Raw genomic sequence first — 144179 nt, forward strand, 5'->3', positions numbered from 1 at the left:
TTGACTGTTATGCCTGTTATAGAATCGAATTCTCCCTCGCCAGTCCCATAAGTTCCAACACTCCTGACAAACTGGCCTGTCTTATCGAAAACTTGTATTCGGTTGTTGTGGCTATCAGCGACGAGAATATTATTCTCTCTTGTAGTCGTTCCAATCCCTCTCGGCCACGTAAATTCCCTGAGGTCGTTGCCACGTTGTCCGATTTGTCTAACTGCACGTCCTTTGTCAGTGTAATTTATCAGAGAACTGGAAACAACTGTGCTTTCATTTTCATAAAAAGTGACCGCCGGTCGAGAAAGCGACAACTCTCCAAAAGTCGAGGAATCCAAGTCTTCGTCATCATGGTGAATATTGAACCTCACCGGCGGACGCGAGCGTGGACTGGAGCTAAGAGACCTCATTCTTGTGGGGCTGCTGATACTTTCATCGTCTTCTCCGTCTTCTGTTCTGTTTCGAGGTAGAGACGTTTCATTTGATTCTTCGACGATGGATCTTATGCGGTTAGCAGCTGCTTGTCGGGTTGATGCAATTAAAGCTCGTGCTTCATTGAGTCGGTACAAGGAAGCACCGGTGCTCAAACTTCTAAATCGTCTTTCAGATGCAGTCAAAGGATGATGGTCTGTGTATGCTGGTGTAGACCCCCCTAAAAGTGTGGCTAATCTTGTGTCCGACAAATTGTGGCGCCGTCTTTCTTGAAGTGACATTGATCGTCGCGGAGAGCGAATTTCTTCGCTGCCTGTTTCGGAGTCAGTATCAACCTCTCTACCAACCGTATAGTGTGGAGTTCCAAATGAATTTGAAGTTCCCATGTAAGTAGAAGGCGTAGCAGTGGATACGATCGCACATGAATAAGGTAATGTTGTTGGAATCCTTGATGCGGATGTCGTCAATGTACTCCAAGTGGGATAGGTTGAATCTAGTCCATATCGAGATGATTGAGAGTACCGCGTTCCTGAAAGTGTGTTGGTAATACCGCTTGATTGTCGTATATATCCCGACGAAGAATTATAGAATATCGGCTGCTCTGTTATAGAATTTGGGGTAGAAACCGGTGAATATTCAAGGTCAAATGAAGGTGGATCTGTGTAGTGATTTGGTAAGTCATCATCGTTGTTGATGATGATTGGCAAGTCCTCATCTAAAACGATTGCCTGCTGTTGGTAGATCGAGGTTTGTGGAGTAAGTGGTTGTTGGTACACAGAGGCTGCTTGCGTTGTTGATTGACGTTGGTAATCTGTAGTAGTGGATGTAGTGGATGAAGATTGGTAATTAGAAGCAGCTAGCGATGCTGATACAGATGTGGTCGGCGGGGAACTTTCTAAAGAAGAGTCATTAGAAGATTCCTCCGCCGATAAAAGTCTCGGGTGTGATATTGTGATTTCACCGAAATTTGAGATACAGTTTGAAATCCGTGTCCCATCAAAAGCGAAATCGATGGATCTCCCTCGTGGAGGCTGATATCGATCAGCATTGTAACTACGGAGACGTTCCATGTGGTTTTCGCTCTGTCGCTTCAAGTCCATCACATCATCATCTGGAAGTACTAGGTACCGTCTTCTAAACAGGGATTCATTTGTGTCAACAAACGACGCCAACATACCCATTTCAACCTCTATGTTGTCCTTCTGCAATGTTAAAGTTCGTATTTCCCCTTGAAGAAAAGTTTCCGCTTCATTATGAAGCAACCGTTGTCTTGTTCTCAAATCGATGATGTACTTTTCAATGGCCTCAGTTATGTCCAATTTCACTGAATCAACTCTTTGTCGAACTACCCCCATTTTACGTTCAAGGTTGCCTGCGATGTCCGTTAACCTAGGAACGCCTCTCTTTAGTTGTCCTAGTACAAGAGACACCTCTCGTTGTATCTGCTCCATATGCAGGCTTTTACATGTTGTACATATTAATTGATCGCAGTGAGGACATCGCATCAGATCAACCTCCCTTGAACAAGCTGGACATCGCCTCCGCGGCACTTGTCGAGTATGTGAAATACGGTTTTGCAGCCTAGGATACCTTGGCAGGACTATTTCTTCCTCCTCTTCATCGCCTTCTTCTTCTGCCATAGTACAGCACGCCCCATTAGGAATATAAAAGAAATCATTGTTTCCACTTGCCTCATTTGCACTAGAAGGAGTGGCTACGTCGTCAATCACATCACTATTTGGACGAAGATCGAGGAAGTTTTGGATTGTAAGATTGTTTGGGTAAGTGGAAACGCCATGATAAGGAACGATGTGTTCCGCACGACACTCGGGACATTTCAGCGTTCTAGTGAGACCTCTCACTAACCCCTCTAGGCAAGGGGATTCACAGAAAGTGTGTTGGCATGGTAATAGCTTGGGATTGTTATACCTATCTAAACATATTGCGCACCGAAGCAGTTCCTCTATCCGGAGTGCAGAGTATGTTGCACCTTCTGCCATTTTAGTTTCTGTTGTTTTCAAATCTATGTGTCTGAAGAAATAATGATAAATGTATAATCTTTATCCATATTTTCAACACCGTTCATCATTTTTTAGTGTTTGTATATTATCTTCATTATTTTACCGAAATATTTCGATTCCTATCTTTCATCAAATATGCATGCAAAGTTTATTTTTCAACTTTTAGAATAAATCTTTAAACATGTCAAAATTATACCAACCTTTAATGTTGTAAACTTCTTTTTCCCCGAACTGTTGGAAGTCCATGGTGAGATGACAAGTTATGCAGGAAAAGATCTGCAAGAATATATAATCTTTATATAAACTAAAGGTTTCGTCAAAACTAAAGGTTCTCATAGTTTAATTCATAAAGTCTAGGAAAACAATCAACTGCAAATACGGATGTCCGGGTAGCGCAGAGGTAGCGCTCTCGCTTCTCACCGCTTCGACCCGAGTTCGATCCCCTTGATCGGCAGTGGTTGTATGTAAGAAGGTATGGCGTCGCCCTCTCGGACACGTGGGTTTCCTCCGGTTTCCTCCCACATAAATGACCCCCTAGGACCCCATTGGAAATAAGCTTTCGATCTTTCATGGGTTATCCTTGGTATTCATGTATGTATGTTTGTATGTATGTATATACCCAATAAACATTTATTTATTTAACAGTAACTCAAGTCGGTTATTTCCTTAGCAGGACCTGGGTTCGAATGCGGCGGCGACCAAACCCACGTCGTGTAAAAAGGTGGTGACTGTTCCTGTACTCAACATTACCAGTAAATGTCACGTGTCCCTAGAATGTGACCTTAGAACTGACCTCCCTTTGGCACGATACAAAGAACCTTCCTACACGAGTCATCAACATGGGTTGAAAACGTGAAGTCGATATGAATATTCTCGTTCGAACGTTAAACAACAAGCTGTCATATAAAGAAACGCATGTAACTACCAGATATTAAATAAAAGTATGCCATTTTGTACGTAAAAAAATTATTTGCGTGGAAAATTTAACTTTGAGTTGCAGTCAAAAATGAATCAAACTGATACTCCTATCAATACTCCTGTCAATAATCTGCAGCATCTTAGTTAAGAATGGCTCTATTTAGACAATGCCTACTGCGCATGCCATTTGCAAATAACCGAGTCATGCTGACATTCTCTGTGAGTATCAGACAAATTAATGTGACGTACATGCTATTGTTTCGTGGTGTGGGCGGTAAATGACTGCCAATCTAGATTGGTGGATCTAACAAATAACTTGATTAGAATACATGTCCGACATCCTTTCATTTCTGTTGTTGTGTTGGTTTTCGGTGAAGCCAAACCAGAAGTACAACTCTACGATCAGTATGACATACACAGTATTTTAAATTATTGTCGATTTTACGCAACACGAAAATCAAATTAGTATATAAACTAATCTAAAACCCATTGTGGTACGACACTCTTTGACAATTATACTGGCTTCCATCCGGACCCCAAAACATAAATACATTGACACGCTGTCACATTGTCATTGAGAAACAGCTATCAGACGTAAATTTCAGAGACTCGCTGTCACATTTTCATTAAGAAACAGCTATCAGACGTAAATGTCAGAGGATCACGTATTACATTTGAAATATTTCTATCAGGCACATAAATTTCAATAACTCGTAACTAAACCTAACAACCATAATTGAAGAAATAGTCAATAAAGAGCATATAAAATAATCACTTTGTATGGATACCCACTTCCGCCCAAGTCCTGGGTTGAAATCACACCAGTACTATGGAACCAAACCTCTAGCAGCGCGTGAACAGTGCACTAAACCGATCGACCATCTAGGCAAATTACTTCTGATGACGATTAAATTCCGTCCGTCCGTTCGTTGTGACTTGATATATTGAATAGTTTTCAACATAAAGCGTTCATATTTTAAAAAGCAAAATGTAGTTGACGTATAATAGATTTTAGAGTCCTGGGTCACGGGTGGAGATCACTGCATACTTTTAGTCTCAAACTTTACACTGCTATCAACGTCACGCGATAAGCTTAACAGTTTTCAACGTAGAACTTTCAGATGTTATATAAAAATTCTTGTTTGTTTATATGTTATTTTATTTTGCGATATGGTCACTCATACAGAGACGACAACAGCTGTTACATCTAGTTTTAACATCGCAGTAGCCCAAAATGCCTGGCTTCATAGACTCGATTGGCTGAGAAATGATCACATGGATATTTTGAAACTTGCCGCCAAAAAGTCTAAACATTCTATATATAGTAATTTCTTCGACTGATCGTAAATTGCTAAAACCGAATCGGATGCAGTTTGTTATATAAATGTTTCTTTCTTTTATTGTTTGTTTGTGAAAGTCTCTTTCTTCACAATCAATTTTAGTTCAATCAAGAGCATACATTCAAAAGTCAAGGGTCACCATTCGTCGGAAGTTTTATTGTTAACTACATTCATCTTGTTAAAGACCTTTAGTTATCTTCAAATCTTAGTATGTTACAAATTATATGCACTGTTTGAAACCTAGATACAACGGCGCTAAAGTCCCTGTTGCAAAAAATAGAACACAACAGACAACTTGTAATTAGCTTAGATCCGCCTGTCAGATAAATTAGATCACGAAGCATGTGATCACAAAATGACAACTTACACCAGAAAAACACGTGCAGTGAATGACTCAGATGTGCGCACTTGTTCTGTGCAAATATGAATATAGGTATTTGGAAATACATTTTACGTATGACAAAATACCAAACAATCTAATTACAATTAAATATTACATCTATTGACATATATGTACTTGTATATCTGATGTATGGCGGGTATGCGAACGGATCTAACATATCTAATTCTACATGTGTGAGCGGATCTAACATATCTAATTCTACAGGTGTGAGCGGATCTAACATATCTAATTCTACATGTGTAATTAGATTGATGAAAAAAATTGACCTATTTCGGATCAATTTTTAATTTTCTTCATGCTTTTCATTGTTAAATGTTTTTTCCTCTGTGCTATGTAAATATGATTAAAATAACTTGTGCATCCTTGCACTTGGCAAATATACTGTTACAGACATTGTAATATTTTGATAAGCATATCACGGTTAATTATTACACGTGTTTTAAACTCTGTACAGGTTCGACAGTAGAGCAGTGAAAACTTCTACGTCTATCAGAATTTTTAGTTGGATGATTTGTGCAGACCCAGACTTCCACATGAAATTCAAAGCGTTGGTTAATGCATGCTCAACCATCCACTAGCCATGCACGGTATTTGAGATACCATAACACTGATTTTAAGATAACTACAGAAACGGATTATCACAATGGAATATTAAAGAAAGAAAGAAAATATGCACTCTTGGCAAAGTTATAAAAATTCAAACCTTTGTGAACAATCTCTTATCTTCGACCTTCATCGTAAAACTTCCAACATCTGGTGGAGATACACATGCAGCATCACTCACAAAGCTTCTGGTGCGCAGACGACCGAAAGATGAAATGTATATCCAGAAATTTTTAGTGCAAATAATTTTATCTGCCAACGTGTGCCAGCGAGCGAGGAAGTGGCCGCCAGTTTACTGAAATGTCTCTAGGGGTGTTTGTGTAGATGCTTCAAGTTTGAGAATGTTTTGTTTTCATCGTGATATATATATACAGCTTGATGTTGCTGATGCTGAGCTATTTTTAGAACTTGATAGGACCCCCATTGTGTTATTGTTATGCAAAAACAGTGGATCGTACACCACATTAACAAAATGTTTTCAAGTGTAAGATTTTGAAGAAAGACAGCAACATTTTGCACCTATATGATGCTATTATTTTGACGTGAAATTTATGTAGAATACGTTTATATAAATATTATACACTGGTCAACAGGTTTATATGAATATTATACACTGGTCAACAGGTTTATATGAATAGTATACACTGGTAAACAGGTTTATATGAATATTATACACTGATCAACAGGTTTATATGAATATCATACACTGGTCAACAGGTTTATATTAATAGTATACACTGGTCAACAGGTTTATATGAATATCATACACAGGTCAACAGGTTTATATGAATATCATACACTGGTCAACAGGTTTTTATGAATATTATACACTGGTCAACAGGTTTATATGAATATCATACACTGGTCAACAGGTTTATATGAATATCACACACTGGTCAACAGGTTTATATGAATATCATACACTGGTCAACAGGTTTATATGAATATCATACACAGGTCAACAGGTTTATATGAATAGTATACACTGGTAAACAGGTTTTTATGAATATTATACACTGGTCAACAGGTTTATATGAATATCATACACTGGTCAACAGGTTTATATGAATATCACACCCTTGTCAACAGGTTTATGAATATTCAAGCGATATGGCACTTACACCCCCCCCCCCCCCTAAGGCATTGACGCCCCACAAGAATTCCCCCGGACTATCGACCCTATGCGATATACTACGCATCACATAAAACAATATGCTCATATACATGTACGCATTTTTATTTCAATACTCCGTTCTTAGGAATTGTTTACTAAATTTCCCCCCGTTTACTGTATTAGTGTGGACCCGCCATCGTTTATAGTAAGGGTATATGGAGCGCCAAATTAACAAAAACTCAAATAATTGAAGATATCTTCAATTATTTGAAGATATCATCAACTCAATTATTGCTCTCTTTAATTGAATTAATGCGCGCATTAAATCAATTATTGCTCTCATCAAATGAATTAATGCGCGCTTCAATTCAATTATTGCTCTCATCAATTGAGTTAATGCGCGCATCAATTGAATTAATGAGAGCAATAATTGATTTAATGCGCGCATTAATTCAATTATTGCTCTCTTCAATTCATTTGATGAGAGCATCAATTTAGAAGAAATATTGCTCGCAATAATTAATTTAGAGCTCGGTTTAAATAATTTGATGATCTCTTTAATTCAATTGAAGATATCTTTAAATCATTTACAATGCTTTTGTATAAGGAATTAATGCGCGCATCAATTCTTTTAAAGAGAGCAACAATTCAATTAAAGATATCATTAATTCAACTGTGGATATGTTGAATTGAAGATATCTTTAATTATATAGTTGCTCTCTCTAAAAGAATTATTGCTCTCTTCAAATGAATTAAAGATATCATTAATTCAATTGAAGAGAGCAATAATTGAATTAATGCGCGCATTAAATCAATTATTGCTCTCATCAAATGAATTAATGCGCGCATCAATTCAATTATTGCTCTCATCAATTGATTTAATGCGCGCTTTATATCAATTATTGCTCTCTTCAATTGAATTGTAGCGCGCATCAATTCAATTGTTGATATCATTAATTCATTTGAAGAGATCATTAATTCAATTAAAGCGCGCATAAAATCAGCTGAAGAATTAATGCTCTCATCAATTCAATTAATGCGCGCAATAATTCAGAATTGAAGATATCATTAATTATTTGAAGAGATCTTTAATTCAATTGTTGCGCTGATCAAATGAATTGATGATATCTTCAAATAATTGAAGATATCTTCAATTATTTGAGTTTATGTTAATTTGGCGCTCCATAAGGGTATTCATATTAACAAAGACAGTGCTTTTAAAAGTTTTAGTTCATCTTAATCAATATAGCATACAATGGGTTGTAAGCTCATAGAAAACGTCAAAATCCCGATTATGATAGATTATCAATCGATCAGATGTATCCGATTATTGTCGATAATCGATTATGATGCCCATCACTACTACAGAAGGAGACAACATTTTGACACAAGCCAAATATTAATGTAAAAATTTGTTTGAACAAAATGTAGTTCAAAATAGAAAGCGACGATTTCTAAATCAGTATTGAATAAGACAACTTGTGTGCCTTGTAGAGAGATTGTGTTTTGTTGTACATGTATATGAAATAATTACAGATATTGAATGACAATATCGAGCTTTGTGAGCTTTGGGAATTTTTTTAATGTAAAATATTAATAATGATAATTCATGTCAAAATAGAAAATTCCTAAGCTTTCAATGTATAAATAGCAATTTTTGATTCCTTAACTGTTTTATACATGTATTAATTTTTCTATGTATATTGCAAGAGATGTGGAAAATGGAAATATTTTATACTAAAAGATTGAGTTGTCTTTCCTTATTTGCATTGGAAGAAGAATCCGAAAAGCGTATTTTTCGATTTTATTTTTTTTTTTTATAGAGAATTGCTTAACAACGACCAGTAATCTTGCTGCCCTACAATGGGGCTCGGTTCATTTCACCCTAATGCACCATGCACTCCGTGCAAACACGTTTCACGAAGCTTTTATAATTCTTACCCAATAAAACTACATCTGATCTCTAGATGTTAAAGAAATAGCGAGATCAAAGTTCAATAAACGTCATCCGTGAAAATGAAAGTGAAGAATGATCAAGTGAGGAACATCAGTGAAAAAACAAATATTGTGTATATCATTGAGCTATCCAGTACCATTAGGTGGGAATATTTTAGTCTTCAAATGTAATTTTAAATAGATTTGGGGTTTTGCGAGCAAATGTACTTTTGAAAAGTTAACATAAAGAAAAGTATTTGAATTGAAATATTAGAAAAAATCAATTTCTCAAAATATCATTGCATGTGAAAAGAATAAAATTCCTATAAGTTTTATTGATGTGGGTCTTGTAGGCTTTTTGACTTTTTTTTTTTAACTTCTCAATAAAAATTTACATGATGACTTATTGAACGATATATGCGTTATGGTGAAGCTTTTTTAACAAGTGCAATGCTGGAATTGCACGTTCCAAGGGGAGTGTATACCTAGAGATTATTTCGAAGTACAAATGCAATTCAAGCCCAGATAGCAAGATGTTATTAAGGGCCTTTGTTGGGCCAACCGTACTCTTTCTGTTGGTATACAACATTGGGGCGGCGGCAATTGGCTCATCGGCCCTTAAGCAGAGCAACCTGTTGGCTCAATGTCTTTAATATATTGGGCCCACATTGGGTCGCTATATGCATTCATCATCGGGCCAAGAACAATTTCTTCGTTGGTCCTTATTCATACAGACATATTGGCTCATTGATGGTCCAATGTTATAAATGAATTCCATGTTGGTCCTTAATGATATTAACGTGTTGGCTCATTGATGGCCCTATTTTATTAACTGGTTTAATTGGATATTGGTCCCTACAAATGTTTTCTTTCCTTCCATTACTTTAAAAGAGCTAGAAATTCAAACATTTTTTTCCATTTTCACAAGACATTAAAGTACATGTAATATATCAACAAAGTACAACCAGACATTAACGTACATGTAATATATCAACAAAGTACAACCAGACATTAACGTACATGTAATATATCAACAAAGTACAACCAGACATTAACGTACATGTAATATATCAACAAAGTACAACCAGACATTAACGTACATGTAATACATCAACAAAGTACAACCAGACATTAACGTACACGTAATATATCAACAAAGTACAACCAGACATTAACGTACATGTAATACATCAACAAAGTACAACCAGACATTAACGTACACGTAATATATCAACAAAGTACAACCAGACATTAACGTACATGTAATACATCAACAAAGTACAACCAGACATTAACGTACATGTAATATATCAACAAAGTACAACCAGACATTAACGTACATGTAATATATCAACAAAGTACAACCAGACATTAACGTACACGTAACATATCAACAAAGTACAACCAGACGAAAGTACTTGAGCTAAAAGAAACAGAAGGATTCAAAATCTAAAGTTATAATTTTTTCTTGCTTAATTCGTTTCAAATTTCACGCATTTCAATCTGTTCAAAATATTCTCTCTCAGCCTAGTCCCTTTTAGTTTGCTTTTCCGTCCCCCATCTCTATCCTAGGCATAACACAGATACTCCTTTATAGTGGTCTCTATCCTATAACACAGATACTCCTTTATAGTGATCTCTGTCCTATAACACAGATACTCCTTTATAGTGGTCTCTATCCTAGACATAACACAGATACTCCTTTATAGTGATCTCTGTCCTATAACACAGATACTCCTTTATAGTGGTCTCTATCCTAGACATAACACAGATACTCCTTTATAGTGATCTCTGTCCTATAACACAGATACTCCTTTATAGTGGTCTCTATCCTAGACATAACACAGATATTCTTTTATAATGGTCTCTATCCTATACATAACACAGATACTCCTTTATAGTGATCTCTATCCTAGACATAACACAGATACTCCTTTATAGTGATCTCTATCCTAGACATAACACAGGTACTCCTTTATAGTGGTCTCTATCCTAGACATAACACAGATATTCTTTTATAGTGATCTCTATCCTAGACATAACACAGATACTCCTTTATAGTGGTCTCTGTCATTGACATAACACAGATACTCCTTTATAGTGGTCTCTATGGTAGACATAACACAGATACTCATTTATAGTGATCTCTGTCTTAGACATAACACAGATACTCCTTTATAGTGGTCTCTGTCCTAGACATAACACAGATACTCCTTTATAATGGTCTCTATCCTAGACATAACACAGATACTCCTTTATAGTGATCTCTATCCTAGACATAACACAGATACTCCTTTATAGTGGTCTCTATGGTAGACATAACACAGATACTCATTTATAGTGATCTCTGTCCTAGACATAACACAGATACTCCTTTATAGTGATCTCTATCCTAGACATAACACAGATACTCCTTTATAGTGGTCTCTATGGTAGACATAACACAGATACTCATTTATAGTGATCTCTGTCCTAGACATAACACAGATACTCCTTTATAGTGATCTCTATCCTAGACATAACACAGATACTCCTTTATAGTGGTCTCTATGGTAGACATAACACAGATACTCATTTATAGTGATCTCTGTCCTAGACATAACACAGATACTCCTTTATAGTGGTCTCTATGGTAGACATAACACAGATACTCATTTATAGTGATCTCTATCCTAGACATAACACAGATACTCATTTATAGTGATCTCTGTCCTAGACATAACACAGATACTCCTTTATAGTGGTCTCTATGGTAGACATAACACAGATACTCATTTATAGTGATCTCTGTCCTAGACATAACACAGATACTCCTTTATAATGGTCTCTGTCCTAGACATAACACAGATACTCCTTTATAGTGATCTCTATTGTTGAAGGCATCTGCAGTTGCACGCTTTCTTCTGAAAAAAGTAGTGACTGGTATATCTATACACTTGTTTTTATTTTCAGGATATGTTTTTCTCCAAAATATTTTTATTAAATATGTGAATAGATTCATTAAAGATTATGACATTATCAAAACTGCTAAATGTAACAAGAGATAAGGGGGCAAGGAATTTTTTCTTCTTGTCTGAAATATTATTAGAATTACTAATATAGGGGAACTTTAGATGCAACTGTAGAGTACTTACTTTGATTGACTTTCATTAAAGAGAAGGAAAGGGAAGGTAACTTTTCTCCCTTACTAATACAATTGTACTTGGTGGCAATGAGATTTCATAATCCTACGAACCCAGATTTCCATAGTGTCGCCTTCAGTAGTAGTCAAACAGAGAACCTACACGTACAATTTCAAAGTTTTCATTTTAAAGAATCATCCTCTGTCGACCGGCCACATCCATCATGAGCCCGATGTCTTCATCAGGTAAACGGGGTAATCCGTAGTCTAAAGGCGGGCGGGCGGGGCCGGGCGAGGGTTTACAGAAAGTAATACAAAAGCATTGTCAATCTGTACGATTTTTTGGGAGTGCAGAATATCACAAAATAAAATATTTCATTCCACTTCATTCCATTAAAAGGGTTCAGATATGCATTATAATGGGGGTTTTTTTTGTTTTTTTTTAAAAAGTCCAATTTTTGTTTGCCGTAGACTTCCTTATTGAGCTGCTCCTGTTTCTTGTTTGTTTCGGGGGAGGGGAGTTTGAGGTAAAAAGTTTGTTCTAGTTTTAATACTTTTGTTTTACTACATTGCCAATCTATCATAGATAAATAGATTCATATGACATTTCTATTTTGACGAATACAGTGATAGCCCATAGGCGTAGAAGGGAGGTGGGGGTCCACCTAAACATATAATGTGCCCCTCCCTTTTCCTTCCATAAGTGTACGTTAATTTAATTAACGAATTAACAAAGTTAGTCACTACATTTAATTAATTTAAATGTGCTTCCAATGCCTTATAAAACTCATTAAACTGTAAATATAAACCATTGTACAAGCTATAACTATACAGTTATATGTATACAAAAACGTGACACGCACTCTCACTAAATCTTGCATCAGCAAATAATAATGGCACGATACATGTAATTCGTGGATTTAAAAATGAGAAAATATCTGTTACAGTAGCATTTCTTTAAATGTTGTTGTTTAATAGTAATGTCCTAATACAGTATTTCATATCAGCACGTGATCACTCCTGCACGTCCCCAGTTTTCTCAAAATTGCACTAACTTTCTTATGTTGTACACCGATTTGTTCTTGATATCGTACAAAAAGAATTTAACTGATATGAAATTAATAATAATAATAAAAAAAAAATATAAAAACACACAAAACTATTTACAAACTTGCAACATTTGTCGGTGTCGTTATTGCCATGTGCACTGTTCATAAATGGCGCAGTCGGTCCAAGTACCCTGGATGTTGATTACCCATAATGCATTGCGAGAGACATGTGGAATTCATGATATTGGGCAGTTTTGTGGTATTACACCAACAGTTAGCCCATCATTGGCCCCATAAACATCGCCAACTATCAGTATTGCTTGTTGGGCTATCGTTGGTTCAATTAAGCTAACCCAAATGACCAAAAAGGGACATTGGGCCAACGATGTAATGCTATGTTGGAAGCATGGGTTTGAACATATTTTATTGTAAATGAATCTATAAAGGGATTGGGCACAAGTTCTTAAAACTTAGAACGCTCTCTTCTATACATGAGTATATAATAATATATTTTGGTATTCATGGTAAAATAGTCATTGTATTAAAGGTGAAAATAACGAACAGTCATCAATCTCATAACTCCCACAAGCTATACAAAACAGAGAGCTGGGTAAACACGGAGCCCTGGACACCCCAGAGGTGGGATCAGACAAACACGGAGCCCTGGACACACCAGAGGTGGGATCAGACAAACACGGAGCCCTGGACACACCACAGGTGGGATCAGACAAACACGGACCCCTGGACACACCAGAGGTGGGATCAGACAAACACGGAGCCCTGGACACACCAGAGGTGGGATCAGACAAACACGGACCCCTGGACACACCAGAGGTGGGATCAGGTGTCATGTATATGTAGATTCAATCCAGCACATGTTGATCGCTTAAAGAAAAACAAAGTAATGATATATACTGATTAATCCAATGACCATTGTTTGATAAAATCTTGTATGGTAGTAAACAAATACTCGTTTTCAGTATTACTAAAAGAATTGTCGTCCCAAAGGAGATCAATATGCAAGTTGCTAATTCCAAATACGCCATTAAATAGAATATTTCTGGCTTCATTATACCTAGAACATGTAAAAAAAAAAAAAATAAATAAATAAATAAAAAAAATAATGATATTCATTTTCAATTATTCCAGAAGTATATAAAGGACTATTAATGACGCACAACGGAATAGTTCTTTGTTTAATATACAATTGTTCCTGAATCTTGTATGAAGAATATTTAAATGATGGTTGTCACACGCGAAGTTAAGAGAAGGTGAATTTTCTTTTTCTTTGGCCGAGTGATGTTCCGATTGTGTCACCGATTATTTTTTTATCAACCCGGACTTATGACGTCACGTCGCGTGTAATTTTTGCAATGATGTTATGAATATTCATGACACAAGACATTTACAGTGCTTTCTTTCGTTTGTATGAATTTTTTCTTTTGTATATGGGGGAAGGGGCATGACAGTCTCGTCGCTGCGCTACCCGACTGCCACGCCCCTCTGTGCAATAAATTCCATACACACGAAAGAAAGTACTGTAAATATAACTTTTAAAATTGTATTCGTGAAGACCCCCAAAGATTCACTTCATTTGATTTCAACAGGTAGGAAATTCAACTCATTTATTACATTTGGTACAAATGAATTTTTATACATTGAGGTAGATTGTTATTCAATGTGTTTAAAGCATGAACATGAACTAAAATTTTATTTAGCAGCTTTATATAAATCAATATTGATATATAAAGAATCTAACGTCTCAACAAGGTTAACGACAAAAAGACCATTCTAATCAATAATCAATTATTAACTGGCTATATATGATGACACCAATTCCTGTTACAAACAGTTCGATGGTTTGTTTGTTCGGGAACTTTTCACTCATATTGAGACGTCATCAGCTGTAAGAGAAGTTCCAGAAAGTTAGACTTATGCTTAGCGCTCAGGACCGTAGCAGTAAGTGTTCTGGTCACGATTTGAGATGAGAATTTTCAAATTTTATTTCTCCGCTTTTAATGTTTAGAATGTTTCAATAAGGTCAGCAAAAATTTTAATGTCAGTTCGTGAGGTACATGGGAGATACAAAGCTCATAATTCTTTGTTATTTAAACAAGGTTCGTGTCATGTGTTTGTTGACATAGGTTAAATATATCAGTAAAGCTTTCGTTTAAAGCAGATTTTCAAAATTACAAGTTAATTCTTAACACAATTAAACAGTTTCTAGTGTTTGACACATCCCATTTTGTTTTAAACATGATATTTTCTATTGAGCAATCTATATGTAAACAAAAACATGGCACGAACCTTGTTTACATTACAAGGACTTCTGAGTGGTGTATCTCACTTGTAACTAAAAAAACTGATATTCAAATTTTGGTTGACAATTAAAAAAATAGCTCAATAAAGCATTGTAAGCAATAAAAATGGAAAAATAAAATTTGAAAATTCTCAGCTCAATCTTGTTCATGCCATTTTATGTGCAAAGGTCTGACGCGACACGGGACCTCCATTTTTAAGGTCATATCCCAAAGACTCCTTACTCTTACTTTTAAATACCGAGTGTTTGGCGAAGGAGCAATCACTGTCTATGTATGCGGCCATGACACGAGTGAGACTCGACTCATTACCTACCGGTCAGGAGATTCTAACACACATGGTTCATACATCATTTTTAAAACATCCCGAAATTAGGACAAATAGATAATTAGAGGGCCGTGAACTACCCATGCAGTTTTCCGGATACGACTGGTCCAGCCAAAAGCATTCTGTGATATACATCCCAAACTCTGCTATTGCTAAAGTTAGATAAATCAGAAGCATTTTGCAGTATTTGTCTGACACAAAATCTGCTCTTGGTGAAGTCAGAAGCATTTAGCCTCATTCAGTGGCACTTGCTGAACTCTAATAAAATCAGCGGCTTTTAGCAACCTACGTTATACCGATGCATTTACAGCAAAAAGCGAAAGAAAAGGTGAACTTCCTCTAAAACGTGAGCTTCATTTAGACACTTTTTTCCAAACTACTACTTTTGTTCTCTGCAGTACAATTTTCTTCCTGTGAAGCTAATGATTTCTCTTTAACACCATTTCCTGTAAACTTCGTGGCATCATCCAACCACTGTTTCGTATAAAGTTAGTGGCATTTCCCAACACAGTTTCCTATGAAGATAACGACAATTCCCAAACACCGTTTCTTGTGAAGAAGACGAATTCCCAAAAGCAGTTTCCTGTAAAGTTACTAGTATTCCCCCATCCCCACCCTGATGCTCGAGTCAGGAGTATGAGTAGCGATATTTCTCTGAAAGACCGCTTTTTATAAAGTCAATAGCTTGTAGTGAAATTTCACTCAATTCGTGTGTCCAGTGGCAATGTACGATATTCTCCCTTACATTGCCTCAGGGAATAGATACCTTTTTAAGTTGAGTGCAATACGAATATCGGCAAACGTTATCAAATGCACCAGATCGGGCAAATATCGCTAAATGCTTCTGATTTCACCAGAGGTAGTGCCTGGAGAAATGTCAAAGGTTTTACTAAAGGCGTTGTCTTGATGTAACCCCTCTAATTTTGCTAAAGGCGATAAATACATGTATATCGTTGATAACTTTAGCAACATCTGGTAGACATGTCGTCAAATTGATTGATTGACTAATTATTGTTTAACGTCCCTCTCGAGAATATTTCACTCATATGGAGACGTCACCACTGCCGGTGAAGGGCTGCAAAATTTCGGCCAATGATCGGCGCTTATGACTTTTGAGCAGGGAGGAATCTTTATCGTGCCACACCTGGTGTGACACGGGACCTCGGTTTTTGCGGTCTTATCCGAAGGACCGCCCCATTTAGTCACCTTCTATGACAAGCAAGGGGTACTGGGGACCTATTCTAACCCGGATCCCCGGGGTGGGGTACTGCGGACCTCTTCTAACCCGGATCCCCACGGGAAATGTCGTCAAATGCCGTTGACTTTATTAGAAGCACTGTTTGGGGGTAAAATTTTGACAAATGCTGATAGAAGCAGTTTTTGAAACATTCCTACGGAACACATCATTTTTATTCAGAATAAGAGAGATGTCAGAAACAAATAGAGTGGTTTATAACTCATACACGACAGTGGGACTACAGGGCTAGAGGGTGGATGGAACGTAATCCTGTTGATAAAACCCCTTTAGATGTTGTTTCAGTATAGTTAGCGAGAGTTAGCGACATTCCTCATAACATTGATTCAATGATTCGAAGCACTGCTTTTGTAAATATGGTAACATTTGGCGATACATTTCCCAAGCACTGCTTTTGTCTGATCTAATGTTTTGCAACATATTTTCCAAGCGCAGCTTTATTAAAGGTAGTGAACATGAAAATATGATAAGCGGTTTAAATTTGTCATTTTGATGTATATAATGAAAATCTAAAAAGCATTAAGATATAGATTTCTTCAGTGGGGAGATATTTCATAAAGATTAACGAATCTTTTCAATCTCTGGGAAGCTGCCATATTGATAAAATCATTACCTCCTGCTGGGTTATCTCTTAGAATCCACCAGAGGGCAGCACTGATGCTGACGGTGGCACATTGTAAGCATCAAAGTTAAAATGTCATCAACAGAAAGTGAATTAAATGTGGGATATCAGTTTGAATCTGATGTTGTAGAGGAAGAAATTGTTTCTTAGAATAATACTTCTTCACCAGCAACTGAGTTTAGTGAGAGAGGAAATTTTGCTGTGCTTGTGGAAATTGTACCTATGTACATTCAAGGGGTGTCTTTGTTGTCATGATTTTGAACATTTGGTGTCAGATTACATAGATATACACATAAAGTGCAGTTCTCTACACCCATATTTTGACACTGTGTGCCTATAAGCCCCGTTATAATTGATACACCTTACATTCATGCATCCAGAGCGGAAGTGCCCCAGAGGACTTAAATAATACATTCTGTATTCTCATGTATTAAAATCTAAACACAACATTTGTGTGTAAACATTTCCATTTACACACACACGTGATAGAATACAGTAACAATTCTGTTGCAGACATGCAATCAAGATTTATGACCTACACAGTTTATCAACTGGGTCAGACGAGGTCAGCCTCTTTGTGAAAAAAAAATCAGAGTAGTTTTACCCTCATTTGTTGTGACAAAAACTAAGGAAGCATTTTCTTATGAACACTGCAATTATGAAGGATATCCTGAAACGTCAGACTCTGATAGAGATTCTGAATAAGTATAATGTTTTAGTATAAACACATCAAATTTCATTTCCGAAATTTATCTGTGGCCCATTCAGAACGTAAATTATTATCAATATATACATTAAATGATAATATTGTAGTAGTTTTATAAGATACAGTCCCCTTAATTATCTCCAAATATTTTAATTGATTTTGAATCTTGAAATATAAAGTGCTTCTGAGTAAGTTCAGAGGTCGGGGGAGCTGGATATATTTCATGGGGGAGGGGGGGGGGTGTTTTCTTCTTTTTCTTGATGCATTGTTATTGGATTTCATTTCAATTATTTTTGCTCCCAAACTTTATATCCATCAATTCTAATATGAATCCAGAATCTTCTTCTGTTGTAACAGTGTCCCAGTAACCAACATCAATGTGTTTCATTTACGCCAGAGCACAGATGCATGCTGGGAAATAATGGATGGCCTCCATAAATCTTTCACTTCGAGTCTTTAATTGATCAACTCTCGTAATAGAAACAAGCGAAGTAGTTTCAGGCCACACTATTTAGTTTCAGGTCTTTTAAGTTTATTTTGCAACAATTTTTTTTCCATGTTCATTTCCTTTAAGTCAGTGACATTTGGCGACATATTTGACAAGTACTGCTTTAGGAAAAGGTGAAAATAACGAACAGTAGTTGCTTAATTGATTGACTGTATATTGTTTAACGTCCATCTCGAGAATTTTCGACTCGTATGGAGACGTCACCATTGCCGGTAAAGAGCTGTAAAATTTAGGCCTATGCTCGGCGCTTATGACCTTTGAACAAGTAGGGGTCTTTATCGTGCCACACCTGCTGTGACACGGGGCCTCGGTTTTTACGGTTTCATCCGCACGACCGTCCCATTTAATCGCCTCTTACGACAAGCAAGGGATACTGAAAACCTATTCTAACCCGGATCCCCACTCGTAATTCCTAAAAAGAATACAAAATTAAGAGTAGGAAAAACATTGACTCCTGGACATACCAGAGACAGGATCAAGTTCCTAGGAGGAGTAAGCATCCCCTGTTGACCGGTCAAACTCGCTGTGAACCCTATATCTTGATTGGGTAAACGGAGTAATCCGTCGTCAAAATCAGAGTGTAAAGAATGACCTCGACTGGTATGAAACATGTCAGATATCATTTCACCCATGATCTTAATATGGTACGTAACATGTCAGACATATTTTTTTTAACCCAATGACAGGTTGCATTGGTAAATTAGATCGTTATAACGACCATAACATTTGCGAAAAGCTGACTTTAAACGAATTCATCGAAACGCTTGTAACATCAACTTAGTAGGCTGACTTGATTTAAAAACTGACCACACGCAGAACAATTTCTTGGTTATCGAATCAGCTGATAGACATAAACACCATTTCCAGGTCATAATAGAATATTGCTACATAGATATGGGAAGTTGACGATGAAGAAGCTGAAATCATCCCGTTTGTCATAAAGTTCAGTTGTTAGTTTGTCATTAACATCTATGATTGGTAAAATATCTACGTATGAAGCAGATGTGGATGATTCTGTGGTGTCTTTTATTTCAAGTTCTTTGGGATATATGGAATCGACACGTGAATGTAAATGATTATTGTTAATAAATAAAACGCCGTCGATATCTCTAAATGTCGAGTTGAAAGCCACATCTAGATATTTCCTCTTCTCATGTAGAAGATTTGGAATAGATTCTGCCTCCTAAGAATATAGGAACAGGTCAGCTAACAAAGGAGCACGATTCGTTCCCATGGGAATTCCAACAGACTCTTGAAAGACCTGATCACCAAAGACCACGAAGATATTGTTAATGAGGAACTCCAACATCTTTTTAATATCAATTGCAGACTACTTTGCATTTCTGAATAACTGATCACAAAAAGGTCTTTGATATTTTGCAACACTTTTCCCAAGCACTGGCCTTGCAACGTCAGTGACATTTAGTCAATTTCCCAAGAACTGCTTTTGTAAATTTAGTAACATTTGGCGACATATTTTCCAAGGATTGCTTTTGTGAAGCCAGTGATATTTAGCGACATATTTCCCAAGCAATGTTTTTGTAAAATTAGTAATATTTGGCGACATATTTCCCAAACAGCGCATCTGTGAAAATAGCGTTATTCCTCCCAGATATTGTGTATGTGATCCAAGTACAACTACTACAAAATCAGCAATATTTAGAGATGTGTCCCTCAAACACTGTATCTGTAAAATCAGCGGTATCTAGCGACATTTAGAGATGTGTCTCTCAAACACTGTATCTGTAAAATCAGCGGTATCTAGCGACATTTAGAGATGTGTCCCTCAAACATTGTATCTGTAAAATCAGCGGTATGTATCTAGCGCTGTTTCTGAAGACACCTGCAGCTGATTTTAGCAGAAGCAATGTTTAGAAGAAATAGTGGTACCCGAAGCAGTACATGTATTTGGGAGAAAGGTAGTCAAATGTTGCTGATTTCTCTAGAAGAAACGTTCTGATTCCTCCGGAAGTGGAGTAATTTACAGTACATGTATATGCTGTGCTAGTCACTGGGAAGGCAATTCTCATCACTTCGTGCATGACAGTTTAGCCAAGTGAAGATGATGATGAGGATGAGGAAAGGAAGAAGACTACCAGTAGCATCCACATCATGTAATATCTTCACACAATATAGAGATATTCTTCGTACACTATACACCGTACATCAAACTAAAACTTATCCACATGTTTATTAGGTAAGGAAGTAAGTAAGTAATTTTTATTTAAAGTCGGAACTATATACAGGTAAACAATAAACATGAGCTAAGAGCTCTTTAACCGACTATATAGCTTAAAAAACACAAAGCACTAATGATATATAATTGCATTCATAGACATAAAAACAGAAATTTGAAATAAAACAGGACGCATACATGTATACAGACATCACAAGTCATGCATATATATACACAGGGACTATCTATATTAAGATGTGCATGCAGCACTGAAAACAGTTTGCAACACAAACGTAAAAATATGGATATATACATTAGGTCATAGTACAGGCTTCCATAATCATAAAGGAATGGTTCAATGTACTATTGTATTACACACGCCGACATTTAGAATTATAGTGCTGGAATAGATCTAGAGAGATCAAATGGTTTGATAAATGGCGGAACTAAAGCGATGATTGCAGATAAGGGTCTCCATTTTTTCCCTTGGCCTGTAGAACTGTGTCACGATCAGATCAGTGCACAAGATCTCTATGTACAAAATTCCCATTCCCTGCTAATCATATATTTTTGACATAGATATGATGTTTTACTTGTATTGAAAATTTCTCAGTTTGTCAAAGTTGTAATACGATATTAACTATATGGCTGTACTAAATAGAATTCCCACAGCTAGTGACGCCTCCTTGTGATTGTAAGATTTTAGAATGGACATTATTTATCATTTTCATTATTAATATACTTCTATATAGCGCTTTATCTAATTGAGACAATTACTCTAAATCGCTTTACATGTAACTCAATAAAAACAACCTAAAACAAAGAATAATAAATACATATAGAAAAAGGCATAAAATAATACTAAAACTGAGGTTTTTTAAACAACTCACAAAAACAACACAACACAGTTGATGTAATGAAGTGGACCAGTATAATAATACAACAAGGCTATGTTCTCTTTCCAAGTACTGTGAAGAACTATTTAAGATATTTGCCACATAAATAGCTATACGAGCGTACATATACAAATACTGATAAAAAAACTCAACAACAACGTTTAATAATCCAATTACTAAGTATACGTAATTAAATCATCTGAGCTGAATAACCCCCTTTGCTGGCAAAACTGAAAGTAATGCAACAATTGGTTGATGAAAGATATAATGTAGTGAAAAATCGACAACTAATGGCATACAAAAGTTGTTCTGATTAATCTGGATTTGTGATTTGGGATGTATATATTTCAAAACTTAATGGCACATGTACCAGCAAAGGGGGAAATATTGCAAGACTCCAGAGGTACCAAAATAAGATGTTGTAAGACTTAAAGGACACAACGCACGTTTCTAAACTTTTTCATTTTTTTCAGCAAAATTAACTCTTTTCATGCCTAAAACTACTTTAAATTTGTTTTTAATGAAATATTTTGCGTAGTTTTGGAGTTTGAAAGCGATTCAATTCAAATCTTGCGATATGCACATTTACTTTCGCTATTTTACGTGCCATTACATATATGTGTGACGTCATATGCGCCTTCGGGTTGGAAAACATCTATTAGATTGATTAATTTATTGTATATTGCTTAACGTACCTCTCGAGAATCTTTCACTCATATGGAGACGTCACCATTGCCGGTGAAGGACTGCGAAATTTAGGCCTATGCTCGGCGCTTACGGCATTTGAGCAAGAAGGAATCTTTATCGTGCCACACCTGTTGTGACACGGGATCCCGGGTTTTGCGGTCTCATCCGAAGGACCGCTTAATTTAGTTGCCTCTAACTACAAGCAAGGGGTACTGAGGGCCTATTCTAACTCGGATACCCACGGGACCAAATATAAGAAGACATTGCATAATATGAATCAATATAAGACGTTGTCATAGGTACAAAAAGTTGACTGTAGTGTTATTCTTCCAGGGTAGAATGAGATCACGTGATGCAATGTACATAGGTGGCAGTAACTAGTAATCTAAGTGTGAACTTTACATCTTACAACAATAACAAGGTTTCTGACAAGTAAGCCTTCTCAACTGTCAATGCTTTCCAATGTTTTTTTTATTGTAATCGTGTATTGTAAAGATATAACTGTATACTTTGTAAACGGTTTCCTAAACACTATCGTTGCTTGCAGACCGTGCTTCAAACGTATTATAGATAATTACAATAATGAATAAGCACTATCAGTCTTCTCAGGAGAAGACCATCTTTCCATTAATCTCTAGACCTAATCTGCCGGCCCCATTAACCCATTAGCCTCTTAGTCTTTTGATGCGTCAGATAGACAGAAATTGTAGTGCACTACAATAAATATTATTGCATATTCAGAAATGATGGAGAAAAAGTTTAAAAATTTTACACCACAACTTTTTTCTAGTTTAGATGCCGAAAATTTCAAATCAGTAGTTGCTGTTGATATTTTAGCCCATTAGAGACTGGATTAAATTCTCGAAAGTTAAGTCATTCAAGGTCGGTTTATCCTGTTTGGAATACAAACATTTTTATATATTTTTTGTTATTCAATAACCTACATACGTTTCGAAATGGAGAATGCATCACCTTTTGAAAACCACTCGTTTTATGCTCGGAAGTGAAAAAAAAAGCACTTGTAGATATGTTAAAAATCGATATGACGCTATTTACAATAGGTAATACTCCCCACCTTCTCACGGGCACCTGACATTTAAATTCACATTCCCTTGGATCCACCACACCCTTTCTTAATGTGTAAAACAAAACCAATAGAAGACATTACCTAATAATTTGTGAATTCTGTGACTATTGCATCTATCCTACTCATTTATTTAATCTTTATTTCGGAGAGTAATTAACAAAGCAAGTAAAACAATATATTTCCATTAGTAAAATATGTATATAAAGTTATACTGCTTGTACAATATTACTGGCATCTAATTCACGCTGACTTCGACTACGGATTATGCTGTTTACCTGATCGACCTCAGGTATATCCAGGGGTCCGTGTTCGCTCAACTCTTTAATTTTGTATTCCTTATAGGAGTTATGAGATTGATCACTGTTCGTTATCTTCACTTTTTTCTTTACATAAATGATTTTATCGAGGACAATGCAATACGCAATTATTCCCCTTTGTCTTATGACTAATGCATCGAGGTGCATTTTAATTATCACCCTTGCTCTAGATATATGCAGGGACGCTCTTATTTAAACTTGCATCATCATCTCAGGTAAAAATCCAGTGTAAAATGGTGTGTGTGCTTTTGGCGGAAATTACATCCTATCGTTGATGTAATTGTATGCTGACTAATTCAGTTCAATTTTAAAAGTTGTCATTGTAATATGACTTTTAAAAACTGACACTCCAATATCGATATATACATTAGGATGGTCGTGTCACGTTGATTGATTTTAAGGAATGGATTTTTTTTCTCGTTTGATGGAGTTATACCACGAAAATAAAGACAGAAACTATATCATTACGCATAGCGCATGATGCAAAGCTTTCCGTCTTCTGGGGTTTTTTTTTTTTTGGTGGTAAACCTCAATCCAACGAAAAAAGTAAATTCATTCCTTATCATTTAAATATTTTAAAACATCGAGTTTAAATGATAAAACATGATATCATTGAGTTGAATTAACGATTTATTCTTGGACTACATTTCATGTCATTTCGATATGGGCGTGAATACACAACTGGAAAAACGTCAACTAAATCCGTTATTGGCGGCTTCCACGAACTGTTTACTGTTGAGCAAACGGGTTTCTTGTGGACTGAAAAGTGCAGTTTTGAAAGAATGAATTAGAGATTAGTCATGTAGATAGAAAATGGCTGGAATTGTGTTGAGTGGAACTGACATTAAGTTCAAGGTTCGACATAACTACCGACTGCAAGAGTGAGACATGATACAATCAGAGACCAGACAGGTAGGGTTCTCTAAAGGGTTGTCACGGCTTCCAGGTCATGCTTCCTCCTTCTTACCACGCAGTGCATTAAGTAGAGGGTGTTGCAGACGGTACCGGTATTGTGAGTATAACCAGAGAATTGCTAAAGGCATTGCTTTTAATGGTCACTATAATGTCTGCTGCAACTTCGTACGAAAGCCTCGTTTCGGTGTCCACTCATGAATATAATATGCTAGAGTTCGAAACCCGTCATCGTAAAGACCTTCAATAATGCAGTCACTCTGAGGTAGTGCGTGGTGTAATTTTGAGAACCAGAATTTCGAGAAATGTCCCACATGAATTTCGAAAACTGGTACTCATTGATAGGCTTTGCTGTGAACCACATGTTCTCTGATTGTGGAAACGCCAGTGCTGCTTTCGAACAGTGATTAAATAGCGATGTGGCATTCGGCTTTGTGACATGACGAAGTTATCGCAGGTTGCAAACTGGACACTTGTCATCCCCGGCTGAGTACATTTGACTCTCAGAATTGCTGAAATAGACGTGTTATATATATTTTTTCAAGTAGTCATGTTTATCTTTATTTTGCATAATTGATTGTTTATTTATATTTCATATTCTCTGTGGAATAAATTTATTTAGATCGATAGAATTGTTTTTCTTTTCAGGTTTCTCAATCTATAAATAGATCTATATTAAAATACTAACCATTCAGAGGAATCTCCAAAATTACAGTAGAAAGTAGTTCTGGCAGAGATGTTTTGAATCGACGTTTTGAGTAAAATTCTGTTTCATTCTTTGTGTTTTTCATTAGGGGGTGGTATGGCCCCTAGCTATCATTATTAGTGGAGACAAAATTACCGGTTCCTGTGAATAACTTGCAGAAACTTGAAGTCGGTAAAATCGGTATTGGTGGTGATATATCTTTTCACGCGGTGTTGTAACAGGAATCGACAGGTTGTTTAACAATATTCTCCAAATATTGTTGTTTGGAAAGCTAGCTAGTAATGTTGATGTATGTTTCAATAAATCCATCTAAGATATATTTCCGAATAATAAATCTGATATCACTGAAGAATCAGAATTTCTTGATTTGGTTGTTATTAAGGTACAAGGACACACTCTTAAGGGAGGAGATTAATTCCCATGCTGCATAGCTTTACCAAACAGTTTCTTTGATCTATTTCCGCTTGTATTGGTTGCAGACCACGCATGCTTTCACATATAGCAGATCTCGTTGATTTCCTGTGTTTTATGTCCTTTATGATAAAATGGTGAAATCGGTTTAAAATGTCCCAGTCGTGTGTTTTCAAATTGTTCCATAACTCACAACCAAATTATACAGTAAGTAAGGCGACATTTAAAAAAAACCCACTTATTAACTGATGTTCTTGGATGAGGGTTTTGAACATGTTTGCTTTGATTCCAAAGTAAGATTTCCTTCCCTTTTTACAAGCACGAGTAGTGTTTGGTAAAAACTGAAAGTTTGCTGTCTATATCAAGATGAATATAACTTGTAGAGATGGGGATTACGTCGTCGCCAGCATCCTATGCGTATAGTTGTTAAATACTATTTTGTAGTTGTCTTTAGATATGACAACATTTGATTTTTCGGCACTAAACACAAGACACTATTTACATGAGTACCGCATAGCAGGTTTTTTTTTCCCTGAAAATTTGGAGATTTTCAGCTCATAGGTATATAAATAATTTTAGCGGAATATACATGTGTATTTTGGCTGGATTGAGCTCCAAATCATAAGATATTGATAAGCAGTGTAGTGTTAATACCTTATCTGTAAAACGTTTTACTGTCAGAGTCTGACGTAAGAAACAACTGAACTGACATAAAAACAGTACTTCATTTAACTCCCAAGCTGCAGAGCACAAATGTGCCTTTAAGGTATCACACCGGTAATTGTCCAATCAAAATGAACTTAGTCAATTGTAGTTCCATATATTTCAAGAGATAATTTTTTTCCTTGCGCGATTTTTCTCATTTCCTCTTCTTCTTTTCTCTCAATTTTTGTACCCCTGATTAGGAAATTTGGTGTAATTTGTAGAAATAACCAAGTGTATACAAAGGAACTATTTGCTGTTGGTAGCTGAGGCTACTTCCTGAGGTGCACTCCGGCTGTTTACACACATGTGAAAAACACGTGGATTTGAGGGTAGTCTTGTTTGCGGGTAACTTTTGTTCGAAAATACCGCGTACGGTAGGATGTTGTTTTTCTGGTGTCGGCAGACGAGATAGGTAACATAGAACGTTTCCGACTGCGTTATTCGGCATCAATTCTGTAAACTGATTTTTAATGATTTTTTTCCTTTATAGTAATTTTTAGTGAAAATAATTACCAGTGTGATACCTTAACATAAAACTCCAGAGTTTTCTTTCTTGCGAAAATACGTATTACCAATGCAGACACATGTGGGTGCAAATGCAGCTATTTTAAAAGGTGTTGACATTACACCAAACCGCTAAAATAAGACAAAATTATCAACTCACAAAAAAAACCCACCCCAACAACAACCGTTAAACGGTATTCATAGACCACATTGAATAACTCTTGTAGAATGTATCCCTAGGGCGTACTTGATAAAGCTAGGTCGTCTCCTAACGTTGTATTTGAAAATGAAGTATTGAAAATATCCATAGTTTTACTCGTGCCATAACGATGATTAACTAAGTCATTTATAAGTAGTTAAACAAATATACCTGTTGAAACCTCTCCCTGTCTTATGCCTTGTTCGACACAAAATCATTTCGACATCCGTTATCAGTAAAAACGCTTTATTATCAACGTGACAGTCATCAATGATGGACTGCCTTGATCCCTAATTTATACAATTTAACCGTCAAATCTTCTCTCCCAACAGAGTCAAAAGCTTTGGTGCTTCTTAAGAAGACGGTATATACACGAAAAGTGAAGACAACGAACAGTGATCAATCTCACAACTCCTACAAACACAAAACAGAGAGCTAGGCAAACACGAATCTCTGGACACACCAACGGTGGGATCAGGTGCCCAGGAGGAGCATACATCCCCTGTCACGTTAATACTTAAAGCGTTATTGCTGATAACGGATGGCAAAAGGGTTTTGTGTCGAACAAGGCATAAGACAGGGAAAGATTTCAACAGGTATTATTGTTTTCTGTACTTCTAATGTTATTTTTGTTTTATATATTATGATGTGTTCCCTGTATTTCTAAAGATGATGTAGTATAGCTTTTTAAATTACATTTGGGAAATGTACCGTACGTATAGAATAAATAATTGTACACGGTCATAGATGGTTCCTCCCCCCCCCCTCCCGAAAACACTTTGAAAACTCACTCACAGTACATAGCAGTGATTGTGGTCTATAACTAGTACTGGAGTCACGTTTTGGATTCTTGCTTCCTTCATGTATGGGCAAAACAATTCTTTTTTCCAACTTGATGGCACATATCTGAGTTTCAAGATACCATTGAATAGCTTATACAACTTGTATCGGTTTCTTCCCATAGAATTTGATATTTTCAGGTTGAATCAAATTTACACTCGAGACTTTTTCTGTTGTTTAAAGATTTGATATTTTCATTTCATATTTTACTTTGCAGCAGAGTGTTTCATTAAATCGATTGTCGTTGCTTTGTTAATAAATTTCTTAGAAATAAATAGCAAAATTGGGTAACTTAAGAGCAAAATGGCATTGGGGATTGAAAAACAGATAAAATAGACACGCAATGCGCCAATCTTTATGGAAATATTTCTTGTTTTGATTTGAACATTAAAAAGGGAATGGTGGATCCAAAGGAGTGTGGGTTCAAACTTCAGATGCCTGTGTGGGATCTTGGACAACCAATATTGATATCCGAAATCAAGATATCCAAGTTGACTGATGAGTAGTGATTTCTTCCCCATACTAGGTAGTTGTTCTTTTAAAGTATTTCTAAAGGGGCATGGCGACGATTTGAGTTGAAAATTTTCAAATATTATTTTTCCAATTAACGGAGTGTGAACTATTTTTTAATTTGTCCAATCTATTTTTTTTTATTTCAATGACGTATTTTAAGGCTTATATTGTAAATATCCTATTGATACAATTGTAAAAAATTAGTGCAATGTGCAAAATTGTAATAATTTTTTTCAGCAATGTAAATATGAGTAAAATATAGACGATTTGATAAAATGATTAACTTTTAAATACAAAACGGTGAGTTTTTTACAAAAGTATTTTCACATTTACAATATTGAAATCTGCATTGACGAAATCTTAAACAAAAATTCCATGTATACGCTGATGTAGTTAATTTAGACAACATTTTTTCGCAGTTCGTCAATGTCCAAATTTATTGTGTTAATGCAGAAGCTAGTATAACCAACGTTCTCTCAAAACAGGCATTGTTCTGTTTTTCTTGGTTGGCTTCATAATCTACCAATGCCTGTATTGTTTCATTTTATAGTCGGACAATGTCTGCATTGAGCGACTCCATAGTCAGCTAATGCCTGCATTGAGCAACTCCATAGTCGGTCAATGCCTGCATTATGAACAATTCAAAAGCCTGTATAGGGTGACTCAATAGTCGGCCAATGCCTGCATTGAGCGACTCCATAGTCGGCTAATGCCTGCATTGGACAATTCAAGTCTTCAAATGCCTGCATAGGGCGACTCCATAGTCAGCCAATGCCTGCATTGGGCGACTCCATAGTCAGCCAATGCCTGCATAGGGCGACTCCATAGTCGGCCAATGCCTGCACTGAGCGACTCCATAGTCTGCAAATGCTTGCATAGGTTGACTCCACAGTCAACAAATGCCTGAATGGGGCGACTCCATAGTCGGCCAATACCTGCATTGAGCGACTCCATAGTCGGCCAATGCCTGCATTGGACAATTCAATAGTCAGCAAATGCCTGCATTGGGCAATTCAATAGTCTTCAAATGCCTGCATAGGGCGACTCCATAGTCAGCCAATGCCTGCATTGGGCGACTCCATAGTCAGCCAATGCCTGCATTGGGCAATTCCATAGTCTGCAAATGTCTGCATAGGGCGACTCCATAGTCGGCCAATGCCTGCTCAATACAACTCCATTGTCGGCCAATGCCTGCATTGAGCGACTCCATAGTCGGCCAATGCCTGCATTGGGCGACTCCATAGTCGGCCAATACCTGCACTGAGCGACTCCATAGTCTGCAAATGCTTGCATAGGTCGACTCCACAGTCAACAAATGCTTGAATGGGGCGACTCCATAGTCGGCCAATGCCTGCATTGAGCGACTCCATAGTCGGCCAATGCCTGCATTGGGCAATTCAATAGTCAGCAAATGCCGGCATTGAGTGACTCCATAGTCGTCCAATGCCTTTATTGGTTGACTTTATAATCAGTCAATGCCTTTATTGTGCCAGTTCGAAATCGATCTATGTCTGTATTGGACATCAGAGTTGGTAAGTTGTAGTAATGATGATCATCTCAAAAGTAAATCAACCAAACCCTCCCATCCCCCCCCCAAATCCCAGAGTGGAAGATTCATTCCAAGCTCCTATGCTACATGTTGTTGTGTACAGGTTCATATGTATAAGCTATATGATAGTTCCAGTGAGGCGAAGCAATTTCATATCATATCATATTTTACAGAGATGTGAAAAGAGGTGTCCCTGGAGAGAGGTTGCGGCAATTCATGGAGAGCAAAGAAAAAGATCCAGGGCAGAAATCAACACCCATGGTTTTCCAGGAGGATCCCCTGACATTTTTGAAGGCTGGGAGAGTGGAAAGCACTGTCGACATAACAGTTTTTAATGAGGAAATAGTAAGTAAGATGGAACATATAATCATCATATAATAATATTGTTAACGTCTAAAAATAAAGCATTATATATATATATATATATATATATATATATATATATATATATATATATATAAGGAATTGAGTCAATGCAATCATACAGATTTAATTTTATTGCAGTATGATTGACAACCATTACTCCGCGTATGTGTGGATCTTCCTTCTCTGAAGGAGGACCACACATTCATAATTTCCACTTCATGGAGCGGAGTCAGCGACACGAAAAAGGCCATGGAACTAATGTACCCCAACAAAGGCACAACCGTTGTTGTATATTACAACAAAAAGAGTAAGTTCAAAATTAAGAAATAAAACTTTTAATAATTTTTAACGCAAGTTTATCTAAGCTTTCAAATTTTCATAGTATTGTAAAGCAAAATATTTTGTTTCAGGTAACTGCATCCAGCCCTTTGTGTGCCTTTCTTCTAGCAAGAGTAAGGTAAAAACTTTGACAACATTGGTAGAAGGGCCCACAAAGACAGCCTTCTTTGAAAAGTTATTTTCCCAGGTCAACAAAAAGGGAAATATCCTTGTCCTGCACTGTGGAAAAGGTAAAGTATATCTTGCATGTAATACATATTTTAAACTATTTATGCTATTGATTGATAATGCATTGTTTGGTGGTCTATATTCATAATGTGCTAATTACTTATTAATTTTCTGATTTACTTAATTACATATTGGTATGCTAAGTTCTAGATATTGCTAGGCAATTGATCAACATCAATATTTTGCAGGAGAAGCCCTACAAGCAGGACTGAGGAAGGGCTTCAATGTTGTTGGAGTAGATGGCAGAAATGAGATGATTAGATCCTGCAACAGACTTCTTTATTAGATTAAATTATAAAATATTGATTTGCAAACAAAAAGAATTGATTGAAACGTGTATCAGTCTTTTTTGTTTTCTTTTTCATGAGCCAATAAATTTTAGTTATCTCATTGATGATAAAAAAAGGAAATCTATGAAATGGTAAAGTAAATTGACTGCTTCGCCTCCAGATAACTGGCCATACATTACTTGAATTGACTGTACATAGAAAGACATTGAAAGCCTACATTGAATCTGGAAAAAAAGTTGTCTCATGTCTGCATTGGTGTAACACATAACAGCATTCAAGCCCTGCGTTGGCTCTACAAAAATTGCTTCAATTGAGTCCGAAAAACGGTCATCAACAGCCTGCATCATCTCTACATAATAAGTTTAGTCGAAACATGCAGTGGCTCTGTATAATTACATATGGATCCTGAGATAGCCACTTCGCATTCCACAGTACATATCTGAATCATGCAGTGTTCTGATTCATTTGTAACAAGAGTAGTCCAATGCCTGCATTGGCTCTTGAAAGAGTGGCCCAATGCCTGCATTGGCTCTTGTGTGAGTGATCCAATGCCTGCATTGGCTCTTGAGAGAGGGATCCAATGCCTGGATTGGCTCTTGAGTGATCCAATGCCTGCATTGGCTCTTGACAGAGTGGCCCGAGGCCTGCATCGGCTCTTAACAGAGTGGCCCAATGCCTGCATTGGCTCTTGAGAAAGTAGTCCGATGTCTGCATTGGCTCTTGAGAGAGTGGTCCAATGCCTGCATTGGCTCTTGAGAGAGTGGCCTGATGCCTGCATTGGCTCTTGAGAGAGTGGCCCAATACCTGCATTGGCTCTTGACAGAGTGGCCCAATGTCTGCATTGGCTCTTGAGTGGTTTGATTCTTGCATTGACCATTGAGAGTTGGCATTGGCTCTCTCAAGATTTGACCAATGCTAGAGTCACACAATGATGGTATTTGCTCTACGGATAGTCATGGAATTCCTGCATTGGCTTTAAAATGAAAATATTTTTGTACATTGCAATCATTTGCGAGAAATACTCATGCAAAGTTTCGTTTCGTAATATTGGTTGTTGCATTGTAAACTAATTCAATTTCCTCATGTTTATTCATATTATGTGTTAATAATGATCGGATCCAAATACGTAATGGCATATATACCCATTTCAGGCGCATTTATAATTCCCTTAAAAACAAATTGCAAAATGAAGAAAAGTTGCAACAAATATAATCGATGGTATGTTGATGTTTCCATACCACCTTTCGCTGGTCCTTTTTGTGAATGGATATTTTAAACCATATCCTTTAAATCTCGTTACCAATGTGATTATCAACAACTTTTCAAATAAATTAACTCATATTCATTGATTTTGATATCAAAGCCACCATTTCTTTTCAAATCGCACTAAAGATTGATCTTATATTAGAAAAAAATAGTTTGGACAAAAAAAATTTAGTTCAGAGTCCGTTAATTTAATTGTTTACAATGCTTAACTAAGGTATTTCTAATCGTCAACCAATATTTGAATATCAGTTGTTGAGTTACAAGTGCGATACAGCATTCACAATTCTTTGTTACGTAAACAAAGCTCGTGTCATGTTTTTGTTTACATATAGATTACTTAATTGAAAAATTCATGTTTAAAACAAAATGAGATGTGCCATACACTAAACACTGCTTAATTGTGTTCAGATTCAACTTATGAATTGAACAAAATATGCTTTAAGCGAAACTTTACTAGTATATTTTACCTATGTAAACAAAAAACATGGTACGAACTTTGTTTACGTAACAAAGAATTGGGAGCTGTATCTCTCGTGTATCTCGACAATTGACGTTCAATTTTTTAATGACCATTAGGAGTACCTTAGTTAAGCATTCTAAACATTAAAAATGGAAAAATAAAACTTCAAAATTTTCAGTTCAAATCGTGTCCATACCCCTTTAAATTAGTAATTGTAAATCAAGAAATCTACTCTAACTTGCTTGATATACAATCATCAGGTATTGTCCTGGAATACTTTTGTGAGGTCTAGTAGTTGAAAGTCCTAATGAGTAATCTTTCTCTAAAATAGAAAGGTGAAGATAACGAAAAAAGATCAATCTCATAACTCCTATAAGCAACACAAAATAGAGAGTTGGGCAAACTCGGACCCCTGGACACACCAGAGGTGGGATTAGGTGCATGGGAGGAGTAAGCATCCCCCTGTCGACCAGTCACACCCTCCGTGAGCCCTATATCTTGATCAGGACCCAGTTTCACGACGGTTAGTTAACTTTAACAGACAGTTAACTTCCCATTAATTCTTACATTTATATTGCGTTAACTAGACGTAAACTGTCAGAGACACTTAACTCCTCCTCGTGCAACTGACCCTATGTAAACGAAGTAATCCGTTGACAAAATCAGTGTGTAAAGAATGGCCTAATGAAACACGTCAGACAACACTTGACCCAATTACAGTTTGTATTGGCAAACTAGATCGTTATAACAACCATAGAATTTGCGAAATACTGACTTTTAACGAGACTGTTGAAACCTCTGCATCATTAATTTGTTTGTCAGTAGCCTGTCTCGATAAAAAACTTGTCATACTTAGAACAAGCTTTTGTGTATCGAATCAGTTGAGAGACATACAAATGTAAATACCACATGCAGGTGATAATGGAATATTGCTACATAGATATGGGAAGTTGACGATGGAGAAGCTGAAGTCATCCCGTTTGTCATAAAGTTGAGTTGTTAGTTTGCTGTTAACATCCATGTCGAATTAAATATCTAATTACGAAGCAGATATAGAAGACTCTCTGAGAAAGGTTTTGTGATTTCAGATTTATTAAAAGTTGTTTTTTTTAAATTTAGAATCCACATTTGATTTACACCACTTCTGGCATATGTTGTGGTACAATACGTTTAAAGTTTCTCCTTCACAGCTGTTAATATTTTTGTGAGGAGCAAATATAGGAACTTGGTAGAACATTAACTGGATCCAGCAATGTATATTTGTTTTTAAGGGGTTTTGTAAAGTTTAGAAATCCAGTATACGAACGGTAACTCATATTCATTCATCCAATCAAATGGGATATTAAATGTGTCTAAAACGGAAGCATGATTTTGAAGATAAGTTGACAGGTGGGTGGTCTGAGAACTACATATAGGACTGCATCAATCTAGTATCTCGCCAGAACATTCCTGGTCACTGCGGATGTACAAAATGTAATATGTTGATACCATTTTATAAGAAAGAACTGAATGTTCAGCAGTTTGGTCAATTTAATATACTGCATATAACACGCAGTCGTTTTAGTACATGTGAGGCACTTCAACATTATACCGCCAAAATATCTTTACGCATGTTGAAGGAAGTCATGAATTTCACAATTTCCCGTTTTTCTCAGTCCTTTCCCTTTTCATCGGCTCAAAATCAGCACAGGATATCAAAACAAGAGGTTTGAAAAACAAAACGGTGTTTTAATAGGTCATTCAAGAAACATGACGCAATACACAATGCGAACTATCAATTACATCTAAATACGTATCAACAACGTATTTTTTGCTTTATACAGCTAGAAAATCGTAAATATTTGTATAAACACCCATCTACATAGCATACACCGGCGGGTTTAATACTTAACACATCCAAAAGACGTATCAAAATTTCAATGGATTTTACAATACGCATATTGCACAATAACCCCTCCCCCCCTCCTCCTGCCTCGCGCAACTGTTAGATGGACTTTCCTTGACATTCATAAGCATCACACATAACTCTATGACTTCCTGATTCAATGTCCTTATTGTAAATTAACCCAATTAAGAGATTTCGTATTTCTGCGTGGAGTTTAGAAATTTTATTTTATTTTTAATTTTATGTCCTAAAGAGAAATTCAGATAATTCATGGTAAATGCCCGTCAAGGTCACTCATATGAACATCAAAATGTCTCCTTAACACAGAAGATTTCAAATTATTCGTTTTAAGGGCCCAACACGCGAAGCAATATTTCTGGCACGATTTACGACAGTCCCCTTCGTAGCAGGATATCAAGGCTCTGACGGCGTAGGCCATAATTCTATTGCCGTCTTCTAAAGCGTTGACCAAAAATTTGTGTTCTGTCCTGCATATTAAGTTTGTCACTAGATATTCTTACCGTTTTGAGCATTTTGAACACTTGCAATTCAACGTCACTATACTTAGCGCCCTTGATATTTGGCCTACATCTTCTTTGGAACCAAAATTTAGGAAATGTTTTAGCTAAAAAAAATTGTAATGAACAGTTACATGGGTGATTTCTGTATGATCTGTGTACACGTTTTAAAACGTCATATTATCCAGTCAGACTTTAGTCTTATTTATTTGTTTTAACCAGTATTTAGTCTTCTTAATGTGTTACCCCTGCTTTGAAGAAAGGCTACATACGCACAACCCCTGGCAGATTAGCGGGCCATTATCTGAAACACTAATCACCTGTGAGTATCAACTTGGTTTAATCTGTTAAGCGTAATTAACGGGCTCTTCTAGGATACCAAATTGACCAGATGCAGATTCCATTATAGTACCGAAAATTGAAGATTTTCACAAAACCCAAGATATCACTAAAATGAAATTTGAAATAATTAGCAATTTAAAAAAATGTATAAATAAATTTAGGATTAATAAGTGATTGAAATAGCAAGTTTCATTATTCTTCTTTCTAATGAAACCATTTTTGCGGAAATATTGTGATTTTATACAAAGTTATTTCAATTTAAAAAGTACCACACGCGCCTCATATTTCACTGATGAAACAGGCAGAAATCACGATAGTCCCCAGGGGAAGTAAATCACCAGTTACGTCAGTTATCTTGCTCCAATCGCTATGTGCATGGGGTATACTAATGATGAATGAAACGGGCACCTGTTGTGCAAATTTGACATTTTTTCATGAAGATTCAGTTGTCTTGTTAAAGAGTTGTCATTCTTTATTACTGATATCGCTGTGTGGAGTTGACTCTCGTTTAAACATGAAATAAAAACACGGTCGAGTTGTTTTGATGGCATTTCTTCTGTAATCAGTTGGAAGCTATTGCAAATGGGCCCAAGTTTGGTTGGTTAGTTGGTTGTTTAACGTCCCGCTTCAAATTTTTTTTACTCATATGGAGACGTTGCCATTGCCGGTGAAGGACTGCAAAATTTAGGCATGTGCTCGGCGCTTACGGCTTTTGAGCAGCGAGGGATCTTTACCGTGCCACACCTGCTGTGACACGAGGCCTCGGTTTTTCTGGTCTCATCCGAAGGACCGCCCCATTTAGTCGCCTCTTACGACAACCAGGGGGTACTGAGGACCTATTCTAAATCAGATCCCCACGTCATTGTGCCACTTAATTTAATTGTTAAATAATTACTTAAATGGAACCTGATCTGTACAAGAATCTCCCCTCTTTGACGAGTACCTTGGCGGTAAAATGTGTAACATCTGGTGCCAGTCATTGCTCCTTCAGTCACGGGGTCCTCCCTCAGTCTGGGTCTTTGATACTGACCAGTGAGGAATCTGTAATATGCGGCAACGTTCGAGAAGAGTTCTTACTAGTACATCACCAAAATGTATCTCAAAATATTAACACCGTCAACTTTGACCTTTTTCTATTTCAACAGTATTATAAATAGGCATGCTACTGAAAAAGGTGCATGGATACGGATTTGTATGATACCTCTAAAGGTTATGAAATAATTCCACGGAGTTCACCAGTCGTTAAAGACATCTAAACACTGAAGGGTGTACAGCTGTATGCATTTTCGTTATTTCCTTTAAGCTGAAACTTATTCTTTACAGCGTGTTATTCCCTATAGAATTTCCTTAATTTTTTTTTTTTACTATGATTCTTTTTTAAGCGTAAAAGTATATATCATAAACGATATTACAGAATCACAAAGGACTCCCAAAGACAAAGAACGGCTCTACTTCTTTAGATAATGTAACAGATCGATATTATAAAATCGCCCGGTTAGAACTAGCAAACCGCGAGAAGCTGTTCTGATGAAATGTTCTTGTAACTTTCAATCAATCAAAGTGTAGCAACTTTCTCAGTATCGTCTGCTATCACCGCTATGTTTCCGGTTTTGTAAATTTCTGCCATTTTGTGATCTTTTCCTTTGGACGATATTGTTTTTCTTTGTCCTGTCTTCGGATTAGGATGGTGAATGTTTCTATTCATGCATTCTGTTAATATTCAGTGCGTTTTATGATGGGGTCTTAAATACATGGATGGAAAGGTAAGCTATATAGGGTATGTAAATCACAATGGCAAAAGAAAAACGTGTTCTTATACAAATATTTGTTGGTAACAATCAATTTTGAAGTAAAAGAGACTTTCAGCGTAACTTCACAGCATTTTTATGTATATATGTTGAAGTAGAAACTGACGAGTGTTGGAGCAAGCATGTAACATAACTTTCTCTGGGTTTTAAATTACTATACGTAAGTACGCATTCTTGTTTTCAACTAACAGTTATTTATTTATTTATTTTGTCGTATGGATTGCTGTGTTAAATCTTCACTGATCATACTGCGATTGTGTGTGGATGATATAACCATAGTTAGGCTAGTCCAGAGCAGTTGTTTTATATGCCGACATTACATGGCTAATGTTCGTCTTTGAAAGAAAGTTAACCACCCTTCATTCTAATTGATTAGATAACAAACTTGAGATTGTACGATATTTCACCTGCATGAAAACGGTCTACAGATGGCAGCTGATACAGGGGTGGGAAGGCGAGCATTTTCCTACATAATTAACGAGTGCTAAGACTTCTTTCTGTTTTGACTTGTGAATCTTTGCACGAAGGATTTCCCTAGTGTGTCCGTCTATCGATTTCTCTCAAATCTAGATACTTTTTGCCACAGAATGTGTAGCAGAATTAATTAAAACAGATGTTGCAAAGGTGTAGTATGTTAAGACGCCAGGTACAAATAGCGGTGTTCTAACCGTTGGGAAATGCACAAAGAAGATAGTCATGCGAATTAGAGGGATATGATTGTTTTCGGACAGAATTTGTACGAAATAATACCTGCACTACTCGTAAATAACTGATTAATCACTGTAAACATTGTGGATAATGACTTGTAACCTGAAGAATTGAATTGTCTACGTATACAATAAATAAACATTGGAGTGTGCTACTGCCTTGTAAATATTTTGGAATGCTTATATGAACTGGCTATGCGGACGATAGCTGCAGAACTGTAGCTCTCTAGGGAAGGGAGGATAGAACAGAGAGTTACCGATCCAACTACAATAAAAAACTTCTATTTACAGCACATTATTTGCATTTTACATCGCCGTATCAAAAGTTTGATGTCCAACAAACTCTAACGTATTTTACAATATGATAGGCTTTCTTAAAATGTTTCTTAAAACCACATTCGAACTTAAAAACTCACATCTTTAATAAAGTTCGCCAAATATATTTCAATTGATTAATTCTAGTTTGGTGCTATAAATTAATTAGATAGGATTCGATTTACGTCTCTCATAAGTTACCCAAATTGCTTACTTTACGTCTAGAAGAGCTACATATATATTTCTCATTTATATTTTAAAGCTTTTGTGTTTAGGCAACAAGAAAAGAACGCGAAATACGATTAAATACAATATCCAACATGGTAAATACGACAAAATATAATATCCAACAAAGTAAATACGGACTAAATACAATATCCAACATGGTAAATACGACAAAATACAATATCCAACATGGTAAATACGACTAAATACAATATCCAACATGGTAAATACGACTAAATACAATATCCAACATGGTAAATACGACAAAATACAATATCCAACAAAGTAAATACGACTAAATACAATATCCAACATGGTAAATACGACTAAATACTATATATCTAACATGGTAAATACGACTAAATACAATATCCAACATGTTAAATACGACTAAATACAATATCCAACATGTTAAATACGACTAAATACAACATCCAACATGGTAAATACGACTAAATACTATATATCTAACATGGTAAATACGACTAACTACAATATCCAACATGGTAAATACGACTAAATACAATATCCAACGTGGTAAATACGACAAAATACAATATCCAACAAAGTAAATACGACTAAATACAATATCCAACATGGTAAATACGACTAAATACTATATATCCAACATGGTAAATACGACTAAATACAATATCCAACATGGTAAATACGACTAAATACTATATATCTAACATGGTAAATACGACTAAATACAATATCCAACATGGTAAATACGACTAAATACAATATCCAACATGGTAAATACGACTAAATACAATATCCAACATGTTAAATACGACTAAATACAATATCCAACATGGTAAATACGACTAAATACTATATATCTAACATGGTAAATACGACTAAATACAATATCCAACATGGTAAATACGACTAAATACAATATCCAACATGGTAAATACGACTAAATACTATATATCTAACATGGTAAATACGACTAAATACAATATCTAACATGGTCCGAATGTACAAAGGGATTTGTAGTTCTCTGGTGGATTCAATTCCTTTTTTTTTTAACCACAATGCTACAGTTTTGCTACTACATGGGTGAGGGCGATAGCAAGCTCATAGTTCCCCGATATTCATCTACTTATACATTCATGTACTAGTAACACATTATCTTCTGAAGAAGGAATAAATATCTAATTAGATTCAATTTGATTCGCTGTAAATTGACGATTTTTTTAACGATTGGATCTGTAGCTGTTTGTATATAATACAGAGAGATATAGGTCTGAAGTACATATAGTTAATCATCCCTTGGCGGAATCCAAACCTCCAATCTAAGAAAAGTTTAGCATCGCATTGACCGTTTTACGTGTACGCTGCAAGTCAAGAACGATGCCATATATATGTACCTGCTCTCAAGGCTTCTGATTCAATATTAATAAATAATGATGACATGAACAGAAACCCTCATCAATTTATGTGCCAAGCATAGGTCAATGTCTGTGCATCTAACTTAATAAATCTTTGTCTTCAATAGGTCTTCATATCAGACAGGACTGTATAGTATTTGTATACTGCGCTTTACGACAACCGGAGTAAAACAAAATCGTGTAATAATCTCTTTAAGGGTTGATTTTTGAAAAAAGAAAAAAATTACGGCTGTTGCGACTACAATCACTGATTCAAATAAAAAGTCCTATTTGGTTTATTTATACCACCCCAACAAACTTAAAAGGACAATGACTCGCCCGAGCGTCCGTTCTCCCATGTGAGCGACTTTGAAACAATGTTTTGAACACAGTGTAAAAAGCCCTATGTCCCAGGCTTTGCAGTCATGGGTGGAAATTACAAGTAGACAAAAGAAAGCAGATTTTGATTTTTGGTTCGTAAAATGTCTCTCTCGAAAACATCGATATTTTTTCTTGTTGAAAAACTTCAACCCGAGACATGTGGATGTAGTATGACACAAATATTTACCTCGCTCTACCGTGATTTCTTTTCTTGTTTGTCTTTTTAAAATCTCAAATCATAAAGGAATGTTGCCATACGCAGATAGAAAACGTCCTTATCGACTTAAATTTTCAAAAGGAGGAAATCCACCAAATTTTTATGAAAAATATCGTTATAACCTTTATATTATTTCCTTTATTCGTCTTTTATCACTTTAATTTCAGCAATTTTTGTTTAAAATGTTGTTTATGTACATCACTATTTCTGATTTGGTAACCACCTACGCCATTTGCATTTGATACACAATTCTTATTTTTAATAATTCTCATCGGGTGGTACTTAGCAAATCTGATACACAATAAACGACTCGTAAAATTTCAATCAATACGATGAGCAACAGGACTAGGAATATAAATTATATCAGGTCGATATCGGTCTCCCGCCGCCGAACACGAGAACAGTCGAGATTCGATCTTTTCAAATGGTCCATTTAGAAGAACTATTAATAAACATTGAGTCAATGAATATTGATCACGTGATTTATTGAAGAGGTTTTTTTTTCTAGTCTCCGAAAATTGGGAAACAGATACAATTACGCACATTTTTGATGAAATCTTTGTGTTTTATATTGTTCTCTCATGGGTAATTCAAATCTGTAACAGTAACGTGGTTTTTAAGCTGAGTATTTTGCTTGAGGGGGACACCTTGTTCCAGACATAATGAAATCGATTGTTGCGATTCTGAGCTTAAAGGACACGAATGGTTAAATTTTGATGCTGTGAATATCCAAAAATAGCTCAGTGCATCAAGCAGGGTTTCCTGTTTACTTAACAATTAACGGTGATGTTGACAAACCTGGAAATCCGAGCACAAGTGATTTCTCTGTTCACGTGCCTGATACACGTACCGCGCTATTGGGGAGGGTATGTACATTTAAGTATTTTGAATTAGGTGACATTTTTTAATATTTAGTGAAATTGCAGAAAAAGTCCATAGTATAGGTAATACTTATAAGTAGAAAAAATATATCCAACGATGACTTAAAAACCACATGATCCACATTTGATTAATTGCACTCTATCAAATGTGATCACGTGGACTTCCTACTTAGTCATCATTGTATATATTAAAATAAATAAAATAAATAGTACACAAAGTTAAAATTTTAACGCAAGCGCTTTCATTTCATAATCCTTAATATCTTATACCGGACACTGTGATTAAAAAAAAGAACAAACCAAAATTTGGATATATATATATATATATATATATATATATATATATATATATATATATATATATATATATGAATAAGATAAGTCTTTTGTGTATGCAAAATATAGAAAAACTTCAGATGAAGATTTCACATTTATTACAAAGCGCTTTCGCTCTACATGTATCTGTAGGTTACAGGTTTTAGTTTTATTCTTCTGTTTCATGACTTTCAGCGTTTTCACTCTTGTCATTAAAAGTCCTCAGTTTTGTGCAATTTGTATGTTTGTTCATCCGTAATTCATCTTGTTTACTGTGTATATTTCATTATCTAATCTATTGAGTTACTTATTCATAAACAGTGTATAATTAAATTCGGGAATTAAATAATTCTTGAAATTTACAAACAGTCGGAATTTTTTTTTCATTCAACTAGCTAACAATGCTAATATTGAATTATATGTCAATTTATGTTACAACTGTTAGTCATAACATTTAATGTCATTATTGTTAGCTTGTGCCTAAATACGTTTTTTCCAAGAATTGGAGTAATTCATATATATATATATATATATATATATATATATATATATATATATATATATATATATATATATATAATCTTTATGACTATTGTTTACACATATTTGAACAATGAAACCATACACAGGCTTCGATTCGACACGAACTATTGGTATTGTGCCTATTTTTCAAACTAGGGGGATTTCCGTCTCCCAGAGTAATTATCGAAGTGTTCTATGTACTGTTTTACATCTGCATTCACTGTAAAATAGTAGAGAAGCCGTTCCTATAAAAAGGACCCTTCAGTAACCTAGTACTAAAGTATGAACTATATTCCAGGCTTTAGTCCTGGCCACACATGCGCAGTAGTGATACATGTGACTTCAATCACTGACGTTGAACAAATGATGCAAATTTTACTCTTCATTTAACATTTTATGAATTTTCGCCATAGCGTACGCCATATAAAATTTCTTTAGATTGACTTTTTTCTGATTCTATAACGGGCTTGTCATTTGACACTTTATAAATCTTCACCACGGTGTACGCCGTATAAAATTTCTTCTTGTCACTGTACTTTTTTCTGATTCTATAACGGGCTTGTCATTTAACACTTTATAAATCTTCACCACGGTGTACGCCATATAAAATTCCTTCTTTAGATTGTACTTTTTTCTGATTCTATTACAGGCTTGTTGCGTCACTATTTCCAATAACTGAGATCTTCTGAAACGTAGTAGTCTGATTTTACTGAGTAAAAAAGATTATGTAACGACTAATGAAAAATAATAGCAATCGAACAATTCTCTCGTCCGGGCGTAATTCTTGATTGCTAAAACAGTTTCTCTAAAGCAGGAAAACCTTTCAAAATTCGATTGAAAACTATTTTTATTTAAAAGTGAAGTACATGTACATGTATACCGTAGATACTTGGAGTATGCAGGGTCGAATTCAGAAATTGTCGGAGAGTGCGACCCGCAAAAAAAAGGAAGGTTCCAGACCATAAAATGACACAAATTCATGATTTTTGTTAAAGAAATATAACGGAAGGAGTGTTGCAATTTCCGAAATCTCATTTATTAGATCAGCCATTGGTATGATGTTCATTGGTATGATGTTCATTAAAATTACAAAATGTTGAGAATTACACTTTGAATTAAAAGAACAGAACAGCTTGTGATAGCAAAAAATGGTTACATCTTTTTGAGAGAAATTTTATCCGGCCTTCTATTTTTCTTTATATTATTATTTTTTTTGGGGGGGGAGGGGGTTGTGTTTTTATTTTGTTTTTTGCTTAGTTTGGCTAACTCAATAATCTGATGGTGTATACTTTATCCAGTGCGTCTATCAACAACAGACGAGTGCGTGTAAGCTTTTTAGAAACATGGCAATCCAAATTAATTGATTAATATATTTTTAAAGAGGTATATTGAAATGTTTATTGGGATGTAACTGCTAGATGTACAATTTCGTACAATTGTACATGTACTTTTATTGCATATTGGGCGTACTGTTGTTGTGTCTAAACAATATGTTTTGGTGGGGATTTTACTTGGGGGGGGGGGGGGTGTTAAAATGATACCACGTTATTTTGGGGGGAAAGTCGTCAATATTTACACGCGCAACCGGCAAACATTCCATGCTAGCAGCTACACGAACACGACAATATTTTGAATTTCGTGAACGTGTTTTTTACAATCCAATCAAAAACTGGATTGACGAGAAAAACATTGTATCATTAGTCATAGCCATTGAACTTTCAATCTGGAAAAAAGTGAAATGTACTGAATTAATATTTTATTCATCTACTTGTAATTTTTTATAGCAATGACTAAAGATAAAATTCGTTTCATGGCCTGGATCCTATCTGTCGTATATCTTATAATGGAACCCCCCCCCCCCTATTTCTGTAAAAAGGTCTCTGAAAGGAAAACTGGACAATATTGCCTATCATTTAAAACCCACACATTTAATAAGTATGGCACACGGCAGATACACGTACTATCACGGCAGAAATAGATGAACATGCATTTGATGACTGTTATAGATAGTAAAGATTAACTTTAGTTAACGCATATCTTATTGCATTGTAAATCTTATAACCATATACACAAGACAATCCTTATTATAGCAGCAAAGGAAATTATGCTAGTCCGACTCCCTATCGTACTGACGGCCTTGGTAGAAACATATCACACGTGATAAAAGAGACCAATATCATACAACATTCAGACAGTAATGAAATGGTTTTAAACAAGTACTGAGGACCTATTCTAACCCGGATCCCCACGGGACGTTTCTTCTCAGAAAACGGTTGCTTTTTGCTATGAAATATGAACAGTTTTCAATATTTCTTTATTTGTGTCTTGGTTTAGATCACAGAAGATTTACGTTTATGTATATTTCCCGAAGGTGTGTGTATTTTGGACATTCTAGAAGAAAATGTTCCATGTTTTCAATTTTGGCACACGAGCAGTATGGACTTTCGATTAAGTTTTTGGCAGAAAGGTGTTCCTTTTACTGCAGAGGTGAAATTTCACAGCCTGTAAACTTTTACATTTCAAACATTTCTTTACATGTCCACAAATATGGTCAAATTCAGTTACTGCGATTGATTGCGACATCTCATCTAGTATATGAAGACATTCTCTACCCAGAGTTCCGTGCGCTCCTAGCTTGTGTAACGCGCCCTCTGGTGAGAGAATGATATGAATAAAGTACATGTACATGCTAGGTGAAATTCAAATCAAACCACTTTAAATTGTTTGTATATATCTATTATCCGATCCGAGGTACATGCATGTATTCGGTCTCCATTTTATTGTAAACACAAATAATTGATATACAATAATTTCTCAAGATGTAAAAGAAGCTCTTGGGTATTAAAAAATAATCCTGGTTGGTATGAAAGCCTAGTCTAGTTCCCGCCCCCACGACTTAAAACAGAGTGACGGGGTTAGGGACCAGATAAACTAATTTAGTTCAAACCTATCTGAACAATTATTTTTAAAACGAACTGGGATGATTTAACTAAAAACATTTGTAGGAATATTTGTTCACATCGACATGAACCGGGTACGATTTATCTGGCTAAACTAAAATGGCTACGTCAATAAATCAAATCATTTGAAGACGTGAATTTTCAGGTCGAGGATAATTAACTCAGTTTGCCTGGTCAAGATATAGGGCTCACGGCGGGTGTGTGCTTGTTCCTCCTAGTTTGCCAATATTGCTATTTGTTTAAAAATTATCGTTACATTTTGACCAACTCTATCAAATTCTCCTCACTAACGATTACAACGTTCTCTCCTATTTCTATCTTTCTCCATTTGTTTACAAAATTATATCCTCTGTTTCCAAGCGGAAAAATTCCGAGTGAAAACTACAGAGGTGGTCCAGAAACGTACGACAAGGGGTGAAATAAATTGTTATTAAATAAAGGGTGCTGATACAGTGTGTGTGATAAAGGGCCCTTGTCTGTGTATATATCAGGGATGCAGAAACCCTGCATTATAAAACAAATATATAATAATTTAAATTCTATTCAGTTATTTGAGTTTATGTTAATTTGGCGCTCTGTAGAGTCGCAGGTTGATATGAGATTGGATACAGACTTTGTTGTGTATTATTCTAGGTACAGACTGTATGTTTGTAATATGTGAATGTGCCTCAACGTAATAGGTGTGCACAGGTAGCGAGTCTGCCCATCAATTTTAGCACTACATAACATGCATTTTCTCTTTTCATATACTAGAATGCAAGAAGACAGACCTAGTGTCTGATTTGAAAAGTTTCAAAGCTGGTGAGACGATTCAAACAATGACTCACTCTAAAAGCCGGAAGTTGGAGTGTGGGAATGACTTCCGAACGACAGCCTTTCGAACACTCTCGGTGTTGGCAGCGCCTGTGATGTATCTTTACTACAAACTTCATGAAGGCAGTAAGAAAGAAACCGATTCTTCGCGTAAACCAACCACAGAGAAGGAATTGGAACATTTAAACAAACGCATTGTAAGTACCCGACCTATTGTTCATTTTCTATATCAGGTATATACTAATTTTCACTATTTATGCACTGTTTCAACGCACTCGCACCCCCTTTTGCAAAGACATAAACTGCAATTACCAACACTATCACTCAAGCAAGGTTTGTGATAGTTGACATGTTTATGTATATAGATTGTACATTTTGTTTGGGTGCCTGAAAGTCATGTTAAAATAGAAATTAAAAACACTTGATTTAAATGAATTTTGAATGTTCTTTAATGCCAGTGGAAAAATATAATTAGATTTTTAAATTGTTAAAGCTAATATATGCAAGATCTATCCATGTTCATAAAAAATTGGAATGAAAAAAATGTATGTGTTTTAATCTTTACGTTTACAGGATCGCCTAATAAGTACAATATCTAAAACAAAATAAAAATATCTAGATTCTTCTAGAAATCTAATACATGTACATATAGAGTCGAAAGACTGATCAAATGAAAACATAATTAATCCGGATTTAGTCTGAACTCTAATATTCCCAGTAGATTGCTTCTCAGATAGAAGATATTCATTTTCTTTTCACATTACATCCATTAAATACAAGAGTTGATGGTACCTTGTACATGCGGCGTAAACAGCAGATATATCCTGATGCCTGGATATGTCCTCACCTGATGGTCAGGTGTAATTTGTTTATCATCACTATCATACATTGCATAGGAACATTGTTATATATAAAGGGCAATGACATTGGTAACCACGGCGTTGATCATCAAATTAAGTTCTAATGCAGGTCCAGTTGTTTAGAAATATTGTCATCTGCATGATAAAACAGTCTTCGTAAATTCCTCTTACATATCAAAATCATAGGCAAAGTTCACGCATCAAGTGATTTGTCCAAGACTTATTAGAATTTTGAGAGGAATTTACAACTTTATCCAAATATTTATTTTTAGTTTTTAAAATGTTTAATTGTTTTACGTCCTTTTGAGATTTTGTCATTCATATCGAGACGTCACCAAGCCGTAAGTGAAAAGCTATACTTAGCGCGCAGGTCTGTAACCGGGGGTTCTTCAGCGCTTGTCGGGACATGTAAGGCATCATTCAACCAACCCATAACTCGTGACTTCTAAATACCGAGCCTCTGACAAACGAGCAGTCAGTACCGGTACCGGTTTTTACACCTAACCAACCCACGACGCTCAAACCACTGAGGGAACAAATTAATGCACAAACCAATTACACATGATGATGACGTCTTTGTTCTCGAAGAGAATAAAGATATCAAAACTATAAAATTATTACCATGGTCTTTTTGAAGACTATAATCCTATTTTTATCTGGCGACATACAAGCTACCAGGAAGGGCAACGCGTAAGCAGTAGAGGATTATTAAAGTCATAATTCTATGTTTCCCGATTTGTAACGAAATGCGATTTTGAGATTATTATCTGCTTTGAGCAGCAAGGTGGGGTATTTTTGCCGACATATTACAGAGATGAAAATACATGCGGCATTAACTTGTCGTTATAGCGCCCAAAAGGACACTAATGAGTTCGTCAGCATTATCACTTATTATTAGTTACTAAATTTCAAATCTCTGTCGTAGAAGCAGAGATGAGACAGATGTGCGGGGATTTCTGAGATTTTACGCGTTCGTATTTTATTAGTACAACGTAGTCGTGGAAAACAAATGTCAAGTTAAACGTTATAAATAATTTTAAAAGCACACGCAAAAGAAAAAAAAAAAAATTATGTTCATAATTATCAGTCATATCAAATCGACCATATATTCGGTGCTTTTGTAAAACATATATGTTACAATTAACAACATGTTACAATTAACAACAACATGTTACAATTAACAACAACAACATGTTACAATTAACAACAACAACATGTTACAATTAACAACAACAACATGTTACAATTAACAACAACATGTTACAATTAACAATAGCAACATGTTACAATTAACAATAGCAACAATAAAATGTCACAAACAACTACATATCACAACAACAACATGTCACATTTACTAGTAAAAGCAAAAACATGTCATAATTAGCATAACACAATTTGCCAGCTATGAATTGAAATGTAGAATATATACTGTTAATATTTACTATGAATTGAAATCTTATATACTTATCAATTACATTATCACCTGTATATGGTGTTTATATCTCTCAACTGATTCGATACGCAAGAGCTTGTTCTGCGTATGATCAGTTTTTAAATCGAGGCTGGCAAGTTGATGTTACAGGGGTTTCAACAATCTCGTTCAAAGTCAACACTTTGCAAATTCTATGGTAGTTACTGTATAATGCTTTAGTTTGCCAATATCAGCTATCATTGAGTCAAATGCTGTTCGACTATTTCATACCGATTGTTACGCCGTTCTGGCACACTGATTTTCACTACGGATTACTCCGTTTATCTGATCAAGACATGGGGCTCACGGCGGGTGTGACTGGTCGACAGGGGATGCTTACTCCTCCTAGGCACCTGATCTCACCTCTGGTGTGTCCAGGGGTCCGCGTATCCTCAACTCTATATTTCGTATTCCTTATAGGAGTTATGAGATTGATCACTGTTCGTTATATTCACCTTCCATGTACATATGAATTGATATTATAGTTAATTCTTATCAATCAATTAACATGTTATGTCTTACCTCTAATTAGTAGGATTGATAATCGTTATTCATTTATTGATCCTTATCATAAGATTTAGACTGGTTAAAATTCTTACTTAGAATTCCTACCATGCACTAATCTGGTTAATCCTTATCTCAAATTGAGTTGATTATAACAATACCACGAACTGATTAAAATAATTCTCACTATGAATTCATGATTCATTCTTTATTGATGTGATTTATATATATATATATATATCAATTAACATAATTAACCTTTACCAAGGAATTGATTATCATGACATCACACGATACATTCCTTACCATCAATTGAGATGATTTAATCTTTGCCATAAAGATATCTGCTTATAGGCTAATACCGTGCTTTTAACTTTTGATATGGTTGGTACTTTTGGTAAAGTTGATATAGTTAATGCTTCTCATTATAGGGTTGATAAAGTTGATGCTTTCCATTATAAGGTTGGTAAAGTTAGTGCCGCCTATTATAGGGTTGATAAAGTTTGTTTCCCATCATAGGGTTGATAAAGTTAATGTTTCTCATCATAGGGTTGATAAAGTTAATGCTTCCCATCATAGGGTTGATAAAGTTTATGTTTCCCATCATAGGGTTGATAAAGTTTATGTTTCCCATCATAGGGTTCATAAAGTTAATGTTTCTCATTATAAGGTTGATAAAGTTTGTTTCTCATCATAGGGTTGATAAAGTTAATGCTTTCCATCATAGGGTTGATAAAGTTTATGTTCCCCATCATAGGGTTGATAAAGTTAATGCTTTCCATCATAGGGTTGATAAAGTTTATGTTTCCCATCATAGGGTTGATAAAATTAATGTCGCCTATTAGAGGGTTGATAAAGTTAATGCTTTCCATTATGGGGTTGATAAAGTTATTGCTTCTCATTATGGGGTTGATAAAGTTATTGCTTCTCATTATAGGGTTGATAAAGTTGATACTTCCTATTATAGGGTTGATAAAGTTAATGTTTCCCATTATAGGGCTTAAAAGTTAATGTTTCTCAATATAGGGTTGATAAAGTTATTGCCGCCTATCATAAAGTTAATGCTTCCCATTATAGGGCTGAAAAGTTATTGCTTTCCAATATAGGGTTGATAAAGTTAATGCTTCCAATTATAGGGCTGAAAAGTCAATGCTTCCCAATATAGGGTTAATAAAGGTATTGCTTTCCATTATAGGGTTGATAAAGTTAATGCTTCCTATTATATGGTTTATAAAGTTAATGCTTCGCATTATACGGTTGATGAGGTTAATACTTCCTATTATAGGGTTGATATAGTTAATGTTTGCCTTAAGAAGGTTGATGTGGTTAGTGTTTTAGTGTTTACCGTGATAAAGTTGATGTGGTTAATGATTGCCGTGATAAAGTTGATATGGTTAATGATTGCCGTGATAAAGTTTGATGTGGTTAATGCCTGCCGTGATAAAGTTGATGTGGTTAATGATTGCCGTGATAAAGTTGATGTGGTTAATGCCTGCCGTGATAAAGTTGATGTGGTTGATGATTGCCGTGATAAAGTTGATATGATTAATGATTGCCATGATAAAGATGATATGGTTAATGATTGCCGTGATAAAGTTGATATGGTTAATGATTGCCGTGATAAAGTTGATATGGTTAATGATTGCCGTGATAAAGTTTGATGTGGTTAATGCCTGCCGTAATAAAGTTGATGTGGTTAATGATTGCCGTGATAAAGTTGATGTGGTTAATGCCTGCCGTGATAAAGTTGATGTGGTTGATGATTGCCGTGATAAAGTTGATGTGATTAATGATTGCCGTGATAAAGTTGATCTGACCAATGATTGCTGTGATAAAGTTGATATGGTTAATGCCTGCCGTGATAAAGTCGATGTGGTTAATGATTGCCGTGATAAAGTTGATGTGATTAATGATTGCTGTGATAAAGTTGATGTGGTTAATGCCTGCCGTGATAAAGTTGATGTGGTTGATGATTGCCGTGATAAAGTTGATATGATTAATGATTGCCGTGATAAAGTTGATATGGTTAATGATTGCCGTGATAAAGTTGATATGGTTAATGATTGCCGTGATAAAGTTGATATGGTTAATGATTGCCGTGATAAAGTTTGATGTGGTTAATGCTTACCGTGATAAAGTTGATGTGGTTAATGATTGCCGTGATAAAGTTGATGTGGTTAATGCCTGCCGTGATAAAGTTGATGTGGTTGATGATTGCCGTGATAAAGTTGATATGATTAATGATTGCCATGATAAAGTTGATATGGTTAATGATTGCCGTGATAAAGTTGATATGGTTAATGATTGCCGTGATAAAGTTGATATGGTTAATGATTGCCGTGATAAAGTTTGATGTGGTTAATGCCTGCTGTGATAAAGTTGATGTGGTTAATGATTGCCGTGATAAAGTTGATGTGGTTAATGCCTGCCGTGATAAAGTTGATGTGGTTGATGATTGCCGTGATAAAGTTGATATGATTAATGATTGCCATGATAAAGTTGATATGGTTAATGATTGCCGTGATAAAGTTGATATGGTTAATGATTGCCGTGATAAAGTTGATATGGTTAATGATTGCCGTGATAAAGTTTGATGTGGTTAATGCCTGCCGTGATAAAGTTGATGTGGTTAATGATTGCCGTGATAAAGTTGATGTGGTTAATGCCTGCCGTGATAAAGTTGATGTGGTTGATGATTGCTGTGATAAAGTTGATGTGGTTAATGATTGCCGTGATAAAGTTGATATGGTTAATGACTGCAGTGATAAAGTTGGTATGGTTAACAATTGGCGAAATAAAGTTAAAATGGTATATTGTTTGTAGGGATAAAGTTGATATGGTTAATGCCTGGCGTGATAAAGTTGATATGGTTAATGCCTGCCGTGATAAAGTTGATATGGTTAATGTCTGGTTGGATGACATACCGAATGACACTGAATATGTCTTTGATTTGTTTCTATTATTCGAGCAGTAAAACCCAGACGATCGTCCTTTCTTTCATTTGTTTGTTGTTATACGTTCCATTCAAGGAATTTTCACCCACATAGAAATATCAGCTGCTGCAGTTGACATGCCACAAATTTAGACCTATACAAGACGTCCAATGCTGTAACCGTGAGGGTCGTTATCGGGCCAACCCCTATAGTGACAAGTACGCTTGATTTGTAAGGTTTCCTTCGCTGAAATACCTGCGACATTTACTTATAACGTCGGAGGGTCGATGACGCATTGAACGCATGATCTAATGGTTTCGAAGTCGGCACCCTAACCACAAAACTACCACGGCCCGGTGACTTCTGTGAAACAATGCAGTTGATTTTAAAGTACAAATGAAATATTAATGCTACACATGCACAGATTGCTGATAATCCGCCGACAAGCCATCTAAAGTCGATGACGCTGAATAATTTAAGCTCCCACTCTATTGTTGTCAGATATAACATCCCTAGTTTTCTCAGTGAACGATTATATACAGGTTGTGTGATAAACCTACTATATGACATTACAAACGGGAGATAAGACAGATATCGTAATGAACAGCAATGTAGTGGTCTGCAATGAGAACAGAGAGTGCCAAGACATTTACTGTACAGATGTATAAGACATTTACTGTACAGATGTATGTATAAGACATTTACTGTACAGATATATGTATAAGACATTTACTGCACAGATGTATGTATAAGACATTTACTGTACAGATGTATGTATAAGACATTTACTGCACAGATGTATGTATAAGACATTTACTGTACAGATGTATAAGACATTTACTGTACAGATGTATGTATAAGACATTTACTGTACAGATGTATGTATAAGACATTTACTGCACAGATGTATGTATAAGACATTTACTGTACAGATGTATGTACAAGACATTTACTGTACAGATGTATGTACAAGACATTTACTGTACAGATGTATGTATAAGACATTTACAGTACAGATGTATAAGACATTTACTGTACAGATGTATGTATAAGACATTTACTGTATAGATGTATGTATAAGACATTTACTGTACAGATGTATGTTTAAGACATTTACTGTACAGATGTATGTATAAGACATTTACTGTACAGATGTATGTATCATATACCGTATATTCTCGCCTATAAGCCGGTTCGCCTATAATTTGGTTGTATAGTTTATTTTGGAGGGAATTGCCAATGACCAATTTATAAGTCGGTCTAACTTTTTTCAAAAATCGGTTGATAATTTCAAATCAATGCTCTAATAATGTTTTCATTTGTGTTTCAAATAATATTTTGGGAAATGCGCCGATATTTGATATCTTTTTCTCGACAAATCAATTTCATATCAATGCTCTTATGTATTTATCCGCGTTAAAACTAATATTTTGGGATATGACGTCGATATTTCATTTTTTATTCTCACAATCGAAACAGTTACTATATTGTTTATTTCTTCCATGTTTTTGTTGTTTAAAAATACTAGGCGTCTAGAAAAATCTTCTTAGGACACTCCTATAAGTCGGACATAGAGTTTTGGACCAAAATTTAACTCCAAAAATTCCGACTTATAGATGAGTATATACGATACACATATAGCGGTTTTGATTTCTGATGTACGTGTTGTACGTAATAATAACCACATTTACAGACATAAATTCCAGCAATTAGAGACTGTTTAATCAATCTACCCTAATTTCATATCTGATACCAAACTAATTGAATCTGCATATGACAATGTTTGTTTAGAACAATGAATTCATTATCATTAAACATATTTGAAAAGAATAGATATTTTAAAACATTAGCATTTGAAAATATTTCCTTTATGTATAACATTACTTTAGAAACAACTCACCGTGTGACTCTATTTACTTGTGATGTCATAAAAAAGATTCAACGACATTTTCAGAGATCCAAATAATAGCGAGCACGGCGAACTTTGATGGTAGCGTGTGTATAAGAGAGAATTAGTTCAAAATTCAAAGTTGGGCTACATTACTTATCCTCATTTTCTACCGTTCGAGTCACGTGAATTATGCAAAAGTCGCCATCACACATCTGCACGACTAGTACCGAGATTTTTCCTTTGACTAACGTTCAAGAACGGGGCATTGGGCTTTTCCAACACGTAGATAACATTTCGGAATTACACACTGTTAAATAAATTTAAATATTCAGGCAACTTCAAGCTGCTACAGACTAAGCTGTTGAAACACAAAAATTCAATATCAGCTTAACTTTCTATTTCCAGAGTGAAAACATAAGCAGCATGAAAAACGATAGACCAGTTCTTTCATAATTCAATGATAAATGATTTTGACTAAATGTGTGAAAGCGATGCCAGTATACTTCTCTTTCAAGCATATGCATGATTAGGCCAAAAAAAATACACATCCATGAAGTCAATCTAAAAAGTTCCATTGAGATATATCAACCAAAACATCAGGGAAAACCCAAACTATTTAATTATTCGTGGTTAAAAACACAGCATAACCGAACAAATATATTCTTCAAGTTTATTCAGTTCACGATCAGTCAAATTGAACACACTTAATTTTGAGATGGATATTGTTTGGTGTAGGTTTTGTTGTTGAGAACAGTGAAACTAAATATGACGTTAAAATGCATTGTTTACATCAATTTTGCCATATTTTTCGCGTTAAATGAATAGGCGGATCAAATGTCTAAAGTCGTGTTGCAAGATGTTAAGATGTTTTGACAGCTGTCCCTACACGTTCGGATAATATGTTTACGATCTTACCGTTGGGGCGAGCGCTGTCAGTGTACATGTATGTATAGATTTGTGTATTATATATTTATGTCTTGTGTATAGATTTATCCATAAGAGACACGTAGAATCAGAAAATTCCAAACTTATCAGGAAGTGCACAGACATCTATAGATGAACTTCTATGTATATCAAAAAGTTGTCTAATGAATGGGTTCGATCTCAGGGAGTACCAAGTGTGACGTTGAGCATACAAAGTAACTCGTACGCTGTAGCATATAAGAATGCGCGTATAAATAGATAAATATAGTACGTCTATTTCAACAGCTAGGAATTCCGACAGAAATGAAATATGAATATAAGAAATAAACTTCATTTTTGAAATTACATATGTACATGAGGTATGAATTGTAACCTTCCCGCCGGTCGGCATACTTTATATGAAGCGCTTCATAATATACTGTGTGACACCAGTGTGAACCGTCGCGGTCATATCCTCATGTATTTTCAAATATGTTTATCTGTAGAAATTGATAAAGATATTTTTTTTTTTATTGGACAAAGTATTCTAATCTCTCAAGCCATTCTTCTTTAATAGAGCAGTTATCTGAAATAAGAGAAAATGAAACATGGTTTTTGTCGACTTGTCACCTCTGTCCGCCATATATCGTTAAAGAGTGTGTTAATATTCAATCCCACAGCATAATACTTCATGAACAACTAATGTAAGACATTGATCGATCGAGTGGATCCCTCCATCATGTAACAAGAGAGATAACTCGCGGAAAAGACTGTTGGTATGCATCATTTGAAAATGAAGTTGTAATATCAGGGGTGGATCCAGGACTTGCGGTTAGGGGGTGGGGGCGCAACTTTTTGAGACATGGGGTCTTGGGCGAAGCCCTGATGGAGGCCATGGGGCGAATTCCCCGGAAGCTCCGGAATTTTACAGATTTTATAAGGTTAGAAATATGTCTCCCGTGCAGTCATTTTTACTATTTTCTGTCATTTTTGGTAAGGTGAAATTAGTAAATTGACGTAAATTTTAAGGGGTTTTGGAAAAGATGTAAGTTCTCCCAATAAAAGTAATTCAATAAGTAAAAAAGATTTTGTCATTCATTTTTCTGAGAGTGGAAGAAATGATTGCTTCTTCTATCATTTACATTTTTCTAAACAAGAGACCACATTTACCTTAAATTTGAAAATCCGCCCCCCCCCTTAAATCCGCCATGTAATATATAATCTATACATGTATATGGTAACGGTAGCGCTTGATTGTGATTTATTTAACGTCCCTTTCGAGAATCTTTCACTCGTGTGAAGACGTCACCATTGTCATTGAAGGGCTGCAAAATTTAGGCCTATGTTCGGCGCTTAAACGGTCTTTGAGCAGATCTTTATTGTGCCACACCTGCTGTGACACGGGACCTCGGATTTTGCGATCTCATCCGAAAGACGTCCCATTTAGTCGCCTATTACGACAAGCAAGGGGTACTGAGGACCTATTCTAACCAGGATCTCCACGGGGCCGTATCATTTGAAAATGAAGATGTAATATACATGTATAATCTATATTTGGTAATGACAGCGCTCGATGATACAGTCTTATCATTAACACATGGAAGTCATTGGATGCTGAATTTTATATTACTAATTAAGCGGTGCAACCAAGCAGCACGAATACCGATGGTGTGTTATCACCAAGCCATGCTACAATGTAGTACACGAATTTATACAGAGATAGTTATCATGCAAATAGTACACAGCTACCGTAATACGTATCCATTGTATTTTAAGAAGGGGGATAGATGGTAAAGTAAATTTGGTTTCACGGAGGTTAGACTAAAAAGTATGTACCATATATACTGTGATTAGGTAGAAAACAATACAGTTGTTTTGATTTATATAAAAATGGACAGAAAACTGTAAGCCTATTAACGCCCTCTCCATATATAATTACAAAGTTATCATGTAGCAATCGTACACATGAAATTTGAAATGTCAATGGTGACAGGTATATATTTTGCACAAAACGCAAAAAAAAAACAAAAACACAAAACAATTCTAGAGGTAGGGTGTTCGCCCTGTATGCGGAAGGTCAGGGTTCAAATCCCGGCCGCGACAGACCAAAGTCGTTAAAACAGGTAGTGACAGTTCCATCGCCAAACACTCGTCATTAGGTGTGAATGTCACGGGTCCTCGGAGAGGATCTTAAAACGGGTATCACAGTATAGTGGCACGTTAAAGAACCCTCACTACTCAATGGACGTAAGCGCCGAGCATAGGCCTAAATTTGAAGTCCTTCACTGGTATTGGTGACGTCTCCATATGAGTGAAAAATTCCCGAGAGGAACGTTAAGCAAGATACAATCAATCAATCTTTTTCTTTCTTTGAAAGATGTATTATTTGTTTTGTGAACGCTCTAAATATAGCTAAATCATGCCTTTACGTGTATCAAAATATCCCTCAATAGTCAGCGCCCATTAGTTGCTTTGTGCTAGCACAATGAGTCACTCTGGGTTAGTATGATACGGATGCAGTCTGAGATGTGCACGATATAATTCCAGATTTAATTAATGAAAGAAATAGTCCATTATGTATCGTTATAAAATATCTTTTCTTCCTTGTGTGTGGGTTTTCTTTTAAATGTATACAATCTTGTTATTATATTCATTGTATTATAATCATGTTTTAGTAAGTAGACAAATGCATGTATATGCATGTGTCTTCATTATCGTAATTGAGGATGTTGAATACTTAGAATAATATCTGGTTTTAGGAAATCAATAAGCATTTATAAGATATCTGACTTCTACGTTGAGTAATGAAATTGAGTTCGTGATCCATGCACTTCCATAGACAAATACAATTTGCACTTCAAAGTTCTCAGTTGAACAATTCATCTAGATGAAATGACGCTGTAAACCTACTTAGCGGATCAGATCGAAAACCTGGAATTGAGGTAATGTATGAAAACAAAACCCTTCATCAGCCAGTGTTGCTTTCCTTACCATAACTATGCTTTGTTATGTCTGTACCTTATTCCGCGTATCAGCGAATGAAATGACCCATGTTTTGTGCTCGTGGTCTGAACTGATGACGAGGTTGAATTAAGGTATTCAATACATAACGACCATATTTCATATCTAATAAATGGATGGTGGGATTTTTGTAATCATGGTATCATTTTGAAGGGTTCATCAAATAAAAATAATCCACCATAGAAATTTTCGGAAATGTATTTACTGCTAGATTTATTTCACCTAGAATTAACATTTAAGTATATGGGAAGAACATGTTTTATAAAATATTTTAAATAGAAAGTATATTTTCATACAAATATCTTGTTAGATAGTTACATACACTTTCTTTATATGAAATAAGGTTAATCATTTACCTCACATATTTTTAGAAAAGTATCAAGTGCAGAAAGGTCAGTTTCTGATTATCTACAAGTCATATGAATTTCATCTACTCCACTTTCATCATTATTTGACAATAAACATTTATTTTGACTTAAATCCTTCAAAATTATTCACTATCCAATCGTTAAACATTGAATATACCTTAGTTCCGCAGAATTAACTTCTAAATAAACACATCTACAGTACTTAGTTTGTGACTTATTTCATTGACATTTTTGTTTTTGAGTCCCTTTAAAAATTTATAAAAGCTGTGCATTGCCCGCCCAAGAATATTTATGCTGGCAATCTGTTTATAGATTGTAAAGGGCATAAATCATTGCAATCGTCAAACGTATCGACAAGCCCCAAAACACGCCTCATTGATCCGCCAAAATATATGACCTCCTGTCTTCCCTGAATCAGCAGTAGATTTCGTGTAACTGACAATTACATGACAATCAGGGAGAAATCTGATTAAAACGGAAGGAAGGAATAATGAAATATTGTCGTCTGATAATTGAATCTCCGTCCGTTCACCGCTGCGTGGCGCTGTTTTATCGACTACGTTGAAATAACACCAGAGAGAATTTTCTAACCAATATTCTGTTGGAAGCAAATTTATTTCATTTGAAAAGAATCAGAAGGATACAGTCATAGCAAATGATGAGCTACTTAAGGACATGTGCGATGTTTCTGCCATTTGTTTCCAAAATTATTTTTTTTTTATCTCCTCAGTATGAAGAGTTCTTGTATGATTTCTGAATAAGATTTAGAATTTTATGTCGGCCTGGATAACTCAGTGGTTAGATCATATAACTACAAACACAAGGGTCCCGGATTTGATCGCCGATTGATCCAATGATTTTTCATCCCTTCTTGGCTACACTAACTTAGTAATTTCCATATATACAACCTTTTGTATACATTTTTACTTGCTACAACTAAAATATGCTAACTCTTAAAAGACCTCTTAATATACCCATTAAAATATTTGATTCTTTATTTCTTAAAACGGGATAGGATGTGAGTGAGTTGTACCGGTACCTGAAATGTGACGAAAACTTAAATACTATTGAGCAACATCGCGTATGACCTTAATCAGATACATACTAACAACACGGTAGTAATTTCACTTTCGCAGATTTCGAAGGAGTTCCCGCCGCATTTCGAGATCTTGGGTATCCAGAGACCAATTTCGCGATACTCTCTTACTTAAAGTCTATCTTATCATCCCACCACAGCCGTTTCATAAAACTTCTCTCATCTTACGATGATATTCTGTTGGACATCTAATAACATGCAGAAGCTGGACGCTGATAAGAAAAAAGGAAATAAATTGAGTATCTATTCTCTTGACCTTGGGCTGACTAGTTGTGGGGAGAAACAGATATATAGACTAGAGCTGGACATGGTGAGATATACATGTAGTTATTCTGAGAAGATCCATATGCATGAAATATATCTATCCCTCCTACAAAACAAAGGGCTTCCTTATATGTGCATACTTGTAGTTAGGAGACCCGAATTAAATCTATTTTATTTGTAATAAAAATTAAACCATTTTGAAATAAAAGCCATTGATTGACATTTCTACTAAAGCTAAACATCATTCAGATTATGAGATAGAAACAACTCTCTTGGTGACTACTGTCTATAAGGGATGGCTACGTCATACACAGTTTTGTCCAGAACTCTCCCAACTGTCTTTTTAGGTCACCTGAGTTTACTCAGGTGACCTATTGCCATCGGTTGACGTCCGTTGTCGTGCGACGTGCGTTGTACGTCGTGCGTTAATAATTGAACATTTTTAACTTCTTGATAACTACAAGTCCAATTTTGGTATGAAGCATCTTTGGGACAAGGGGACATGAATTGTAAATTTCAGGACTCCAGTACCCCTGGGTTCTAGGGGCGGGGTAAAAACTGACAAACATGACCAATTTTCAAAAATATCCTTCTCAAGACCGTGTAAGAAAAACTAATTGAATAGTGATGTAGAGCAGGAAGGCCTCTATCGAAATTGTAAATTTCATTATCCCTGGGGTAGGGATTATGACCCCTGGGTGAGGCCAAACTTAATATATGGTGTTTATGTGTAAAATACTCAAATAACGTCTTCTTTAGTGCTATTGATATTAAGTTGAAACTAGATAGATATTTAGAAAGAACAGATAGTCCTTAACCAAATTTGTAGATTTGATGATTCCGGGGGTAGGGGTTTAGGTATCAGGGTGGGGCCAAAATGGTCAGTTATTAAATGTGTGAACAATATACATTTTTAACTTCTTGATAACTATCATTCCAATTCTTTTCAAATTTGGTATGAAATATCTTTGAAACAAGAGGGCATACAATGTAAATTTCAGGAATCCTGCATCCTTGGGACCTTAAGGGCGGGACAAACACTGCCCAAAATTCACCAATTTTCAAACATCTTCTCAAGAATCGCACATGCTTAAGAAAAACTAAATGCATATATAGTGATGTAGAGCAGGAAGTCCTCTACCAAAATTGTAAATTTCATGATTTCATTTCGAATTAGGGGTTCTGACCCCAGAGCGGGGCCAAACTTACTATATAGTGTTTATGTGTAAAACACTAAATAACGTCCTCTTTAGTGCTATTGATACTAAATTAAAACTAAATGGATATTCAGAAAAGCAGGTCTTTTACCAAAATTGTAAATTTGATGATCCCCAGGGTAGGGGTTCTGACCACAGGGTGGGGTCAAATTTAGTATATAGTATTTATGTGTAAGTTTGCTGATACTGTATAAAATCTAAATGCATGCTTAGGAATAGCAGAAAAGGATGAAGGTGAATTTCTCAACCCAGGGTTTTGACTCTAGGATGGGTCGAAATTAGTCATATTTTTTGATATTTTAATGTTAATATGCCTATTATATTATATAACTCCTTTCATCAGTGTATGCACTTTTGAGGGCAGTGAAATTTTAATAGCACATCTTGTTTTATACTGTTGCTGAATATTAGAATTTAGCTTAGATATTCAGAACAGGCCTGGGATTTTCTCTCTCGATTTCAAGCTCTTTGGAGTAGTGATAACTTTTTCACTAGTACTCAGGTGACCGATAAGGCCTGTGGGCCTCTTCTTTACATATTTACATAGTATTTGAATTGTTGGTTTATTATCATTTTATATCTCATATTGTGTAACATGATTGTATGCCAACATGCTCGATAAATCAATAAATTGAATTGAATATACCCTCTATTTTGGATAGCGTTCATTTTGCGTTATATTTACATTCTTGTGACGTCACGTGATCAAACATATTTCGAAATGTGGTGTTTATTATTCGACTAGGAGAATAAATAAATAAGATTATTGTTTTTAATCCGATTGAATTAGATTGTAAAATTTGCATAGAGTTTATAACTTATACAGCTTGATAAAAAAAACCATACTTTGATTTGTTACAAACAATCTTAAAATTGTTTTTTTTTTTTTAATAATAAAAGAGATGGCTTAGTGAAACAGTAATGAAATATACTGTAATTATCACCGTAAGATCTTAAAACGATCTTAAGATCTACACGTGTACATGTATCACATGTCAATTATCTAAAGACATGTTGTTTCAAAGTTGGTCTCCGATCGCCTCATTGCCCTTTGGCTACAGACCGATCCTTTTACAAAGACCTTCTATCTAAATAATTGTCACCTGCCCACCTGTTAAATCACGTGTCACATTGTAGGAGTATAGGGGAGTCTGGCAGAACAAGATTTGCGACACATCTGGCTAACGATGCTAAAGTAAAACCCAGCGGTTATGATCCTTATAGAACAGATGTTTCCGGTGAAGAGTTCCAAGTCCTTTACGAACGTTGTGACTGTGTAGAGCATTAAAAGTGAGAGGCGCTCAAATTCAAATAAAAATTTAAGTCTCACTTTTTACATTGAGTTTAGTGTAAGCTATTCTGAAACTGATATCAAATCTGCGCTCACGCAAGCTTTATGGACGTAGAGTCATTAAGAAACTAACCACAGTTAATGATGTTTTTACGTTAACCAAAGATGTATTTTGAAAGAATTCGTACATACATCCAGTTCCTTAGTACTAAGACGATTTCTATTTTGGGGTTAGTAGGTTAAAGCCCATTATATCTCCCAAAAGGGCTGTTATCATTCCCCTGCAAAAAGGTTGTTTATACGGGGCTGACCACAAATCAATCTCAGAGGCTTTTATGAATGCGTACCGATATTCAGATATCCTTTAAGCACGTTCATTAGTTGATTATAAACACGGTCACTTTATTTTAAGAATATTACCATTTGTCATGAAACAGGATACGGATTGATTTTATATGGAACTATATTGCCATCTTCTTTGAAAGTAGGTCATGGTGAGTTACAATATAACAAGTCCTGTTTTACATAATAGATCTTCTGACTGCGAACAAAAGCTGGCAATATTGTAATGTCTTTATATTTCGTTGCAGATACATGTATCTGAATGAGATTTAAACGGCATTTGTATTTCCACACAGACATATGTACCTGTACCTGTACCTACAAGTTACATAAACGACTACATGTACCACTACATGTACATGAAAGTTATGTAAACGCTTGTGAACAGAATTAGTATTTATGCTGATGTACATAACTCAAATATATTTTTTTCTTTGTAGCACATTAATTGCAAAGTTTCAAAATTCTGACCAAACCGATTCGTATGATTTTCATATTACAGACCAAACGACACTTTTATATCGACCTACTTTGTTAATAACTCGAGATGATATTGTGTTGTAAAGAATATACCTTACTCAACCGTTCACACAAAACAAATTGCGACTTGAATCAAAAGAAAAAAATATACTTGCCTCATAATCAACAGAAACACCTTTTTCCTTTACTAAGTAAATATCTTTTATCGCTTCGGAGTGATCAATGTATCAGAAAAAAAAGTTTTAATGATTTATCACTTAGGGGGTTCTATTCGCGAGAGCACGCTATACGTATAGTACATTTTTAAAGCGAGACAGGCTACTGAAAAATGAGTTGATGCTACAGGAGTTTCAACATTCTCATTTAAAGTCAGCATTTCGCAAAATCTATGTTCGTTATATCTATCTAGTTTGCAAATCAAGATATGACTGTGTCAAATATTAATGCTGTCTCAGTGTTTCATACCAATTGTTACGTCGTTCTTTACATACTGATTTTGACCACGAATTACTCCATTTACCTTCAAAATATAGGGCTTCCAGTCAACAGGAGATGCTAACTCTTTCTAGACACCTGATCCCTGTCTGCCCCACTCTTAACTGTATATCTTTTAGGATTTATGAGATTGATCACTGTTCGTTTATAGGTCATTGTACTGCGTGGCGTTAAATTTCATTCGTATTATAAGTTTATACATTGGACAGTGTATATTTCACTACCATGTTATTTTCACTGAAGAATAAAATCGTGAAATAAGAGCAGCAGTGAATTCAACCTACCCATAGCATTGATATACATGTATATTGGAGGTAAAGAACTTGAATTTAAAGATTCGCGAAAATGTATTGTGATACGAAACCGTGAACATATACGGGATCGATTTTCTAAAAGAAAGAAAAATAAATCAATACAGATAGATAGATAGATAGATAGATAGATAGATATGGGTAGATATATAGATAGATAGATAGATAGATAGATAGATAGATAGATAAATCTACAGTAAGGTTACACTAATTGTATTTAAAAGGATGAGGACAGGAGATGCTGTAGTACCTTGATTGCCTCCTAAATTTATTGATTGTGAACAGTGAATTTGCTACCCATAACTTTCCCTTATTAGATCTTTAATGCATACTCCATTGAATTATGGGTAATTACTATCGGAGCATAGAGATGTAGGAGAAGAAACTAACACACGGACGTGAAATAATTTAATTTCGTTCAGCACTGGGTTTTAAATAATGTAATAAGTCCTGCAAAAATTAATTTAGACTCCATCAAAATGGTCGTGAATGTTCTTGAAAGGAATGAGGCGATCATTAATTAAGGGCAAAACGCCACTATTACGTCGCGTTTATTATTATTTTTCCGAAATAGTATACTAACGGGGATATAGAGTGTACGTTTTTTTTGGTTATTATAATTCTTGTTTCTAGTCCTTATAAACCACACAGAAACAGTATACTAACGGGAATATAAAGTGTACGTTTTTTTGGTTATTATAATTCTTGTTTCTAGTCCTTATAAACAACACCTAAATTATTTGATGCACAGTGCAAGAGAAACTCGTAACAAGCTCTGATTTTTTCACAATATTTGCATTCGTATATGATCCTAAAACAAACTATACATCAATGTTATTGTACAGGCTTCCGTATTAGGTGCAGCGTAACATCACATTGTAAGCTAGGTCTAGTCAAACAGTTATTTATGGTTGTAAAAGTAAAAAGTTGTGAATGTATGTTTTTCATTTTCCCCCGCTACAACAAAACTGTACACCTGAATGGATGTACACATTTTTCATAATTTAAAACAAAGCGATACATATATTGTCTGCAAACCCTTTGCAGTTTGCATGTAGGTATATGTGATCTAACTGTTCTAAGCGATGTATATGTGTAATATTTATATCATAATTAATAGTATAATTAACAATTTTATGAAAATGTTAATTAACGTGTTGTTTCTGTACACATATATTGCAAACAATAATTTTAAATATGGATTTTTTTTAAAAGAGGGAGTTGCGTTTTTGAAAGCAGTATTCATAGTTACATTGTATACTGCAAGGTAGTGGTTTTGAATGAATAGCAAATAACATAAAACCCTATAATGACGCCTAGCACAACTTGCTTTATGAAATTCCCAATTTTATATTTTTCCACGATTCATCTTAAATAGGAATAAAATCCCTGCGATGTCCTGCATCATTATCATCGGTTATTTACAGGCAAGTGAACTTGAAATCTTTATAAGGATTAATTAGGTTGCGTAACGAATAAATATTCATTAACGTCGGCTTTGGCAATGACGATATATCGTGATGGTCCCTAATGACTTCCGATGTTTCTTCCAGAAACCGGAAGTTGATGTCGTAAAATGGCATCAAATCATCGTCATGTCAAAGCCTTATGACCTGCAATTGTGCGACATTGCTGTGTCATTTCTACTTCGTACTAAATTATCGTTCCTACTCTTCCGTCGGAGTTCAGAACAAACTCTACAATAACGTCCAATTTTGCAACCATTTTATAATTATTACTTTGTATCAGAATCCTCTGACACAATGCTACCAAACTAACATAACACTTTCACACAATGCACAATCAGCATCCCCGACACGTGTTGTTGCTATTTTTTAACCCCCACAATTTGTATTTCCCCAACCAAACACCCGTTTTAATGTATTTCGCCTGAAGGCATCCATGACTATACTTTAAGAAGCCTTAAATACAAGATCCTTAAAATCCAATTTACCCCAACCTTGCCACCATATGACAGTGTTTTACTATGACGTCATTCGACGCCTTAAAAACTCTCATTGACAATTGATTTCCGTAGGGATGTATAGGGAAAACATGATTCGTTTAAAATGTGAATAGTGCTTAGAATTTTGATGAAATCACTAGAAGGAATAGCATTTACTCATCGCCTTATCGTATAGATTACTGATATAAACGTTGTCTTTTTATTTGGTGAAATTCATTAAAGGCGTGGACAACACCAAATAAAAAATACTGCTTTTTTATTCTAGAAAACTATGTGCATTCATAAAGAAAATATACAAAAGGTGTATTGCTTCCTAGAATTTCAAATTTCACATGCATAGCATTACGTTATTTTCTTCTCTCTGTTGTTTCTTGTTATTTATTGTGGTGCACATGATCTGACGCCTCAAACATACAAAGCACGCTTTTCTCGACTTATTACATAAACTACTAAAAATGATTGAAATTATGCAAACAGAGAAATCGGGTGATTTTATGTGCGTGTTTTTGTTTATTGTCGCTTCCACCGCTGACTGACATTGCGATAAGCTTCCAATGCTTGATTGAATAAAGAGAGAAAATGGGTATCTAGCATTCAATTTGACTCAATGATATATCTCAGCGATTTTATTCCTATTCATTGATGTAATAGTTTGAATCATTTCCGGAAATTCATAGAATTATCGAAACTGATAACTGATTGTGACGTCATATTATCACTGCACACTGTGTAAATACTGAAGTCTAGACCGGTCTCGGCTGTGAACAACTGGGGTCCCCTTATCTGCTCTAAGCACTATTTTTTTTTATACTCCATTGGGAACTCATTGATCAGTGGAGATTTATGGTGGTTGAGAATTAAGAATAGCAACATTTTTAAATTGGTCTTTTTAAATCCATGATTAATGATGTCATCGCTCGTGACACTCGATTTCATTGTTTTCGGTTACATGTGGTGGGAATTGATATTTTATAATTTTTGGTGTAATAACTATTTGTAGAATACTCAATCATACATGTTATACAGATTTGTTACAGTCTATTGTCTAATATTTTTGCTGTAAATTATTCATAATAATTTACGATAGATAGGTGAATAGTGTTTATAATTTAATATCAATATTATAGAATAATACCTGATATAGCGCCGATACAGTAATTCGTTATCTTTTGATAGGGAAAATGATCTACCATTCAAAATCATTTGTTTTAAAGTTGAAAATCCGGTTCCAGCCGACTTTATCTAAAGGTTTAATAGTATTATTTTTAAACTTTCATATAGATTTCTGGATTTCTTTTCACTTAATGAAGAACATATATTTAAGTAATACATGACATTTAAACTTTCGCCAGAAAAGCGATACTTTTGTTTTTTAGCCATTCTCGTACAGCAGCTATCAACCCATTGTACTCACGAAAGTGTACTTTTATTCCATATCCTATGTATCGAAGTCCATATAAACCGCCTTCATTTGAAATAACATTCACTAAAACAATTTATTCACAATCCATTTCTTATAAAAAAAAAATTGTTTTCTTTCCAACCAAAATAGTTTTGTTAGAAAACAGTGGTTCTCAAGAGAGAGATTTGTTTCTGTTTCTTGTCATTTATCGGAAAGATACATGTGCACCTAGCACGGCCGTACGCGTGTTTTACAAAAGAGTTTACGACCAAAATCTTCGTTTTATTTATTGTAATCTTTACGTTGATTAAATTGTGATTTTTTTTTAAATTTATAATATTTATTCAACTATCACATTTTATATCAAATTAATATATCACATATATACACACCTCCATACATACATACATGTATACGTACATATATACACCAACACACACATAGAAAATATGTACACGCGCTAATGTGAAAGTCGTTTTAGATATAGAAGAAATAAGAAAGGAAAGAAGAGAGGAGAGAAAGTTAAATAAATGAAAAAAAAATACATAATGATAATATAAATGGGGCACGTGTTAATTTGGGGGTAGTAAGCCAAATTAGTTTTCTTCTAATTCACAATTGTTATTAAAAAGTATTGCTACCCTACGAGAATTCGACTTAAATGAACTAAAACTGTTCTTATACCCCCACTGTGATTGTATAAAATTGTCTTCACTATTTGTGAAATGTGTATCTTGTAGAAAGTGAACATTGTGATTGGTGGCTTTAAAATAATTACGAAAATTGTGATTTTAAAGTGATTAAACAGAATTTAGTTATGTAATTTTATATAATTATAATCTAACAGGGGTGTCAAAAGGAATGAAAGTAAAAGTAAGCATGCTCACATACCCCATGCTCCAACATTGCTTGACAAATGCCTCAATATATTGCATTATACCCATATCATATACAAGTCGAATGTTTTCAGCTATGTTTCTAACTTGCATAAAACTTGTTTGGGCTGAATGAAAAAATTATCAAAGTAAGTCAAAAATCTATTTGAAATCGAACGAGAAACAATTTTGTATACAGTATTTAAAGAGAAATTGGTTTCAATTATTTTTTATAAAAGTTTTGGTTCATCGCCTTTAGGTGAGCACGTAATGATTTCGTGTCTGTGGTATACTTAGAGAGTTATTTCATATACATAATAAACTTATCGAACAACAAAAACACCAATATGTATTTCCAAAATACCTTGAAAATCTCTGATGTCTGAATGAAAAGGTGAAGATAACGAACAGTGATCAATCTCATAACTCCTTAAAGCAATACAAAATTAAGACAGGCAAACACATATCCTTGGATATACTAGAGGTGGGATCAGGTGTTTAAGAGGAGCAAGCATCCCCTGTCGACCGGTCACATCCGCCATGAGCCCTATATCTTGATCAGGTAAACGGAGTAATCCGTAGTCAAAATCAGTGTGTAAAGAACGGCTTGATAACTGGTATGAAACACGATAGACAACATTTGACCCAATGATGGGTTGTATTGACAAATTAGATCGTTATCACGACCATAGAATTTACGAAGTGCTGACTTTAAACGAGATCCTTGTAACATCAACTTCCTTTTAGCCTGCCTCAATTTAAAAACTGACCAATCTCAGAACAAGCTCTTGCGTATCGAATCAGTTGAGACATTTCCATACAAGTTTTCTTAGTGATGTTTAGTTGTTCTAAAAATATCTTTCATAAGCAGTATCACTATTTTCTAATACTACTAATAATTTTACTTAACGTCACCATTATCGGTGAAGGGCTGCAAAATTTAGGACTATGCTCGGCGATTATGACCTTTGAGCAAGGAGTAATATTTATCGTGCCACACCTGCTGTGACATGGGGCATCGGTTTTGGTGGTCTCATCCCATCAGGAAAGGATACGATAGAAACGGAATTAAAAAGAGACCAGAAATGCATTGATAAAAAGCATACAAAAAGTTTAAAAGTTGGTGACAAACATATTTTACCCTAGTGCCTAGACTTGTCTATTGTAGCGTTCAAAGTTTAATTTCACACTATATATTATTAGTAGGACAATAATCAAGGGCTAATTCGATCATCAACCATAGTAGATGTCTAGTTGACTTCCGGAACTTAATTGCGCATGCCAAGCTTCCGGATTTTCAGTGCGCATATCTAGTTACTAAAATTTAACCATTCTGTAAGCATAGATTTGGTAGTTTGGTAGACCAGACATGCGCAGTAACACCTCTTCCGGTTTCGACCATAGGCAGTTCGATCGTACTATGGTTCAACTCTAGTCACCATAGTTGATGATCGAACCATGCCCAAAGAAACTCATGCACCAATGGAAATCAGAGTTCCGGATTAATCGTATAGATGGAATTTAAAATTCCGGAATAGTCTTGATTGTTTTCTTATGAATTTTGTCCGCAGTATTATCCAGCATGTTAAACTTCATCCGATGTCTGTTGAACTCCCCATATACGCGACCATTTATTTTATTTCCTAAAAGGCAACAAAACAGTTTTAAAGAAATAAACACGGAACAAACATAGAGATGCATGCACTAGAAGAAATCTGATATACATACTTGATTAGCCAAGATGTTTTGACCGACTTGCAATTTACTCGCTGGGGAATGAACGATCAATTATCATCGTCTAATAGAATATGTTGGTCATGTTTTTATCCTATATTTCCCTCGATACCTCCTAAAATCCCAATCAACATAAAAAGAACCCATCTTTCTCTTTATTAAACACTTTGTCGACGTCAGTGTCCAAAAGATGACGATTGATAGACGAAGAATCACAGTGATTCGTGCTGTGTGGAGGGACTTTCAACTTTGATCTCTCAAAGTTGTTTTTTTACACTTAATGAACCTTATTTGTTTAGTAAACTGTTGATACTGCATCACTATCAGAGATATCCGTCGGAATCGACATTCTGTCGGATTCATCTAATAAATTATAAGTCATAAAGCTCCCGGGGACTTCCTTTGTTATTAAGGATCTTGAACCCGAGCATGTTTTCGATCAACATGTATATCTATTACTATGTGCACCAAGAAACTCGGTGAAACACATCAAAGAATTCAAAGAAATAGAGTTCGTTTAAAGCGAATTAAATCCTGTCAATGAAATAGACCAAAAGAAGATCCAAAATAAGCATAATTCTCCTATGTTTTATCTGTTTGATTTATTTTATTCTGTGTACATTTAGAACTTACTTAATGATGACAGTAAAATAGGAATACCTTGTATTTGATAAACTGTCAAGTCGATACTATTTTTTGTGAATCTCACGCATGCGCATAAAAATGACGTAATGCAAAGTCATTAGCTGATCTTCAATGTTCACGAGAGATGTGTCATTTTGGTTTAAGCTCATTTTGCGTGAGAGGACACAAATCCCGATCTCTTAATTTGCAGTAAATGTCTTTGAAAAGTCACAGGAACCTAATGCTGGTTTACCAAGCTTTAATGTTACCCAGTGCAATACATGCAATTCTAAGGAATCTTGTGATATCATAGTCAGGGCTTCCGGTCATTGTAGGGGATTTCATAACGGGAATAAAATCTAAACATGCACTTTGAACTTTGTGAAATCTGACCATGTAGTCCATGGTCTTCTTACATTGAATCATCATATAAACTGAGTATTTTGATATCTTTTTTAAGTTTATGAAACTCACGAAATCCATGGAAATTTAGCCCCCGCGAAATCTGATGATTCCACTGTGCTAGGTATAATGTTTGCTGAATGTTTAGTGTGGGTTTTCACTGCATGTTATCTGATAGGGAAAGGAAGAACAAAGCACAGATAAAGTTCATTTTATAAGTCATGTGAATTCATATTTGATTACTAAGACTTTGAAGTGAAAAGAAAAGAATTTTTTATACCATGTAAAAAAAAGAATTATTAGTTTAGTGATGTAATCTACATCGCCCATATGTTTACATAAATCAGTTTCTTAGTCAAGCAAACAATGTATGATTAAAAAATCGAAAAGGTGAGAGAATTTCCATCAATTTAACAAAAAAAATCTATCTTTCTATAATTAGAAATTTCATATCCCACATGTATGACTTGTGATTTGAGCAGCGGTTCTTTCTTTTCGCAAGCCTCACGGGGAAGTCAACGGATACTTGTATTCGAATTCCAGTATTTGATGGCGTTCAGCGAACATTGTGTCATTTACATAATAACTTGACGGTTTGCTTTATTTGGTGAAGTAAGCGTCGAGTGGCTTTTAATCAAAAGGCAACAGTATTTAGAAATGTCAACAGAAAACCGGGGAAACCATGCTCGTGAGTAATGATTGATCGTTTACCATCGGTAACGCATCAATCAGATCAAGTCTGCCTCTTAAAATCAGTTGCAAAATTCCAAAACAACTGCATCAAATTTAGTTCAACTCAGGCGACCACTCCAAAGCAAAAGCAAGGCAGAGAAGGGTTGATATCGTGAAATTAGGCAATATTGGCCGTGTCTTTTCTTGTCTAAATGACCTAACTCTCTCGAGGAAAGTTGGAAATCAATACTGTTTTACTTCATATATATACCAATGTGTAAACCACCAAAAACACTAACTATGGGCGCATTGGACGAGATCTTCATTGGAGAAATCACGTGGTTCTGGATGTGCTTTTTTATCATCCTGGTCAGAGTGGAAGCAAATATATAAGAAAAGCCACCAGGTGAGACAATGTCTTCATTCCTGAGAATATTGCGCAGAGCAACAATGTTCCCTAGTGATTGGAAACGAGGTACCGCAAAGCAGACGGTAGCTGTAGAAAAGACGCCAAAGTCTGTCACTTCCGGGAATCACAATTCTAAATCTAATAAGAAGGAATTTTATCCCACGGGAAGAGGACGGCTACATATAAATGGCGCAATCACCGATAGAGACTTTGAAAATCTCCACCATAGAATCGTACGTACAAAATGCATTTTAACTGCATGTATATCATCTCTAAATTTTGTTTGTTTGTTTTTTTTCTTTGGCTTGTTTAACTTTTTGTGAGCTTAATTGAATAAGTTCATATTGAATAGCAAACAAGACATTGATTTCTAACGAATTTGCCAGGTATTAATGAAAATTGAAATACATAAAGTTGAAAGTAGTCCTTGTATATGTTTCATAAAGGAATAAAAACATCTAATAAGTTGGACATAGAATAAGTTCCAGAAATTTTACTGTGGAAATGAATGCTATCATTTATTAAAATAAATATCAGTCCGAGATTTAGGATTGATGCATGAAAAGTTACACAACATGAACTACTTGTAACTATGAGAGAAATGGTGAGAGAATTCGCTGTATAGATCTGTCACATTACTGTCTGTTCGCGGGAAATTACTTTGTATTCATTCTTTTTTACATCAGCTCCCCCAATCACTGTGACAGAGTGACAACAGATTACAGCAAATAACGTTAGCAAATAGTCTACAATTATGCTTTATTGCCCAATATAATAATTGAGTGTTACAATTGCCCGCTATAGTCACGCGTTAACACTTACGTACTCAATAACTATATACCATGATTTAGCTTTGGTTATAATCATCTGTGTCATTTCCAATATAATTTTCTAAAATGCTTTTCTAAGAGAAAAAATATCTTTGTGTGAAGTTTGAGGTATATAATATATGTATTGTACATATGTAGATATCAGTCATAATACATTGTTTTCTGTATCATAAAGATAACCCCTGTATCAGCTGCTGTAATCCCCAACTGATTCCAGGCCTGGATTTCTCGAAAACTCTAACTTAAGCTTGGGTTTTCTCTTATTTGAGCAGTCAAAATTTGAGTAAAATCTCAGACTTATCTCCGAGTTTCGACTTAAGTTTTCTCTCTCGAGAGAGAAATCCAGGCCCGGGGACATTCCAGAACTTTTGACTTGTAGCCATCAGCCTTTATACCTATTTTAGACGGTGACATTTACTGGTACCTAATACTGGTGGTCTCTCCGTTGTCATTATTCTCAGTCACGTGTTTTAGAATGAAAGTCATGGGCATTGCATCGTTAATGATATTTCTTTACTTCCGTAATCGCAATCTTTTCATATCTTAACTTTAATGATTCTTTTACCTTTCTTTGGATATGTAATACTTTGATGACAACGCTGTTCTTCAGAATTAATTGAAAAAACATCGTATTTCAGATATATTTTGATTGCAAACGATATACTTTAGTTTCATCAGTTTTAATATTCGTCAAATTTCGTGGTTTATGCAATTTTAAGAAGGCTAAGTTATATTCTTTGTTTATGATCAAACGTTGTACATTGTCGAACACATCTGACACAGATCTGGCATAGATGTGGATTTGTAAATGTCTTATCATAAAAGTCTCAACACTTCACACTGCTAACTGAACATTAGAAGTTTTCTGTTGAACACTAATGTAAAGAATTGCGTGTTACATCAAAATTTGCGGGTAAATGCCCAACATTGCTACTAACATCAAAATGAGATGTCTCCATTACAATGGACAATAATAGCTGCAATAGCGAAGATGTTTTAAAAAATGTTGCATAATCAAAATGATTAATTTTGGCAATCTCTGTGGTATGATTATAAGCAGTATTCCTATATGAACGAGACCTGCTCAACGACGTGTACAGCATTTCAACCAATCAATTCCTTTCCAACAAGCCTATATTCTTAAATAACCAAGATAATTTCAAAAATTTTAACGTCGACTGTCACTTTCCGAGTTTAGAAATACATGTATGTAGAAAGTCGATCACGACGACTAGGCTATGACGTAATTTTCCCAGTACCGTCGCGTGACAAAAGTTAGTTCTCAAGGGACATTTTCCTTATATACTCATTATTCAATACAAAATCATCTTCACGAAAAAGCCCATTTCTTCTCCATTTTGATAATAAAAACACCAGAATCTTAGGACTGTCGGCGGTTGCTTTCATAATTTTAACAGTGGTATCCAAACAAACAATCACATATGTATTGCAATATAACAATAAAAAAAATTTTTCTACTCGAGAAATTACAAGTCCTTACATAAAGAATAAATATTTTTCAAATCAAAGTTCGTGTTACAAATTGTCATACATCTGCAACAGATGATTATAGAAACGTTCTGTAATTTATCGAAGATACTGTTCATTTCATAAAATGTGAAATGACTACGGAATATTTTTTTGAAATATCTTTTATGTAATATATAGGGACAATTATCTTTGAGAACTCACTTTTGATCAGGGTGAGTAGTATGCACATTATAACATAGAGTATATATGATGGTAATTTGAAAATATCATTACAAGAAAGCAAAAATGTATGATATATATTCTGTTTTAATTTTTGTATCGAGAACAATCTACGTCTAAATTTGACGTATTTTTATTGCTGCGTAATATACAGTTTTTATTTGTTGGATAAAGGGTTATTCAGATACATTGTTATATCAACCAAAACATGGCATTTCTCTATGAATATAAAGAGCTTTACGAAAACAAAATCCTGACCAGAGATGAACTCTATTAAAGAAATGCTTTATAGCTGATAGGAGTACTCCGCTTCATAGAAATTATGGAAATTAACTATAAATATAAACCGATCTATCGTAGCTAATACTAACAAGTGTAGGCATCTTATGGCCACTTAGCAAATTAGAATTTACAAAAGCAAGTGTGAAAATTAGTCAGACATCATACAAATAATGAAAAAATAACCATTCTATATCCTTTTACAGCTAGAATGAAAGAAAGTTGATAGAAATTGTCCTGTCGTAGAAAGTAAGAAAAAAAAAGTATGCATTCCTAATTCAAATGTTGATGTTTTTGTTTCTGTACCCTTAGTCTCTGTTTGGATTTCACTTATTGTAGTGTGTGTGTCCGTTTGTCTGTCTATCATACAAGAGGTTTTACTTGAGCATTTCAAATGTTCATTTTTTGACATCACTTGTGACAACGCAGCGATGTGCAGACCAATAGACACCGTGTGCGTTACCAGCACAAAAGCTAAAACCATGATATAAGGTTTTGGTGTGATTTTTGAAGAATCATTGTAACTTCCGGTTACCCAGAACTCCCTGTGTTCATCGGTGAACAAGTTGTAAAGCCGCCATGGAATAGTCCTGTATAATTCGTGAGGTTTTTGTGATGCCATTGAGAGTTGTTGTTCTGTAATATGGTGAATATTTTAAGTTTGTCATAATGAACAGATGGAATGTAAATATAATGGTATACTCCATTCAGATTTTAACTAACCATAGTGTATGCATGGTTAGTTTATTTTCGAGGTCATAAGGAATACTTGAGCAAAGTATGTCAACTTTGTTTGCAAATTATTTCTTTTGACAGGTGTTCAGGTAATTAAGATTAGAATACATCACTGTACACATGTGTAGGATCAGTATGGTGAAGATAAGGGGAAGAGTTAAATTTAAATACCCATTGTTTGGGGTTGTTTTTTTTTAATTTTTTTTTTTTATGATTTTATTATATTTGTTACATCAATGTACTGCAGTTTTCATCATTTACCTTTACGTACATTTTGTAATGCGTTTTATATTCATGACTGAAATGAAAAACAAACCTTTGGTAAAATGAAAATAGCTATTGATTCTCATGTCATATATCGTCATTACAACAAGAAATACAAAAATAGATTGCGGGTGATGTATCAGGATATGGACTCGATACGGGCATGAGACTGCCTCCTAACTGATATATCTTTTCCTTTGCTCTGTATTAGGTAAAAAGATAGATAAATATATATTTCACAATGAGTTTGAATTCGTGATGTTTTAGGTGAGGTATTTCATTTACACGTATCCATGTCTAGAAGGTAAATTGTCAGAAAGAGGTTTTAAAAAAATATTTTACATGTTTCTTATGTGAATATATTTTCTTTACTTTTAAAACAGATGGGTCACATACTGCCACTTGCATTTCCCTTTCTTGTAAAATCGAAGTAAAGCAGATTTTATTTTCGTCGAAATCATCAGTGTAGTAAAATATTACGCTTATGAGGAAATTGAAAGCAATGACCTTTGTGTTCATCAGTAGAATACCAAACAAACAAACGTTTTTAACAAGAATATAAATCAAAGGTCTGGAGGGCCTCAGAATTGACTCATCCACGCTTTCCAACGAGGGAGGGTATATACAGCATCATCTTATGGGCTTTAATTTTGAATATTTAAAGTATGGTAAAACAAAATGTACATGCATATAAGTAATATGCTTAACTAGACAATAGCGGAATTTCAAGGTCACAAACTAGGAACACGACACATCTACCCCCAAAAAGCTTGCATCATAAAACACAAAAGTTATTTGTTGGTCAAAGTTCAAGATCAAAGGTCACTACCATGGTACCCTACACGCCGGATCCGGGTAAGAATAAGATCTTTTGACAGTGACTAAATGAGGCGGTCCTTCGGATGAGACCGCAATAACTGAGGCCCCGTGTCACAGCAGGTGTGGTACAATAAAGATCCTTCCCTGTGCAAAGGCGGTAAGCGTCGAGCATAGGCCTAAATTTTAAAGCCCTTCGTTGGCAAACGTGACATCTCCATATGAGTGAAAAATTCTCGAGAGGGACGCTAAACAATATACATATATGTACAACCAACCAACATCACTTACAGGAGCATGTCAAAACCCTACCTCAAAACAAATAAATAAATAAAAAATAACAACCCGGACACAATTTGTAGCAGGTATTGATACAATTTATTCTCTTAAAGTCTTGAAATATGAGTCCCTCTTCCTTTGTCTTGTTTACATAAATATTCCCGCGCATGTGTACCAGGTCACGCGAAGTATGTAAATAATGTTAACTCGTTCGTTGTTTATGCATTTACACAAAGCGAATATAGAATTCATTTCAGATGTATTTTCATAATAATTCTGTTAGAATATTAGATCATGAATCGCCACATCATTTATTTTCACGGAAGGTTATATGCAATATATCAAGTCATACAAAGTCCTTATTCTCCTACCCCCCCCCCCCCTCCTTATATTCATGTACTTTCAACATTATTGTTTGGCTAAAAATTTATATAATACAAAACTTTATTAACAAATCTCAAACTCATTGACGCACAGTGTCTTTCATATCTGCAGAGTCTCATCTTAATAACGATTAATGGGCAAAATTCTAAAAGTATCAGAAGAAATTCGGTCCACCTTTTTTCATATAAATGAAATTCCCTGTGTTCATGATTCAGTGTTGCAAACAGACAAATAGTGATCAGTAGATGAGAATTTCTGAACGGGGGGAGGGTGTAAAGTTGATGTCTTGAGGGTCTCAGGGGGTCTAGGGCGAAGCTCTGGTTGGGGCCCAGGGGACAAAGCTCCCAGAAATTACTGAGTTCTGACAAAATAAGAAGTAAAATTGAAATGAATCACAAGCATATACAATTTGTGCCTATTCTAATGGGGTAATGGTCCTTTATTATGAAGAGAGAATGACCTTGAAATAACCATGACACAAAATCAAGAACCGCAAACACCCATTTGTCTGTGTGCCTAAAGATTGCGTACATCCTACAGTTGTTTCATACAAAATATTTCATCTCAATGCGACCAATGAATATGAAAATAACTCACTCATACTCATACTAATGCACATACAGGTCTACTTTATATAACCTGTTTTTAAATTGTTTCAAAATTTTATTCCTGCAAGAATAGGCCATGATATCGCTCAAGTAATCAGCAAAATGCTTGTAATACCTTAATACAGATAAAAAGTCATCTGGTTCTTTTCTTCCATCTCTTTTGGGAAGATGCAATTTATTCCGTCCGTTCGATTGCAGTTTGCATTACGTAACATAAGACAATGAGAGAAGACGACTTGTACGAGAATTCTGCGTGAACTACAGCTGCGTATTATCTCTGTGTCATTTGAATTTTCTTTTATTGCAAGGTAACCCATCTGTGTATCGCTAATTAATAGGTAATCGATATGTTCTCTTTTCTAATGTAGGCGGTGAGTAAGAGACGACCGAAATACTATTTGCGCCATATAGAAAAAGAATTCATCCTCAAAGTTTGGCTACCTCTTGGTTCAGAGGTTTATTCCATACAAGTTTTGTTATGAAATTCATCATACTAACAGATGTTTGTATGCAATATTGAAAATATTTTATGATCGTCTTGAAGAATACACAAATAAATTCTATCAAAAATATTGTTATAGTGAATATACATTACTGTTGTGTTTCTATCAAATCGTTTTAGTAAACGCTATAAATAGACGTCAATCAAAGGACCGACATGTATCGGATAACTCGCTAGTTATTTCTTCATAATGAATAATTATTCTTTCAGTCTAAAACACATTCCATTAAGTACCATGCTCAATAGTCATACAGTTTCGATAACTTATTTTTCCCAATAAAATGCGTCATTTCCGGAATGGATAGCAATTTTAATGAAAATTAGAAAACAAATCCCGAGGCGTTTTGAGAGAAATCGTACTTTTCATAAAAACAACGCTTAATGAAAATGCTTGTAAAAAGAACTAAATACCATTAGATGGAATATTGGCATTTGTGATTTGTCATATAAATTCTTTAAAAGGAACTGCAAGCGTTACCGGTGCAATTCTTTAAGTTATATTCATTAAATCTTTTGAAAATTTAGAAAACATGTCAAATGTGAATAATACGTTTTCTGGATTCAAAGTCCTTGTCGACTATAGGATGACCTTGTCGACTATAGGATGATCGTTTTAAGGTCATGGGATACCCATTTGGACGCATCGAATCAAATGAAGTAAGATTTTGCGGCGTTTGCGTGCGGGGTTTCTGTTATTTGATCAAACAATTACGTAAATCGGTCATTGATACACGAAATACACAAATAAAAAGATGTTTTTAATTCAATTTTTGAGTACTGTTTTTTTTTCCATTGAATTTTCAAGTAAAGATTTGTGAATTATTAAATAATAAAAGTGGTTTCATAGGGAAATTTTGTGGTCAATATGGAATGGATTTTTAACAATATTAAAACATATACAAATTAATAGTTTTGCAAAATCAATAAAAAAAAATGTTGGTGGGATACATATCCTATGTCCTTAAATGTGCCCATTTATGAAAGGTTCGGACATCGATCTTAATTTACTAAATTTCTAAGAACAACCATTTATAAAAGATTCGAACATCCTTAATTTACAAAAGTTCTAAGAACAACCATTTATGAAAGGTTCGAAAATCCTTAATTTATCAAAGTTCTAATAACAACCATTTAAAAAAGGTTCGAACATCCTTAATTTACCAAGGTTCTAAGAACAACCATTTATAAAAGATTAGAGCATCCTTAATTTACCAAGGTTCTAAGAACAACCATTTATAAAAGATTAGAGCATGATTAATTTACCAAAGTTCTAAGAACAACCAACAACCTAAGCAGACTGATTTCGGAATACAGAATGTACGTCAACTACATGTATTGTGAAGTATAGGATGAACTGTGGTTCTTTTTAGGACTTGTAACCAGCTAAACAATCGTAGGTCAATTAGATCATAACATGATGTTTTTACACAAGTAACATATTATATATATAAGCATTTAGACGAGGGAGTAATGAGCGCATGTTCCGCTCAAACAAGGTTGGAACTAATTGCACCCCAGCTTTGACTGGAACGGGATTGATGTTACAATGAATATTAATCTAGTTCACATCAGCCCATCCCGTATAACAGCGGAGGGCGAACAAGAGGCTAAATGAAGAGCACACTTTTATGCTTATTTGATTTCGTAATGCTATGTTTGCATAGGAATTTACAAAGAGGCTCATCTCAAACAGGGAGAGAAAAGTAGATTAATATTTACGGGAACGACGCAACTTGGGTAATTTCGAGAACCCCAAAATGGCAATTATCTACACGTTTTTATGCATTTGCTACGATTGGATTTGAACACTGATCAATCTTCGAAGGGTTGTAGACCTGGAAGTTGATTGCTCTTTGAAAATTAGCTCGCGCGAAATGTCGAATAAACATATATGAGAAGACAAAAGTAATCACAAACTAACACGAAAAGTGAGACGGTCAAGAGAGGTAATTCCGAAATAAGAATTCTATAATTGGATGGTGGTCAAATGTTTTTGTTTCATTATTCATCAGGGTAATTTAAATTGGTTTGTGGATGCACCAGTCAGGTTATATAGTGTTTGTGTGGTGTCCGTTCCTCTGCTTGATATTCCGTCAATTTTTCAGGAATGATGCATCTGCTTTGAAAATATCAACATATGATTTGTCCCTCACCTAGTTCTTTTTCCAAAGGTCAAGGTCACCGACATTTGTAGTGTTGAAATGATATTACCCATATTTATGTACATCACGAGGGAAACCCTATAACGTTATGGAATACACCGGATTTGGTTGGTTTTTAAACTTAATCATCGGAAGTATCTGGGATCTAGCTTAGACATGGTGTTGCATTTCAAACAACTGAAAATTGTGTTTGCAATCAGATGAATCAACACAAAGCTCTGTCGCGTGAGTGTTCCATTCTGAGAACATGATCAACGGTCTGATGCATTTGAATTCGTATGGCCAATATTGCCAAGAATTTACTTTCCTGTTGAGGATGTAAGTTCGTGATTATTGTTTCTCTACAATGAAACATCATGAAAAAAATATATATATTGGTGTGGTTTAAAATTCATGGTATCCACGGAAATTGAGCTCCCGCGAAACCTAATAATTCCACAGTAATGGATTTAAAAAAAACAACCCTATCATGCAAAGGTTTTTACAAAGCATGTTAATCGCGATACATAAAAAGACTCAGCGTGGGATGGGTTTCATTTTTGATCATTTAGAGGCTGAGAAATAGATGTCCAACTTCATGAGAATCAATTACAGAAATGTGTGGATTCGGACATTGGCATTTTTGCTTTCCAGAAATCAATACAGAGCTATTTGGGCTTTCACTCGTGGGTTATTTTGGGCATTTGTCGTTCTTTTCCACTTCTAAGACGGCTTCGATAGTTTAAAACTTTCTATTGAATTTTAAGAAAGAAGTTATAAAAGGATGCAAAGCTTTACAAATCGCTGTCTAATATGTGCATGAGTTTACACAAGGTTGAATCAATTTGAATTTGGATGTTAACATCACATTGCATGTACGTCAATAGAACTTTCATGCTTAAGATTGAATTAACCCACATCAGCGGTCCTTATAAATGTATGTGGGTTTCTACTTGAGTTAATCTGGATATAAGATCAAATCGAGTATAGGGCCAATCTAGATATAGTTATTTTTGTCAAAAATTCTTGCAAGCATAGTAAAAAGGGATAGTTGACCATCGTAAATTTACATGAGCACGTGTTATACTGTACTTGATGGTGTGAGTTCATTTCTTTTTAATTTTGAAAGCATTTTAATTCAATTTAAAGTTACATGTAGGAATAACAATGCAGGTATCTTATTGTTTAAAAATGCAAGTTCAACTATTTTGTTTTAAACTTTTTGTAAATCTGAGAATTGGTAGGAATTAGGAACACGAGTTTATGTTGTTACAAAATCATTATTCCCAAGGTGCGAGTATTTTGTGAAATGATGAAGACCAGAACAGAATGCATATTTGTTGTAGCTGTGCTTAGCTTCAACATAATCTTCTCTCTGTCCAACTGCTATTTGAAAAAGTGCAAAGGCGACTGGATTTTTCTTCATAACAAATTCCTTGTGCCTGCAAAAAATTACCCACGTCTTTTTCCCCACACCTCCTTTCGAAAAATTGAAGGAAAAAAAACTTATCATCTTCGGACAGCTAGTACACCCGTAAGTGGCATATAGTACCCTATAGCAATGTTATCGACAAGCCGTTATCGTTATAATTAACTTGTTTGTAGATTAGATATAATTTGTTTATAAATGGCTAACAGCTGCTTTCAAACCTTATCGCTCAAGGTCTCACAAGGTCACACATAATGGCACGCAAAATATCGTATATGCACATCGCAATATTTGATTTTCTATGGTCGTTACAACGGTCTAGTTTGCCAATACAACCTATCATTGAGTCAAATGCTGTCTGACGTGTTTCATGCCGATTGTTAGGCCGTTCTTGGCATACTGATTTTGACTACGGATAACTCCGTTTACCTGATCAAGATATAGGGCTCACGGCGGGTGTGACCGGTCGACAAGGGATGTTTACTCCTTCTAGGCACCTGATCCCACATCAGATATACCCAGGGGTCTGTGATTGCCCAGTTCTCTATTTTGTATTGCTTATATGCGTTATGAGATTGATCACTTGTTCGTTATCTTCGCCTTTCTTTCAAACTCGAAAACTGCGCAAAAGATTTCACTTAAAGTCATTTTCGGCATGCGAAAAATTGATTTTGCTAAAAAAAAAAAAAATTAAATACTTCAGTAGCATGCGACATTTCCTCTAAAATGGACATCACTTGTGAATTTTGAAACGAAAAACGACATTGAATTTTGTGAGCATCAATATTTTATTTCCAGATTTATTTCATTGAATAGGCACGTTTCGAGTTCATCCGGAACACCCGGGATTTTTCGCATTTAGCCACGCCGATCACGTGACTTGAACAAAATGTTCAGCAGGGGTACTTCCGGTTGATATTGTTTACTCTGGTAACAAAACTGTCTTTAACAAAATATGCATTTTGTGGCACGAAAGGTCGCAATTCAGATAATGGAAAGAAAGGGGGTGTATATCTACTTTGGATGATGTTAAAGTTCACCCTTTCCCAACCCTGGAAAAAAATGTCCACGCAGAGGAAACGATGGCGTCATTTGTTTAGAAAACCACAAAAAGCAGAATAGTGCAGAAAATTAGAGCGATTATTACATTCCGTAAAAGCTGAACCAACACAGAAGCATCCCTGTTCTAGCCATTTCACCATATGAAAGGCGAAGATAACAAACAGTGATCCAAGTTTTAAGAAAGCCAAGAGGTATGTACTGCCCTTTACAAATAGGCCTAGTTGATACATGTACCCTCATCCACATAGATTTGAACAATGTATGCATTTTACAATGGTGATCATGTGGCACTAAATTGATAGTAGATTATCATATATCAGAGAATTTACACTTCGAACTCATGGTTTAGGCTCATAGGCAATTTCGGGCAGGGGGGGTCATATAATTATAATATTGGGGGATCTATTCTTACAGATTAGGATTTGCAATAATCATTCATCCAAGCTCCATACAGATAGTTCATTTACTTCCAAATAAATTTCAATTCATATCAAAGAACTCTCATTTATCTTTGCTCCAATTTGACCATGCAGTGTGCTTTGTATACATCAGAAATTACATGTATGTACACTTCCACTCATATTTATGTGCTCTCCCATTTAGTAAGAAAAATGAGAATGATTTTCTTTCTTCATAATCTATTCAACATATATACACAGGTTGATAACAATGACTGTCCTCCTTATGTTGACTGGAATTATTGACTGGTATGCAGTAAAACAGCTGAGGGAAAGTTCAACTATTAATTCATTTCAGCCGGGTAAGAATCAATATCCTTTTGTGTATTATACATCTGCAATTCTTTTCTTTTGCTGCTTCAAATGTAGTGTATTTGAAATTTTAATTCTGATATTTTGGTATTATTATAGGTAGTCTGGCAGTATTATAGGTAATCTGGCAGTAATGGCATGACATCATGAGAGCTAACCAACATGGTTAATGGTGTATAGAGACACTGTCTGAAGACCTCGAGGGAAAGGCAAGGAAAATGGATGATCCACTTCCAATATCCCTGTAAAAAAGAGGAAGGATACCACAATATTGACGATAAATTATTGTCAATTCAAGAAGCAAAGTTGTGAAAATGCAAAAATAATATTTAATGTATTTGTTAGAAAAATATCATTAACTGCATATATATTTCTTGACCTTATTCAGGAATACATCAGATGTAGTCATTCATATTAAAACCGAATCTATGAATTTTCATAACTTTAATCAATAAAGTTTACTATATTTATTTTACATGTATCTGATTTCCCTAATACATTGTACTCATGGGAGTTTGCTTGCATTCAATGTTCTGACATGAATCCGAAAATGTGCATATTTCATCACAAGAGCCCTCCTGGGCACTAAGCATGTGTCGTGTATAAAACCAACTCAAACCAGATCTACCAACATAATATTTGAATGAACACAAACGGTCTTAGATACTCTTTCGTTTCCTCTGCTATATATATGGAATTAAACAGCACTAATTCTTTTTTTTCAATTTTGTTAATATATACAAGTCAATTAACTTTTCTCAAACTTTTGATGCATATAATGGATTTTCTCTGTACTGCTACATCTATGTGCACAGAATGGAAATGATGTAACTAAGAGGAATATACCTTAATCATGAGCATATATATTTTGTTCAATGATAACAATTTGAGCAATGATCATAAATACTCATGACATTGGAATTATGAAAAGTCATTGAAATGCATGTATCTACTAGAGTCACTTTCATACTAAAAATTCTTCTTATTAAATGAGTCACTTATAAATGAAAGACTTGTGACGCAAGTATTAGTTGATAGATAATAATTTTCAAATATCGATGTTTAAATTAGGGAGGATATCATTTATAACTTAGTAGATATGATATTAAATTATTCTCACCCATATAACATTTTTGTTTTGTCTTGGTCATTTTTGGTAGCATATATCTCATTCTGTTGTGTCTTTGATTAGTACGAAGATCATTTATGTAGAAATATTCCACAGCTTTGACATAATCAGCATGGTCAGTCATTCACAGATGATACCACTGTCCTGTCCATAGTTTAATAGCAAACCATTCAGACCAAAGCAGGTCATATATGTACACCATCACAGCACCTGAAAGATATATATCTAGTTTTACAAACATGCATGTATCGAACAAAATATTTTAAGGTCAAAATTGCTTCACTTATTTTGTGAAATCTTTAGGTACATGAACAGCTCCAGTACAATCTCTATATTAAGCTATAGAGAACGATTTAGCTATTTCAAATCTTTTATGAAATTAACTTTGAAAAGTGTAAAAATCCAATTTCAGTGAATGATAAAATTCCACCAATGTACATGTACTTGCAAAATTTTTCAAAAATAATATATTGTAAACCACATTCCTCAGAAATATAATTTTGATTCACAAATGTTACTTTTCAAAAATGTCTCACTGCACCTTAGAAAAAGTTTCTCAAATCAGCATGAATTGATTTAATTATGAATGAGGATCAACAAAATAATGGATATTAGGCAATCTGAGTTTACATAGTGTAATATCTGTGGAAACGAGGGGGTTATTTATATTTGGTTTCTTTTACATCATATATGAAAACAAATTATTTTTTTTATAAAATTGTTAGAAAATCAGTAAAATTCAAAAGGCTTTCCACAAATTATGACATTGTTGAATTTGTTTATAGAAAAAACAAAAAGCTGTCCAGGTCTAGTTTTGCATTAAAAAACATGCAGCGAAATATTTGTGAGACTTTACACCCGCACTAGGAATGAACGAATACATTGTATAAATAGCCTAACCCCCTCATTTCCACAGAAGTCAGTACTGGGCACGATGTCGGCTTTATGAATCACTTTAAGACATTGTGTTTTGTTTAATCATATATAACGTTCTACAAAAAAGTAGTAACTATTTTGATTTACCTATCTGGTAGGTTTCACCGAGTCTAATACGTTCTTTTCATGTCCCACTATGGCTAGTACTGTACTAGATAGGGCTATAGGGCCTAGGGTTCCTAGACAGTTAGGCCTTCTGCATAGATCTGCAAGTTACACTGCAACATCGTCGTCTTCTCTAAGTCTTCCGTTGAATTTGACCAATGGTAGCTTATCAAACGTTGACAAACAAATACGTACCCCCATACATCCCAAACTAATACATTTAATACGCGAAGTGTTGGTGAACAACGAGAAACCGGAAGTAACCCTGCTGAACATTTTTGAAGCGGCGTGACTAAACACAGAATAAAAACCGCGTTCCGGAGGAACTCGAAAAACGGCTATTAAGGCATGAAACTCGAACGTTATTATTTAGACCAAATTGTGTCCCCTGTTGAATTTGAACTTAAAGGTCAATATCAATACAGGGATGACTCTTAATTTTGGAGTTGAAGCAAGCTACAACTATTGAATATCCATTAGGCTTATACATCATTACAGCTCTAGCAATACAACTTATAATGAAATATTCGCATGTTTCAAGATTTAAAAGAATCTGTTTTGAAATGTATTTTAATTTCAACCTAGAATATTAGGTTTCTGTTAGAAACGCATGCCTATTGTCCACGTATTGCAGTCCTCTTTTAAAGGACAACAACTTGTTTGATTACTTTTCGTTTTGCCTTTTCCTATTACTAGACAAAATTAAGACTGAAAAAAAATGAAGATAACGAACAATGATCATTCTCATAGTTCTTATAAAGAATACAAAAGCAAGAATATGGCAAAATACGAGCAACTGGACACATCAGTGGTAAAGCCATGTGCCTAGGAGAAGTAAGCATCCCCTGCTGACTGGTCATACCCGCCTTGAGCCTTATTTGGATCAGGTAAGCGGAGTAATCCGTAGTCAAAATCAGCATGTAAAGAACGGCCTAACATGTCAGATAGCATTCGACCTAATGTCAGGTTGTATTTGGAAATCGGATCATTATAACGACCATGTAATTTGCGAAATACTAACTACCGGTTTAAACGAAACTATTGAAACCCCTGCAACATCAACTATTTACCAGTAGCCTGCCTCGATTTAAAATTTGATCATACGCAGAACATGCTCTCGTGTATCGAATCAGTTGAGAGACATGGACACCATATACAGATGATAAGTATGGGAGTTTACGTTGGAGAAGCAGAAGTCATCCCGTTTGTCACCAAGTTAAGTCGTTAGTTTGTCTTTAACATATGTTCCCGTGGGGATCCGGGTTAGAATAGGTCCTCAGTACCCCTTGCTTGTCATAGAAGGCAACTGAATGGGGTGGTCCTTCGGCTGAGACTGCTAAAACCGAGGTCCCGTGTTACAGTAGATGTGGCACGATAAAGATCACTCCCTGTTCAAAGGCCATAAGCGCTGAGCATAGGCCGAAATTTTGCAGCCCTTCACCGACAGTGAGTGAAATAATCTCGAGAGGGACGTTAACTAATATTCAATCAATCTTTAACATCTGTTTGTAATCATATATCCAGTTAGATAAGAAGAAGATATGAAAGGCTGGTATATTTCATTTTAAGTTCATTGAAGGCCACAGCGAGACATTTTCGTCTTACGTAGAAGCTGTTGAATCCTTCTCTGTGCATTTTGTGCCGACTGCGAAGCACAGCGACCTGCATTGATATTTTTTCCGCAGCCTCTCTGTCCGTCGGTCATCCTAGAACATCTGGAACTGAAAGAGATCACGCGTCTTTAAATTCGTTTGTACTCTCATATATATGCGTTCCTTGAAACTTTTTTTTAAAACTCGAGTTAGAAAAGGTTAAGATCTACATATTTCAATGTATTCAATTTTGTGATGCTTTTAATACATGTATATCTATAAATAGATCACTACTGTGTATAGGAATGAATTCATGGGTTCTCGGTCCACTCCGCTCCACGTTGATGGGAAGATGGAATAAATTGTGTAATATTTACTTCTGTACCAATCCACCCTTCTAAGTAAAGGCAGAAATTTGGTAAACACCCTTCATGGGTAAGTTACAGTGAAACTAAGATGAATGACCGAATTGCGTTATAATTTTTCCTAAATTTAAATCAGCTTAGATAGTCAAAGTCATTTATCACCGTATCAAAACAGGAAATGATGGATCGAAGACGAAAAGAGGATAACGACGCAGGTAAGAGGTCGAACATGATGTTGAGTACGTGAAAATAGGCCTAAATAACACATACATGTACTACACTATGTAATTAACATTCTCCGCTCGATTTCAAGGCTACCGGCGCTTAAAGAAATTAACAGGGAGGAAAAAAACATGAATCGAGGCGCTGGACCGTGTATTATGGTTCTATTGCCATGGTAGCAATTAAGTCATGCGCATGATGTAGGCAAACAAAGTTCGTTAACTAGAATTGATAGACAGAAAACGCTTCAAATTGTTAAACATGAAATGCTTGTGACATGCACGCTTATTTATGAAATAGCAAATCTAGCAAATTTAAAGTCAGAATTACAAACTTCAGACTAACATCGTAAAATTAGTAAAATACCATGTTTATAAATACATGTATGTATAGAAATTTACATAAAATTGTGAATTTTCAGCAGCGTGAAAACAAATTTACGCAAGAAACCGTGATAATAACCAAGTACAATAATTCATTGTGTATCGAAAAATAGCCATTGTAATGATGTTTTCGTTTTGTAATAATATCGAATGTTTTGAAATCGAAAAATATGATGAAAAGAAAGCATCTCAATCTTGTTTGTGGTCATAATATGCTTGGTATAAAATAATTCTACCGTTGTATACGTTTATTTTCTTCTTTCCTATATACATCTCAAATGAACAGCATGTCTGAAATCTACAACATGTAGTACATTAGCAGGTATGGTTGACGATCATATTTTGTAACACAGCGTTTCGGACAGAAATTTTCGTACATATACTATGATTGTATATTTACTTTATCTAGCGAGTTGTAATATTGTATATATTCGCACGATTTTACCGAGCGAATGTTTACATAATTTTAATGAATTGGAAATATGTTCTGTCTACCTCGCGGCAATAGTAGTTGGAATTTGACTTGATGAAGGCTATACCACATGTTTATAAATGACACAGTAGTAGAATTAGAATGTCTTCGCATAATCTTGCCATTGAGAGTGGACGTCATTTTAATGTAGCAAGAAATAACCGCTATTGTAAACTATGTAATTTAGATAATGAGGATGAATTTCTTTTTATTTTAAAATGTCCTTGCTTTATTGAATTGCGCAGGAAATATATCAAGAGGTATTATTGGGAAAACCCATCTGTTTTTAAACTTATACAATTATTAAGTGTAAAAAAAATTCAAAGAGTTGTGTAATTTGGGGAAATATCTTTACTGTGCCTTTAATTTACATAATGATTTACTTATATAACATTCTCTGTCTATAAATTCACATCATCATTGTGTAACATACCATATAATGTCATGCCATGTCATACTATACAATTGTTAACTTGTTTATTATTTTTGTAAACATGTATGCCATAGGACGTATGTCTTCAGCAATAAAGAATAATAATAAAGAATCTTTTCTTCCGCTGACGTCACAGATTTAGTTTCACGCACGGCTGCGTCATGTTTTAACCTGCATTCAATAAGCGGTAACATCTTCACTAACGGTTGTTAATGAACCTATATTTTTATCCAATGGATGATGTACAGTGTAGGTATGGGAGTCTTTTATCATATCTTTTCCACATGCATTTGACGCAATGTTTCATAAATCCCCGGATGTGTGTCGTTGACGTGTTTCGATGTGATGTGCAGCACTACAGACGTATAATGAGTCCGACTTTCAATTTGAGATTGTCAGATACAATATCATCTTTGTCTTGTCTGTGGAAGAAAGTGACACATTTAGTTATGGCCCCTAATCGTTCAATAGAAAGTAAATTGGGTTTTCTGCATGTTACTTACATTCTGATATTTCGCATAAGAATCACATGGATCATTTGATAAAAAAAAAATCCTTTCGCATTTTTCTTTTCCTTTTTAAAACCTTTAAATATATTTAGTCCCCCAACGACGGAGCCAAAGAGGAAGTTAACATAAACAGTTGAACATAAACAGTTGACATTTGATTATTCACGCATTAATATTACGCAGACGAAATGACTTGGGACCGGTAGGGAGCATGGTACATTAAAAAAAATGCTTGTTTTAAAATTGGTTTTGCCTTTTATGTGAAATCTGGAATCAATGCTTTTCACTAAACATTATTGATAATTTGTAAAATTTCACACGTATTGAAGTTGTACACATCCTATAATTTATTTTTTGATTTCCTGTTTTGAGCTAAGATATTGACGCCACGGTATTCAGTTTGATGATCCAATGCGTGTAATATGAAACTGCCCTAGGGTGTTTACACAACACTGATATGTTGAATTTTGCATTTCAGTCATTATTCATACAACAACGTGGATGTATTTGCTATGGAAGATTGATATATTGTATATTGTTTAACGTCCCTCTCGAGAATTTTTCACTCATATCGAGACATCACCATTGCTGGTGAAGGGCTGCAAAATTTAGGCCTGTGCTTGGCGTTTACGGTATTTGAGCAGGGAGGGATCTTTATCGTGCCACACCTGTTGTGACACGGGGTCTTGGATTTTGCGGTCTCATCTGAAGGACTGTCCCATTTTATTGTCACCTCTTACGACAAGCAAGGGGTACTGAGGATCTATTCTAACCCAGATCCCCACGGGAATCGATGGGAAACGATAAACCATGTTTGATATTGTTTAAAAATATATGTATAACCTTATCAAATAAATTTCATTTGTCGTTGTTGGCAAAATATATTGAAATAAAAATGTGGTCATCATATCTGGAATAAGATTTCCCTCCTGATAACAGCAATAACCACCATGTTTTAATTATCTTGTGCTTCGATTCAAACATGGCAACAGTCTCCGTCAAAGTTTATCTCTACATGTGAACAACGCCATCATTGATAAGTTCATGAAATTTACATTGTATTCAACTGGTCGCCAAGTAGTTCCGCTTCGCTTCGCAAGGGTCTGGGTTCGATTCCTAATCCTGGCTCTGTATCAAACCTAAGGACCATAAGTAGTAACTTCCTTCGCCAAGCGTCCGGTAGTAAAAGTCACGCGGATATGACCTAAAACAAAACAGAGGTTCCGTGTCAAGGTAGGCGTTGGCACGATAAAGAACGCTTAGTGCTGCGGCCGTAAGTCAAAATTTGTGGCACTTCATTACATTCTCAAATGGGACATAAAATAACATTCAAGCAAACTAACAAACATTGTATTCACATATTGAAAATATTTTATCTTTTGAAAAAACTACTACCCTTCTACTAAACACTGTTTATTGCAACATTATGTTACTACTAAACACTGTTTATTGCAACATTATGTTGTTTTAGATGCAAGAGAAACTCGCTTTACTTCTTACTTAAAAGCTATGACTTTTTTTGTACTTACATAAAAAAACAAAATAGGGTGTTATGGAAAGATGCTTTTTTGTTATTTATCAGTAAAACCTGGATTAAGATATCACATAAAGGCAAGATTAACTTTCTCGGAGCTTAAGTACAGATCTGTTGAACAGAAAATATGTCCTAAAAGACAATAAACGTCACCCATCCCCGTGTTAGTTTATAACGACCATAGAAGTTCTCCTGTCACAAGGCCCCGAACGTAAAGATATCCCGTGCATCGTGAGCTTACTGCCATTTAATCACGGATAACTGCCGTGTGTGGCCAGACTGCATCGTATTAATTTCTCCTTCCATCGGGAACAGTGTCTTGTTTTGCTAATTTTCCGGGCGATAATTTCATTTAACGAGAGATAACCGTGAACGAGATAAAATAGTCTCCTTTGCCGATGGGTATAGTGAAATACACCATGATCTTTGTGGTCTGTGTAATACAATTTGGTTTGTTTACACCACTTACTAATTTGCTGTTTGATGATAAACGAGGTCTGTGAAAACAACGAGTTCCATGACCGATCTTTGTGACGTCAGATGTGTGCACTGTAACAGACGTCCCCCAAGATATTTTCCAAGATTCACTGTTGTTGTAAGAGGCGACTAAATGGGGCGGTTCTTCGGATGAGACCACAGAAACTGAGGTCCCGTGTCACAGCAGGTGTGGCACGAAGATCCCTCCCTGCTCAAAGGCCGTAAGCGTCGAGCATCGGCCTAAATTTTGCAGCCCTTCACCGGCAATGGTAACTATTCCTAAACTTTTTAAATACCCTTACAAAAATACATTGCTAGATCCATTAAATATTCTACCCAGCTCCTATCTTTGTTCCTCTCGAAAATATTAACAGCTATGAAGGAGAAACTTCAAACGTACCGTGTGACAACATATGCCAGAATTGGTGTAATTCAAATGTGGATTCTAAAAACTTCTAAAGAATTATTAGTAAACTTGAAATCGCAAAACTTTTCTCTAATCAACAACATCAAAACGTATGACTTTTCAACTCTTTACACGACCATTCCTCACGATATAAAGACTAGACTTTTTGACATATAGACTGCTGCATCTTCAACAAAAATGGAAAACGCAAATATCACTACCTAGTGATCCAATAAAATTACGTACTTTGTGAAACGCCACTCTGATTCCACGTACTCTGAAGTTGAAATATAAAATATGCTGGAGTTCCTCATTGACAATATCTTCGTGGTCTTTGGTGATCAGGTCTTCCAACAGTCTGTTGGAAATCCCATGGGCACGAATTGTGTTCCTTGTCAGCTGACTTGTTTTTCTATATTCCTATGAAGCAGAATTCATTTCTAAAAATTAAAATTTTTATTCATATGACGATTCGATATATCCCAGTGAACTCAAAATAAAAGACACCACAGAGTCATCCGCTTTTGCTTCATACTTAGATATTTTATTGAAAGTAGACAGTAACGGCAAACTAAAAACTCAACTTTATGACAAAAGGGATGATTTCAGCTTCTCCATCATCAACTTCCCACATTTATGTAGCATTATTCCATTATCACCTGCATATGGTGTTTATATCTCTCAACTGATTCGATGCTCAAGAGCTTGTTCTGCTTCTGGTCAGTTTTGAAATCGAGGAAATCTACTGAAAACAAGTTGATGGTGCAGGGATTCCAATGCCTCGTATAAAGTCAGCATTTTGCAAATTCTATGGTCGTTATAACAATCTGGTTTGCCAGTATAACCTATCATTGGGTCAAATTCTGTCTGACGTGTTTCATACCGATTGTTGGGCCGTTCTTGACACACTGATTTTGACTACGGATAACTCCTTTAACCTGATCAATATATAGGGCTCACGGCGTGTGTGACCGGTCAACAGGGGATGCTTACTCCTCCTAGGCACCTGATCCCACCTCTGGTACATGTATATTCAGGGGTCCGTGTTTACGTAACTCTCTATTTTTGTATTGCTTATGAGATGTTATACCTAACTATTGCATTGGTTGAAGCAAACATCGTATGAGGTATACATAGACCGTAGTTACTGTATCCCATACACATTCTCCAATACTGATCATTGTAAGTAAAGTAAATACTGATCACTGTATGTAAAGTAAATACTGATCATTGTAAGTAAAGTAAATACTGATCATTGTAAGTAAAGTAAATACTGATCACTGTATGTAAAGTAAATACTGATCAGTGTAAGTAAAGTAAATACTGATCATTGTAAGTAAAGTAAATACTGATCATTGTAAGTAAAGTAAATACTGATCATTGTATGTAAAGTAAATACTGATCACTGTATGTAAAGTAAATACTGATCACTGTATGTAAAGTAAATACTGATCATTGTATGTAAAGTAAATACTGATCATTGTATGTAAAGTAAATACTGATCATTGTAAGTAAAGTAGATACTGATCATTGTATGTAAAGTAAATACTGATCATTGTAAGTAAAGTAAATACTGATCATTGTAAGTAAAGTAAATACTGATCATTGTAAGTAAAGTAAATACTGATCATTGTAAGTAAAGTAAATACTGATCATTGTAAGTAAAGTAAATACTGATCATTGTAAGTAAAGTAAATACTGATCATTGTAAGTAAAGTAAATACTGATCATTGTAAGTAAAGTAAATACTGATCATTGTAAGTAAAGTAAATACTGATCATTGTAAGTAAAGTAAATACTGATCATTGTATGTAAAGTAAATACTGATCATTGTAAGTAAAGTAAATACTGATCATTGTAAGTAAAGTAAATACTGATCATTGTATGTAAAGTAGATACTGATCATTGTATGTAAAGTAAATACTGATCAGTGTATGTAAAGTAAATACTGATCATTGTATGTAAAGTAAATACTGATCATTGTATGTAAAGTAAATACTGATCATTGTATGTAAAGTAAATACTGATCATTGTATGTAAAGTAAATACTGATCATTGCATGTAAAGTAAATACTGATCATTGTAAGTAAAGTAAATACTGATCATTGTAAGTAAAGTAAATACTGATCATTGTAAGTAAAGTAAATACTGATCATTGTAAGTAAAGTAAATACTGATCATTGTATGTAAAGTAAATACTGATCATTGTAAGTAAAGTAAATACTGATCATTGTAAGTAAAGTAAATACTGATCATTGTAAGTAAAGTAAATACTGATCATTGTAAGTAAAGTAAATACTGATCATTGTAAGTAAAGTAAATACTGATCATTGTATGTAAAGTAAATACTGATCATTGTAAGTAAAGTAAATACTGATCATTGTAAGTAAAGTAGATACTGATCATTGTATGTAAAGTAGATACTGATCATTGTATGTAAAGTAGATACTGATCATTGTATGTAAAGTAAATACTGATCAGTGTATGTAAAGTAAATACTGATCATTGTATGTAAAGTAAATACTGATCATTGTATGTAAAGTAAATACTGATCATTGTATGTAAAGTAAATACTGATCATTGTATGTAAAGTAAATACTGATCATTGCATGTAAAGTAAATACTGATCATTGTAAGTAAAGTAAATACTGATCATTGTAAGTAAAGTAAATACTGATCATTGTAAGTAAAGTAAATACTGATCATTGTAAGTAAAGTAAATACTGATCATTGTATGTAAAGTAAATACTGATCATTGTAAGTAAAGTAAATACTGATCATTGTAAGTAAAGTAAATACTGATCATTGTAAGTAAAGTAAATACTGATCATTGTAAGTAAAGTAAATACTGATCATTGTAAGTAAAGTAAATACTGATCATTGTATGTAAAGTAAATACTGATCATTGTAAGTAAAGTAGATACTGATCATTGTAAGTAAAGTAGATACTGATCATTGTATGTAAAGTAGATACTGATCATTGTATGTAAAGTAAATACTGATCAGTGTATGTAAAGTAAATACTGATCATTGTATGTAAAGTAAATACTGATCATTGTATGTAAAGTAAATACTGATCATTGTATGTAAAGTAAATACTGATCATTGTATGTAAAGTAAATACTGATCATTGCATGTAAAGTAAATACTGATCATTGTATGTAAAGTAAATACTGATCATTGTATGGAAAGTAAATACTGATCATTGTATGTAAAGTAAATACTGATCATTGTATGGAAAGTAAATACTGATCATTGCATGTAAAGTAAATACTGATCATTGTATGTAAAGTAAATACTGATCATTGTATGTAAAGTAAATACTGATCACTGTATGTAAAGTAAATACTGATCATTGCATGTAAAGTAAATACTGATCATTGTATGTAAAGTAAATACTGATCATTGCATGTAAAGTAAATACTGATCATTGTATGTAAAGTAAATACTGATCATTGTATGTAAAGTAAATACTGATCAGTGTATGTAAAGTAAATACTGATCAGTGTATGTAAAGTAAATACTGATCAGTGTATGTAAAATAAATACTGATCATTGTATGTAAAGTAAATACTGATCATTGTATGTAAAGTAAATACTGATCATTGTATGTAAAGTAAATACTGATCACTGTATGTAAAGTAAATACTGATCATTGTATGTAAAGTAAATATTGATCATTGTATGTAAAGTAAATACTGATCATTGTATGTAAAGTAAATACTGATCATTGTATGTAAAGTAAATACTGATCACTGTAGTAAAACGCACTACATTTTGCCCAAATAATGTAAGAAATTCGTAGCTGGTATTTTGCTGCACATTGCATATCAAAGGAATAAGAAAAAATACCATTATGTGAATTTGTCATTAAAGCTAACAAATGACCAGAATAATCTTGTATAACGATTAATTGGCTAAGCTTAAATCAGAGAATTGACTGATAACTACAAACTGACTAGTTAAGCGTTTAGAAACCGACTGACTATAGTCACATGACACAAAAAACCGACTGACTATAGTCACATGACACAAAATAGCCAAGCCAATAAAACATGTACAAATGCTAAAAAAAGGCTTAATTATTGTCTACCTATATAACGAAAAGGCGTTGATTTGTGTACATGCACGAACGATAAGTAGTTTATCGGTTTCGCTGTTTTTGTTTATCGAGAGACGTCTCCGGCATTGTAATTAGTCTGTCTGGGAGTTTACTATGTGTAAGAAAATTCAGACGTGTTAATTCTTCAGGGGGCACATTGGGGCTATAGTAATGAATAAATTGATATTTGGTGATTCTATTTACCAATAGATTATTCCGAGATAGTAAATATAAACGATATTGATCCCTGAATCATCTTAACTGGTGTTTCTAACAATTAATCTAACCTGACAGGTCGGAGATATTTCGAGCATGTATAGCTAATAGTCTGTTTTCGATCTGAACGGTTAGAATTGATTTCATATTTTTATGTACATCTGTAATTGCGGTTTAGATTTAACAAAGGTTCCCCACATCTTTATATAGGGAGCACAGTGTACTGTATTTGTGTCCTGCAACTATCATCAGTTGAATGGGTTTTTAAATGAATAAAATAATAACACAACAAGAAAACAAAATTATGAATGGACAGTGTACAACAAGAGGCCCGTGGGCCTTAACGATGACCTGACAGATCTGCATACATATAGCAAGTAAATTGGACATGTTTTTCTTTTCCTAATTTATTGTCAAAGATTGGTGAGAAGTGATAATACAGATGCTCTGATAAATACTGAAACCTCATTCCATGTGAAACGAAAATAAAATCCGGTGTGTATTCATTCTTGCCTGTTCAGTTGAAACCCTTAACCATATCTAGTTTGCAACAAATAACAAATATTAGAGCGAGATTGATATAAGCCTTTTGGCTTGTTTCTCAATCTATTACATGTATAAGACATTGTTTGTAAACATTATTGTCGAATTATTTACGAATAAATATTGTTTAAACTAAATAACTCCGTATTATTTCCAAACGTTTTCCCAACAAATATGGAACATGGTTTCTACAGATTCTCCATTCCCAAACTTTCAGCTAATGAAATAACATGTTACAAGTCGCATTTGAATAAATCAACATTTATTGTGACTGAAGTATTGACGATCTTTAAAATTAACAAGTTATAAAGCCATCTCAAGAGAAAACATCAGGGAGTTATGTCTACCTCTCAGTCAACACGGGAGGTGGAAAGAACAGAATAAACAGGTCTTCATGGGCGCAGCCATTGCTAATCTTGACACAATTTATCCATTTTCTCCTTCTAAATATATAAGTTGTTATTTTAAGGGGATTTATTTGATTGGTCTCTATTTATAAAGTTACGTCATTCAAAACGAAGATTTCTAAGCGAGTTTACCCACGGTCGGTAAGTGGTAGCAAGATGGACGCGAGACAGACCGTGGGTTTCCGACGATTGTTTTACTCTGATATGTTTAGAATTAGCAATTAGTAAGCGCATTAAATATTCTTAGGTAAAGTTTTGACTTCTATTTTAGGCTCACCCTACCGCGGGGGACCACGATTTAAACATACAGGCCCTTTCTTTTAGAATATGTGACCTTGACTTTGAATTTACACAGAAGTTTCATCTTTTCTGGCCCAGTGGTTCTTCAAAAGATTTTGAATGATTCTACTCTTGCCCTTTCTTGATTACCCTTGAAAGTGGGTATTGTCCTTTATTTGAACAAACTTGAATCCCCTTCCCCGAACGGTACTTTGGGGCAGTTACTGCTGAAATTGGTTCAGTGTTTCTGGAGAAGAAATTGGAAAGTGAAAAGTACGCACAACGGAAGACGACGGACAAATGTCACGTGAGTGACTCAGATGACCTAATGATATTCTAAAATTGAAAACTTTTGAATTTACCCTTTTACAGTGAAAAAAAATGCAATTTTTGCATAAAAGTAACCTGAATTTTAAACATCAACAAAATAAAAGCTACTCTGCTACATGTGGATTCGAACACACAATCTACAGATCAGTAACCTTATACACATGTACATTAACCACTGGGCTATCCAGTTATGCAATAAATTCGGACGTCTCCATATGAGTGAAATATTCTCGAGAGGGACGTTAAATAATATACAATCAATCAAAAGAAGGAATAAATGCTATTTTGAAAGGAAACCAGACACCATAAAGACATGCGTCATACTTATATTGTGACGTCATATTTCATTTCAGAGATCGAATATAAAATGAACTAATAAGTAACCAAAGTATTTGTAACTGTCTTAAAACATGTATGACTACTGAAATTGAGGGGAATTAGAAGAAACGTTATCCTTTGACGGAGAATAAGACACATCCCTTTTTCCATGTCTTTATTACTAGATTTTGTAGGGGGCGGACGAATCTGGCAGACGGTTTCTCCCCTGACAAAATTTTGAGACCGTGATGAAGATTTCCAACACATAATTTATTTGTTCTATACTGACACGACAATATTGATAATGCCTGCTGAATGCTATGATTGACTGTGTCTCGGTCTCAGTTCGATAACGCTTCTTGTATTGACCTCATGAAGTATCTTCATATTAACCCCATAAAAAGCCTTTATAATTATATGATACCTGTATTTCAAAAAAGGAATACATTTCCCCCCATAGTGGTGAAAGATTGATGGATCGCGCACTCGGTGGCTAAATCCTTAAATCATTCCTTGGAAATCATTCCTTGGTACGGAGGTTGTATGACACTGGGATATGTACGATATTGCGTAGTGGAATGGCACGATTTAATGTTCGTAACAACATTTAGTGAAAACAATCATTGAAAAGAAAACTTGAGAGAGTAGTGATAATAATGCTCAGTACGGTACAACCTGCGAAATTAAAAATAATTTCCTAAAATATTTCATATGACATTGCTCAATCATTTCTTTTACACATACTGGAAATGTGCCTTACCGAGAGCTCGGAACAGGCGAATTGTCTATACAACATCGATTTCTGATAGCTTCTTGATTAAATTTGCAATGGGGGATTTGGCCATCAATTCTGGTCGTGAAAAGTGCTCCATTTTGTCATGATTTGTCTTTTTTTTTCCAGGACAAATTATTAGCGAAGCTGGATGACAGTGATTTAGATGCCACACAGACGGAAGAGGAGGAGGTGAGTTCATTAAGTCACTAAATTCTATGTTGATGGACTCTTAATTTCAGAGGCACCGCAATGTTGTACAGGAAGGTGGCAAAATTAAATCTGTCTCTCTTATAGTACCACCACCATGATCCGCCTCTCCATAGGACCGCACCATTATCGAAAGGGGTTGTCGCAATCCGATAAGAATACTTGGAGAGAGTAATTCTGACCTGCTCGGTATAAACTTGCCAGTCTATGTTCGAGATCTAAATCCAAGAACGACAACTCTAGAATCTCACGAGAACACATACCGATTATTTTGTCAAACTCGCGAGATTTTAGCCCCTCGAAAATAAGTGATTTTACAGTGTATGGTGAACATTCACACCATTTGCACGGGTTGGTCATAGGGTATATAATACTTATTGTAATAAAACAATTGCGTGAATACATGCATGTTTTACTCAAACGTTTTATGTTATCAGAATGATATGAAATTTTCGATGAAAAACACATGTATTTCAAACTCTGTAGCGTAACATAATATATCAATCAAGAAAAACCGGAAATGTAAATGCGAGTAAATGATATCAATCAATTTCAAGTTGGTGGGGGATCTACTGATGATAAACACATGAGAGATTTGATTCGTGCCTTGAATTATATTAAATTCAACCACAAAAATATAGTATATTTTATTCATCACTTCCTAGTACCTTTAGATATACATGAGTCTGAAACCGCATAGGAGGTCAGCTATATTACATCGTTCAAAATAAAAGCTGGCGTAACAGAAGAAAAGGTACCAAAAAATCTTTCAATTTATGAAGTAACATTTAATTACAACTGACAAAATACTTGAAGAAGACCCACAAAGAAGTGTAAAAATACATATATCTTGCAATTTATTTATATATCACACGGGATATTATTGAGGTAATCATGCGATGGACTGTCTGTATATATCTTATATATGAAAAGGTACTAATTACTATATGCCCACTAGATGTGAAGTATCCAATGAAATTGGGGATTGGAATCTTCCCTTTTGTGCTGATAGAAAGTTCCTATCAAAGGTGTGGTTAATATAGATAAACAATTCATTAGGATTGTGACAGATATAGGGAATGCTACAATGTTATACACCAGGGCAAAGTTCATGTTTTAAATTTCAAACTTTCAAGTACCTGCACTTTGTGTTGAAAAGTTGAATCCACAAACTTGATCGCAATCCAGCATGTTTCATTTATTGCAGTGTGTCGTCTGTCTGGCAGCGAAAGCTACTATGCAAACCTTTCCGTGCGGCCATAAGATCGTCTGCCGAAAATGTTTCATCAAGACGATCCAAGTGGCGGTCTCGCAGCGCTGTCTTCCACTGAGGTGCGTCATATGTCGCTCATCAATTCTTAAAGTCCGGCAGACGTCCGCACACCGCAAATCCAAGAAACCTTGTCAAACGTCACACGCTTCCCGACTCTTTGGTAGAGCCAAATCCAAAAAACCGCCTCCACGAGGAAAGTGATTCATGGCGGAAGAGAATGGCCTCCCAGGATCCAATGCAATGAATCTTCGCTGTGAATCATGGGTAGAGAATGGTGTTAAAACTTTGCGATATAAACTGCGTCATATCAAAATTAGTACAATCTAGTTTTTGTAGAGTATACCTGTATATGCATTTAGTAGTGTAACTACTGCTTTACAAAACCATTACACCTTACACTTTGTAGTTAGGTAGACGGTTTTAAAATCACCGATTACTTAAAGAATCATTTGAATTGCTTTGAATTGTGTTATAAGGAACGTCCTATTTTTGTAAGTAATTTTTTTTTATTTTTTGAAAGTTCAGTCGCAAATCCCAATTTGATCATGTCTTACTCGTCACTAGTCACTTTGCGAAATTTGAAACTTTTCTGTTTATACCAGATGATATTTTCTTCTATTATGTAGCTTCAATATATGCCAAAATATGCGTGTTTTGATGGGTCCCCGCCATGTGGCTGGTGGTCTATAGTAATCACCTTGTCTGTCTGTCGGTCAGCACTTTATAGGGCACACGATAATTTACCAGTAAGTTTTCTTGAGAAGGTTTTCATGAATTTTATACATGAATCTTGGATTAGACAGAGGAAGACGTCCTTTCGATATTCAGATTTTGGAACATGGATAATTTTTATTGGTAATATGATAATAGCACTTTCAATGACAAACAATAACATGATATTACTTTAGAAGATTTTCATAGAATTAAAAGGTAATGGTCAGATAGGAAGAGTAAGATCCCTTTCCATTTTCAGATTTATCAGTTTTCTCGCTACGGAATTATGGGAATTGATTTTTTTTAAATATTAGTTAGATGACAGTATTTTCTATGGCATGTACATGTACATATCTTCAAGTCCAGAAGGGGGGAAACCTTAAGAATAGGTGTACCAGTCATTTGACCATATACACATAGTTAAGTGTTAAAGCACCTGTTTGACCATCTGGGTCAATGTTAGAGCACCTGTCTGACCAGATACACGTGGTTCAGTGGTAGAGCACCTGTCTGACCAGATACACGTGGTTCAGTGGCAGAACACCTGATGAATATATTCAATCATTGTGGGACCCTTTCTGACTTTTCTAGTTCTTATGACAGTTATCTGAAGCATTACGTAGTGTATCATGATATACGTTAGTACCACGATGTCCGTCTGATGTACCGTAAACCGGATGTAAAGTCAGGCTGTGACGTATGTGCATTACACGACTTCCGGTACATTTACATCTTGCCAAAGACTTTGTAGATGTTTTCTTTTCTCCCCTTTTTGAGATACATTTGATGAATTAATGTAATTTCGTAATAATTATAACAATATCATTTTAAACTTAAACAATATCCTGTCCGAAAGGTCTGTGGTACGATTTCTTTAAATTATCAAAATTATATACTATTTGTAGTACTTTATAAGAAATTCAAAGAGAACAATTTTTTATGCTTTACAATTGAATAAATGTACAACTATCCCTGCACTGAATCTCTGCAACACGCATCCTTAGATGCCTGCTTTGTGTGTGTGTGTGGGGGGGGGGGGGGGGGGGTCTGCCTAAAATGTGCAAGTCGAAGCTGAGTGGGCTGCACTTGTTCATATACTGAGTTACAACCTCTAAATTATTATATAATGTGAAATTGATATACATAATGATAATATAGATATACATACCTTTTATGACTGGAATATTCTATATACATTACTACAGTTTAACTACTATATTGCCGCGTTTTACGCATACAAACGGATTTCGGTGTTAAGTAACTTCGAGAATTTTCATGGAAATTCTATAACATCAGCTTGATGGGACTAAGATAGGCTGCAACTGTTTAATATAATAATTTTAAATGAGTATCCTATGTATGTTTTTATACATTTTTTCTGATTTATTGATATTATTTTTCACTTGCATTTCAAGGAAAAATATGATTTGTTTTTACATTTTTATTCAATAGCACTACATGTATATTTATATTTTGAAATGTGAACGTTTTTAAAAGTGTATGTAAATGATGCAACAAGAATGTATCCAATACAGTATAAAGAAATTTGTTTCAACTAATTTACATCTGCTACTCGTGCTACTGTATACAGAGAAATATTCGCCCTCGTTTTATTTTCGCCCACGTTTTATTTTCGCCCTCGTTGTCAGTGGGCGAATTTATATTGACTAAGGGAAGCTATTTTATCTCTCGTCGCGGTCTCGTAGTTCAACGTTTGCTTTGTAACCGAGAGGTCGTAAGTTCAAACCCTGTGCATTGCATGACCGCGTCAAACCTAAGACGTTAACATAGGTAGTGATTGCTCCTTCGCCAAATATTCGGGATTTAGAAGTGGGAATCACGGGTCTTTAGGATATGACCTTAAAGACGGGTGTCGCGACAGGCTGTGGCACTTTGAAGAGCCCTCATTGCTATGGCATTGAGCGCTAAACATATGTCTAAATTTTTGGTACTTCACCTACAGCAGATGGCGTCTCAATATGCGTGAAAAATACTCTGCGGGACATAACACAAAAAAATCTCTTTTAACACAACTGTGGTGTCAGGAGGAATTACGGGGTGAAACCCTTTGCAAGGGTAGAAGGGCAACAAAAAAAAAATCCAAAAGAGGCGAAAATAATCCTATATACAGTACCTATATGGAGGAATGCATGTGTATTTATACAGTTGTCCTTCACAAATAATCCAAAAATACATTTTTATTTAGTAAATACCATTCAGGTATAGACTGAGAGTTTTATTCATCAGTGACGCCCTTCCAATATCCGTGATGATGATGATGATGATGATGGCACACGTAATTCCATCATTTCACAAATGAACCTCATCTCATGTGTTGAAAAAATTTGGAGTTTAAACGATATCTAACTTTGAAACAGTGAAAACTGTTTAAAGTGTAACTATAAGAAATATCGGTATTTTAGGAAAAGGGTATTTGATGCACGGATAATACATGCACCTGTATACGTTAATTAGGAAATAAATTTCATTTTAGAAAATACACAAGGTATGAACTGCGAATCCTCAAGCCAGCATACTTTGTGAAGTTTGTTATCCTCCTGCATTTTCAAAACTGAAATTTATTTTATATATTTACATTCTACTTTCTATCTAGATTCCTAGACGTTAACATAAACGTATTATATGTTTCTGTATTCGTACGCGCATTGTTCACAAGTATTCATAGGAAATGGCTATCAGATATCAAAGGCAAAAACATTAGAAATGTATCTTTTCTCTCTCGTGGTGGGTGTATCATAGTATGCATTGTTTCGCATCAAATGATGACTGGTATATCCGCGGCGTGTTTGTATCAAAGCCATGTATTAAAAAAGGGCAAAACAATCGATGTGAAATTTTATCGTATGTAGTTCACAAATAGTAATAAATTACAATAGACCCGGAAGGTTTCAAGAAATATGAGAATATATCAAACGTAGGAAAAATCAAAAATGCAATCAATCATAACGCAAAACTGTGGAGGAAATATGACCGACAATAAGACAACCATTAGTTGACTCACTAGTGAGTAAAGCTTACTATGATTTTAGTCTCACCTTTCGCTACGTTACTTTCATAAAAGTGAGACTTAGATCTAGATAGAAAATGAGCTGGTCGTAGTCCTCTCTTAAGCAATGTCTACCTATGACGTCAACAACCAATGTAATGACCATAGCGCTGGTCTGTAACTATGTCTGTTCCATTTCAACAAGTTTTATGGTGTAATGTCCCTTCATACGCTGAAAATTGATACAATTCCCTTTCTTTCAAACGAATTTCAAACTGTATATTTAAATTGCACGTAACTTCAGCATGCTAATCCAATGACACGGCGACAGGAAAAACTGGTAGCTTTGGGCGATCTGAAATCGGGATATTTATTTTTTGGTAGATTCCATCCGTTCTACACATTGTAATGAACAACATTACTGTGCACAATTTGTGTGGAAATTATAATTATTTATCATATGATCAGAGTTGGAATTACAGCCCCTTTTCTTTCCGTACACTGTAGAATTATCTGTCATCAAAGGGACGTTGTACTTTACAAATTTACACTTAGTGGACATTGTTTTATGGTAATGGATCTCCGACGACTGATTGTGGACATTGAGCATTTCAAGTGTTTGCTGTTTTAAAAATATGGACTTTGAACATTTTTTAAAAGTCTATAACACAAGCTTGTACAAAATATATTTTCTCCATATTAATTGTTTTTTTTAAAGTTCATTGTAACTGTCTTGATGGGAAAAAAATAGTCAATACATATTGCCCTCTAATATAGAGTGTGCATGTACATGTAGCTGGCATTCACTGTTTGTTACTCTACTTTATAATCATAGTATGAAATTTGTTGAATAGTACAACAGTCTATATCAGTATGGTATTCTAAAACAATACTATAACAGTATACTATTGTAAATTGTGGTGTGTTAGTAACATATGCAGCATGAGAAATGTTGCTTTTTTCTGATTGCCTTGTAAACTAGCGCGTGGCATTGCGCTATCCCATGATTTCACGCAACTTGTGGATTGTGCTTGGTCGGACACGTGGCAAATGTCTGATATTATAAAATGATATGGAGCTTAAATATGCACATCTGTAGAATAAATTATGTTTGTTAAAAGTGGTATTTGTCGTTACTCCCAGCGTATTACCCATTATTGATTTATTTTTGTTGTTTTGAATACAATCCTCTAAATCCCCCGAACTCCTGTCACGTGACCAGCCGCTGGTCAATGTACTCTGCTGTGTCGGGCCAGGGCTGATCTTATAGCTGTTTTGTGATCCCCTCATAACAGATTGAGTCTGATGGGATATAGTCACGTGATGGTTTCCTAGTGAGTCAGCGAACAGGTGCATCATGATCCATCGAGTTTGCTGTCACTTTAATTTATTGTTTTCATTCGTTACCGTATGTCACGTGATTCTTAACCTTGCACCTATTTACCGGCGGTACACGTAATTTCACGCTTTCCACCGTGTACAATGCCACATGCGGGGACCGTGATCGGTGTAGCGCGGGGTTGTGATTTTGAAGCGGCGAAAGTAGGTTGGTAAGTATTCGAAGTCTTATTGTGTTTAATTGAAATAAATCTAGATAGCCAAAAGTATTGCACGGAAGACAATAGTTATTGACAAGCTAGCACTAGGAATTGGGGGGGTGGGGGTGTCCAGAACTCCTTCAAAATACTCAAACACTTCAACGATATACAGGTAGGATAGGCGCCGGGTATATTTTTCGGTGTATTTAATGAGAAATCTTCATTCCTACTGCATAAAGTCCACGTTTTTTCAACCAGAAACATTCCCTTTGAATGGTAACTCAATATTCTTCTGAAGAAACCGACACAAAATCATGATATGCCGAGTATTTGACTGAAAATCCTGTGTGGCGTAGGGGGGTGAGAATCTTGTGGCATAAGGGGACCGAGATTTCTTTTTACTTTAGCAAAGTTTCTTGCCAAAATCCACATCTTGAGCACAGCGAACATATAAATGTCAAATTCAAACTTGTTTCAGGCTACTCCGGTATTTTTACAGTAACCCTATAATGAAGTGCCTTTGACATTTTATATCATTAAATGTTCATTAAAAACTATTCTCTAAAAATAACACCACGACACCACATGCTTAAAACATTGTTTCATACCTTAATGAAACTGACATGGATTCTTAATTATTTCAGATAGTGAAATGACCAGAAAAAAGAGCAATCTGTGGTTAAATAAACCCAAACGAATAATATTGGCAAAAAGAGGAATTTAGAAACACCACTAAACGTTACTCCGAAAAGATCAAAACATTCTTCATTAACTATTAAGCGAAAATCTCCCTTAGGAAATGTAACACCGAAACGTCAACGAATTTTGTCACCTTATCCCAAATCCTGTTCTCCATTTAAAGCTAATCCAAGAGTACCACGATGCTCAAAATTACACCACCTTACAGACAGTGTTGTCCAGAAACTGGAAGCATTGGGCCTGGACTACGATTTTATTTCTTTTCTGACATTAGTTGAAGAAGGCAAATTTCCACTCAACAATTTATCATTCCTTTTGTTTTTGGAAACAGCTCGGTTCTGTTCCAAGCAAAATACATTTGAGATGAGATATTTCCATGAAACAAAAAGTTTTTGGAAAACTGGCTACAGATTATTTCATGCCAAGTTCCTTTATTACATGGGTGGCCCAAGAAATGTTGGTCAAGTGAATCATTTTGCAACGACGGGTACATTGTCCACAGAATGTGCCAATATCAATTTCGCCGTACCAAGCATTTAAACCTTATCGGCATTTAACATAGGTGAGTTTGAGATCCCAAGTACAATACAACCAGGTACTATAGACCCCATTCTCGATACCCTTGGGAAAAATAACGAAAATATCTTCATATTATGCGCCGACGCTAAGAAGGTCATAGCTGGTGTAGATAGAACTGGTGGTGATGTGGACATGTTTGGATTCAAGAGTGGGATGCCTCTGATGCAAAAGCAGATGTATTATGAACAAGAAAAGGGTACATTAGACTCCCTGGTTGGTCTCGTGAATCTTAATGATAACAACAGTCGAGACACGAACATACATTCTGTCGATTGCCAAGTACTAACGACTACAATGGGGTCAATTATTGGCACATTATCATACAGAATTCAAGAAAGTCGATTATTGATGTCGAGAGAGCAGTTTGGTCTGAAAAAGTTTATGAATGTAGCAGGTGACAGTTGGCGTGAATCCAAATATGTGTATGTCATCAGTGCCCTACAAGCTTCACTGTTTCAGCTCAAAGAATTCATTCGGAATTCATCGAATATCATTTCAGCATTTGGCGTCTTTATAAGCAAACTGGAAAAAGCAGTGTCCCTATACGAAGATTCCGATGAGTTAGACAGATCTTATCAACAGAACATGCTCACATTATTGGAAGTAAAGGAGACAACTGTTTTAGAACCAAGATACATTAAACAGAGATCTGTAGTGTGGTATTCGTTAAAAAAGCAGGCAAGGGTCACAGGTAGCAGCTTACATTCAGCGATTGGACTACGAGGATTGAAGGAACGAAAGAGACATTATGAAAATTTCATTGAAAAAACAGAACAATCGTTTCCCCAGTCTGTGCATGATCGCCTCAAATATGGTACAGAAAACGAAATACATGCCATTGCTACATTAGTTGGTAGATTTCTCACCATTTTTTTCCCCAGATATCATTTTGTTGAAGAGGGTTGTTACGTTTTACCTGGAAAAAACGTTGATGTTCTTGGAGAAGTTTCACCAGATGGCAGCATTCGCAAACTGGATTTAGATCTAGATGGTTCGGCCAAACTTGAGAAAGCAGTAGCGGCCGTAGAAATAAAATGCCCTTTTCCCTCAGAAAAACAATTACCAGTACATTATTCTCTACCGGAATATTATATTGCTCAGTGTTTGGCTGAGATGGTTGTTCTGGAGACTGATATTCTTATATATGTTTCATACTCTAGTGAGAGCACAACATTTCACAAAGTTCACTTTGACCAAATCCTGTGGGATAGAATCTGGAGAGAAGCTACTGAGTTATATGACCAACGAGATATTATAAAGCCTACTGGAAGTAGGCCACAATTAAAACCATTCAAGGAACTTTTATCTACTTTTGTCAAGACCAAAGTTGAATTTCTGTGCGAGTTACCATCACTTCATATGATTGACAGTAGGCTATCTGGCAGACTTACTCCCAGTTCCCCATTTGTGAACGCGTGTCCAAGAGACAGAACAGAAAATGAGTGTTCTTTTGACGATATCATGGCGTCTGCAAATCGTGCAAAGGCTGTAATTGCAATTGGTTATCATCTAACGAGAAGGAAAGCAACTGAAGTAATGGTGTGGGTTTTAACGAACAAAGACAGAAATTCATCTTTAGAAATACCCTGCTCTTTTCCCATAGCATATGGACTTAAGGACTTCAAATTGTCAGGAAAGGAAATGAGAGATGCTACTGAAAAGGGAATTTATGTTGTGGGTTTTTACACAGATGGACAATGGATATCGTTGATGTATCGTGATAGCAATGGTAACCCACTCACATTGGCACAGTTACAGAAGGATGCGTGGGTGAATACTAAAGCTTTGAGCAAGGTGGATCTTATCAGAAATCTAACTGGCATCAATTGTAGGAACGACAAAAATGAGCCCCTTGGTCATGTTTACTGGCAAAAAAGGCAAATGGATCACTCTCTGTTTACAATAGAAATGCCAATTCTCAGAAAGTCCGAACAAATATGGACAAAAGGTTGTGGTGTAGAAAGTTTAGGAATGTATCAGATGAGTCTGAATTGAATGTGAACACGGATATTTCTGCCGCTGAAAGAACCTCAGACTGGTTACCGGAATCTGTTATGGAGGAATTGAGAAATAGGAATGATGGCCACATCCTGCGCATCGTAGAACTGAACGAAAATTTGATTTATCTCTGCAGTCAGCTGCAACTATTCTTAAAAATGGACGATAAAACCAGACGGAATTGGGAAAAGGGAACAAACGAGATCGTCCTTGATAGATTGTCAACACTTGAAAATGTAGGATCCCCTTCGCACTCAGAACTTAATGTTATGTATGAATCAATGAAGAGAGGTATTGAAAAGAAATTTCAACTCTTTAAAAAGTCTTGGAAAAAAGATAATAAAATTCAGTACATGTGTTATATTCGGGGAGCACTTCCTGTTCGATAGTGGCATAGGAAGGACGAGTCGAAAATCCTCGCAACAAAAAGACTTGGAATTCAAATAACTGAATAAATATACTGATAACAATATCTTTAAAAACAACAGTTTTATTAATGAACAGTTTTATTAATGTACAAAAGAAAAAACAAAGAACTATTCAATGACTAGAGTTAGTGGTTCACTCACTAGACTTTCGTTGCAAACGTTCCTGAAATTAAAGTATTTGAACCCGTTTCCCTCTAATTCTCGTAAGATGAATATGGATTTTCCTGCCTGGAGTTAGATCACATATTTATATAATAATTCATGTCACGGATTATGCATATGAAGCGATATGTGTAACGTAACATGTATAGAGTCACGCTAATTAATTAACATCTTGAGATCGAATCACAAATTCAAATTAAAAAGTATTGATAACAGAAGTGACTGATAAAACACATCTCCTTTGACATAACAAATGAAATATAACACACATGTCATTATTACAGGGAATAACTCGTTATGTCCAAAAAGCTTTGAAATATCTCGTATCAACGTCTTTCAATGCAATTCACTGGGATTGAACATATTTACACATTTTGGAATGCCTGTTCAGGGAAAATTGGTAGGCAAAGTCTTTCCCACAAGCACATGCGTATCTTTTATCAGTGGTGTGCTTTCTCTTAATGTGCATAGCAAGGTATCTTTTCTCTCCGAGAAAGATGTATTCAATGCATGTGTCGCATTTAAATCTTTTCACTTTCTCTGCCCTACAGTTGGGCAAGTGATTTTTCAAATATTTGAAAATCCCATAACATTTTGAACACATTTCGTTTGTGCATGTGCTTTCATGTGATTTAAGGTGTCTCCTAAGAGCATAACTGTCTTTGAATGTTTTTTTTTCACAGGATTCGCATATTTTCCCCAATTCTTTATGTTTAAATCTGATACAAAATATTTTCCACGAACAACTCCGCTTCCGGACTAGAATGATGCCCCCCACTTGTTGATTTCATATGATTAGCATGAACGAAAATTGTCCATGCAGCTTGATCTCGAGGGCCTTAAATAGATAGTTACCCCGGTCCATTCCTAAGTTAACAGGGCAATTAGGATGTAATTTTTAGAAGCTTAAAGGAAACATTGCTACATGTACATGGTTTATGGTGATTTGTCAAAGGCATTTAATCATGCATGGCATAAGGGGCTTCTTATTAAGATACAAATTTAGAGTTAGTGATAAATTACTAAAACTGTTCTAAAGTTATCTAAACAGAAATGAAATGGTATATTGCATAGAAACACATGTTTAATTCAAACTTACATGTTAGAATCCCTCAAAGGATCTGTATTAGGTCCTCTTTTATTTTCTTGCATGCCAATGGTATTGCTAGAATGTGTCAAGGTTACATGTATGTATAATTTTATTTGAAGTTCCCTTTCTAAGACAAAAATTTACATTTGTTGTTGAGCACTTGAACCTGGAATTGGGCAGTGATGTTTGGATCCACTGTCATTTGGGGAGTTTTGTGTGTGTGTTTTAATGGTTTTCTCTTTGCCTACATTCTTCATTATTTTGTTTGTTGCATCCCCCCCCCCCTATTTATTCTTTACTCTTTACTCATTCGTATCCGTTCAGAAGCTGTCAATGTGCATGTGATTGTGTCTCTTGTATTATGAAAATATAACACGAAAATGTACTTGTATACATAACCAATGCATTATAAAACTTTTTGAATTTATCTAAATACAAATATATTTTTTAATTCAATGTTAAATATTATTATGTTGTATAATTGTATTAACTCTATCACAACAATGCTGCATTGTGTAGTTATAAAACCGATATTTCTTTTGATATACGTGTATTGAGATGTAATTACAAGCACATGTTCATCGTAACGTCAAAACGGCCTTGTTTTTACGTCTGTGACAAAACGCGTTGACATTTATTTTTCGTTGGAATTTTGTAATTATTAGACTGCATATATTTTAAATTAAAGAAAACACTTTTTCAAGAGATGCACGTTCATTAAAAATCATAAAATTTCTTAATTTTTGTTAATATCAATCTATACGGATGATTGATTTTGAAACAGTTATTCAATTTCAATTAACATAATACGATTACGGCAAGGTGTGGCATTCAGTGTTGACTCCGTAGATTGTCTAAAAAACAAACAAATTTTAACAGAATCAACTCAAATTTTTTGTTACAATGAAATTTTGATTTGCACATTCCGTAAATGATATTCAAAAGGTGCACATTTCTAAAAATGCATTGTTAAATTACTTTGATTCAATAAATATCTTAATTATCTGGAACGTTTTGAACGTCAAATTATCATTGTGACACATAGATATACATTCGATACCATTTTAACTTTTACAATAAACTACATGTCATGTTAAAATTTTGTTCACAAATATATTAAAAAATAATATAAAAACCTATTTCTAAAATCGTTTTTATTTAACACAGACCGTTAACTCAATATAACCAAAAAACTCTATTAACAGACGTTTTCAAATTGTGACTTACATGTAAGACGTTGTGACACATAATCTAATGAGCATAACCCAATTAATAATCCACATATTAAACACCTATAATACAATATTCACTGTTTCTTAAGTATAGTTATTTTCATATTAAAATCACTTATCCAAATATTAATTCAAATTTTGAATAAATAATTCAGAATTCTCTCAAATATCCAAAATGTACTTACAAAATGTGTCATGGACATGGTCTATTTTCCTAACGTTAAGGCTTATCTACACCTCCATTCTTGCATTGTAAATCAGCGTCTACAGCGTACATATTAGGTGACATCCTAATTTTAATAACTTCTATTATCAACATCACCATCTTAATTATTCTGCAAAATTTTATGTTTGTAACACTAGTTTTAAGAAAGCTGTTAGCATTTTGGTAAAGTGTGTGCGACACTGTCGTTACCTGTCTACATACACTATTTACGTAAATATCAGAATATCCAAGCTAATACATTTTAATAATTCGCATTTTAATCAGATGTATTGATATCGAATGAATAGAATGTAAAATTGTCGTCAGAATGATATACAACTTTCGTATAGTAAAGTGTTTTTATTCATATAAAACAGCGTAAATGCTACCGTAATGCTATGAAATACGTTTTGACACCAACAGCGTGCGCGACGTTTATCCATTTTACTCTACAAAAAATGAATAACTTTAACATATGGATAACCGTCAATCAGACATGCTAATTTCACTTGTGTACCCGTTAATGCCTGTCTTTGAACAAAACGATTTAAGACTTTTCTGTATAATTTTGAACAAAAACAATACGCAATGCTGAAGATGTGAACTTTGCAAAGTAAAAAGAAATCTCGGTCCCCTTACACCACAAGATTCTCACCCCCTACGCCACACAGGATTTCCAGTCAAATACTCGGCATATCATGATTTTGTGTCGGTTTCTTCAGAAGAATATTGAGTTACCATTCAAAGGGAATGTTTCTGGTTGAATAAAACGTGGACTTTATGCAGTAGGAATGAAGATTTCTCATTAAATACACCGAAAAATATACCCGGCGCCTATCCTACCTGTATATTGTCGAAGTGTTTGAGTATTTTGAAGGAGTTCTGGACACCCCCCCCCCCCCCCCCCCAATTCCTAGTGCTAGCTTGTCAATAACTATTGTCTTCCGTTCAATACTTTTGGCTATTTAGATTTATTTCAATTAAATACAATAAGACTTCAAATACTTACTGACCTACTTTCGCCGCTTCAAAATCACAACCCCGCGCTACACCGATCACGGTCCCCACATGTGGCATTGTACAAGGTGCTTTCGAAATTATGAAATCATCTGATTTATGGATGTCACCTCTAGCATCACTCTTACACGATTTACATTTAAAGTTTACTCATCTGATGTTTTCTGAACAATGTTCACGTTTCCTTCAATATACGCATAGAAAATATATAATCCAACACACACACACACGCGCGCGCGCGCGCGCATTAAAGTCTGAGTCCTCTGTTTGTTTGATCCTCAATTGGTCAGAGTCTGTTACTACAAGGCCCAACAAACCAGTCGTCGTTAGAGGTTTCATTCAATATAGTTTTGATAATTCATTATTGAAATAGGAGGTGATTTTTAATATATTCGATCTGTTCATATTCAGTATACATTGCTGTATTCGGCTCCGAGTCACACAAGTATTGTTGTGCTGGAAAAAATCTCATGCAGGTACAATGTTATAACAGGTTTGGATTATTGATGAATATGTATTACGTGAAATTAATTAGATTGAACGTAAAATGAATCGAAAGCTGATCTTTTTCCTAAACCCCAAAAAATAAAAGTTCATATCCCTACTCCTGTTGCCTTTTCAGGTGAAAATAACAGTGATCAGCCTCATAACTCCTATATGGAATACAAACTTAAGAGTTCGAAAAACACGGAGTAAGTACCCCCTGTCGACCGGTCACATCCGCCTTGAGCCATATATCTTGATCACGTAAATGGAGTAATCCGTAGTCAAAATCAGTGCACCAAGAACGGTCTAACAATCGGTATGACACACGTCAGACAGCATTTGGCCCAAAGAGAGGTTGAATCGGCAAACTAGATCGTTATAACGACCATAGAATTGGCGAAATACTGACTTCAAACGAGACTGTCGAAACCTCAGTAACATCAACTTGTTTGTCAGTAGACTGCCTCGATTGAAAACTAATTATACGCAGAACAAGCTCTTCCGTATCGAATCAGTTGAGAGATATAAACACCATATGCAGGTGATACTGGGATATTGCTACGTAAAGATGGGAAGTTGACGATGGAAAAGTTGAAATCATTAGATATTCGATGATTAAATTGTATATATTGAAATAATTTCATTATCATTATTATTATGTCCAGCGGCCCTAAATTCCTTTTTTAAAATCCTTTCTTTCTTTTTTTTTTTTTTTTTTTTTTTTTTTTTTAGATTTGTTGAAATTCTTATAAACATGTTGAATTCAAGAGCCCTAATCTTAAATGTCAATTCGCTTATTTTTATTTTATTTATTTTAATTTGCTACTCTTGCTATTTTGAAACCCAGATTAGTCAAAGGTTTCAAACAAGTAAAGGCAAAATATATACGTTCCTGACTGTGTTTCCTGATAAACATACAACATTTCAAGTGCGTTTTGAATCCATTTATGGAGGTCAATTTTCATTCTAAATTAAATTTCTAATAATTTTCAAGTGTAAAATGAAAACAAGATCAGAGGTACTGTTCTCAAAGAAGATTCCTCATTCAACAGATTACACAACTTCAGTGTAACTAAATATACATCATTATCATCTATACATTCTGAGCATTGCAATTTCCGTTTTTAACATTTATCCTACAATGCTCCCAGAGGGAGGTGCGGATATTCGCCTGTAGAAATTGAGGGCTGAGTTGGCGCCCTCGGAGAGCGTGAAGTAGCCGCTGTTGTCCACTTTCCAGCAGACGGACTCGCCTTGTCTTTCAGGGTGGTAGGGCAGCGCCTGAGGGTAATTGTGAATGTGTGCCTCGTAGTTACCGTCCTGGATATGCCAGTAGTACACATGACCATATGTTTTTAACAGGAGCTGTAAATAAAACAATTATTATTATGATTATCGGCGGATCTAAAGGGGGTACGAGGGTTCCAACCCCTTCTAATTATTAGAGCAAATTGACCAAAAAAATCATGAGTGCCATTTTTTGGCCTGCAACCCTCTTTTGTGTTCCTCATTTAGAATCAAAATTTCATGGCTGGTCACATATCTTTTAAAGTAGTATTCAAAGTCCTACCATCGCTTTTTGTCAGCAAAAACATGTATTCCGTTTCTGAAGCTGCCATAGCCTCACAAAAAGACCTAATTCGTAATTAGCTATGTAGGATAACCTTCCAAACCCACCTCTGTCCCAGCGGTGATATGTGACCTCACACAGAAACCAACATCTGTTCACAGCAGTGATATGTTCCCTCCCACAGAAACCCACATCTGTTCCCAGCAGTGATATGTCCCCTCCCACAGAAACCCACCTCTGTTCCCAACGATGATATGTGACCTCACACAGAAACCAACCTCTGTTCCCAGCGGTGATATGTGACCTCCCACAGAAACCCACCTCTGTTCCCAGCGGTGATATATGAACTCCCACAGAAACCCACCTCTGTTCCCAGCGGTGATATATGACCTCCCACAGAAACCCACATCTGTTCCCAGCAGTGATATGTCCCCTCCCACAGAAACCCACCTTTGTTCCCAGCGGTGATATGTGACCTCCCACACAAACCAACCTCTGTTCCCAGCGGTGATATGTGACCTCCCACAGAAACCCATATCTGTTCCCAGCAGTGATATGTCCCCTCCCACAGAAACCCACCTCTGTTCCCAACGATGATATGTGACCTCCCACACAAACCAACCTCTGTTCCCAGCGGTGATATGTGACCTCCCACAGAAACCCACCTCTGTTCCCAGCGGTGATATGTCCCCTCCCACAGGGCTGTTGCTGCTGGCTGTGATGGGGAGGTACACCCCGTCGTTCACCCAAACGTGGTGGTGTTGGTTCCATGCGCTGGACGGAAGATGGACGAATTTTCCATGGTGACCTGGACCAACTTTAGACACCACGTAAACCTCCCCTCTTGGATCCACCAGCACTGTTTCACAGTCATGTTGATCCCAACTATAAATATATTACACTGAGTATCCTGATGATGAAACACCAAAGTAGCATATATTCAAATATTTCTAGCTATCTCCAAATGAAAGGCGAAGATAACGAACAGTGATCAATCTCATACCTCCTATATGGAATACAAACATAAGAACTGAAAAAACACCGACCCCTGGTTATACCAGAGGTGGGATCAGGTGACTAGGAGGAGTAAGCATCCTCTGTCGACCGGTCACACCCGCCATGAGCCCTTTATCTTGATCAGGTAAACGGAGTTATCCGTATTCAAAACTAGTCTGCCAAGAACGGCTTAACAATCGGTATGAAAATGAATAAGGATAGATATAATTAATGATGGGTCTAAATGGATTAAACAATGTAAATAATGATCATCTATCACTTATTGAAACTAGCTTCAAATGAATTACATCTTCCTGTAATTGAATTACACCTATCTTTAATCCCATTACAGATAATGATAAGTGCATTATACCTATCTTTAAACCATTTGAAGATGAGTGTAATTTATTCATTTATTGAGTAGGTACAAATCAATACAAGAAAGGTCCTGTAACAATTAAAACAAAGGATTTGAAGAGAGGTACAAATCGTTTACGTGTTACTGAAAATAATGAACGCCCTAAGAGTGAATTGAAAATGGAGACTGAGAATCTACCAAATTGAAAGCAGAAATAAAGGTTTTCTTTTCTAAATCTATCTACCTCAACTGCTCGTAAAACAACACTTTGCAGTTGTCGACCATAGCGAATAACGATACTGGTATGGACGCAGTGTTGTGGGGGAGTAGTTGTCAGTAATTTAAGATCACCTGTTGTGGGGAGTAGTTGTCAGTAATTTAAGATCACTTCTTGTGGGGAATAGTTGTCAGTAATTTAAGATCACTTCTTGTGGGAAGTAGTTGTCAGTAATTTAAGATCACTTCTTGTGGGAAGTAGTTGTCAGTAATTTAAGATCACGTGTTGTGGGGAGTAGTCAGTAATTTAAGATCACGTGTTGTGGGGAGTAGTCAGTAATTTAAGATCAAGTGTTGTGGGGAGTAGTCAGTAATTAAGATCACGTGTTGTGGAGAGTTGTCAGTAATTTAAGATCACGTGTTGTGGAGAGTTGTCAGTAATTTAAGATCACGTGTTGTGGAGAGTTGTCAGTAATTTAAGATCACGTGTTGTGGAGAGTTGTCAGTAATTTAAGATCACGTGTTGTGGGGAGTAGCTGTCAGTAATTTAAAATCACCTGAGTCACTGAGGTGACCTATTGCTATTATTCTGCAATTGAACATTTTAAACTCCACCTGGATAGCTACCCTTCCAATTCCTTTCAACTTTTGTATGAATCATCTTTGGGATAAGAGGGACATAAATTGTTCCTGCACATCTGGGGTCTTAGGGCCAAAAGCTGCCAAAAATTTACCATTTCTCAAATATAATCGCATATCCTTAAGAAAAGCCCCCCCAACTAAATCATAGTCATGTAGAGTAGGAAGGAAGCTAGCAAATTGTAAATTTCATGATCCCCGCGGTAGAAATAGTCTCCAGGCCAGGGCCAAACTAGGCATATATAGTGTTTACGTGTAAGACCGTCTTAAATGCTTATCAATACTAATTTGGGTATTTAGAAGGAGCAGGTAGGGCATATTCAAAACTGTAAATTGAGTGGGGATACAAACAGTAGATACAAACATTTAAATATATGTTCATTTGGCGTTCCATAACTTATTAACTATACATTATAAGGCTAGTAATATTCCGCACACCCCCGCGCCACCAATTTTTCTGAAGAAAATTTATCGCTTACTGTATTTTAGATTGTACTTATCGGGATCGATATTTCACCGGAAGTCACACGTGGTAAAATGAAGCAACACTTTCTAATTGAAAATGAAAAATCTTTATAAAATGCAGACTATACATTGTTGAAACGTTGGCTCTGGGTGGGGTGGGGTAACGATAGGGGTTCAAATTTAACATGAATGTATTCTAAACAGTACGTTAACGTATGAATGCAATAAACATATTCCCATATAGCCAGTTTATCTGACTTAAAAAATATATCAATTATCAGGTTTTTATTTGATAAGGTATTTGGAAGCAGGTAGGACGAAGGAGGAGAGAGAATCCAGACGATAGTTAAGATAAATATTTTAAGATAAGAGTGGAAACCACTGTGTGTATTCTCGCAACTAAACTGGTGATTTCATAAATAAATATAAACAGTCTAGGGCAAAATATATGTTATGTTTATGAAATATGATAGATAAAGATACAAAGTGAACAAGATATGCATTACTTTGTTGACTTTGCAAAAGCTTAGTGCTCGTAACATTCCTCCAACAACTTGCTAAAGGCTCGGGCTCGATATTCTCGTAAGCTATTTCCATAAAAACAAGCGATAATGCTAAAAAAAGGTTTTTTTGAAAAATCAAATCAAACTAAGAGTGACCACATCAAAAATTCTAATGGAAAACATTGACCACGATTGACGGACGCATTTAATACAACTAGCCCATTATAATACCTTCTGCGGTTTACGCACAATGAAATTAAAAAGTGCTTTAATCTAAAAAAAAAAAAAAAAAAAAAAAAAAAATTTAAAAAAACCGGTATTTTAAATTCATAATTGATAAAATATTTTTTTAACTACAATAGGTAAAATAACGGTAATGACCTGAACTGGAGAGTTCCGTCTAGATTTACACTCTGGTCGTGAATGTGAGCCGGTTCACGGATTCTATAAATTGTATTTGCATCACCGCCCGCATTTCCTCCAGTGTCCGCTATGTAGATACAGTGTCCCGATCCCCCAGTACACGGACCACAGGCGATGTCTTCCCAGTCCTGGCTGTGGGCGCCATTAATGTAAATCGTACCAAGACGATGTCCGGAGGTGGCACTAAAAATCGATCGATAGATTGATTAATTTCCTCAGCAAACAGATTGAAACACCTCCCTAACAGAGAACATTTTTATTCTAAATAAGCTGCTGTAGCGGGAATACTTCCATTGTATGTAGCGAGAAGTGGATTATAAGATTATGGCGGGAATACTTCCATTGTATGTAGCGAGAAGTGGATTATGTGATCAGAATTACCGTGCGGATTCGGAGCAGCTCTATCACGTGTGTAGTTTTTAACATGTCGCTTCCAGAAGATGACTGAATTCAAAATAAAGGAGAATAAAATGAAACAGAAAGGATTTTCATTCTCAGATCACGCAGAATTTTGTGTCCCCTTTTCCACCGAGTAGAACTAATGCTCTGACTAAAATAAAATAATGTTGAAAATCTTTTTCTATAGTTTAATGTTCCCGTATCAAAGAGGACCATTGTATGGTTTTGCCGGTCCGAAACTCACTTTTAAATGGAGGGTGATAGGGCCCTCATATATTTCACACTACATGTGCATTTCCTTCCTTTGATACCAAATTCTTTGACCTTGTGACCTTGACTAATTTGGCTTCATCTGCTTTTAACATAAGTTACCTTATGCAATATCTCATGAACAAATTAAGGTAGAGTTTTCAAATTTGTACATAGTTTCCCCATGAGTCGAATTTTCCTTTGATACCATGATGGTTGACCTTGTGGCCTCCACCTATATGAGTCTGACCCAAAATTCAAACCTTTGAATCCCTTGAGAATCTGGGTTAGAATACCCATACTTGTCGTGTCGTGATTTCTCCCAGATTATAATTCCATGACTTTTACTATTTATTCGAAAAATAAGATATTTCTTTAAATTAAAGAGATATCTCTTATATCAAAGAGATATCTCTTTAAAATGAGAGATATCTCTTTAAAATGAGAGATATCTCTTAAGATTAAGAGATATCTCTCTGAATAAGAGATATCTCTTTCAATTAGAGAGATATCTCTTTTACTTTTAGAGATATCTCTTACACTTAAAGAGATATCTCTTTCACTTTAAGAAATATCTCTTTCACTTAGAGATATATCTTATACTTTAAGAGATATCTCTTTCACTTTAAGAAATATCTCTTTCACTTAGAGATATATCTTATACTTTAAGAGATATCTCTTTTACTTTGAGAGATATCTCCTTCACTTAAAGAGATACCTCTTTAAGAATTCCTAAAGAGATATCTCTCAAAGTATAAGAGATATATCTTTAATCATTGAAAAAGAGATATCTCTTTCCAATATTTTTATTAGTTTGAATACTTAAGGAATTCTCCCTAAAACGGAAGCCCGCCAAAGTAAATCTTACCGTGATGGCTGAGATGTTGCTAAAACGCGGAACGGAACGGAATTATGCAATAATGTCATGAGGATGTCAACATTTTGCAAAATCAAAAGGCTTATTATGAACAAGGGATACAGAAATTACAGAGAGAACAGGAAGTCATCCTCAGAATCCACCATTTCATATTGATACCTCATGCTAATGCATTATTATGTATTTGTACACGGTGTGTTTTGCGGATGAATGTACAAACAGGCGCTTGCTTAATATTTTACATAGTAAGTTTTAATAAAAATATCAAGCAAGGGCCTGTTGGCACCATCTGTTTTCTCGGCTTTGACAACCCCTTTCAAATTCTATTACTTTATTCTGACTGGTATCGTAAGAAAAGATTTTATGAGCCCATCCAATGAATAAAAGGTACCCCCCCCCCCCCCCCCCGAAAACAACATTGTAAAAGATGAAATAATTTTTGGAACAATTTTCCCCAAACATAGTATTTTTAAATCGAACTTGCTTTTAATCGAACTACATATGTTTAAGATTAACTGAATTTCAATTTGAATTTAGTTCTACACCTGGTACAATATACATTATACATTTATGTATCACATCAAATTTTAAAGCGAATGAGTCCGGTGAAGAAAAAAGTTTTGCCTCATTTGGGATGAATCTATGTGAAAGTTCGCACATGGTATCTTTAAACAAAAGAGATATCTCGTTTTACATCGATAGAGAGATATCTCTTTACGCTAGAGAGATATCTCTTTCTCTCTGAGAGATATCTCTCTAGCTTTGAGAGCTATCTCTCAAAGAGAAAGAGATATCTCCCAAGCGTAAAGAGATATCTCATTTGTTTAAAGAGATATCTCTTTTGGTTAAAGAGATATCTCCCTAGCGTAAAAGATATCTCTCTAACTTACAGAGATATCTCTTTAACCAATAGAGATATCTCTCTTATTTAAAGAGATATCTTATTTTACGAATAAATAGTAAAAGGGCTTGCCATAGAATTCCCCTCTCAGGAAGAGGGCGAAAGGAGATGAAAATAACCCAGGGGCGAGATTTTCTGAGTAGTGCAACAATAAGTAAATGGGGCGTCCTTCGGATAAGACCGCAAAAACCGAGGCCCTGTGTCACAGCAGGTGTGGCACGATAAAGACCCCCCCCCCCCCCCCCCCCCCCTGCTCAAAGGCCGTAAGCGCTGAGCATAGACCACAGGCAATTGCATCGCTTGGGATCGAATTTACTATATACTTTTTATATAGTAAATTCGACCCCACGCGATGCAATTGCCTGTGGCATAGACCTTTTTGCAGCCCTTCACCGGCAATGCTGACGTCTCCACATACAATATACAACCAACCAAACTTTCTTTTGTTACCAAGGTATTTTGTGACCTTGAACTTTAAACTTTTTTTTTTGTTGCCACCAGGGACTAAACTTTTTTTTTTTTTTTTATTTCAAAGTGATAAACCTTTCCCGGATTGTCAGTTTATCAAGCAGTATATGTCTGCGATGGTAAAAGTGATGTCTCCAGTAAATGTTACTTGATGTTTTAACATGGGTAACAAAACCAAATTATGAGTTTGGCCTTAGCGAGGATTTAGTTGGTTTTTTGGTGTGTGGTTTTTTTTTTTTTGTTTTTTTTTTGTTTTTTTTACATAAACGGATGCCCTCAGTTTGTTGAAAATGCTATTGGTATATGTAGGTAGGTAGGTAGGTAGGTAGGTAGAGAGAGAGAGAGAGAGAGAGAGAGAGAGAGAGAGAGAGAGAGAGAGAGAGCATGTTTGTTTATGTGTTGTTTTACGTCGTGATTTTTTCAGTCATGTAGAGAGTGCACCAGCCTTAGGTGAAGTGCCACAAATTTTAAATTATGCATAGCTCTTACAGTCGAAACAGTAAGAGTTCTTGATCGTGCCAACGCCTACCACGAAACAAGACCTCCATTTTGAAGGTCATGTTCAATAGACCTGTAACTTTCACGATCTAATGTCGATCGTTTGCAGGGCCGTAAATTACATGGAGGCGGAGGAGGCAGCTGCCTCCTCCAACTTTTGAGCCAAAAAAAATTTAAATTTAAAGTTCATTAGAATTTATGTTGTTTCCAATAACTAAGAACATGATACCTCCCTTAAAAAGCATTCCAAATCTTTCTTTTAGAATGAGTTAGTCAAGTAACATCTTAGAAGGCCCTAGAATCAAGGATTTTGCACGAAACGTGCTCAGTGTGCACAAAATGTGCTCAGCGTCTGGGGGCCTGGGCGGCCCCCAGACCCCCGCCTAATTTCCTGCCTCCTCCAAATTAAAGGTTAATTTACGGCCCTGGTTTGGCGAAGGAACAGTCACTACCTACAATAGGCGTCTTGGGTTTGACGCGCCGCCGAGATGGAGAATCGGACCTTCCGGTTGCAAAGCAATCGCCATAACTTTAGACTATATACATCTGTACTGTACCTTATGGCGTAAATACGATGAGTATCACCCGAGTCGTTATGCGTGTAGAGGACATCGTGATGCGTCCTACTTGCGCACAAACCGGAAGCTTCTGTTATAGAGTGACTTGTAACCGTTCCAACTTGGTGGCCGTTCTCAAACTGGGCCGCTGTAAGTCAAGAAATTTAGAGTAATGAGTGATATTGATTCAAACATTTGCTATAAATACCCCAAAACTGACGCAGGATTTATAATACGATATACTAAGACATCTTAAGTATAAGTATGAATAAGACACATTTCTGAAATAGTGTGTCCGCGTTCGGTTGAAGCAGATTTAGCAATGACACCAATGAGTGGTCTGCTTTCATAGTTCATTAAATTTCTCCATCTTATACATGCAGTTCAAAAGTTATAACCAAGGGTAAAGTTGCACATACATGTACAAGGAAGAAGAGAGATCAATGAAAAACAATATGACCCTCATTTGATCTTCAGTATCGGGGCACACAGGAAACAAAAATGACTCAATGCACAGTTATCGTTACTGTATTTCGTGAATATTTCGCCCACATAAATAAGACGTTGAGGACTTCGTCTCACCTTAATTTCGCCCAAGCCAGTTTATCTCTGCTTCAGATTTACGAAAATGTGTTCATGTCTCCCAGTTTTGAATTCTCAGGAAGAGGGTGAAAGGAGATGAAAATAACCCAGGGGGATATTTTCTGGGTAGTGCAACAAGAAGTAAGTCTTGATAAAATAAACTTTTTGCGGGAAGAGTTTATACAGAGCAATAAAACCACATCGTGGATTTCCTTTCTTACCTTTTACAAGCGGGACTACAATAAGTAGACCGGTCACTAGAAGGTTCATAGCGTCACCAGACGAGGCCCTGTTCAAAACGGAATAAAAGACAGTAGATAATAGTTATCATTTTGATCGAGGGTGACCCCTCTCTTATAACGGTCTGACGTGCTCGAGATCTATAGAAATAAAGATAAAGAGATAAAGGACGGTAGTCTAAATAATAAACTTTATAATGAACTTTCTTTGTTTTACTGTGAATTGGCAGTAATCTACGTCAATGAAATTTCCACATTAAAACACGTAATCCAATCACAAGTTACCGGTATTTTCTTTGGTATGTGTATATCTATTTGTAGACTAAAGTTGTATGTGGAACACTTTGTACCTCAACGTGATATTGACCTTTCTGTTTGTTAAGTAAGATGTCTCTATATTGTGTAATACAAAGCAATGAACAAGCTACAAGAGTTACATTGTAAATTAGTAGATCGAGAAAGAGAGAGAACCTTAAGAAAAGGTCAATCAAGCATTCAGCAAAACAATGTCAATTATTGGCTTCCTGCATCAAAGTCTTGGGTCTACACTGTGCCAACTGGTCCAAATTTGCTAGTTTGCACGCCACAATTTCGGCAGACCAAATTGCACACGACAACATAGATCAATACCTGGACAACACCAACCAAACAGTCACTAGGCGGCTAAACAACCATTTCTACGTCACGTGACCAGTTACTACGCTAATCAACATGGACGACACACAGTTACACACAATCCAAGAAAGGCCAAACTGTGGCAAACAAACAAGAATAAAATAAAACGTGTAAACACACATAAGTAATTTTACAAGAACAATAAATAAATTGACAGAACGTCTCAACACAACACTCGTGTACAAACCAAAGTACAATTAAGAAAGTGGTCAAGACACATCTAGGCAAATACACTATTGGTCAGCCAATGCATACAGTAGGCATAGTGACAATATTCTGAAAATTCACACCATATCTCTAAATCCTAAATCGTCTGGGCAAGGCGTGGAAGAAGTCGATTCTTCAGTTCAAGGCAAGGTTTAATTTACAGTCTCTTCCCTACTGCCATAAAGAAATGGGGAGAGGGGGTAGGGCGATCCTTCCAACAGGTTGGGTTGTGTGCCTGAATTCAAAATTAAGTATCAGGCATTTATTTATCATATTTTATGTAAACTTAAAAGCAAATGGGATAATGTTTTGTTTTTGATACTAATTACTATTCACTTGCATATAATGTTAATATGAAGTGTCCAACTTGTATCAAATAAGTGAAATTTTACTGTTTAACTCAAGATCAAATTCATTCGTTACGTTCAAACTTGAATGTTTCAAAACAAATATCAGGTATGTATTCTTAATTTACCATATTAGATTTATTATATATATTTGTAATTAACACATTTAAATTCATTTTTGCTTCGTACTTAGACATTTTAATGAACATAAATGTTAACGGCAAACTAACAACTCAACTTTATGAAAAAAAACGGGATGACCTCAACTTCTCCATCGTCAACTTCCCAAATACATGTGCATGTACATGTATGTATTAATATTCCATTATTGCCTGCATATGGTGTTTATATATCTCAATTGATTCGATAAGCAAGAGTTTGTTCTGCGTATGATCAGTTTTTAAATCAAGGCAGGCTACTGACAAACAAGTTGATATTACAGAGGTTTCTAAAGTCCCGTTTTTTTTTAAAAATCATTATTTCGCAAATTCTATGGTCGTTTCTATATAACGATCTAGTTTGTCAATACAACCTGTCATTCGGTCAAATGCTATCTGACTTGTTTCATACCAATTCGTATAAACTTGGATCGTTGTTTACACACTGATTTTGACTACGGATTACAACGTTTACCTGATGAAGATATAGGGATCACGGTGGATGTGACCGGTCGACAGGGGATGCTTACTCCTCCTAGGCACCTGATCCCACCTCTGGTATATCCAGGGGTCCGTGTTTGCCCAGCAATCTATTTTGTATTGCTTATAGGAGTAACAAAATTGATCACTATTCATTAGCTTCACCTTTTCTTTTGGACATTTTGAGCAATACGTTTCATTAGCTTTTCGAATTTCCTTGTCAAAAAAAGACTATGGCACCGTCAATGAAGAAAGAAAGACAGCTCTTTGCAAAGTTTGTTTTTGATGAATTTATTGCATGAATTTTGTATTTAAATAAGCACCAAAGTTATCTGACTATAGATGGCGCCCGACTCACGATTACTTTTCATTAATATATGATTGAATACTTTGAAACAGTTGAAACGACTAAAACCCTACAAAACGATGTGTGGTCACGATCAGCCATCTTTGTCGTATACAGATACACTGCAAGATCTAAGGGAAAGTGATTAGAGACTTGAGTTTGTGTTTATAATTTAAAACATTGAAACGGCTATTACACCTTAACAAACGATACCGATCTAGATCAGGTTTACTGTTGATATAATTCAGCAATATGGTTACTCCGGATATAGTTTCATTTTTGTAGGGACGCAAGTTTTCAATAAACAGCACAAACATAACAATCATTTGTAACCATTTTGAAACTCCCAATTTAATCAATTTTGGTTCGTCGTTGGAAAAATCGAATGTTATAATATTCACCTCAGGACGCGGGGAAGTGAATATAACTTTCATTTTCTAGGTTGGATTTCAGCCAATGTGAAAGCTCGGATCATGCAATGATATACTAACTTCCAATTGTCTCTATTTCGCAGTGGATATGTCGAATCTGCGCATGTGTCAATCAACTCAGTTTAAGAATGGCCTTCATTAATCAGAAGCACATTATATGATTCATCTTCAATGAGAAAGAGTAGATATCAATGGTAATTGATTATTTTTACTCAACTGCCATCCCACGCTTCCATTCCCTATCTACATACATAATCAGACGCAACTATCTAAACTTAGGTTTGAAAGAGCGTAATGAAAAGTGAAGATAACGAACAGTGATACAACGGATTGCTTAGAGGTATTTGATATTTTTTTTATTTCTCTTAAACTTATGGCACGGCATTCAATGAACAAAATATACGTCAGACCATAGAGTATTCTGAACTGGACACGTGACTGTCGCTTGATTTATCTTCTGAATATGCATTAGAAATGGCCGAATGACAGTTTGTTTGTAAACAACGCTTTAAAACCAAATAACTCTGGTTAAAACAGGTGAAACGTTTGATACGTAGCACAGCCTTATAAATACGTACGTGCGACAATTCAACAGTGTTTTACAAGGTGGACAAAAACTGTCGAAATTCAGATCATATTCTGTAGCTTTAAATTATTTGAATCTCACACAATAAAAACAATACACAGAACTAGACAGGGTACAAGAATTGATTCAGTCAACCATGAAACTAAGTTTTACAATTTTTGCTAGAATAATTCAATTGTACTTAATGTGTATCTACTCATACTATCACCACATGTCAAATTTTTTCAAAGCTTTGTAGAGAAAAGTCTGGATAGCTATATTTAGCACAAAGTCCCATAACTCTCGTTAAATTACTACACTGTGGGGAAGCATGTAACAACAACACAACGTACGAAGGCATGAAAAAGCTTGTCTGGAATTTAACTTTCCAAACAATTATTCATTTTATCTACGGCACATACGGGACTGTCAATAAAGTATACTGCAGTGACGGCGACATTATTCCAGAGCACTATGGGTAATCCTCATTAGAAGAGCATATCACGTCACTCATATGTGTAATCATTTCACTCTTATATTATCTATGTGTAATCATTTCACTCTTATATTATCTATGTGTCATCATTTCACTCTTATATTATCTATGTGTCATCATTTCACTCTTATATTATCTATGTGTCATCATTTCACTCTTATATTATCTATGTGTCATCATTTCACTCTTATATTATCTATGAAAATCTTCTGCGGCTGAAAGCATTTCCATCGATTAATCTCACTCATCTATCTCAGAAGATAGCAGCCATATTTTGAATAAACTTTTAAGTGTATAATACATCTTTATCAGTTATCTTTCATATTGGAGGCAGTACAACAAACTCAATAGGAAGAGTACAACAAACTCAATAGGAAGAGTACAACAAACTCAATAGGAAGAGTACAACAAACTCATTAGAAACAGGACAAGCTCATTAGAAACAGGACAACAAGCTCATTAGAAACAGGACAACAAGCTCATTAGAAACAGGACAACAAGCTCATTAGAAACAGGACAACAAGCTCATTAGAAACAGTATAACAAGCTCATTAGAAACAGGACAACAAGCTCATAGAAACAGTACAACAAGCTCATAAGTAACAATACAACAAGCTCATTAGAAGCAACACAACAAGCTCATTAGAAACAGGACAACAAGCTCATTAGAAACAGTACATCAAGCTAATTAGAAACAGGACAACAAGCTCATTAGAAACAGGACAACAAGCTCATTAGAAACATTGCAACAAGCTCATTAGAAACAGGACAACAAACTCATTAGAAACAGGACAACAAACTCATTAGAAACAGGACAACAAGCTCACTAGAAACAGGACAACAAGCTCATTAGAAACAGTACAATAACCTCATTAGAAACAGGACAACAAGCTAATTAGAAACAGTACAACAAACTCATTAGAAACAGTACAACAAACTCATTAGTAACAATACAATATGCTCATTAGAAACAGGACAACAAGTTCATTAGAAACAGGACAACAAGCTCATTAGAAACAATACAACAAGCTCATTAGAAACAGTACAACAAAGTCATTAGAAACAGTACAATAAGCTCATTAGAAACAGTACAACAAGCCCATTAGAAACAATACAACAAGCTCATTAGTAACAATACAACACGCTCATTAGAAACAGTACAATAAAGTCATTAGAAACAGGACAACAAGCTCATTAGAAACAGGTCAACAAGCTCATTAGAAACATGACAACAATCGCATTAGGAACAGGACAACAAGCTCATTAGTAACAGTACAACAAACTTATTAGAAACATCACAATAAGCTCATTAGAAACAGAACAACAAACTCATTAGAAACAGGACAACAAACTCATTAGAAACATGACAACAATCGCATTAGGAACAGGACAACAAGTTCATTAGTAACAGTACAACAAACTTATTAGAAACATCACAATAAGCTCATTAGAAACAGAACAACAAACTCATTAGAAACAGGACAACAAACTCATTAGAAACAGGACAACAAGCTCACTAGAAACAGGACAACAAGCTCATTAGAAACAGTACAATAACCTCATTAGAAACAGGACAACAAGCTAATTAGAAACAGTACAACAAACTCATTAGAAACAGTACAACAAACTCATTAGTAACAATACAATATGCTCATTAGAAACAGGACAACAAGTTCATTAGAAACAGGACAACAAGCTCATTAGAAACAATACAACAAGCTCATTAGAAACAGTACAACAAAGTCATTAGAAACAGTACAATAAGCTCATTAGAAACAGGACAACAAGCTCATTAGAAACAATACAACAAGCTCATTAGAAACAATACAACAAGTTCATTAGAAACAGTACAATAAAGTCATTAGAAACAGGACAACAAGCTCATTAGAAACAATACAACAAGCTCATTAGAAACAATACAACAAGCTCATTAGTAACAATACAACACGCTCATTAGAAACAGTACAATAAAGTCATTAGAAACAGGACAACAAGCTCATTAGAAACATGACAACAATCGCATTAGGAACAGGACAACAAGTTCATTAGTAACAGTACAACAAACTTATTAGAAACATCACAATAAGCTCATTAAAAACAGGACAACAAACGCATTAGAAACAGTACAATAACTTCATTAGAAACAGTACAGCAAGCTCATTAGAAACAGGACAACAAGCTCATTAGAAACAGGACAACAAACTCATTAGAAACACTACAACAAGCTCATTAGAAACAGTACAACAAGCTCATTAGAAACAGTACAACAAGCTCATTAGAAACAGGACAACAAGCTCATTAGAAATAGCACAGCAAGCTCATTAGAAACAGGACAACAAGCTCATTAGAAACAGTACAGCAAGCTCATTAGAAACAGGACAGCAAGCTCATTAGAAACAGGACAACAAGCTCATTAGAAACAGGACAACAAGCTCATTAGAAACAGGACAACAAGCTCATTAGAAACAGGACAACAAACTCATTAGAAACAGGACAACAAACTCATTAGAAACAGGACAACAAGCTCACTAGAAACAGTACAATAACCTCATTAGAAACAGGACAACAAGCTAATTAGAAACAGTACAACAAACTCATCAGAAACATTACAACAAACTCATTAGTAACAATACAATATGCTCATTAGAAACAGGACAACAAGTTCATTAGAAACAGTACAACAAGCCCATTAGAAACAATACAACAAGCTCATTAGTAACAATACAACACGCTCATTAGAAACAGTACAATAAAGTCATTAGAAGCAGGACAACAAGCTCATTAGAAACATGACAACAATCGCATTAGGAACAGGACAACAAGTTCATTAGTAACAGTACAACAAACTTATTAGAAACATCACAATAAGCTCATTAAAAACAGGACAACAAACGCATTAGAAACAGTACAATAACCTCATTAGAAACAGTACAGCAAGCTCATTAGAAACAGGACAACAAGCTCATTAGAAACAGGACAACAAACTCATTAGAAACAGTACAACAAGCTCATTAGAAACAGTACAACAAGCTCATTAGAAACAGTACAACAAGCTCATTAGAAACAGTACAACAAGCTCATTAGAAACAGGACAACAAGCTCATTAGAAATAGCACAGCAAGCTCATTAGAAACAGGACAACAAGCTCATTAGAAACAGGACAGCAAGCTCATTAGAAACAGGACAGCAAGCTCATTAGAAACAGGACAACAAGCTCATTAGAAACAGGACAACAAGCTCATTAGAAACATTGCAACAAGCTCATTAGAAACAGGACAACAAACTCATTAGAAACAGGACAACAAGCTCACTAGAAACAGGACAACAAGCTCACTAGAAACAGTACAATAACCTCATTAGAAACAGGACAACAAGCTAATTAGAAACAGTACAACAAACTCATTAGAAACAGTACAACAAACTCATTAGTAACAATACAATATGCTCATTAGAAACAGGACAACAAGTTCATTAGAAACAGTACAGCAAGCTCATTAGAAACAGGACAGCAAGCTCATTAGAAACAGTACAACAAAGTCATTAGAAACAGTACAATAACCTCATTAGAAACAGTACAACAAACTCATTAGAAACAGGACAGCAAGCTCATTAGAAACAAGACAACAAGCTCATTAGAAACAGGACAACAAGCTCATTAGAAACAGGACAACAAGCTAGAATGAATAGAAATCCCGTCACATGCAATTCTGCCAAACGTACAATGCATCATAAAATATGGGGGGAAATCAAAACGATAAATTCCCAACATTTTTAAACATTATTAATACAACTAAAACTTAGTTCTTATTAGTTCATGATAGCTTTTTACAACATCTATTACTCACGGACTTATTCATTGTCGACGGTTGCTCCTGCTGTTCAGGCATATGACTCAATCTTCAACATTTGAAATAATAGTATTACATGTAAAAATGGCGCGTGCAAAATATTTTTGCCAAAGGTGAATCGAGTAATGTACTAAGTATATATGTATAGGCGACAGGTGCAAGTCAGATCGCTATTGAATAATTACAAAATGCTTCGCCAGTCAGTAGGAAACATATTGTATACAGACTTGTTTTCGTGAGAGTTTACTTTTCGCTATACTCGCGTTATGCCAAAACGGTGAAATCATAACTTTAGTGAATAGAATCAAGTTACCGAATATAACATCTATATAAATTGGACTTTGAAGTTTATACGAGGCATGTTCTAGTTATTACAAATTGCTGCAATAAATAATTATGCCTTTATACTCGTACATCAATTTGAACAAGTAAAGATAAAGAACAATGATCAATCTCATGAAAGGTGAAGATAACGAACAGTAATCAATCTCCTATTAGCAATGCAAAATAAAGAGTTAGGCAAACATGGACCCCTGGATATATCAGAGGTGGGATCAGGTGTCTAAGAGGAGTAAGCATCCCCTGTCGACCGGTCACACCCGCCGTGAGCTATATATCTTGATCAGGTAAACGGAGTTATCCGTAGTAAAATCAGTGTGCCAAGAACGGCCCAACAATCGGTATGAAACACGTCAGACAGCATTTGACCATAAGACAGGGCGTATTGTCAAACTAAATCATTTATTTACAACAACCATAGAATTTGCAAAATGCTTACATAAAATATCTAAGTACGAAGCAGATATGGAGGACTCTGCGCTGTCTTTTATTTCGAGTTCACTGGGATATATCGAATCCACATGTGAATGAAAATTATTATTGTTAATATATGAAAGGTCGTTGGTATATCTGAATGTCGAGTTGAAAGCCATAGCAAGGTATTTTTTCTTCTCACGTAGAAGCTTTTGAATAAATGCTGCCTCATAAGAATATAAACAGTCAGCTAACAAAGGAACACAATCCGTGACCATGGGAATTCCAACAGACTGTTGGAAGATCTGATCACCAAAGACCACGAAGATATTGTCTATAAAGAACTCCAGCATATTTTTAATTTCAACTTCAGAGTACTTGTACTTGGAATCAGAGTAGTGTTTAACGTAATTTTTGGATGTCTATGATGTCAAAAAGTCTAGTCTTTAATTCATCGTGAGGAATTGTCGTGTAAAATTGGCATGAAACAAGTCAGTCAGCATTTGACCCAATGACATGTTGTTTTTGTAAAATTAATTAGATTCTTATAACGACTATAGATTTTGCGAAATGCTGACTTTAACCGAGAATGTTAAAACCTGTGTAACATCAATTTATTTGTCAGTACTTTGCCTTTAATTTACGATTTAAAATTGATCACACGCAGGGCATACTCTCGCGTATCTAATCAGATGTTAACACCATGTATGTAAATATTTGGCATTTTCCCCATGCATAAATAATATCTCCTCTGACCTCATCACCATGACATGATGGAGGTCGTGAAAGTTTTCAGGAATGCACGTTTCTTCCACAACAAATTCATATATATTTGATGTTGTTCATGAAAAAAACTCACCTTTGTGATAGAATTCAAAGGTCACGAGTTCAAAACCTGACCTGGACAAACCCAAGGCATTAAAATGCAACAGCCATAACCATTCTTTCGCCAATGAAGCGTTCAGTATAAGATCTGAAGTGAAGCTCTCGGATCTTTTTGACGAGACCTCAAAAACGAAGTCCTTTATCACCATAGGCGTTTGCGTGATAAATTAAGTGCACTGTCACGGCAGACGATCTGCCTGTCCAATGTTTATTAATCATAGACAGAGGAGTGTGTATGGTACAAAATCAAGTTTACCTCGGTACAATTGACTTATCTCTTGAATTGCTCAATAACTACATTCCAAAACATGTTTTATTATATCTCATGTATACTAACAATCTTGGGTTGTACATAGAAATGCCACACAACTAAAGGAGTGACAAATTATTTCTACAGCCTTTTTACATTAATGATACTCATTAATTAATCATTAACTCGACAGATGAAGATTTTTGCATGTCCAGCTGAAATCTTTGGAACGCCATGGCTTAGACCATTACAAATGGAATCTTAATTGGACAGATAGAATTTGGTTCTAATCAAAATTAACTGAGCTCCTTGAAACACCACACTTGGTTTAGATCATTATTTCCATGGGACAATTCCTTCATCTGTTGTGTGATGTGCATGTCAAGTCTTTGCAAATTTTGTTGTACAATACAGCTTATATTTACATCATTAATGTTAGAAACAAAATAATTATTCATATTAATTATGTACCTATATCTCATGAAAAAGTGCGTATTTCTTGATGTAATATTTATTAAATAGGGATACTGCATTACTCTTACATATGTAGGGATTGTCTCCCTTAAAACATAGGATTTTTATCAAATACTTCAATTTTAGGTTTTAATGACCTGTTTAATTAAGCTACTTGAAAACCAGATCAACAATGATCGCGCAATTCAGAGTCCCAGAATTTCGCGATATAGGGAGGGGGCGCATTAAATACCTACAAAACATATTACTCAAGAGTAAGGGGGAAAAGGCGTAGTTCATTTTTAGCACATGTACATCAAAAGTGATACGAAACCCTGAATTTTTGCACCTCGTGCGGCATAGAAATAGGCATACTCCGTGCACATGAATTCAGGTATTGGCCAATAGAATTGCTTAAAGTAAGGGGTTTTGAAGATGTGGTTTTGTTAAATTATCCACTTCTAGCCACTGTCCCGCACGGGTTTTAAAAACTTTCATATTTAAATGTACATCATGTTGTATTTGGGGGGAGGGGGGAATTTTGCAAGGTCAGTTCACGAACTCCCTACATCCAGCGGCATTTGGCAACGGACACAGGTTTTCTAGAATTTTTTCATTGGTAACATCATCATTTTATCTCTAGTTTTTCCCTGACTGGCCCTGATGCTATTTTTGGGGAGAATGTTACATGTTTATTGTCGTAAAAGTTTTCTTGTCATTTGTCCAAAGCTAAAGCAATCAATTTTGGGTGTTGTTTTTATATACTAGTAAGTGTCGGTGTCCTGCACATACAGCTGGCTGTCAGACAATATATTAGTGTGTTGCATCCAGTTTGTAGGAAGCAAGGTTAACATACATATTGAGTATTCAAGTTCCCCTTTTTTCAGAGAGAGAGAGAGAGAGAGAGAGAGAGAGAGAGAACACAAAAAAGTAATTGTGAATCAGTTTTGGTAGATTTTAATAACATGGACTTCAGAAAATTTTCAACAATGTACACACATGTATCACACAGAATCACATTTCTATATATTGCCATATCCAAGCGACTGGGCGGAGTACTGTATAGGGAAATATAGCTATTGCATACACGAAAAGACATCGGCTCTTGTTTAAATGTAGAAAAGTACCTGGGCGAAAAACAGAAAAATCATCATCAGAATAAAATTACAATAATGACCGACTATGCGAAAGTCTGATAACGAAAATAATTATATCATTTATAAATATCTAGTGTTCGTTTCATTATTTTTAGTAATATTTCATTCTGAAATCCCTCATTAATTCCCTTATGTTAACTTCTTAGACTATTCCTTTAGATTAGTCTATTAGACAATTCCCTTCTAAAAGATTGGCCTATTCAGACAATACCGAAAGGTTAGTCCATTGGATAACAGTGGCGGATCTAGACCTTACTGGGTGGGTGATGTGGGGATTTAGGTCCAAAGGACCGAAGGGGGAGGGCATGAGAGGGGGTTAACCCATTGAATCAAAATGGTGCCTTTTCCACTGAAATTCTTGTTCCTCCCCTGGGAATTTTTTTTAAAAGATTGCTTTAAAGTGGTGCATTTTAATGCATTTTCGACTGAAATTCTTCTTCCTCTTTCCTTTCAATAAAGTCACGAAATCCTTTATAGATTCGGGTGTGGTTAAAAAAAAGAAGAACGGGGAGAGGGGGTTCCGACCCCCCACCCCCTAAATCCGCCATTGGATAACTCCCATAAGTTAGTCCACTAATTCCCTTAGCTTTGCCTTTAAAATGACGACACAGCACATATTAAGCTATTCTGAGGGATGACGTTTGGGGTTTTTCTACCACCTGTCGTTATCAAACATTAAGAGAAAAGACCTGTATGAAAACTAAAAACCCATTCAAGTCAAATGAAGAAGAGAAATTTTCACATCGTATTAGCAGACCAACTTCCAAAGTACTCTAATACTAAAAAGCAATCCAGAAATTATAAATTGTTCAGACAGAAAGGTTGTCAACTCCTTTATCTTCTTGACTTATAGAAAGCAAAAGCGCCCGTGATAGTAAGATGCAAGAAGAAGAGCCAACCAACACAGTCCTCAAGAGTCACGTGATGAGAACTCCACAAATTATTGGTCAAAATAAATAAGCCAGAAATAACAAGTGCAAAAAGTACCAAGTACAATACTGCCGGTATAACCGAGCACATTTTACGACATTTGGAGGACTTAAAAAATCGTGGTTCCTTCTCCACATTCAAAAACACTGCTTTGTCTTGGAATACTTTTAGATCCCCAAACTTTAAAAAGTGGTACCCAAAGCACTCTTTCACCTTTCCGGCTTCGAAATTTGAAATCTGCGTTTGTACTGTTTTGTTCAGTGCGGATTTTCGGACGACCTCTAGTCCTTTCTTATATTTGGTAAAGCACGCAAATAATTCCAAACTGACGTCATCTTCTTGAAGATCTTCTAAAAACCCACAGCCCTTCCTTGCTTGGTCGTGAAGCAGCTCGAGTTCTTTAATGTAACTGTCGATCTCCTGAAGAACCTTATTAGTTGTACATCGAACCTTTTCTATTTTTAGCTCCGCCACTCTATCCATTTCCATCGCCAGTTCCCGTGATCGTAGTCGAATTGATGTCGTTGTGGCATCAGTACTATCCTGTACTTTTGTTCGAAGACTGCGTAAATCTGATAAAGAATCTTGAGTTAGTTTTACCTCAGTTTTCAGATCATCGAGATCAAATTGCAATTCCTTCCGAGACGCCATTAATTTCTTTATCAAAGGCATTGTTTCATGTTTCTTGTGCAATTCACAGACACACGTGACACAGATGGCCGCCTCGCACGTGCAACAAAACATCTGCAAAACTTCTCCAGAATGAATATCGCAACCTTTCTCTGAGGCCATATATGAAGCTATGTTTCCGGTCTCAATGCGCATGACCGTGACATCTCTCCCGGCTCCATGTTTAAAAAGTCTATGTTCGTGAATACAAAATCTACAAATATCTAGGTCACAATCCACGCATCTGTATTGCGAAATAAGCCAGTCCCGTTCACAAATATCACAAATCCCAAAATACGGTCGTGATCCCAATTCGTCTTGAATGCAGTTGACGTAGAAATTTGGCGGGAAATCTTTGACGCCTCCACGTGGAACGCAAATGTCGGACCGACACTGAGGGCATCGAAACAGACGCCCAGATGACGACGAATGTCTAACAAAATCAAGAAGGCAATTCAAGCACACCGTGTGATGACAAGGAAGTATCCTTGGATCCTTGTATTCATCCATGCATATCGGACATTGCAGGATCCGCTCCCGTAGACGTTCAATCTTATCGTCCTCCATTGGAATAATCCTGCAAATAAAATCAACATATTAAGGATGTATTAAAAATATATCAAATAAATCATGAATTCATTTCATATTCAGACTACTAAATGTGTGAAAATTTTTGAAATTCATGATTTTAAATGAATAAAAAATGTAGCACTTTAAGAAAGTGAATAATATAATGAGATAAAGTGTAATCCGAAATAGATTCAAACTCTTGCCAGATCTATAAATTGATACTACAATTAATGGTAAACAAGGGGACCGACCCAGGGCTTCAACAGCGCGCGCATCTGAGTATGACACAATGTAGAGCATAAGAAAGATGTAGATGTAGATATTACAGATATCTATATATATCTGAATTCTGGTAACTGGTTGTTCATATCGTCAAAATCTTTTTGATTCCGGTAATAAGAAACCTGTATGTTAAGTAATGAGCCGCTAATATCTCTTGATGGTTACTAAACTGTGGCGCAAGATATTTCTTTTCAGTTTTTATATAAAGGTCACCTCATTCGTGTGACCTATTTACGATCTGTTTTTGTCCATCATCATATGTATGTCGTAAACATTTTCAGTTATTTCTCTGGAACGCCTGAACAAAATTTTCGTATAAAATACTTATGGGTCAAAGGGAACAACAATGTGAATTTCACGGGCCCTGCCTCCCAGGGGCTTGAGGGGTGTGACCAAAACCATCCAAATTAATGTAATCTTTAAAAATCTTGAGTGAGCCATTTATTCAAGACCCCTGGGTCAAGGTTCATGCCCCTGACTGGAGGCAAGTTGGTCATGTAAGTAATAAACTTATCATAGTGGCATTCTTTAAGAAAGAGAGATCGCGTTTTCGTGTATGCTACAGGGTAACAGTACCTCCGAGGTCGAGAATTGTTGTTTTGAAATACAAAAGCCGAGGCATTTAAATTTCAAACAACATTTTTGGACCGAGGCCTGTCTCGAGATTGTTTCAACACTCTACTCCACAAGGCAATTACTGACCTCTGTCTTAACACTCTACTCCACAACACAATTACTGACCTCTGTCTTAACACTCTACTCCACAACACAATTACTGACCTCTGTCTTAACATTCTACTCCACAACACAATTACTGACCTGTCTTAACACTCTACTCCACAACACAATTACTGACCTCTGTCTTAACACTCTACTCCACAACACAATTACTGACCTCTGTCTTAACACTCCACTTCACAACACAATTACTGACCTCTGTCTTAACACTCTACTCCACAACACAATTACTGACCTCTGTCTTAACACTCCACTTCACAACACAATTACTGACCTCTGTCTCAACACTCTACTCCACAACACATTTACTGACCGCTGTCTCAACACTCTACTCTACAACACAATTACTGACCTCTGTCTTAACACTCTACTCTACAAGACAATTACTGACCTCTGTTTCAACACTCTACTCCACAACACAATTACTGACCTCTGTCTCAATACTCTTGTCAACAAGACTATGACTGACCTCTGTCTTAACACTCTACTCTACAAGACAATGACTGACCTCTGTCTCAACACTCTACTCCACAACACAATTACTGACCTCTGTCTTAACACTCTACTCTGTAAGACAATTATTGACCTCTGTTTCAACACTCTACTCCACAACACAATTACTGACCTCTGTCTCAATACTCTTGTCCACAACACAATTACTGACCTCTCTTTCAACACTCTACTCCACAACACGATTACTGACCTCTGTCTCAATACTCTTGTCCACAAGACAATTACTGACCTCTGTCTCAACACTCTACTTCACAAGACAATTACTGACCTCTGTCTTAACACTCTACTCTACAAGACAATTACTGACCTCTGTTTCAACACTCTACTCCACAACACAATTACTAACCTCTGTCTCAATACTCTTGTCCACAATACAATTACTGACCTCTGTCTCAACACTCTAGTCCACAAGGCAATTACTGGCCTGTCTTAACACTCTACTCCACAACACAATTACTGACCTTTGTCTCAACACTCCACTCCACAACACAATTACTGACCTCTGTCTCAACACTCTACTCTACAAGACAATGACTGACCTCTGTCTTAACACTCTACTCCACAACACAATTACTGACCTCTGTCTCAATACTCTTGTCCACAATACAATTACTGACCTCTGTCTCAACACTCTACTCCACAACACAATTACTGACCTCTGTCTTAACACTCTACTCTACAAGACAATTACTGACCTCTGTTTCAACACTCTACTCCACAACACAATTACTGACCTCTGTCTCAATACTCTTGTCCACAATACAATTACTGACCTCTGTCTCAACACTCTAGTCCACAAGGCAATTACTGACCTCTGTCTCAACACTCTACTCTACAAGACAATGACTGACCTCTGTCTTAACACTCTACTCTACAAGACAATTACTGACCGCTGTCTCAACACTCTACTCTACAAGACAATGAGTGACCTCTGTCTCAACACTCTACTCCACAAGACAATTACTGGCCTCTGTCTTAACACTCTACTGCTCAAGACAATTACTGACTTCTGTCTCAACACTCTTATCTACAAGACAATTACTGACCTCTGTCTCAACACTCTACTCCACAACACAATTACTGACCTCTGTCTCAACACTCTAGTCCACAAGGCAATTACTGACCTCTGTCTCAACACTCTACTCTACAAGACAATGACTGACCTCTGTCTTAACACTCTACTCTACAAGACAATTACTGACCGCTGTCTCAACACTCTACTCTACAAGACAATGAGTGACCTCTGTCTCAACACTCTACTCCACAAGACAATTACTGGCCTCTGTCTTAACACTCTACTGCTCAAGACAATTACTGACTTCTGTCTCAACACTCTTATCTACAAGACAATTACTGACCTCTGTCTCAACACTCTACTCCACAACACAATTACTGACCTCTGTTTCAACACTCTACTCCACAACACAATTACTGACCTCTGTCTCAATACTCGTCCACAATACAATTACTGACCTCTGTCTCAACACTCTAGTCCACAAGGCAATTACTGACCTGTCTTAACACTCTACCCCACAAGACAATTACTGGTCTCTGTCTCAACACTCTACTCCACAAGACAATTATTGACCTCTATCTCAACACTCTTGTTCACAAGGCAATTACTGACCGCTGTCTCAACACTCCACAAGATTATTGTTAATGATGCCTGTATTCATATTTAACTCCACAAGAAAACCCATTACTGGCCTCTGGATTAGGCAAAAAAAAAAATGTATGTTGGTTTCAAATTTCACTAACGGACCCTAAAAATTTCTGCTGACCCTAACACATTTTTTTTTCCATTCTCACACTGAAATTTCAAACATTTTATAAAAATAGCAATCATTATCTTACACACAAGAACCAAGGACACCGCAAATGGTTAAAAATCCAATCTACTATGTCAGAGCTTTCATGTAAATTTCCACTTTCCTGGCCCAGTAGTTTTTGAGAAGAAGATTTTTAAAGATTTTCCCAATATATTTGTATGTAAAACTTTGATCCCATATTGTGGTACTATCCTATCCCCGGGGGCCATGATTTTAACAAACTTGAATCTGCTCTATGTCAGGAAGCTTTCATGTAAATTTCAGCTCTTCTGGCCCAGTGGTTCTTGAGAAGAGGATTTTTAAAGATTTTTCCTATATATTTGTATGTAAAACTTTGATCCCCTATTGCGGCCCCATCCAACCCCCAGGGGTCATGATGTTTAACAAACTTGAAAATTTCAGCTCTTCTGGCCCAGTGGTTCTTGAGAAGATTTTTAAATGATCCCACCCTATTTTTGCATTTTTCTGATTATCTCCCCTTTGAAGGGGGCATGGCTCTTCATTTGAACAAACTTGAAAGCCCCTCACCCAAGGATGCTTTAGGGGAAGTTAGGTTATAATTGGACCATTGGTTCTGGAGAAGAAGTCGAAAAAGTTTACAGACAGACGGACAGATGGCACAGACATTGAATTAACAGGTGATCAGAAAAGCTCACTTGAGCTTTCCGTTCAGGTGAGCTAAAAATTATACCTACCTACCAACCCTTAAAAATTTTGAGGTGAAAGTGGAAACCAACATATATTTTTTTGAGGGGGGGAGGGGGGGGGGGCTTTATAGCCTACTTTATTTTATAAGGCCATTCTATTGACTTGTTAAATACACTATAACTACGTGTATCTACTCCATAATGACCATAATGACCTCTGGATTGGAAGCTTATTCCATGTATCCATAATACCGACTCCTAAATAAACTTCATAAACCATAAGGGCATTGAGAACCTCTGTAGTGACATCATACACCACAAGGGCATTGAGACCTCTGTAGTGACATCATACACCACAAGGGCATTGAGAACCTCTGTAGTGACATCATACACCACAAGGGCATTGAGAACCTCTATACGCGGGTACGTTAAGGCAGGTTATGAAAATTTTTACTGGGATAAAATCCGCGAAACAATGTGACGTCATAATTGAAATAAGTATATCATTAAGTATATATTAAATTCCGATTTTATTTTTTATTTAAGTTTTATTTATGCATAAAATAAACCATGCAGCTACTAAGATCCAACGAAATTTGAAATGCTATACTGCTGTTGTGTAATTTCTGTCTGATCGATATGAAAGTAAACTGATGACATCATGACTATACATCAAGTGACGTTGACACATGCAAGGAATCTGTTTATATGTGCCATGCAAATATCGACAAAATGTGGAGTATTTGAAATATATGACATGGGATATATGGAATATATATGTGAAACGCTGAGAATTTATTGATATTAAGAAGGTATGTTGATATCTTTCATTGACAATTTTGTTTAACGGAGAAAACATTCCATTTAGCATCTCGATTCGATTTTCCTCTGTCACAGACTGAAATAAAACTGCAAAAGTAGCACATTAGGCCGCATACTTTTAGAGACTTTTTATACACCGTTTGAAAGGTCATAAACTAATGTACACGGCAATTACTGATAGAATCGTCTGTTAAGAAAACTTTTAAAGAAAACTGCATAGCATCAGCCATCAGTGCAAAATGTAAAACATGGGCTAGATGGTTTCGAGTTTAAATGTTCAATAATTATTTCTTATTGAAAGTGGTAGGATTCTATCAGTAATTCTGATATACTATGGGTGTTTTGCAGTCATTATCGCCAGTTAGACCAATATTTAAATCTTGGGATAATGTGTTACTTTTACATTTTCTATTAAGGTACCTCCATGATCTATTTATAACAGTCATGCAATGACGTCATACGGAAGCGTATGTTTGTCATGTTGTTATGATACAAAATGTTCTCATGTAAACAACTAAAATAGTTTTTAAGAGTTAGTAGCTCCCTCTCTCTGTGTAAGACAGATTTTAAAAATTATGCAGTTTACGTGCATAAATGAAGCATGACCTGCCTTAACATACCAGCGTAGTGACATCATACACCACAAGGGCATTGAGAACCTCTGTAGTGACATCATACACCACAAGGGCATTGAGAACCTCTGTAGTGACATCATACACCACAAGGTCATATAAATAGATTGTCCCTTGTTTTGACATCATACACAATATCATACTCCAAAAGGCCATTACAAACCTCTGGATTGACATCATACTACTCTCCAATATGAACCCCTAGTCCGGCATCATTACTGACTCCTATAGGTTATATATACAAATGAAGATTGACATTCTAATCCACAAATGTCCTGCATTGATAGAATACTTTGATTGCCTTTACTGACCCTGGAATGACATCTTATTAAAAAAGACAACTATTGACATCATACTAAATGCAAAGACAACTATTGACATCATACTAAATACAAGGCCATTCTGACCACAATAGTGCCATGGATACACAAGTTTCCATAGGGTTTTCAAAATTTAGTATTTTTATCTCTGGTTTTTCTTGGGTGGCGATGGAGACTTATATTAATTATTGTACAATCTGTTTTAAATAACCCAATGTTGTACCAATGCTGATTTGTTTGCATTTTTTTTTGGAGAAAATAAACCTGACATTGACAAGCATGGTGCACTGTCATGCAATTTGTGTTTATATCATAATTTTTAAAGTATAGGCATAGTGTCGTGTAGTCTTGAAGCATTAGTCTTAATAGTAATTGTCGAAAAGGAGTTACTGTTGACAGTCTTGAGTTACATGTCGAGGGGTATATAATCAGAATTATACACTAGGACATCAGGAATGAGAATATAAACTGGGCATTTAAACTTTACAAATGACAATTACAGGATATCAATCTCTGTATGGATAATTTGAATTAAGATAGTTTTTTAATGCTTGCTATAAAAATATTTCCAGTCATTACAAAATACTACAGGTCCATGTCTTTAAATTGACTGCTCTGGACTGATTTAAAATTTCAAATTATATTTGAATTCAGGTTTTCCTCATGCCTGTGAGAAATTGGATACCTGTAATGCCTGAAATGCTCAGAATGCAGGAGTTTGCACTATTTACCACAGAGCCAGATCCCTGGCCTATTGGGTGTAACCTTTAAATCAGCTTTTTTTTTATTATTTAAAATCCGATCCGAGTGTAACAATAACTGGAATTTCAACTTCGGAAACTTAAAATGAACAAAGCATACTTTCATGTATATCTCCCCAAGATGTTAAGTACACAAGCAAAAGGTGTAAATGGGGGGGGGGGGGGGGGGTAGCTAAAGGATCAAGGACCCCCCCCCCCCCTTCACTGATTCCTGGATCCGCCTATGCTAATAAATTAGGTAAGCGGTAAATGTAGTACGGCCGAAACCCGAATGCCGAAAGTCCCGGATAGCGATTTTTTCGAGTTTTCTCTCTTAATGCTGCATGTAATAACATATAATTTGCAGAGGTTACTATTTGTAAGCTAGGTACATAAAAAACATAAATTTTTTCTGAGAATTCTTCTACAAAAGTACCAAACCAGAGTTTTCACCTGCCAAAAAGCGGTAAATCTAGTACGTTTTATAAATGTCGGAACCCAAACACGGTCGAAGACACTGACCGATTCCCACAGTCCCTTGTAAATACTGGGTTTTAAGTAATTATATTCATGCAAATTATATTGATTAAGACTACATTTTATGT

The 144179-nt window shown here is 35.5% G+C and overlaps 4 protein-coding genes, 3 long non-coding RNA genes and 1 pseudogene across 10 annotated transcripts in view; 4 read left to right on the forward strand and 4 right to left on the reverse strand.

Annotated features, from left to right (window-relative positions):
* LOC125665828 (RING finger protein nhl-1-like) overlaps window positions 1-2423 on the reverse strand; it is a 4121-nt gene extending 1698 nt beyond the window's left edge. The window contains exon 1 of the mRNA XM_048898726.2: window positions 1-2423. This exon is cut by the window's left edge and continues 1698 nt beyond it. Coding sequence (XP_048754683.2) covers window positions 1-2423 — 2423 coding nt within the window.
* Window positions 2424-5007: 2584 nt separating this feature from the next.
* Window positions 5008-6295, forward strand: LOC130050733 (uncharacterized). Its single transcript, XR_008798979.1, has 2 exons — window positions 5008-5309; window positions 5560-6295. It is a non-coding gene; the product is annotated as an uncharacterized LOC130050733 (long non-coding RNA).
* Window positions 6296-30124: 23829 nt separating this feature from the next.
* On the forward strand, window positions 30125-31434 carry LOC125661763 (uncharacterized; annotated as a pseudogene).
* Window positions 31435-37238: 5804 nt separating this feature from the next.
* On the forward strand, window positions 37239-105577 carry LOC125665829 (uncharacterized). 3 transcript variants are annotated; one of them, XM_048898728.2, is made up of 4 exons: window positions 37239-37623; window positions 46324-46580; window positions 99383-99445; window positions 100671-105577. In XM_048898728.2, the coding sequence occupies exons 2-4, from the start codon at window positions 46389-46391 to the stop codon at window positions 100935-100937; spliced, it is 522 nt and encodes a 173-aa protein (XP_048754685.1). In that variant the 5' UTR covers window positions 37239-37623; window positions 46324-46388; the 3' UTR covers window positions 100938-105577. The 3 variants fall into 3 exon arrangements, with proteins under 3 accessions (XP_048754685.1, XP_048754686.1, XP_048754684.1); XM_048898729.2 differs by lacking the exon at window positions 37239-37623 and adding an exon at window positions 41474-41758; XM_048898727.2 differs by lacking the exons at window positions 37239-37623; window positions 46324-46580 and adding an exon at window positions 70854-72147.
* On the forward strand, window positions 83369-84848 carry LOC130050734 (uncharacterized). The gene is made up of 2 exons (XR_008798980.1): window positions 83369-83713; window positions 83823-84848. It is a non-coding gene; the product is annotated as an uncharacterized LOC130050734 (long non-coding RNA).
* Window positions 83877-90366, reverse strand: LOC125665831 (uncharacterized). Its single transcript, XR_007366383.2, has 3 exons — window positions 85876-90366; window positions 84844-85062; window positions 83877-83965 (listed from the first exon to the last, which is right to left on the reverse strand). It is a non-coding gene; the product is annotated as an uncharacterized LOC125665831 (long non-coding RNA).
* A 9243-nt stretch (window positions 105578-114820) lies between the features above and the next one.
* Window positions 114821-131494, reverse strand: LOC125665832 (uncharacterized). 2 transcript variants are annotated; one of them, XM_048898730.2, is made up of 6 exons: window positions 131382-131494; window positions 123814-123881; window positions 123011-123158; window positions 119020-119244; window positions 116127-116346; window positions 114821-115256 (listed from the first exon to the last, which is right to left on the reverse strand). In XM_048898730.2, exons 2-6 carry the CDS (start codon window positions 123860-123862, stop codon window positions 115023-115025), a joined length of 876 nt encoding a protein of 291 aa, XP_048754687.2. In that variant the 5' UTR covers window positions 123863-123881; window positions 131382-131494; the 3' UTR covers window positions 114821-115022. The 2 variants fall into 2 exon arrangements, with proteins under 2 accessions (XP_048754687.2, XP_056007012.1); XM_056151037.1 differs by lacking the exon at window positions 131382-131494 and having other exon boundaries at window positions 123814-124086.
* A 3172-nt stretch (window positions 131495-134666) lies between these two features.
* Window positions 134667-144179, reverse strand: part of LOC125665833 (tripartite motif-containing protein 45-like) — an 11105-nt gene continuing 1592 nt past the window's right edge. Inside the window, exon 2 of the mRNA XM_048898732.2 lies at window positions 134667-137058. Within this exon, the coding sequence (XP_048754689.1) occupies window positions 135717-137048 (1332 nt within the window). The 5' untranslated portion in view covers window positions 137049-137058 and the 3' untranslated portion in view covers window positions 134667-135716. The remainder of the gene's footprint in view (window positions 137059-144179) is intronic.

Source organism: Ostrea edulis, chromosome 10 (genome assembly GCF_947568905.1).
Source record: "Ostrea edulis chromosome 10, xbOstEdul1.1, whole genome shotgun sequence".
NCBI classification, from domain to species: domain Eukaryota; kingdom Metazoa; phylum Mollusca; class Bivalvia; order Ostreida; family Ostreidae; genus Ostrea; species Ostrea edulis.

Coding starts and splice junctions, on each gene's coding strand:
- LOC125665829 (XM_048898727.2), top strand. CDS start 71,920: ATGTCTTCATTCCTGAGAATATTGCGCAGAGCAACAATGTTCCCTAGT. Junction 72,148..99,382: donor AAAATCTCCACCATAGAATC/GTACGTACAAAA, acceptor TTTTTTTTCCAG/GACAAATTATTAGCGAAGCT. Junction 99,446..100,670: donor CACAGACGGAAGAGGAGGAG/GTGAGTTCATTA, acceptor CATTTATTGCAG/TGTGTCGTCTGTCTGGCAGC.
- LOC125665832 (XM_048898730.2), bottom strand. CDS start 123,862: ATGAACCTTCTAGTGACCGGTCTACTTATTGTAGTCCCGCTTGTAAAA. Junction 123,159..123,813: donor TGTAGTCCCGCTTGTAAAAG/GTAAGAAAGGAA, acceptor CTTGACTTACAG/CGGCCCAGTTTGAGAACGGC. Junction 119,245..123,010: donor CATCGTATTTACGCCATAAG/GTACAGTACAGA, acceptor ATCGATTTTTAG/TGCCACCTCCGGACATCGTC.